Source organism: Mesoplodon densirostris, chromosome X (genome assembly GCF_025265405.1).
Source record: "Mesoplodon densirostris isolate mMesDen1 chromosome X, mMesDen1 primary haplotype, whole genome shotgun sequence".
NCBI classification, from domain to species: domain Eukaryota; kingdom Metazoa; phylum Chordata; class Mammalia; order Artiodactyla; family Ziphiidae; genus Mesoplodon; species Mesoplodon densirostris.
The window spans coordinates 36,262,787-36,406,965 of record NC_082681.1 but is presented as its reverse complement, the minus strand read 5'-3'; the positions used below and the strand labels follow the sequence as shown (position 1 = coordinate 36,406,965).

General features: G+C 39.8%; 1 protein-coding gene across 1 annotated transcript; it reads left to right on the top strand.

Moving 5' to 3' along the window:
- Positions 1 to 30,683: 30,683 nt before the first annotated feature.
- LUZP4 (leucine zipper protein 4) lies at positions 30,684 to 135,445 on the top strand. Its single transcript, XM_060086417.1, is given in 10 exon segments — positions 30,684 to 30,702; positions 32,335 to 32,466; positions 33,624 to 33,739; positions 37,364 to 37,772; positions 37,819 to 37,997; positions 38,030 to 38,323; positions 38,325 to 38,514; positions 39,750 to 39,754; positions 44,625 to 44,677; positions 135,229 to 135,445. Coding segments are annotated over 10 exon segments (1,614 nt in total).
- Positions 135,446 to 144,179: the final 8,734 nt, after the last annotated feature.

Sequence of the window (144,179 nt, the reverse complement as noted above, 5' to 3'; positions counted from 1 at the left end):
TTCCCTGGTGGCACAGTGGTTGAGAGTCTGCCTGCCGATGCAGGGGACACGGGTTCGTGCCCCGGTCCGGGAGGGTCCCACATGCCACGGAGCAGCTGGGCCCGTGAGCCGTGGCCGCTGAGCCTGCGCGGCCGGAGCCTGTGCTCCGCAACGGGAGAGGCCACAACAGTGAGAGGCCCTCATACCGCAAAAAAAAAGAAAAATCAATTAATGAAGGACTTCCCTGGCAGTCCAGTGGTTAAGACTCTGCGCTTCCACTACAGGGGGTGCCGGTTCAATCCCTGGTCGGGAAACTAAGATCCCACATGTTGCGTGGTGTGGCCAAAAATAAATAAATAAAATAAAAATTAATTAATGTAATCCACCACATCAAACAGGCTACAGAAAAAAAATCACATGATCATATCAGTAGATGATCAGCAAAAACCTCCCATAAAATGGTTTTTAAAAATATGGGTAAAATTACCCCAAGAGAATATTAACTACTAGGGCTGTAGTGATAATCACAAAATTAAGTCTGTGTCCCTGAAGTTAAGTAGCAACAACATTAGGCAGGCATTTAAAACTATGCATGTAAAGATTTTTTTTAGTCACATAAGCAAACCCTTATCAACCTTGGGGGAAAGCAAGGAATAACTTTATATGTGCGTGTGTGTGTTAGGGAACTGTTGACCACCTGCCTTGGCCAGGCACAATGAAAACTGCTTGACTGAGTTGTCTCACAACAGGAGGTCCCGATAAAGAATGTGGTGCTGCTGCCAAAAACTAACCAAAAACTACCCAGAGAATTCAGGAGGGACCAAAAGGAGGAGAGACATGATATGTCCTGCCAACCTCCCAGAGCCCCTCATGATGGAATCCATCTTGGCTGAGAGATGCACGTGCCACCAGGAAGCACCCTGAGTTAGACCAAATATGGGCCAAGCAAGATAATTGGCCAGAGACAATCTGGAAACTAACTCCATTACCATAAAACCTGAGAATTCAAGCCACGTGGCAGAGCAGTTCTCCTGGGCTCCCTTACCCTGAACTGCTCTCCGCCATGTGTATATATATGGTCTTTTACTATGTAAGTTTTACCTACACAAAAATCTTTTATGTGAAAGTATAGCTAGAAGGAAATATACAAAATGTTTAGAGTTAACTTTGAATATTTAGTTATTTTTCTTTTCTTTTCAACTTACTTTTTCTGTTTTCCAAATTACCTACACATATATGAATGAAATCAATAATTTAAATGTACAATTTTAAAAGTTGTTTGTTTGTTTTTTTTAAAGGAAGAAATAAGAGGGACTTCCCTGGCGGTCCAGTGGTTAAGACTCCATGTTCGGGCTTCCCTGGTTGCGCAGTGGTTAAGAATCTGCCTGCCAGTGCAGGGGACATGTGTTTGAGCCCTGGCCCGGGAAGATCCCACATGCCGTGGAGCAACTAAGCCCATGTGCCACAACTACTGAGCCTGTGTGCCACAACTACTGAAGCCTGCGCACCTAGAGCCCATGCACCTAGAGCCCGTGCTCCACAACAAGAGAAGCCACCACAAGTAGAAGCCTGCACACCACAACGAAGAGTAGCGCCCTCTCGCAGCAACTAGAAAAGCCTGCGTGCTGCAACAAAGACCCAACGCAGCCAAAAATAAATTAATTAAAAAAAATAATAGATTAAAAAAAAAAAGACTCCACGCCCCAGTGCAGGGAGCCCAGGTTTGATCCCTGGTCAGAAAACTAGATCCTGCATGCCGCAACTAAGAGCCTGCATGCCCCAACTGAAAAAAAAAAAAAAGATCCCACTTGCCACAGCTAAAGATCCTGCATGCTGCAACGAAGATGCCGCGTGCAGCAACTAAGACCTGGAGCAGCCAAAGAAATGAAATAAATAAATAACTTTTTTTTTTTAAAAAGGAAGAAATAGGAGCTTGCTTTAAATATTGCTGGGACATATATTTGGTTACTCAAGGATCAACTAATTACCAACCAAACAATAAATTACGCTCATGTTAAAAAAGATATAACCTAGAATTAGAATGACTGTATTCCTAAAAGTACCTGCTAAGAACAGTATAACAGAGTTCTTTCCCTAAAGAATTTAACCTTTAAATCAAGGTAATTTGTTATCATACTCTGCCAGGAAAATCTGACTAAGAAAGGATAGCTAAGTGTATGTAAATTAATACCTAACTTCTTACTGAAATATAGTGCTTAATCTCCAGGTACATAAAATCTTCTATGCTACTATCACCTCTCTAGATGAGAATGATTACCTATTTGTTCCTTTCTTATCATGCCTACTTACTACTTTAAAAACCCGAGAGACTGATATTGGTCTCTAGATTGTATAACTGAAATAATTGGGCAGAGGAGTCACCACTGTTTGTTTTCCTTATACTCTAACCTCAGATTTAGAATGAACCTCAGAGGTCACTGACTCTAACCCACTGAAGTAGTCAATAATCTAGCTTCTGCTTCAGTATTTCCAGTGTCAATACCTCAATTCAAGGCAACTTATCCTGTTGTTGTAGTTTTGTCCCATTATTGTGGTTTAATTATTAGAATATCTCTGTACAGTGCAGAAATCGATTTTCCTGTAAATGTCATCCACTTGGGTTAGTGCTGCCCTCTAGTACTAGACAGAATAATAAATTCCTCCCTCTTCCATAGGATTACTTCAAAACAATTATGCTCCTCTGAGATTTCTGCTCTATAGACTAAACATCTGCAATTTCTTCAATATTGCTTCACATGACATGATTTAAATCTCCTCACAAATCTAGTTGATTTTCCCTGGTTTCAATCTAGTTCATCAGTTCATATATGGTGGCCAGTACTAAAGGAAAACTTTCCCTTATAATGGATGCTTATTTCCCTTATGAAACTGAGTTCTCCTGTCAAGTCTGTGATTAACCTCTCTATCCAAAGCTCTATTCCCTTTCTTGTCCCGCACCTGTTCCCCTCAAGATTGAGGAGTATCAAAGAAAAGGGGAGATTGAAACCAAGCAGGACCATACGGAGCCCTCCCAGGTACAAAATCCTTTCTGTATCCCCCCTTTCTTTCTGTTTTTTTTGGGTTTTTTTGGCTGCACTGTGTGGCTTGTGGGATTTTAGTTCCCCAACCAGGGATTGAACCCGGGCCAGGGAATTTCCCCACCTTTCTTGTTTGCAGGGAACAAGTTTCAGCCTCTTAGACCTTCCCTGAGTGCCAAAGGGCAGATTCAGTTACTAACTAGGGAAGTGACGGAGTGAAGAAAAGCAGTCAAGGAACAATAGTACAGCAAAAGAGCAAGTCCTGGTTCCTCCTCAACGGCTGTACTTAACAATCTGGTAAATATCTCTGAGTTCTTCTACAGGAACTAAGGCCCCTGGCCAGGTGGACAATGATAACTTCAGGCTGAGCACAAGCATGTGGACCCCAGACTGGTTGGAACCTGAAAGCTGATGACTGGAGATTTCTGGAACACCACCATGTTACCTCACCACCAACCAATCAGAAGAAAGTCACACACTCAGCAGCCCTCCCCCCAGATTTGCCTTTAAAAACTCTTCCCTGGGAGTTTGCATCTTTAGAGCATGAGCTGCCTGTACTCATTGCTTGGCCCTTGCAATAAACCTCCCTCTGCTCCAAACTCCAACCTTTTTGTTTGGCCTCACTGTGCATTGGGCACATGAACCTGGGTTTGACAACACTTATACTGGATATTTCTATTGATGTCAGTAGGAACAGGATTCTTAATTGAATGTGACAAACTCTAGTTGCCTTAAGCATGGAAGGAATTTATTGAACATCAATTGGGTAGTTCAAGGACTAGCCAGGGACTCTAAAGAACCAGGCTCAAGAAAAAGGGTAGGAATCAACGGTGGACAAAGAATGTCACCTGCCATTTCAGTAAACAAAGGATGTTGCAGCCATAAAGCCATCAGCAGCCGCAGCCGCTCCCCCTGCAGTGGCACACCCTGAGGGGAATTCAGGATGCAGAAAAACAGGATACTAGCCCTAGATAGTTGAGATGTATATCAAAAGAATAATTTCAACGAGCCCAGACTCTTGCGTCTTCCCATATATAGAAGATCATTAACTTGAGATGTCTGTTTTTTGTGATTAGCAGTAATCTTTTTTTTAAGTGTAGATGTATGTCCAAAATGCTTAAACCTCAGATATTGTCTTTTTTTTTGGCTGTGCCGCACAGCTTGCGGGGTCTCAGTTCCCCAACCAAGGTTTGAACCTGCACCCTCAGCAGTGAAAGCGCAGAATCCTAACCACTGGAACGCCAGGGAATTCCCAGCAGTAATCTTTTGATGTCCAACTACATGTGTGTTTTTCAGCAAAAACTCCTATATATCCTGCCTCCTCCCTTACCTCTTTTGAACAGTCCCTCAGAACTACATGAGAGGCTGCCTTCCCTGAATAAAACATAATTCTCAACATTTAGGTTGTGCATTTTTTTTTCAGTCAACACGAGAGGCTAGAAAATCAGAATTGCAACTAAAATCACACCTCAAAACTAATCTGATGAGGCCACCATTGCCATACACTGATACTGAAATTTGCACCACTGCCGTTGCTGCCCCTAGAAACTGGCTGTTGTGGCCATAATGAATTCTACACGCTCTTTGTTGTACTAATGCCAGATTCCATGTAGGCCAAGTCTACGTCATATTTTTTTTGCTCTAGTTTCTTGATAATTTTCTTCAGCTGTAATGGGAGACAGGATCTGCCTCCCAATAAGAATCTAAAGGTAGGATTTCCCCCAAAATAGGAAGGAGCTTCATTTGCTGGACAGGTGACTTATGTTTTAAAAGCCTCATTTTAGCTTCTGTGTGGAGATTAGACACAATAAACCAGGTCAGAGTAAGAAGATAGGTTAGGAAGCTATTTCAATAATCCAGGCAAGAAATGATGATGGCTTGAATCAAGATGGTAGTAGTAGAGGTGGTGAGAAGTGGTGATGAAATTCTGGATATATTTTGAAGGTAGAGCTCACAGGATTTGCAGATGGACTGGATATAGGGTGTGATGGAAGGAAAATAGTCAAAAATGACTTCAAAACTTTTGTGCTGAGCAAATAGAAGAATGGAGATGCCATTTATTGAAATGGGGCAGAACATGGGAGGAGCGGGTTTTGTAAGGTAATGTTACCAAATGTAAGTTTGTGTTCCAGCCAAACAAACCAAAACATCAGAGTTTGGAGCAGAGAAAGGCTTATTCCAGGGTCAAGCAAGGAGAATGGGTGGCTTATGCTCAAAAACCATGAACTCCCAGGTGGTTTTCAGGGAAAAGTTTTTATAGGTAAAATTTAGGGTGAGGGCTGCAGGATGTGTGACTTTCTTCTGATTGGTTGATGAAGAAGTAACAAGGCAGTGTTCCAGGAATCTTGTGCTCAGCCTGAAGTTACCATCCTCCACCTGGTTGGGGCCTTAGTTCCTGCAGAAGAAGGCAAAGATATTGTTATGGATATCCCTTGAGGAGGAACAAGGACCCTTCTTTAACTGCTGCACTATTGTTTCTTTATTGTTCCTCCTTTGTTCCTGCATTCCCTTACCTCTCTGATTAGCAACTGTTTGAATCTGCCCTTTGATATTCAAGAAGGTCTAGGAGGCTGAAGCCTTTTTCCTGCAGTAAACAGGGACAGAGAAAAGCTTTTGTGCCCAGGAGGGCCCCACAGGGTCCTTCTTGGTTTCAGTAAGATAAGAATTTGGTCTTGGGGGAAGGGGTGGGAGAGGGATGGACTGGGAGTTTGGGATTAGCAGATGAAAACTGTTATATATAGAATGGATAAACAACAACATCCTACTCTATAGCACAGGGAACTGTATTCAATATGCTGAAATAAACCATGATGGAAAAGAATATGAACGAGAATGTAGGGCTTCCCTGGTGGTGCAGTGGTTGAGAATCCACCTGCCAATTCAGGGGACATGGGTTCAAGCCCTAGTCCAGGAAGGTCCCACATGCTGCAGAGCAACTAAGCCCACGTGCCACAACTACTGAGCCCACATACCACAACTCCTGAAGCCCGTGCACCTAGAGCCCATGCTCTGCAACAAGAGAAGCCACCGAAATGAGAAGCCCGCGCACCGCAATGAAGACTAGCCCCCACTCGCCTCAACTAGAGAAAGCCTGTGAGCAGCAATGAAGACCCAGCACAGCCAAAAATAAATAAATAAATAGATAGATAGATAGATAAATAAAAGTGACAGCCATAAAAAAAGAATGAAATATTAAAAAGAAAAAGAATGTATATATATGTATAACTGAGTCACTTTGCTGTACAGCAGTAATAAATACAACATTGTAAATCAACTATACTTCAATAAAAAATTTTTTTTAAAGAATTTGGTCTTGAAAAATTAAATTTCTGATGACCATTGTATATTTGAGTAGAGATGTCAAGTAGATAGTCAGTTTTACAAACTTTCGTTGGAGAGGTCTGAGCTAGAGATTCAAATTTGGAAGACATTAGTTGTATAGCTACTTTTGAAAACCATGAAACTGGATGAAATTGCTGAGGCAGTGTATGTAAATAGGGAAATTGTCTAAGGACTGGGCTCTGGCTCCACCATTCGAAGCAGTTGTTCTCAGAGTATGGTCCCTAGACCAGCGACATCAGCAACACATGGGAACTTGTTAGAAATGCACATTTTCCTACCCTATTCCTGACCTACTGAATCAGAAACTCTGGGGGTGAAGCCCAGCAAGCTGTATTTTAATAAGTCTTCCAAGTGACTCTGATATATGCTAAAGTTTGAACACCAATGGTTTACAGGTCAGGGAGATGAGGAGGGACCAGAAAAGAAAACTGAAATGGAGCAGTCAGTAAGGTAGGAGGAAACCCAAGAAAGTGTGGTGTCCTAGCAGTCAGTGAAGAAAGCGTTTCAAGGAGTAAAAAGTGATCAGATGCATCAAATACTGCTGGTATATCAAATAAACTAACCAGTTCCAATCTTTTTGGAGGATAAACTATACTTCATACTGCTGACCTCCACTGGATTCTTCTAATAAATCTTCCTTTTTGTTTAACCTAGCTGAAAATAGGCTTCTATTAATTCCAACCAAAAGATCTTTGACTAAAAATACCCAATTGTCCTACAATTGATTTGGAGAAACAACATTCAGAGCTGTACATTTATCCTTATGTAGCAGGGGACCTAGTTTGAACCTAAGCCTATTTGACTGAAAGCAGAGAAAAAGTTACACAAGGCCAGACTTATTAAATGACATTCTTTTTTTAAAATTAATTAATTATTTTTTTAACATCTTTATTGGAGTATAATTGCTTTACAATGGTGTGTTAGTTTCTGCTTTTTAAATGACATTCTTATCTGTCAGAGGACAGAAGCAATTTTTATGCAAAGTAATTTTATGAGAGGTCTCTCTCACGTTGTCACCTGTCCCAATTTCTACTAGGCTCAATTCTGAAACATAGAGAGAGCAGGGAGGGCAAATTTAAAAACAAAACCAAAACAAAACACCACCAGCACTGCCAACAACAAAAAAAAAACTGGAAGAAAATGTTCCAGTAAAAGTCTTTAATACATTGGGGTTCTAGAAGTATCACTTTGGTATCCCTTTAATAGATGTGACCCAGAAGAAGACAGAAGTTCTACACTTTAGTATGTGGTTTTTGACTTCTTAAGGTTTCCAAATTCCTCATTTGTAGCAGGAGATGATGGAACTGAAAGACATCAAGAAAAGGAGTCCAGAGGAAGAGAAAAAGAAAGAAATAGCAGATTATGTATGGCACCTAACTGGATTGTTTGTGGTTATATTATGAAAGACACCCTCCCCTCCAGGAAATATTAAGGGAAACATTCTTCAGGGGGATGGATATATTTCAAGAATATACGGAAATAGAAACCGTTGAAATTTGAGTTATTGCTATTAATGTAAGTCTTATTAATACCCACAGGCTGAAGGTGAGGTCTAAGAAAGCTTGTGTAATACACAGGAAGTTTTTCATTAGTTAAGATTTTACCTTTATTATACATTTATTTTTTCTCTTATTCAAGACTCATTTTTCCAATTGCACTCTTAATTCCATTCTTTCTGTCTCCTCTAGCATAGGAAATGTGTCCATTGATTATTTCCTATTCTTTATCCTTTATTTGTAATGCCTCTCTTTTCCCTACCTCCTTTCCCATAACCTAAAACATGTTGAACTAAATCTTTTCCATCAACAAGAAACACTCTATTTCACCTTGTGGAAGTAGCTGTTAAAATCATGAGTTTGAGTGTAGCTCCAGTATTTACTAGCTATGTGTCCTTGGGCAAATTTTTTTAATGCCTCTGTGCCTTCATTTCCTTACCTGTAAAAAGAAATAATTAGTTCTTACTTTATGGGATTGTTAACGCAAGTTCGTGTGCCCGATACACGGCGAGGCCAAACAAACTGAAACGTCAGAATTTAGAGCAGAGAAAGGTTTATTGCAAGGCCCTGCAAGGAGAAGCAGTGGCTCATGCCCTAAAAAGCCCCGAGGTCCCCGAAGGGGTTTCAGCAAAGCACTTTTAAAAGCCAGGTGAGTGAGGGTGGGGTTGCCAGGTATGTGATCCGCTTGTGCACAGTTCTCTGATTGGCTGATGGTGAGGCAGCAGGGTGGTGTCACAGGGGTTAACATCATCAGTCCTTAGGCTCCAGGAGGCCTGGGGCTATGTGCTCATGCTCATCAAGTAGTTAACATCTTCCATTTGGTGGTGGGGGGGCGTTATATCTGCAAAACAACTCAGGAAATGTGCATCAAATACTATTATCTAGGTACTTCAGAGAGGAGCTAAAGCAGGGGATATGGGGGAAGGACTGTCCTGGGAAGGTGCCCATGGGGTCCTGCTGGGTTACAATTCCCCCCTTTTCTTTGGTACTCCTCAATCTTGAGGTGAGCAAGTTTTAAACAAGAAAAGGAATAAAGGTTCAGATAAGGAGGTTAATCATAAACTTCACAGAGGTACCCACATTCCAGCAGACACTGCTTTGAGAATGGCTGGTGGCATCTGAGTCTCACACAGCTACTCCATTTTTACTTCCAAATGCACTTCTCTTCTCAATGGCCAAAGCAGATGTCACTATTAGTGATTTTAATGCTTTTCTAGATATGAGAAGGTGCAAGAATTTGGGCTCATAAAATCTTCTGAAAATATCTAACTATCTGAAGCCTTGTTCTGCCAGTTTTTCCCAGAGCAGAGTGCCTCATTCCTGATCTCCACCCTGAACTCCTTTCAAGGGGTGTTGAAGGTCAGCAGCTGCAGTGGAGAGGTAGATGGCAAGTGCCAATTTTCAGCCAGCAGAGCCCCTTCATGGTCATAAATTTGACCATGGTTTTGGGGGCATTTCATGACTATTTCATCCCACGGTGCTAATGATGCTCATTCCCAGGTTTGGTGAAGATTTCATTGATAGGCCATTCAGTGTGCTATCACTGGACTAAACCTTATTAACAGTGCAAAAATCTCCAGATCATCTATCTTATTAGTCTCTTATGATCCAGGAAAATATTCCCTCTTGCTGCTTCTTCCCATATCTAATATTACATGATTACAATCATTGATCTCATATGGAACTATATATTATCATTTTATCAGGGGCTCAGTCACACATTTGTTAATGCAAGAAACAACAAAAAAGACAATATAGGTTATAAGTTGTGGCAAATATCTCCTGACTTCAGCCAGACTTGGGAGAGGATGAGCTAATTTCTTCTTTCCTGCAGCCATTCACAGGTGGGCTGGGTCAGGATGTTCTCTGTGAGCTGAAGAAAAGTATTTTAGTTTAACATTCAAGCAGGGGGGCAGGGTTCCCTGAGATGGGCCTTATGTATACTTTAAGCTATAAGCAACATCCCTTTAGTGATGAACTTATAGCAAAAACAATAGAACACAAAGGTTAAAGTAAAACAAACAGGTCTAATATGGAGTCAGATTTGTTCTTCCCTATTACTATTCCCATCAATGTCCATTCCACAATCTTGTGGGGAAAGGGGTGATGACCACTCTTGGCTACTTCCTGCTGTATGGGGGTGATGAAGGGTTTCCATAAGGGATTGTGGAATGGAATTGATCAACCTTAGGCAGGGAATATTAAACCCCTTAGCGATGTTGTTATCTAATTTGTAGTTGGACCTATCTATTAATTTTAACTTTCTGACTGTGTCATAACTATACTTAGGGGGAAAGCTTTCCCTACATCTGGATAAACACAGATTAAAAGCCAGTAATATTTCAGGCAAAATTAAAAAGTTACAACCATATTCATCAGTTTACTCAGTCCTGTATAGTTAATCTTTTTTACTAATAGTTTTTTTTTTTTGTTTGTTTGTTTGTTTTTTTTTGCAGTACGCAGGCCTCTCACTGTTGCGGCCTCTCCCGTTGCAGAGCACAGGCTCCAGACGCGCAGGCCCAGCAGCCATGGCCCACGGGCCCAGCCGCTCCACGGCATGTGGGATCCCCCCGGACCGGGGCACGAACCCATGTCCCCTGCATCGGCAGGTGGACTCCCAACCACTGCGCCACCAGGGAAGCCCTATTCTTTTTTACTAACAGTTTTATGAAATCAGGTTTCCATTAGACTTTTAAAATATCTTACCTAGTTTAGCAATATAATTTAAAAGTTATCAGAAACCTATTTTTGTCAAAACGTCCTTTCTATGACTCTTCTTGAAGATGTGGCAGTTCTGCAAAGCATCAGCTTAGCTGCCTATGAATGACAAAGGTCTTAAAAAGGCAAGGTTAAAGATCTGATTACAATTCTTCTTAGCAAAGAAGCTTATCCAAGTTGTTGTGACATGCAACATTTTAAGATAACAACTAAAATTATAACATTATATCAGGATATATACAAATTTCAGAAATTATATAATTTCTAGAATGTCTATATTAATAACATTTATTCATACCGTATAATCTGAGGAGGCTTATCACTCATTTGACAATGCTTTCCATGTAATTTAGCATACCTACCAATTCTAGTCAGTTTAATATGTATATATATTTTTTCTGAAGTGCCTCAGGGGTCCTCTGGAGCATCCCAAAGCTAGCTGAAATCAAAAGAATTTTAATTAGAATTTGATAGGAAGTTCATCAAAAATATCAAAAAGGTTTTTTTTAAAAACATTTGGTCAGATAGAATCATAGGTCACTGTGAATATTTAAAAACAAATACAGATCACTGAAAGACAAGGAAGTTCACACAATCTGTCATCAAAAGCAGCATTCTAAGTAAACTTGTTCTCTTAGCAGAGAGGAACCAAGTCTAGTCCTGCACCAGTCTACTTTTTTTTTTTGTTTGGTTTTTTTTTTTTTTTTTTTTTTTTTGCTGTACGCGGGCCTCTCACTGCTGTGGCCTCTCCCGTTGCGGAGCACAGGCTCCGGACACACAGGCTCCGCGGCCATGGCTCGTGGGCCCAGCCGCTCCGCGGCATGTGGGATCTTCCGGGATCGGGGCACGAACCCGTGTCCCCTGCATCGGCAGGCGGACTCTCAACCACTGTGCCACCAGGGAAGCCCCAGTCTACTTTTAATAACAAATCCATCTACCCAATTAAGTTTAAGCTAATCTCAGCCTGACTATGAATAAAACTCCTTTTTTACTCAAAATATATATCCCACTTTCCTGCTGTATAGTGAAATGTTTTATCATTTTTAGTAGCTTTAATTACACATTTAAATTAGAATCCCCAACTCTTAAAAACCTTAATTTCTAGTGAAAACCAAGAGGCAAGTAATAGTTACCAAAATCTGGAGAGACTATTTTAGATAATTTTCAGAAAGTAATTATTCCTATAGAGTTTACCTAAAAGCTCTTATCTCATTTGCATTTAGTTCACTCATAAAAATTTCATCAAACCAAGTTATTTTTCTTGCTGACAAATTTGAAACAGATATAACAAGATTTCGTTTAACTTCTATTAAACCTAGGTGCAGTGAAAGTATTATACATAATGTTGATGACTCTAAAGACTGGGCTATATTGATCTGATCAACAAAAAAACTAACCTTAATACCAGGTATTAACTTAATAGAGTATTTCCCCATTCACGTGAACTTGAAGCTCATTTTGTCTAGCTTTTTTAATATTTAATTTGCAAGCACTTAAAGTCAATTAAATAGAGCTCTTTATAAATTCAATTTTGGTAATACTTTCCAGAAATAGAGATATCTCATATGTATAATGTGTACACAGACATATAAACAAACAATAGTGAGGCAGGAGATAGATGAGCCCCAGGCTGAACAGTTTCTCCCCTGTGAACAGAAACTCCATAATAGCAGAAACTCCATAAAAGCAGGATGATGGAGGAGGCTGGGCCCTGCCCAGATAAGAGATAAAGGACCACATAGTCCTCATTCTCAAAGTCAAGGAGACTTCCCCGACTACATGTGCAGAAAGGCTCCTTGGAGGTCAAAAAGGGAAGGGGCACCACCCCATAGTAAGTGACATCAACTACCCATAGGCCTGTTCACTAGAATCCATCTTGGCTAAAAGATGCACATGCACACAGGGGAAGACCCTGAGATATACCAAATACAGACTCAAAACCAGGCAAAGCAAGATGACTCCTCAAAGGAAACCCAGAAGAAATGCCCCATAAAAGTGATTCAAACTACCATGAGGGCACAACTCTCTCTCTGAGCCTGCCCATGTGCCTATCCACACGTACTGTACTCTTTTTCCTCCTAATAAACACCTTACTTGTTTCCCTACTTTCCGTCTTTGTGGGAATTCTTTTTCTGCAAAGTGGAAGAACCAGGGCCTTGTCACTGACCTGTGATCTAAGGTCTAGGATTTGGTGCTCTCACTGCTGCGACCCGACTTCAATCTCTGTCTGGGAACCGAAACCTTGCTTCAAGCCGCTGCAGGCTGAGGCCACGTGAAATCAATACTAGAGATCTCATAGCTGCACTTAAAAAAAACTCAGTTATGAATCAGGTATTACAATATAAACTTACTAGCTTACAAAGAACAGTTGGAATACATTAAAATTGCTTGCTCAGATGACTAAGGCTTTACTATTTGTTCTTGATGATCCCTTATGAAGCTTATGAATTACAATTTGGCTGAGGGAGCATTCCCAGAAGTTTTGAGGGTTTTTTTTTTTAAATGTTATTCCTGAATCCCTTTTTTCTTCAGTTCCAAGCAACACAGATTGATTAAATAAGCTCCAGAGAGCCCAGGTAGATCATTTACATCTCAAAGGCACAGGAAGAGAAATGCGAATTCCTCTTCTAACTACTTATACAAAACTCAGCCATCTTGGGCTATTTTCAGGGAACTTTCTTTTTTCCAGTTCCCAAATATCCACTTCAGTTTAAACAAATAAATAACATTAATAAATAAATACAATAAATAATACATATCACCCACTCACATTTATATGCCCCTCTTTCAGCAAAACCAGGAAGAGAAAAAGGGATTTGGACTCAGGTACTGAGACACTCATTCACATATACACACATACACCTGTAAGATAAAAGCAATTGCAAAAGACCCACTTTGATATAATAGCCGAGGCATTAGGACCTTTGCTCTCCAGATCTCAGGGAGTATTGAGGCATTTTCTTTCATTTAGGGAGCATGGCTAAAGATCTCTTAGTTTTGCAAAAGTACCCCAGGGGACTGTAAGATGGAACAGAGATCGGATCATCCATACTTAATTATTCATAGCCGGTGTTATCACATATCAAGCAAACAGCAATTTAAATCAGTCTTTTAGGGTCACAGTTCCCTAGCCCCACAAAGGAAGAAAATCCCAACCAATGCTCTGCTGCAAGCGAAACAAACACAATAGGGAAGGATACCCTGGTGCCATCACACACGAGTCCCATTATTCACCAAAGGCATCTCAACTGGCCAATGCAAGTATTAACACACATACAAACAACAAACATATGGTCTCACAAACAAAGAATCAGATGAGGCATAGCCCAGATATTCCACCTACATTCCCAGATTGAGGCTCCAGAGCAGCCTGGCTCCCAAAAAAGAATGGACCATGAGTGGCTCACCCCAAAATGATACACACAAAAACACAAACAGCAACTAAGCTACAGTCACACAGACAGAAAATCAGAGGAGGTGTAGTCTAGAATTCCACTTCCACTCCCAAATGGAGGCCTCCTAACAAATTGGCCCAGCTCTCGAAATGAACCAGTTCCCAAATCGGGTAGAGTCTGACAATTCCCCTATCCAACAGGGTACCCCAATCAAATGCAAAACAAGTTGGCTTGTCCCATAGAGGGAAAGCCCAAATTGAGGGGGGAAATTGTTCCCAGTTTTACACACAAGAGCTACTTACCCTCCAGCAAAGTAGCTCACTTCCCACAAGGGAAACAGCCCATATGGAGGGGAGAGAATTCCCAGCCCACACAAACTTTAGTGACTTACGCAACAACACTGAATGTGGACTGCAGCTCCAGTCATTTCTTGGCTCCAAACAGCCTCATGCCATGGGTGGCCGGCACCCGTCAGGGACCATCCCTCTGAGATCCCCAGAGTGAAATGGGCTCTGGGAGTTGCTGGGATCTCAGGGAATGGGCTGCCCCAGGCTGGGGTCGACCTGCCATGGGCAAGGACTCCTGACTGGCTCTCCCGGATTGTTAATGTCCAATGTGCCCAAGTTCGTGTGCCCAATGCACAGTGAGGCCAAGCAAACTGAAACTTCGGAATTTAGAGCACAGAAAATTTTGTTTTGTTTTGTTTTGTTTTTTTGCGGTACGCGGGCCTCTCACTGCCGTGGCCTCTCCCATTGCGGAGCACAGGCCCCGGACGCGCAGGCTCAGTGGCCATGGCTCATGGGCCCAGCCGCTCCACGGCAGGTGGGATCTTCCCGGACCGGGGCACGAACCCGCGTCCCCTGCATCGGCAGGCGGACTCCCAACCACTGCGCCACCAGGGAAGCCCTTTACAATTTTTTTTTTTTTTGCGTTATACGGGCCTCTCACTCTTGTGGCCTCTCCCATTGTGGAGCACAGGCTCCGGACGCACAGGCTCAGCGGCCATGGCTCACGGGCCCAGCCGCTCCATGGCATGGAGGATCTTCCCGGACCGGGGCACGTACCCGTGTCCCCTGCATTGGCAGGAGGACTCTCAACCACTGTGAGAAAGTTTTATTGCAAAGCCCTGCAAGGAGAAGCAGTGGCTCATGCCCTAAAAAGCCCCGAGGTCCCCGAAGGGGTTTCAGCAAAGCACTTTTAAAAGCCAGGTGAGTGAGGGTGGGGTTGCCAGGTATGTGATCCGCTTGTGCACAGTTCTCTGATTGGCTGATGGTGAGGCAGCAGGGTGGTGTCACAGGGGTTAACATTATCAGTCCTTAGGCTCCAGGAGGCCTGGAGCTATGTGCTCATGGTCATCAAGTAGTTAACATCTTCCATTTGGGGGGGGGTTTACATCTGCAAAACAACTCAGGAAATGTGCATCAAATACTATTATCTAGGTACTTCAGAGAGGAGCTAAAGCAGGGGATATGGGGGAAGGCTGGTCCTGGGAAGGTCCTCATGGGGTCCTGCTAGGTTACAGGGTTATCATGAAGATTAACTGAGTGACTAATAAAGCTCTTAGAACAGTGCCTAGCAGATAGTAAATACTATATATATTTGTTAAATAAAAATTAATTAATTAATTGATCAATCCTCAACTTATAGTATGTTAGAACTCAGCTGAAGGTTAAAAAAAAACTCTTAATTGCTAAATTTAATTAATTCAGTTCTTACCTAATTTGACCTTCCAGCAACACTTGACCCAGTGCACCGTTAAGTTCCTCTTGGAATTCTCCCTTTATTTCCTGGATACCACTTTCCTGGTTTTTCCCATAACTCTGATATTTTCTGTTCAATTTCCTTTGTAATTTCCTTCAGGTTCTGTCTTTGATCCTCTTCCCTTATTGCTCTATAACTCAATAAATCTGATAGGAAAAAATTGTTCCAAATCTTTCACATAATATAAAAGTCCTCCATAATCTAATCTCTGCTGATCTCTTCAGATTCATCTTTCAGTACCCCACCACACAGAATGGCTTGCACTTTCCAAAGTGTGCTGGTAGTGATGCTTCCTCTGCCAGGAAATACCCTTCCCATCCCTAACTTTCAGCGCTTGTTATCATTTGTGGATTACTCTACCCAGCAAGGATCTAATTCAGATTCAATGGAGAAATTAAAACCTTTACAGACAAGCAAAAGCTAAGAGAATTCAGCACCACCAAACCAGCTTTACAACAAATGCTAAAGGAACTTCTCTAGGCAGGAAACACAAGAGAAGGAAAAGACCTACAATAAGAAACCCAAAACAATTAAGAAAATGGTCATAGGAACATATGTATCGATAATTACCTTAAATGTAAATAGATTAAATGCTTGCACAAAAGACACAGACTGGCTGGATGGATACAGAAACAAGACCCATATATATGCTGTCTACAAGAGACCCACTTCAGGCCTAGGGACACATACAGACTGAAAGTGAGGGGGATGGAAAAAGATATTACGTGCAAATGGAAATCAAAAGAAAGCTGGAGTAGCAATTCTCATATCAGACAAAATACACTTTAAAACAAAGACTATTACAAGAGACAAAGAAGGACATTATGTAATGATCAGGGGATCAATCCAAGAAGAAGATACAACTATTGTAAATATTTATGCACCCAACATAGGAGCACCTCAATACATAAGGCAAATACTAACAGCCATAAAAGGGGAACTCGACAGTAACACAATCATAGTAGGGGACTTTAACACCCCACTTTCACCAATGGACAGATCATCCAAAATGAAAATAAATAAGGAAACACAAGCTTTAAATGATACATTAAACACGATGGACTTAATTGATATTCATAGGACATTCCATCCAAAAACAACAGAATACACTTTCTTCTCAAATGCTCATGGAACATTCTCCAGGATAGATCATATCTTGGGTCACAAATGAAGCCTTGGTAAATTTAAGAAAATTGAAACTGTATCAAGTATCTTTTCCGACTTCAACGCTATGAGACTAGATATCAATTACAGGAAAAGATTTGTAAAAAATACAAACACATGGAGGCTAAACAATACACTACTTAATAACGAAGTGATCACTGAAGAAATCAAAGAGGAAATAAAAAAATACCTAGAAACAAATGACAATGGAGACAGGACGACCCAAAACCTATGGGATGCAGCAAAAGCAGCTCTAAGGGAGAAGTTTATAGCAATACAGTCCCACCTTAAGAAACAGGAAACATCTCGAGTAAACAACCTGACCCTGCACCTAAACCAATTAGAGAAAGAATAACAAAAAAACCCCAAAGTCAGCAGAAGGAAAGAAATCATAAAGATCAGACCAGAAATAAATGAAAAAGAAATGAAGGAAACGATAGCAAAGATCAATAAAACTAAAAGCTGGTTCTTTGAGAAGATAAACAAAATTGATAAACCATTAGCCAGATTCATCAAGAAAAAAAGGGAGAAGACTCAAATCAATAGAATTAGACATGAAAAAGGAGAAGTAACAACTGACACTGCAGAAATACAAAAGATCATGAGAGATTACTACAAGCAACTCTATGCCAATAAAATGGACAACCTGGAAGAAATGGACAAATTCTTAGAAATGCACAACTTGCCAAGACTAAATCAGGAAGAAATAGAAAATACGAACAGACCAAGCACAAGCACTGAAATTGAAACTGTGATTAAAAATCTTCCAACAAACAAAAGCCCAGGACCAGATGGCTTCACAAGCAAACTCTATTAAACATTTAGAGAAGAGCTAACACCTATCCTTCTCAAACTGTTCCAAAATATAGCAGAGGGAGGAACACTCCCAAACTCATTCTACGAGGCCACCATCACCTTGATACCAAAACCAGACAAGGATGTCACAAAGGAAGAAAACTACAGGCCAGTATCACTGATGAACATAGATGCAAAAATCCTCAACAAAATACTAGCAAACAGAATCCAACAGCACATTAAAAGGATCATACACCATGATCAAGTGGGGTTTATTCCAGGAATGCAAGGATTCTTCAATATATGCAAATCAATCAACGTGATACACCATATTAACAAATTGAAGGAGAAAAACCATATGATCATCTTAATAGATGCAGAGAAAGCTTTCGACAAAATTCAACACCCATTTATGATAAAAACCCTGCAGAAAGTAGGCATAGAGGGAACTTTCCTCAACATAATAAAGGCCATATATGACAAACCCACAGCCAACATCGTCCTCAATGGTGAAAAACTGAAACCATTTCCACTATGATCAGGAACAAGACAAGGCTGCCCACTCTCACCACTCTTGTTTAACCTAGTTTTGGAAGTTTTAGCCACAGCAATCAGAGAAGAAAAGGAAATAAAAGTAATCCAAATTGGAAAAGAAGAAGTAAAGCTGTCACTGTTTGCAGATGACATGATACTATACATAGAGAATCCTAAAGATGCTACCAGAAAACTACTAGAGCTAATCAATGAATTTGGTAAAGTAGCAGGATACAAAATTAATGCACAGAAATCTCTGGCATTCCTATACACTAATGATGAAAAATCTGAAAGTGAAATCAAGAAAACACTCCCATTTACCATTGCAACACAAAGAATAAAATATCTAGGAATAAACCTACCTAAGGAGACAAAAGACCTGTATGCAGAAAATTATAAGACACTGATGAAAGAAATTAAAGATGATACAAATAGATGGAGAGATATACCATGTTCCGGGATTGGAAGAATCAATATTGTGAAAATGACTCTACTACCCAAAGCAATCTACAGATTCAATGCAATCCCTGTCAAACTACCACTCGCATTTTTCACAGAACTAGAACAAAAAATTTCAAAATTTATTTGGAAAAATAAAAGACTCTGAATAGCCAAAGCAATCTTGAGAACGAAAAACGGAGCTGGAGGAATCAGGCTTCCTGACTTCAGACTATACTACAAAGCTACAGTAATCACGACACTATGGTACTGGCACAAAATCAGAAAGATAGATCAGTGGAACAGGATAGAAAGCCCAGAGATAAACCCACGCACATATGGTCACCTTATCTTTGATAAAGGAGGCAGGAATGTACGGTGGAGAAAGGACAGCCTCTTCAATAAGTGGTGTTGGGAAAACTGGACAGGGACATGTAAAAGTATGAGATTAGATTACTCCCTAACACCATGCATAAAAATAAGCTCAAAATGGATTAAAGACCTAAATGTAAGGCCAGACACTATCAAACTCTTAGAGGAAAACCTAGGCAGAACACTCTATGACATAAATCACAGCAAGATCCTTTTGGACCCACATCCTAGAGAAATGGAAATAAAAACAAAAATGAACAAATGGGACCTAATGGAACTTCAAAGCTTTTGCACAGCAAAGGAAACCATAAACAAGACCAAAAGACAACCCTCAGAATGGGAGAAAATATTTGCAAATGAAGCAACAGACAAAGGATGAATCTCCAACATTTATAAGCAGCTCATGCAGCTCAATAGCAAAAAAACAAACAACCCAATCCAAAAATGTGCAGAAGGCCTAAATAGGCATTTCTCCAAAGAAGATATACAGACTGCCAACAAACACATGAAAGAATGCTCAACATCATTAATTATTAGAGAAATGTAAATCAAAACTACAATGAGATATCATCTCACACCACTCAGAATGGCCATCATCAAAAAATCTACAAACAATAAATGCTGGAGAGGGTGTGGAGAAAATGGAACACTCTTGCACTGCTGGTGGGAATGTGAATTGGTACAGCCACTATGAAGAACAGTATGGAGGTTCCTTAAAAACTACAAATAGAACTACCATATGACCCAGCAATCCCACTACTGGGCATATACCCTGAGAAAACCATAATTCAAAAAGAGACATGTACCAAAATGTTCATTGCAGCTCTATTCATAATAGCCCGGAGCTGGAAACAACCTAAGTGTCCATCATCGGATGAATGCATAAAGAAGATGCGGGACATATATACAATGGAATATTACTCAGCCATAAAAAGAAACGAAATTGAGCTATTTGTAATGAGGTGGATAGACCTAGAGTCTGTCATACAGAGTGAAGTAAGTCAGAAAGAGAAAGACAAATACCGTATGCTAACACATATATATGGAATTTAAGAAAAAAAAAGTCATGAAGAACCTAGGGGTAAAACAGGAATAAAGACACAGACGTACTTGAGAATGGACTTGAGGATATGGGGAGGGGGAAGGGTAAGCTGTGACAAAGCTAGAGAGAGGCATGGACATATATACAGTACCAAACGTAAGGTAGATAGCTAGTGGGAAGCATCCGCATAGCACAGGGTGATCAGCTGGGTGCTTTGTGACCGCCTGGAGGGGTGGGATAGGGAGGGTGGGAGGGAGGGAGACGAAAGAGGGAAGGGATATGGGAACAGATGTATATGTATAACTGATTCACTTTGTTATAAAGCAGAAACTAATAAAAAAATTACTGATTCACTTTGTTTTAAAGCAGAAACTAATACACCATTGTAAAACAATTATACTCCAATAAAGATGTTAAAAAAATAAAAAAATTTAAAAATATATAAATAAATAAAAGTAGTGTATACTGAGAAGCATTAGACAATAAGAGCAACAATTACATTTTTCTTAAAGAATGTCATGGATGCACCTATAGGGAAGTCATGAAAAAGTATGTGGCACTGTATGTCTGTGGATGAGTCTTAACTGCTAGATTTGTGGTAGCTCTTCAAATTTGAGAGAAACAGGGAACCAGTCCATCACGTCAAAAACATAAGGTTTTGGGCTTCCCTGGTGGCGCAGTGGTTGAGGGTTCACCTGCTGATGCGGGGGTCGCGGGTTCGTGCCCCGGTCCGGGAAGATACCACATGCCGCGGCGCGGCTAGGCCCGTGAGCCATGGCCGCTGAGCCTGCGCGTCCTGAGCCTGTGCTCCGCAACGGGAGAGGCCACAACAGTAAGAGGCCCGCATACCGCCAAAAAAAAAACAAAACATAAGGTTTTATTCGTGAGGAATGCCAACCTCAAAGAGGAGAAATGGGGTTTTTCCAAGAGCTATGAAAAGCAAGGATCAAGCCGTCACACACAAACAAAAGAAGTGTCTGACTGAGTGGTGGATGCACCTGTGTATTTTTTTCTGTGACGGCTTGATCCTTGCTTTTCATAGCTCTTGGAAAAACCCCATTTCTCCTCTTTGAGGTTGGCATTCCTCACGAATAAAACCTTATGTTTTGTTTTTTTTTTGGCGGTATGCGGGCCTCTTACTGTTGTGGCCTCTCCCGTTGCGGAGCACAGGCTCAGGACGCGCAGGCTCAGCGGCCATGGCTCACGGGCCTAGCCGCGCCGTGGCATGTGGTATCTTCCCGGACCGGGGCACGAACCCGCGACCCCCGCATCAGCAGGTGAACCCTCAACCACTGCGCCACCAGGGAAGCCCAAAACCTTATGTTTTTGACGTGATGGACTGGTTCCCTGTTTCTCTCAAATTTGAAACAATTTGAGACTATTTTTAGAACGCACCGGATAGAAAGCACGGGAAAGAAATGGGCAGGTCTTCTTTTTTTTTTTCTCGTGAGCCAGGTTCCTGATTGGATACCTGGGAGGGTAGATTACAAGCTCCACCCCCTGGGCCTTCGCAACAGCGAAGAAAGGACTGTGATTGGCTGAGGAGTTTCGCCTGCCTTAAGCCGTGAGGGGGCGCCACAGTGCGGTGCCGTCTCGCTGAAGAGATGGCTTCGTTTGAAAACTACCTCCTGTAAAGCTGCTTACAGACACCAACAACAGAGGAAAAATGGACATTCTAGACTTGTCTCTAGGTACGTAGTTCCCAGACCCCAGCCCCCGCTAGTCAGGGCTGACTGGAGAAGGGCAGGCTTGAAGCGGTGCTGTGAGGCACACCGCCTAGGCGGGGAGACTTCCCCTCTGTGCCAGCACCCGCCCCCATGTAGATAAAGCACTGGTCCAGCCTGCTGGCCCTTGCCTTTCCTCTCCGTTCCCGTTTTCCCGCATCAGGTCAGCCCTGACCTGGCCGCGTCAGGTCAGCCTTCACCTCTTAGGTGGGAAACTGGCCAAAGCTGACAGAAATCACGGAGTAGTGATTGCGGGAAGGGGTCCAGTGTGGGAAATAAAAAGCCGGCTGTGTCCGTATATTTTACCCTCTTAAGGAATGATAGCAAGTTACCCACCCTTTCACAGTCCCTCACTCTTCGCAGGGCGTCGCAAAGGACTGGATTTCAGGGTTTGGAGGAGCAAGGCTACGGCTAATTTGTGAGGAGTGGTGGTCGAGCAGCCAGACTAGGCAAAGGGATGGTTTATTTGGTTGCCTGCTTGTTGACTGGTGCCGATTCAGCATAGACCACCTTTCCCTTCTGCTGGTGCCCTCTAGTGTCTCACCTCAGACCTCTACTCGCTCTCAACCACTTAAAAATGGGCAGCGGGAGGGAGAGAGGACGGACTGCTTAAATGAGGCGAGGTTGGCGGTGGGTGGGGGTGGGGCAGCACAGAGCAGAGGAGGAGAAAACCTTAGGCATGGGAGGGGGTGGGGGAAGGAGCAGCACAGCACAGCATCAGTGACTTTAGAAGTGAGAGGGGGAGGAGCAGGGCAGTGAGGGCCGACTTGATATGGAGGGGAGGAGCAAAGGAGGGCTGAACTTGAAAATGGGAAGAGCAGTAGGAAGAGGTTTCACCTTAGAGATGAGGGTGGGAGAGCAGAGCAGGGACGGCGGAACTTAGAAATGGAAGGGCATGGAGCAGGGAGGGCTGATCTTATAAATGAGGAAAGAGATGAAGGACAGACTTCAGAAATGAGAAGGAAGGACAGGGGTTCAGACCTAAAATATGAGACAGGGAGCAGCAGTAAGGGCAATCATTAGAAGTGGGGAGAAAAAAAAGGGGGGAGAGCAAGGAGCAGGGACAGTGGACTTTAGGAAAGAGAGTGGAAGAGGAAACGGGGAGGGCAGACATCAGAAATGAGCAGAACATTGCAGCCAGGAAAACCTCAGAAGTGGTAGGGAGCAGGCAGAATGAACCATAGAAATAAGGAGGGTGAGAGAGCAAAGCAGGGAGGGTGCACTTTTGAAATGAAAGTGGATTGCCTTTTTATTGTTGAGTTCTTCATATGTTGTGGATTCTAGAACCTTCTCAGATACATGATTTACAAGTATTTTCTCCTATTTTGTGGTTGTTTTTTCACTTTCTTGACAGTGTCCTTTGAAGCATAAAAGTTTTTAATTTTGATGAAGTACAATTTATTTTTTTCTTCTGTTTTTCATGCTTTGGTATCATATGTAAGAAATGATGAAGATTTACTCCTGTGTTTCCATCTAAGAGTTTTCTAGTTTTCACTTTTACATTCACATCTTTGATTCATTTTGAGTTAAATTTTTGCAGGTAGAATGAGGTAGGATCTAACTTATTTTAAATTCTTTTGCATGTGAATATCCAGTTCATTTGTTAAAAAGACTATTCTTTCTCCTATTAAATGGTCTTCTTGGTGGGATTGCTTTCTTAACCATTTTTGGGTAGTTCATTGCTAGGGTATAGAAACAGAATTTATTTTTGTGTATGGATCTTGTATTCTGCAACCTTGCTGAACTTGTTTATTAGCTCTAATATGTGTGTGTGTATGTGTGTATCCTTAGGATTTTCTCTATATGTGATCATGGCATCTGAGAATAGGGATAGTTTTACTTCTTTATTTCAAATCTGGTTGCCTTTTATTTCTTTTTCTTGACTAATTGTCCTGGCTACAATTTCCAATGAAATGTTAAATAGATATGGTGAGAGCAAATGTCCTTAACTTGTTTCTGATCTTAGGGGAACTTGTTTCTGATCTCAGAGGAAAAGCTTTCAGTCTTTTACCATTAATCATCATTTTAGCTGTGGGTTTTTCATAGATGCCTTTTATGAGGTTGAGGAAGTTTCCTACCCTCCCCCTTTGCTTCTGAGGGGGAATGGCCATGAATAGTACCTAAGAAATTTTCTTGTTTTTCTTTTTTTCTGCTTTCACATGTTTCTAACAATCTATGTCATGATCAGTATCAACAGGCTTTACTCTTCTAAGACATAGACCTTGTGGATTCCACACTACTGCTTGCTCCCCACCCCCAGCTCCAAAATGAGTTCCTAAACATTTTGTGGCATTAAAATGACTTTTAAAAAATAGTATTTGGTCACTGGGGAGGGCTGGGACTATGGTCAGGCAAGTGAGGCACTTGCCAAGGGTGCAGAATTTAAAGAGGCACCAAAATTCCAGTGATCGAGATAAATAATATTTTTAAAATTAGTGTTTATTGGAGTATAGTTGATTTACAATGTTCTGTTAGTTTCTGTTGAACAGCAAAGTGAATCAGTTATACATATACATATATTCACTCTTTTTTAGATTCTATTCCCATATAGGTCATTACAGAATACTGAGTAGAGTTCCCTGTGCTATACAGTAGGTTCTTATTAGTTATCTAACTCATATATAGTAGTGTGTATATGTCAATCCCAATCTCCCAATTTACTCCTACCCCCCTAGATAAATAATATTTTAGTGAAATATTTTTAAAAACCAAGGTACAATCTTCTGGCAGGTCACCTATTTTGGTAAACAGTTTTTATCTTTTGTAAATAAAGGAATTGGAGTGAGGCAAGTAAGGCAAAGTTGTTCAAGTACAGGGTCTGATCTGGTCTATTTTTGTTGCTGGTATTTTGTTCCTCAGGGATTGTTCTTGCATTGATTTTCATTTTTGAAAATATTGTGTTAAATATTACTTTTACCTTGCATACTGAGTTTTTTGGAGCCTCCTTAAATTTTATGCCTGAGGTAAGTGCTTCACTTGCCTTATTCTAGGCCCCGCCCTGTCACAGGGACTCTGAGTGGGGGGAAAATCCCAGAAATGAGGGCAATTTATAGCACTTAGGTAAACCCAAATGCTTTCTGCACTTTTCTTTGTGTTGATTTCATTGATTGGTGTTTAACAGATGCTTATAGAGGTAAAAATATAAACTGATAAATAGCCAAAGCAATGAGTTTCTCTCAAAATTCAGAGAATTAGGGGTCACAGTTGCAGAGCAGCCTGGTCCCCCAAATTTAGTGGTTGTTTGACCTTGTGCAAGTTTCTTTATCTCTTGGAGCCTGAGTTTCCTCAGTTCAGTAGTATCTGCATCATAGAGTTGTTGAGGATTAAATGAGATACTACAGGTAATGTGCACAAACATGTGGAAAAAGTTGAGTAAATGTTTGCTATATGTCCTTCAGAAAGTGGACCTACAGCCTCGCTTTTGGGTAGCTAACAATTTGGGAAGCTGGAGTAGTTACCTACTCGCTATCTCTGGATTTGGTTATCAAACTTTAGAGATGTAGCCGACTTGAGAGAGATTGAAAATCATTTGGTTGAGGGATGGAGTTTAAACAGTAGATAATGTCAAGCTTTGGGAGACTGAGGGAGGTGTTTGTTTGGTTTAACTTGGACAATAGCAGATTCAACGGATTTAGGAGGCACTGTCATTTCAGTAGATGATTAGAGCCAGGAGGATACTGGAGAATGTAATTTGGAAAAGATAGGCTCAAATCATGGTTGGAAGGCCAAGGAAAGATGTCAAATTGAATATGGTAAGTTACTTGGAGGCTGCATATGATAGTAAAATTTCATAATTTTAGGGTTGTAAAAAAATCTTAAGAGGTCACTGGTTCATGCTCTTAAACATTGGTTCTCCATAACCACATTTATACCATTTCAAACAAATGAGTCCAGGTTTTGATCTTTTCAGTGGGAACAGGCAAAACTTTTGATTAGTCATTTAAGGCTCTTCCAGTTTGAAGCCAAGAAAAATACATCATAAAGAGCATATAGGGCTTCCCCGGTGGCGCAGTGGTTGAGAGTCCGCCTGCCGATGCAGGGGACATGGGTTCGTGCCCCGGTCTGGGAAGATCCCACATGCCGTGGAGCGGCTGGGCCCGTGAGCCATGGCCACTGAGCCTGTGCATCCAGAGCCTGTGCTCCGCAACGGGAGAGGCCACAACAGTGAGAGGACTGCGTACCACAAAAAAAAAAAAAAATAGCAAATACATGTTATTTCTATAAGTTGATGAGAAATCTATACTTTTCCAATAAATTTCCATTAAAGTTTTCATTAAAGTGAAAAGGTTACTTTTAACAATATATATATCTTTGTCTTTGGATAACTACACATATGCATTAGAAAAGCAATTTTATATTATTTGTATATTACATATGTAATTTGATATTATTTATACACTTATATATTATATAAAATATTATGTTATTTACATTGAATGCAAGGATATTACTTTCATTGTAATAAAATAGGAAAAGGCTCTGCAAATTTATTTTCATTTTTGTCCCTAATAAACATTTCCAAAAGGTATTATAGTGTTTTTTTTAGAAATAAAAGGCAAAAATAATACCAGAATTGGAACTGGCAACAGCAGGAACTTAATGAGAACTGCACCTCCCTGTTCACCACTTCTATCTACAGGAGACTGAGGCAAAAAGTACAGTAGTTAGTGTGTGGATGATTATTTTCAAGCTTAAGATATACCAGTGACATCCTTTTCATCTTTTTTTTTTTTTTTTAAAGATGGAGCCAATGTTCTGACTCAATAGCTGGAAACAGCAATTTCCTTTTTTTTTTTAAATTTATTTTTGGCCGCATTGGGTCTTTGTTGCTGTGCGCGGGCTTTCTCTGTTTGCGGCGAGCAGGGGCTACTCTTCGTTGCAGCGCATGGGCTTCTCATTGTGGTGGCTTCTCGTTGCAGAGCTCGGGCTCTAGGTGCACGGGCTTCAGCAGTTGTGACATATGGGCTCAGTAGTTGTGGCTTGTGGGCTCTAGAGCGCAGGCTCAGTAGTTGTGGCTTGTGGGCTCTAGAGCGCAGGCTCAGTAGTTGTGGCTCGCGGGCTCTAGAGCGCAGGCTCAGTAGTTGTGGCGCACGGGCTTAGTTGCTCCACGGCATGTGGGATCTTCCCGGACCAGGGCTCGAACCCGTGCCCCCTGCATTGGCAGGCGGATTCTTAACCACTGCGTCACTAGGGAAGTCCCCTTTTCATCTTTTAAACAGAGTTTCATTTACCTGTGTTACAGACTGTCAGGACAGATTTCTACTGTCTATTGTGTAGCTTGTTTTCCTGTACTCTACTTTGGTGTGCTTATCTTCCCTTGTACAAGTGACCCTTTTGCACAATTGATGTGAAATTCAATTGTGGAATAAGTATAACAAAAATGGAAAAATAACGAAGAGAAAATTGAATTTCTTTTTTTTTTTTTTTTTTTTTTTGCCGTATGCGGGCCTCTCACTGTTGTGGCCTCCCCCGTTGAGGAGCACAGGCTCCGACGCGCAGGTTCATCGGCCATGGCTCACGGGCCTAGCCGCTCCGTGGCATGTGGGATCTTCCTGGACCAGGGCACGAACCCGTGTCCCCTGCATCAGCAGGCGGACTCTCAACCACTGCGCCACCAGGGAAGCCCTGAATTTCTTATTAGTTAAATGAATTTTATATAGCAGCTGTGGGTGTAGTCATTAAACCCGAACCCATATTACAGGGCTGCTTATATTTTAAAGAGAAGCCAATACTATCACTTATGAGTCTAAATTAGGTGAAAGCAGTGACCATTTTTAAGAAAATTTAAATGTCAACACCCTAACAGAATCCTTTGTAGTCTAGGGCAATGAATGGCCTTAAGGTATGGCTAAATAAGTGGGAAAATAATGTATTATTGACTCAGAGAGTCTCCTTATTGTAGATGTGGATAGATACCAGAGCATATTTCTACCTTCTCTCTTCTAAAACAGTTACCATGAGTCAAAATATCTTGATGCTGTTGGCCAGGTAGCAGATATGAAACTTATACACATTTGTTGAACTTTGACAATCTCTGTAAAGCCTATTTGCAAATGACATTTTTATAAAAATCCCATCTTGTATGAAATGTACAACGTTTTGCTTTCTGTAATACTACTGCTATTCGCTACTCTTTCTCTGACGTTTGTTCATTCATATTACTAGGGAGTTATATGACATTTGGACTGAGACAAACTGAGACGGGAAAATGCTTCCATACAGTAATATATTCAAAAGGAAAGGATTCAAAAATCTTGTGGGATTAATGTAGCACTCTCAGGATGACCTTAAAACTGAAGTCTTTATAATGTTATGTGTAAGCTAAACTAATGGAGAAGGATTTGAATTTAGGGGAAGAGGACTCTAGGTATTTCCAGAGCCATTTTATATACTTCACTCATGAGTTTAAAAGAATTATGTGAGTTGCAGGGTGGTTTGGTTCAAAGCTCAAATGGCTGAAGTCCTTTTGGGCAAATAAGGCCACAGACAGGATTTAAAGCCATGCCATAGTTTTTCTGTATAGCACTCTGTGGTTCAAAACAAGCATACCAAATGGTTGCATACCAAATCTTAGGCTGAAGGAATCAGGGGGACAGGGCAAAATGGGTGCTTGAATACTGGATTAGAGGTTGCTGTTACACTAATTGAATGCTAAACTTGACTTTGTGCAATTCATTTCAAATAGAATTGAAAGGAAAATGCTATTTTAGTAGGAATACCACATTCAAATGAATGGTCACTAGCCTCGGTGCTGCTGTTTTAATTCTGGGGAATAGCTGAGCTTTCAAAGGAGGAAGTGTAATGTAGTGGCAAGGGTCTTGGACTAGAATCTGTCCTAGCTTGTTAACAGAATAATTTTCTGCCCTCAAGTAAGTCATGCAATCTTCCTGAGTCTGTTTTCTTCTTCTTTCTGGCCATGCCACATGGTTTGTGGGATTCTGGTTCCCCTACCAGGGACTGAACCCGAGCCCTCGGCAGTGAGAGTGCAGAGTCCTAACCACTGGACCACCAGGAAATTCCTGTTTTCTTCTTTAAAAGTGAGGCTAATCTCTGCTGACCTTTAAGTGTGGGGGCACAGTATATATCAGACACTTAATAATTGTTTGTTCAATTTATTATCTTATTTATTGAGTGTCTCATATATGCCAGGTACTGTGCCAAGAGCTTTCATGTGGAAATGCTCTGTAAACTTTAAAGTGTTATTCAATTTAAAGGTGTTATTTTTTTTTAAATTTTTTGGCGATACTGTGCAGCTTGTGGGATCTCAGTTCCCCAACTGGGGATGAACATGGGCCAAGACAGTGAAAGCCCGGAATCCTAACCAATAGGCCACCAGTGAACTCCCTTAAAAGTGTTATTATTAATCCACATGGTTTACCCATTGAGCCATCCCTGTCATAAGGCATTGGATAAATATTTCTCAACTGTAGCTGTAGGTCGGCATGAGCCTTGAGAAATTTTCTATTTTGTTTAATCCTTATGCAATTCTAAGACAGAGCTTGATGTTATTTTTGGTCACTCTGAGGACAGGAAAAGTTTAAAGGCACTGTAAATTGTGTTTGAGTGCCACAAGGCAGAACACTCCCTCATGTGAAAGCACTTACTTCATTGTGAAAGATACCAGTGCTTCATTTTCTCCTCTCTGGAAGTTTTGCTTTCCTATATGGGAAGTCACCTATCTCACTGGGTCTCTGTAGGCTGGGTAGTGATTGTTTCAGGGCTGATGAGGGAGAAGGGTTGGAGATTCAAAAATCTTCCTGTGCTGTCCTGTAAAATGTTCTGACAGTGCACTCCCTTATACAGTTGAACAACACAGGTTTGAACTATGCGAGTCTACTTTGTTGACTGAAAAAAAACGCACAACCTAAAAGTTGAGAATTATGTTTAATTTGGCAGACTTTCTGAGAACTTAAGCCCAGAAGACAGCTCTGAGGGACTGCTCTGAAGATGTAACAGGGAAGAGCCAATTCTGACTCCATGTTGAATCTGTTTCTTATACTTTAACCTTTGCTTTTCATTGCTTTTGTTATTATAATCACTCTCTATAGCTGTAAGCATACACAATGGCCTGCCATAGGGAACCCTGCCCCTCTGCCTGACTGTTAAACTAAAAGCCCTTTGTTCAACAGAGAGACATTCTGACCCTGCTCACCCATGAATGGCTGCAGAAAAGAAGAAATTAACACAGCCCCTCCTATTTTGCAAGATAAATGGCTTTTTTACTTTACTTCCTCACCTCCTCTCCCTCTCTGTTCTATAAAAGAAACTGGCATTCAGATACAGATAAGATGGTTTTTTGGGGACCCTAGTCTGCCATCTTCTTGGTCTGCCGCCTTTCCGAATAAAGTCACTATTCCTTGCCTCAGCACCTTGTCTCCCGATTTATTGGCCTGTTGTGCGGGAAGCAGAGCTTGGACTTGGTAACAAAGAGGTAAGGGAGGAGCCTGGATATATGGAAAAACCAGGCAGTTGGAACCTCAAAAGATAATTAATTAAATTATCTAATTAAGATAATTAAATTAATCAAAAGATAATAAAGTTAATTAAAGCAAACCAGCCATCCGCAGTTAATGAATTTAGCGCTTTTCTATATATGGGAAGATGCAAGAGTCTGGGCTCACTGAAATCATTCCTTTGATATGCACCTTAACTATCTAGGGCCAGTATCTGGGGTTTTTTTTCTATCCTGGATCCCCTCAGGGTGCATAGGGGGGCTACCGTAGCTGATGGCTTGTTGGCAGCAACATCCTTTGTTTACTGATATGGCAGGCAACATTCTTTGTTCACAACTTATACCTGGATTTGTTTTAATGGTAAATACTCTAGTCTACACCATCTCTGGTTGATTGAATCCACAGATGCGGAACCACAGATATGAAGGAACGATGGATACAGAAGAACCATGTATAGGGAGGGACGGCTATAAGTTATATGCAGATTTTCAACTGCAGGGAGGGTCAGCACCCCTAACCCTCATGTTGTTAAAGGGTCGACTGTACCGTAATGAGAAAAAAGTCTATACAGAGGTTTGTACAGATTTTAAATGTAGAATACAGGAGAAACAACAGAGGAAAAATTAAAAAGAAAAGGGAACGCATAAAGAATACAAGGAACAGGGACTTCCCTGGTGGCACAGGGGTTAAGAATCCACCTGCCAATGCAGGGGACATGGGTTCGATCCCTGCTCTGGGAAGATCCCACATGCCATGGAGCAACTAAGCCTGTGCGCCCAGCTACTGAGACTGTGCTCTAGAGCCCTTGAGCTACAACTGTTGAGCCCACGTGCCACAACTACTGAAGTCCGTGTGCCTAGAGCCCTTGCTCTGCAACAAGAGAAGCCACCGCAATGAGAAGCCTGAGCACCACAATGAAGAGTAGACCCCACTTGCTGCAACTAGACAAAGCCCATGCGCATCAACAAAGACCCAACTTGGCCAAAAACAAATAAATAAAAAATTAATGAATTAAAAAAAGAATACAAGGAACAGAAAATTAAAGACTATGTCTGCAGGAAATATTACAGCCAATGGCTGCTGAGAGGCAGACAGAACAAAGGCTTAAAATAGGATTGTCAAGAAATGATACTCAGTTGATTATTGGGCTTTACCCTGATTTTTACCTTTGGAGGTGTCAACTATTTCAAAGAAAATCAGAATCAGGTTTTTGGAGACCTGAGGTAGGACTAGTACTAAGCAAAATAATAAAGGAGTGGTTAATCTTTGGTATCCGTTTCCTCTTTGCACCCTTCTCAGCTCCCCCTCTTTCTTCTAGTTTCTCTGGGTCCTTCCAAATGCTTAACTTGTGCTTTTTTCTAAAGATACCTTGACCTAAGTAAGCTTTGATCCACCGACAGAACATCCAACCTTTAGACCTTTCCATCCCAGAGTTTAGGAGAGATACTTTAGAGCAGGTGGTACCTGTCTCTCATCCTTCAAATCATGCCATGTAAGTGCTCTCCACATGAGTGCATAAGAACATGCCTGACTGCAAAGTAAAGTCTGATTGCTTCCTACTATTACACTAATCTTGGTTCCTCACCTCTTTGGTATCTCATGTGAATGTCCATTGCCCTTGTTTTCTTTCTTAACTTTTCAAGAAAACAAATGCAACTAATTATCTAGCTCTTACATATAGTCTTACAAAAGTGTCATCTTACATATAGGGATGACACTACTGCTCTACGTTTCTCTGAAACTAAAATAACATTTAGTAAAATCATTTATTTAAATGATTTCCCCCTTAAGCTACTATATTCTGAGAGTATTTTATATTTGTATAAATGAAGTCACTATAAATCTGTTTAACAGGAATTTTTCTCTTTATTGTTCCAGGAAACTAACCCTAAAATGTCTGCATTGTTTGATCTTTGTTATGGTTTTACAAGTTCATTATTATTATAGTGTTATTTTTCAGGACTACCAATTTTTTAAATATTCTAAAATACGATGAGGTAAGGATATAGATTATTCTCTTGAGACACATTGTTGTAATTCAGCTTTTTCCATTGTCTATTTTTTTCTGTGTTTTCTAATACAGATGACATTGTAACACTTAGAAATATATACGGTATAAACACTGAAGAAAGGAAGAATGAGACACAGAACGATGAAAAATATACCTCAGTTTCAAGACAGCAATCAAATGCTGATAAGGATCACCAGCAGAGAGGTAAAGTATACAAAAAATCACACGTGGTAAAAAGAGTCTGAAATATTTGTGAGTAACTGGGGAAGCAAATTCACAAACTTGGAATGTGTTCTAAAGTTGCACTGTGTTGCTAGTTTTATCTTTCTTGGAAATGTATGCATACAGGATTGGTAAAAATTTATGCCATGACAAATGAAAAAAAATTTTTTTTTATTTATATGAGTTACTTCCTTAACAGAGAGCAGGATAAGAATGAGAAATGTTTTGTACTTGTTCCCAAGCCTGTCTAGATGGTACAGTTCCACGTTAAGGAGGCAATACAGAAAGGTTAAGAGTATGGTTAATAGCCTGAGCACCATGACATCCACATTTTGAAAAAATAAATGCTGTAGGGCAAAGAGAGTGCAGAAGAACATGAAGAAAGCCCTTTGTATCCCTAATCACATTGGTCAGTGCAGTGTGCATATTTTAATGTGAATGTGCTGTGTATTGCCATAGTAGAGAAGTCTTTTCAACAATTGACGATCTCCATGGTCTAGTGAACAGGTTGGAACCATCTTGACATTGTGTGTACTCTGAGCCCCTTCCAGCTGTCTACCCATGTTCCTTACAGTCTTTGTTTGAATCCTTCAGTGGCTTAGCAGGTTCTGAGAAAAGGAGGGATGGTGGTTATTATAGGGGCAAAGCTGCTAAGAATGGTAAGGGGGCCAATCTCCTGTTTCTGACTAAATAAAAAATTGATCTTCATGAGCCTTTGGAGAACTATATTCTCTGATCATTCCTTAAGCTGTCTTTACACCCAGATCAAAGCAGATGATTGAGGCAAATATTCACATGATTAATACAAAACAGACAGTTTCTCTGCATCTCTCTTTTTTCTATTAGAGTATTCTTTCAGTGAATTTCAGATAATATGTCCAACTTTGGTGGCATATGAAACCAAATTTGAGGTGCTGTATACAGAGAAGACTACTATATTAAGGTATACAAATAGAAATAGTATGGCAAAGACTGTTCTAGAGTTCACTGAGACTCTCAGGTGATATCAGATTAATGAAATATCAAAAGTTTTGCAAATACCAGTGCATAGCTTGAAAACAATGATATCACAGGTATTACTTCTGAAAGATATGTTGAATTTACTGACTGAAAATACAGAAAATAATTATTTTTTAAAGGATACTCAAGATTCATAAACAACGTTGAGGAAAAAAATGATAAAAAGCCAAACCAAGAACCTTTTGGATTCAAGTCTGGACAAAGCTCTTTAAACGGGAAGCCTTTAAAGAAGCAGGTAAATAAATACCAAGAATTAACCAATATAAAGGTCCTAAATTTAATATATTTCTTAATATTAAGGATTATTTAAAATTCTATTAAGAGCAGGGATTGTTTCTTAGTACTCCCCCATGCTGCCTGAAGCATAATTTAACTTCAATATTTGTTAATTGATTTTTCCTCTGTAACTGTTTTTTTTTTTTTTTTTTTTTTTTTTTTTTTTTTTGCGGTACGCGGGCCTCTCGCTGTTGTGGCCTCTCCCATTGCGGAGCACAGGCTCCGGACGCGCAGGCCCAGCCACTCCATGGTATGTGGGATCTTCCCGGACTGGGGCACGAACCCGCGTCCCCTGTATCGGCAGGCAGACTCTCAACCACTGAGCCACCAGGGAAGCCCCTGTAACTGTTTTTTTTAATTAAGTTATTTTTTAAATTTATTTTTAGCTGTGTGGGGTCTTCGTTGCTGCACGCGGGCTTTCTCTAGTTGTGGTGAGCGGGGGCTACTCTTCATTGCAGTGAGTGGGCTTCTCATTGCAGTGGATTCTCTCGTTGCGGAGCACGGGCTGTAGGCGCGCGGGCTTCAGCAGTTGTGGCACATGGGCTCAGTAGTTGTGGCTCGCGGACTCTAGAGCACAGGCTTAGTAGTTGTGGAGCATGGGCTTAGTTGCTCTGCGGCATGTGGGATCTTCCCAGACCAGGGCTCGAACCCGTGTCCCCTGCATTGGCAGGCGGATTCTTAACCACTGTGCCACCAGGGAAGCCCCTGTAACTGTTTCAATAAACATTTATTTTTGCTATTTTCAATCACTGCTAGAAATTTTGAATTTATAAAATGCCAAAAGAGATGACTGGCTTCATGATTTGTCTTGTAAAATCATTCTCATTTTTGTCCTCATATAATAAGAGTCATTGACCTTAAGTTTTAGTATAAAAACAGTTTTAGTAGACTTGTGAATGAATTGTAAAAACTAGAAGTCAGATAACATTAGTGTATGACATAAACTCTGGAACCAACAGATGGGACTTACTATAGTTGTACATTTTATGGTGGTAAATCCATCGCCTCTAAACTTGTATAGATGAGCCAGTCACTGGACAGAAATTTTAGAGGTCCTCATATCCAGATTCATAAGTTAACATTGATACTATGGTTTCAGCTTGCCCTATAAAGTGATTCTTCTTAAAGTGTTATGTGGTCATTTAGTAAAAAATTTTGGTTCTGGGAGCTTAAAACTATTTTTGCCAAATTACATAAATGCAAATTTTGGGGGAAGGAGAACATGTTGCATATTCAAATATTTAGAGGATTGATTTAGCAAATATTAATTAAATGTCTATTCTAGGCACTATGCAAGGTCCCAGAACAGCCCTGCTTCAAATATTATATGTGGTGGTGGGAAAGAAAGATAAGAAAGAAATTTAATGCCAGGCAGTTTATAACACATGTTCTAACAGGGTTATAAGTTATATATTGTGGGGATGCAGCAATTCATTCTGATTAAGGGGATTTGTGAAAGTTTGATGGAGGAGATGGTATTTAATCTGTAAGGTGAGAAAGTTTTTGATAAAGTTTGGAAAGAAGGACATGAGCTTACATTACAGTATGAAACGCATAAATGAACTAAGAATATTGTAAAATAGTATTTTCAAATTGAAAGCATCTTTCTATTTCTCATACTTTTCAGACATTTGAGACTGTCATTATAGCAGAACTCACTGGAAAAAAGTACTCTGCAATAAAGAAATGTATTAAAATTTAAACATAATTATTCTACCAATAAATTGAATAACAATTACAGCTTTCAATCATGCTTTGAAATTCTAATAAGCTAGTTTTGTATTTCACAAGATTTAATCCTAATATCAGTAAAACACAATTGTATTTATTCAACACAACTCTTTTTGATAGTTTCTGTTGTTTATAAGGAACATTTCTGTTTTTGATAATTTCTGTTGTGTTTTCTAAAGGTAGAAATCTGTGGTATCCAATTTGATGAAATTATTTTTTATATAAACATTTGTAAAAAGACCACAAGTTCCTTTGGAAAGGTACTTGGGTGCATATGGGTCTTTAAGAGATAGGTCTCAATCCTTCCTGCTGACCCACTGTGTCCCCAACACTAGTCACTTAGAAAAGAAAATGTACATGTGCATTCCACCCAATCTCCTTATTTATGTTTTACAGTAGAAAATCTGGAGTGTGACTATGGCTTTATGCTTTAGCAAAGCAGCAGATTTGTCATATTTTTTATTTTACTAAAGCTTTAAGGGAATAATATTCTTTATGCCAATACCTTCCCTGCCTTTTAATAGTTGCATTCAGCTTCTGGTAGTGTTATACTACAAAGTCACAATGTCAGAGCTAGGGCATGTTTTATTTGCCAGGCACTATTTGCTAGTGGAAAGCTTGATTCCTTAGCATGGTCCATATGACTTTGTCCACTTACATTTATGTAGCATCATAGAGATTTGTCAAGGGTTTCATTATTTCCATTTGACTGATTCACTCCACTGCCCTTTTGATTTAAAAAGTGAAAAGGGGGCCTCCCTGGTGGCGCAGTGGTTGAGAGTCCGCCTGCCGATGCAGGGGATACGGGTTCGTGCCCCGGTCTGGGAGGATCCCATATGCCGCGGAGCGGCTGGGCCCGTGAGCCATGGCCGCTGGGCCTGCGCATCCGGAGGCTGTGCTCCGCAACGGGAGAGGCCACAACAGTGAGAGGCCCGCATACCGCAAAAAAAAAAAAAAAAAAAAAGTGAAAAGGTAGAAAGACTGAGTTGTTATCAGGCCAGTTTACTTTAATAGTATTAAGCCTACCTTCTGCTTTCTTTATAGCTACCTATCCCCTCACTTATTTGTCTTTCTCTCTAGAATTAAGTATTAATTTATATAGAAGAGATAGATAGTTTATTGTAAGTTTTTTTTTAATTGAAGTATAGTTGATTTACAATATTGTGTTAGTTGATAGTTTCTTTTTCACCTGATCCTGAACAGGTGAAGAATAAATAGTATGATTTTGAACACTTTCTGTGGTTCTAAGGATTTGTGCTACAAAATATTAAATATTCTGTCTCTCAACTATAAAGTCACAGAATTGGTTTTCTTTAGGTAAAACATAGATCCAGAAAATGGTAGGTAGAGTATGACCTTGGAATATATTCAAATTCACAAAGCAATTAATTTTCCATATTTAAAGCATTTTATTAAAGTTTTATATGCATAATATTCTTTGTGCCAATGCCATGAGAGATCAGAGCTTTCTACATATTAGTTATGAAAACTGTTTAGTCTTTAAAAGTAGGGGCAGTGGGGCTTCCCTGGTGGCGCAGTGGTTGAGAGTCCGCCTGCCGATGCAGGGGACACGGGTTCGTGCCCCGGTCTGGGAAGATCTCACATGCCACGGAGCGGCTGGGCCGGTGAGCCATGGCTGCTGAGCCTGTGCGTCCGGAGACTGTGCTCCACAACGGGAGAGGCCACGACAGTGAGAGGCCTGCGTACCGCCAAAAAAAAAAAAATGTAGGGACAGTGGAATTCTAAAAAAAGAGTTGCCCATAGAAATGGTCTTAACAAAATATCATTATAAGTTAATGAAATCAATAGGGTATATGTTTCATTTGTTTTTCAAAATTGTGGTTCTTTGCAGGAGCAGTGCAGTGAAAATTCTGAAGCCCAAGCAGTGATGAATCAAGGCCAATCAGAGAGAAACCAACATCAATTGGAAGGATCTCAAGGCCAATCAGAAGAAAATCCACACTATTCAGAGAGATCTCGAGGCCACTCAAAGAGATCTTGTGGCCAAGCAGAGAGATCTCATCATCAATCAGAAAGATCTCGTAGCCAAGAAGAGAGATCTCATCGTCAGTCAGAAAGATCTAGTGGCCAAGAAGAGAGATCTCATCGTCAGTCAGAAAGATCTAGTGGCCAAGAAGAGAGATCTCATCGTCAATCAGAAAGATCTCGTGGCCAAGAAGAGAGATCTCATTGTCAATCAGAAAGATCTCTTGGCCAAGAAGAGAGATCTCATCGTCAGTCAGAAAGATCTCGTGGCCAAGAAGAGAGATCTCATCGTCAGTCAGAAAGATCTCGTGGCCAAGAAGAGAGATCTCATCGTCAGTCAGAAAGATCTCGTGGCCAAGAAGAGAGATCTCATCGTCAGTCAGAAAGATCTCGTGGCCAAGAAGAGAGATCTCATCGTCAGTCAGAAAGATCTCGTGGCCAAGAAGAGAGATCTCATCGTCAGTCAGAAAGATCTCGTGGCCAAGAAGAGAGATCTCATCGTCAGTCAGAAAGATCTCGTGGCCAAGAAGAGAGATCTCATCGTCAATCAGAAAGATCTCGTGGCCAAGAAGAGAGATCTCATCGTCAATCAGAAAGATCTCGTGGCCAAGAAGAGAGATCTCATCGTCAATCAGAAAGATCTCTTGGCCAAGAAGAGAGATCTCATCGTCAATCAGAAAGATCTCGTGGCCAAGAAGAGAGATCTCATCGTCAATCAGAAAGAGCTCTTGGCCAAGAAGAGAGATCTCATCGTCAATCAGAAAGATCTTGTGGCGAAGCAGAGAGATCTCGTGGTAAATCAGAAAGATCTCATGGCCAATCAGAGAGACCTCTTGGTCAATCAAAGAGATCTCATAGCCAAGAAGAGAGATCTCATCGTCAATCAGAAAGATCTCATGGCCAGTCAGAGAGATCATGTGGCCACTCTGAGAGATTCCACAGTCACTCAGAGAGATCTCATGACCAATCAGGGAGATATAAAAGATACTCATCAGGAACTAAGTGGGAACTTAACAGGTAAAAACATAATGAGTACTTAACTATTAATGTGTTGAGTGATGTGGAAATGTAAAGGCATGCTTTATATATCTATATTCTAATGGCTAAATATGTATTTGTTGAAACAGAATTGAACTGGGACAAAGATATTAATAGAATAGAAGTGATGTATTCATGGCATTAATATTCTTTCAACTTACTGATGCCCTCTAGCTATCATCCAGTTTCCCAATTACCCTAATTAAGTTGTTCCATCTAGGTCAGCTTCCCTGGAAGAGCTCCAATGTACTCAATCTTTCCTACTGAGCCTTTCCCACAATCAAAATATATTGACTCAGTGTCCCATTCTCTTTGAACTTTCCAACCTGCTAGGCTAGCTAATCTAACAATGAACTATGCTAGATTGATAATATATAATCTCTGATAATGAATTCCTCTGTTTCCCTCCTCTACCTCCTTTCTAAAGAGTCTTCAGGGAGCCCTCAGCAGACAAATAATAGGTGTATCTTCGGGCAGCTGAACTTTTCTGCTTTCCACAAATCAGAATATAGGAGAGGTCTAGCTTATGCATAGATGCAGCCCTAACCTAAATATATTTTGAATATTGTATATATTCACTATTGCCTTATAAAACTGTTAGGCTAGGTCTGTCCGTCCTAACAAAAGAACCAGAGAAATTTAACAGTATTGCAGATGGTTTGAGTTTTTAAAACCTCAAAGACATTTTTATTGTAACTGGCTAGGTAATTGAGTAAAAACATTATTTTTAATTTAAATTTCTCAGTGATTGCCTTCATTTTGCATTGCCTATAAATGTCTAGTCAAATACTTTAGCTCATATTAACTGCATAGAGTTGCAGTTTTCAGCTAAAAAAATTATTTCCAAAATGTATATGTGGGTTATTGTGTATATAGACAATGTCTGATGTAGGCACCATTTTAATGCTAAAGGCCCCACCCTACTTATATTAGCAGTATACAAATAGTTTGCTATAAAAAAATTAACATGTTTAACACTGATGATAAGCAATTATTTCTACATTTATCAGGGATTTTCATGTTTTGCTTCATTTTACACATCCATTTTGTTTGTCAAGTGGTATAACACTTCCACTAAGGCACTGAAATTCCACTTACTGTTTTCCAATGACATATTCTGTCATTTTACAAGTGCATTTTAAAATATAATGAACAATTCTGTTCAGTTTTTTCTCCTTTATCTTCTATTATTATAATTTTTTTTGTATCCTTAGCACAAGTAAGTAATTCTTGCTTGGTTAAAGTTATCAAATGTAGAACTCTTACTAAAGAACACATAAAGTACAGAAAATTAATATACTTTGATAATTGATCCCTTGGAGATTAATTCTTCTATTCCATAACTTTCCATTCTAATATATATAGATAGATATAGATATAGATATATAGCTATATCTATCTATCTATCTATCTATCTATCTATCTATCTATCTATATATATAGGTTGACCAGTTAGGTTTAATAATATCCTTAAGACCTGGAGTTGGCTTATGCACCACTCAGGCTAGCTTCACCAGAAGACAAAGACAAACCAGAAATGCTAAACTTCTGCCTTAATTTTTAAGGCATTTCTACCTTAAAAAAAAATAAGTCACCAATGTAGAAGCCCAATGTGGTCTGAACAAAAGACAGGTAACTAGGCAAGCATCTGGAATAAAATATGGTAGCATATTCGGAATATTGTTTATTTATGGGGACTTACAATGACTTTTTTCAATTTTGAAAAACCAGTATGATTCTTTAAAATTCTAAAGAGGATTTATTATTGTAAACAAGGTGTGAATTTGTATTTTTAACGCCCCCAAGATACCTGATAACAATTTCAGCTTTTGCTCCTTTTTCTTGATTTGGTAATTATATCCACAGTCGGATGTCTTCCTTGGCTAGAGTAATATGTAAATAGTAAAGCTTAACAAAATAAAAACTTTTTTGTAACCTCCGCTAAGTAGCTTACAAGAAATGAGTGGCAAAATCTGTATATCTTTGCATTAGCTGGGCTGTCTACCTGATGAAAGCTTTTCTAAACACAGAAAATAGCTTCAGAGGAAATGAGGTGCTTAGTTTTGGAGTGCTTGCCATTTAAACTCCAATTATAGAGTGATAACTGATATATCTCATTACTACTACATCATTCCAAGTAATTCTTGAAGTAAATTAAAATCTGATTATAATCAACAAATCAGATCTTTGGATCTTTCAAAATAAATGATTGCTTTTTAAAGTGTCATCATTTATGATTCATATCAGGACTTCTGCAAAGAAAAAAAGGAGTGAATATTTACAGAAACTGATGCAGCAAAGAAATGATATAATAAACATAAGTCAAAGTGTAAGTATCAGCACTTTCAAATTTATAGCAGAGAAACTGTGTGATTTTTACAGATTTTCATTTGAATAGGGTTTCTTCCTGTGTCTTTGTTGGCATCTACTTATATTGATGATTAATAAATATATTTTAAAACCTGTTTACCAACATCAAATGTAGGAAGAAGCCACATACGTCATACATGTCTTCATGAGTCAAGTGTTTCCAGCCTTTTGGATAATTGCTTGCACAAAAAAGTTTCCTGCTCCTCTTCCATTACCCCCCATCCTACCTTATATTATTTAGCTTCTAAGTGGGCACTAGACAAAAGTGAGAAAAAATGATACAAATAAAACTTATTCGTAGCACGTACTTAGTATTTTAAACAATCTTTTACAACCGTTGAATCCTCAGGACATTGTCTTTATTTTACTATTTATTTACTGAAGCGCTATGAACAGCAATTACAAGAAATGAAGTAAATAGTATATTGAGCAAGCCAATTAAGTCCATTTTGCTGGAAACTTCCATCTTTAATACAGAACATGTGTGTTTGACATAAGTATTTAGATGAAATTGAGTAGATGTAGCTCCTACATGAAACACCTAATACTTATCGCTACACATGACACCCTGGTATTTCTTCCAATACTTCTACCTGCAGGAAAAGACAGGCTAGCTTAAATAGTAATGTGATATACTGTAAAGAGGTCTAGTCTGGGTCTCAGAGAGTTGGCTTCCCTGCCTGGCTAATCCACTTACTAGCTGTGTGTATGACCATGAGCAAGTCACCTCCCCTGCTGTAAATCTTAGTTTTGTTCCCCTGTAAATGAGATTAGAATGAAAGATATCTATGAGATGGTTAAAGAAATCTAAGTATTATGGTCTAGTAGTTAATGACAGGGTCTTTGGATTCACACTTGGATAAAATCATGTTTCTACCACTTAATTTCATATTTAATCAATTCTAAGACATGCTTTTTTTTCAGTTTTCAATATCTCTGAAATCAGGAAATGTCTTGCATTTAATGGTATAGTTAAATTGAAAACTTAAAATCTTTTTAGTGGTACATAAAATAACAGTACATGTTACAATCATGGTATCTTAGATTTGATGAAACATGGTAGCTGAGGAACCTTGGGCAAGTTCCTTTGAGCCTGTTTTCTCAGCTACAAAATGGGAACAATATTGGCCTCGTAGGTTGTTGTGATGATTAATTGAAATATATGTAAACATTTTAGGCTAGAAACAGGATTGTGATAAGCATTCTATACATTGGAATTCTTATTATTTTATCATTACTATGATGATGATTATATAAAATTATTCATTATAATCATTCCTTCAGTGTTCATTGTGGCAATATTAACATGATAACCATAAAAGTTCTTACATTCTAATTAATTTTATGTGATTCAGTTTATATATATATAAAAATATATATACACACATACATATATATGTATGTATACACCCTCATTCATTATTGAAGGGATTTTCAATGTGAAGTGAGAAATCCCCACTGGAATATAGGGGCAAATATGAATATTCTTTAAATAGGAACAAAACCTCTAACAGGCTTCCAGATATAGTTAAAACCTCACAGGTGTTTCTATTTGTCCATTCATTTCTTGAATCTGACTTCAGTTCCTACCTTTCTATTAAATTTTACTATCAAAAATTTATTACTTTCTTGTCAAATTCAATGGCCTTTTCTCAGTCCCCTTCTTCCTCTAGTTCTTTGTAGTATTTCATTTATTCATTCGGCAGTTATTGAGCTCTTATTATTTGCCAGAAATATGCTATGTACTTGAGAAAGAATCTTTACTAAGTAAGAAAGAAAGGAAGGAAGGGGGAGAGAGAGAGAGAGAGAGAGAGAGAGAGAGAGAGAGAGAGAGGAGCATAGTATAAATACTTAGAGGTATGCCCAAGGTACTATGGCAGCATGGGGGAGAGAATCCCAAACCAGCTAGGGAAGTCAAGGAGCATCCTAGAGGAGATAGTGTTTGAGTTGAGTCCTAGAGGCTGAGTAGGAGTAAGCAAAGCAGAAAAGGTGGAAAAGGCATTCCAGTCAGAGGAAACATCCTATGTAAAGGTATAGGAGTGAAAGAAAGCATGGCATATTTTGTAAACTGCAATTAGCTTAGTTTGGCCAGACTGCAGTGGTTTTTAAACTGTGTACTTCAGAGTCCTAGGGGTTGTAAAGAGGTGCCTCAGGAGCCAAAGAAGGCAGTTTTGCTTTTCAGTATTTTACATATTGGGATACCAAGTAAGATTTTGTTGGAGTTAGGGATTCTTTCACTTTAAAAATTAGTTTGAAACTCATTGAGCTCAAGTGTAGAGTGTGTGGGCAGAACTGTTGAGGGGTGAGAGTGGAGAGGTAGAGTCAGGAGCCAGATCATGGAGCATGGGCCATGCTAGAGTAGGGATTCTATACAGAGCGCAATGCAGAACTACTGAGAGACTTTAAGGAAGGAAATGGCATTGACCAACTTATTTTAGAAATAATCACATTAGCTAATATCTCTCCCAGTAGTTTCCAGTTCTAATTCCTACCCTTTTTTTCTGTATTTCCGTGGCTCCTATTCTCACTTCTCCAACTTTGGCTTCTCTACCACCTAGTTTAAGCTCTTGGGTAATCTGCCATGATTACTACTGGTTTCCATATACATTATACATCCATTCTAGTGGCATTCTTATCTTTCTTAAGTTCTTGGCAAGGACCCTGTTAACTAGTGTTGCCAGTAGAGTATGGGGTAAGGGTATGTGAGGCTCTGTTTAACTCATGGAGTCATTGTCATTATACACACATGCGTCTTGAATTCAAGGCTGCCTTCAGTAGCATGTTTACTTGTAAACATGAATATCTGCTTCCAACATAAACATGAACTTTCTAACAAGAAAATATCTGCTCTGTAAACATTAACTTTTAAGAATACCTCCATGTGTTATTCTGCTTTTATAATCTACTGGCTCTACAGATTTCTTGGCTGCTGTATTATTTGTAAGGCTCTTAATACCAAATCCACCTCCAAACTGTAACTGTGGTTAGGACTTCATATAAAAACAGCTGGACCACCAAATACCAGCTATATATAACTGGATGCACTGAAACCAGTTTAGTTATGGAGTGACCTGGGCCAATTAACATTTGAATGGAATCTTTTGATTATGCTTTGGTTTTTCTCATTGACCACAAGTAGGTGTAAACTCTGTTGTCGCAAAGTAATTACAGGAATAAGGGATTTAAGTTAATTATTGAAAAAAAATCCTAACTTTCACTTGAGAAGTCTGTTGGGGTAGAAGTGAGACTTTCTAAAATTAAGTTGTTAGGATAATACAGTTCTCCATCTCACTTAGCTATCTTGAGTACACTCAGGTCACAAGTCTATTATGTAAAGATTATAAGGACACCTTGTGGATTTTATCTACAGTCATTATGTTTCTCCTTGATGCAGACAAGTAGTGTGTGTATCCAGGCTATATCTAGATCTTGAGAGTTTTCTTCTGGGTCACTACTAGAAGTCATTTGATCTTTCTGAATCTCTGTTTCCTTATTTGTTATGTAAGGGGGTTGGACTGCTTGATCTCTAAGGGTCCACTGTCTTTGACATTCTTGCATCTGGGAATAGGGGAGAAAAATCTGAAATTGAATGTTAGATTGAGGATCAAGCAAAAAGACTATTGTCACTGAAATGTTAGTCAATTTAAAGTATAGAAAATAAGCACCTATGCTGAGTAAGGAAAGCTTTGGCATGATTCGTTTCAACCTTTCCCATTTAGGTATCACTGGAAAATGATTACATCGCCTTTGAACATTGTCGAAGACTTGAAAGGTAATTGCAGACAGACATCTGTACTACTAAATTTAATTAGTTTTAGGAGAAAAATGAAACAAAAATGAATAAATATAACTTCTAGTAGGGGCCTCTAGAATCTGATTCTGAACAATCCATAAAATTTCTGTAAACAATCCTAGTGTAGAACCAGAAAATTCTGGCTCGATTTTATCTTTACGTTTGAGATTCCCCTGCATCATTTTCCTATGGTGAGTATAAATGTCTTGATGTTGTGTCCTTTCTACTTAAGGTATGCAAGAATTGTCACCTGGAAGAATTTGGTGCCATTTTCAATCTTAAGATTAAAATCCTTCTGCTCTTTAATAATAATATATATTAAGTAAATTTCAATATTCCAAATGATCTTACCTTTAATCATGGAGGACTTTGGCCAGTGATTGATTATCAGGAGCATTTCTGTATCCTTTCAGAACTACAGCAGGGAAGGGAAGAATGCTATTACACTCCCTTTAAAATGGGTCTAACCAAAGGCATCTGTGGAAGGGTTGAAAGAGCTGTGGACATAGAAGCAGATTAATGATAATAGCTAGCATTTACTGAGTGCCTGTTATGTGCTAGGCACTGTGCTAAGCACTTTTACATTTGTGATTTAATCTAATCCCCAACAATCCTGTGAAGTAGGTATGAACATTTCCATATTTCAGATGAATAAAATAAGCTCAATAGAGTGTACTGATTTTCTTGAAGTCATACAACTAATAATATAATTCAAATTTTGAATAATACGTGCAAATTTGGCTTGTGTGGCTACAAAACCTGTGGGCTTTCTATTCTATGATACTGTCTCCCTACACGTACAAGTAAAGATGAGGTTAAATTATTTAAAAGCCTAGAGTATTAGTTTTCTACTACTGCTTAAATAAATTACCACAAACAGCAGATTAAAACAGCACCCATTTATTATCTCACAGTTCTATAGTTCAGATATCCAGGTATGCTTGGCTGGTTTTCTACCTAAGGTCTTACGGAGGTGAAAACAAGGTTGTGGCCCTGGCTTGCTCTCTTATGTGGAGGCTCTGGGAAAGAATCTGCTTCCAAGCTTACTCTAGTTGTTGGGGAAATTCATTTCCTTGAGGTTGTGGGAATGAGGTTTCTATTTCCTTGCTGCTGTCAGCCAGCAGCCCCTCTGCTTCTAGAGGCAGCCTGAATTCCCTTTCACGTGGGGTCTCCTCCATCTTCAAACCACCAACAGCGTGTCATGTTTGGCTCACTCTGAATTATTCCGACTTCCTCTTTTGCCCCCTCTTTTGTTTTTGTTATGTGATTAGATTAGGCCAACCCAGATAATCTAGCATAATCTACCTAGAGTCAATTTATTAGTAATTTTACAGATTATAAGATCTCTTTTGCCAGATAAGGTAATATATTCATGCATGTGCTATCATATTCACAGTCCTGAGAGAACTCTTTGGGGGCCATTTTTAGAATTCTGCCTACCACATCCAGAATGTTACACTTATCTGGTTTTAAAATTAAGAATGCAATATATTTTGTTCAATAAGTCAAAAAACATGTACACATTCTATGATATGCTATCCAAAAAGTAAAGAAAAGGAAAGAGAAATTATGATTAAAAGTTAATTAGGAAACCAATGTTTATTTAATTACTCAGAGCACTCTCTCTTTTTTTTTCCAAACCAAACACTATTTTTGGTCCAGTTGGGTCCTAGTAGGAGCAGTATTTATAACCAGAAAAAAAAGCAACAGTGAAAAAATACTTGACTTATTTAAGGCCACTGATCACAGCAACTTAGCTGGCACTATCAAGATAACCACATAGCATTTGGGCTTTTGTTCTCTACCTCTGATAGAATGTGACTACATGCCATGGTTTGAATGTTTGTGTCCCTCCAAAATTCATTAGTGATGGTGTTAGAAGGTAGGGCCTTTGGGAGGTGAATAGGTCATAAGAGTGGAGCCAATGGGATGAGTGCTTTTATAAAAGAGACCCCCACAGAGCTCCCTTGCCCACTCCACCCTGTGAGGAGACAGCTAGAAGCTGGCAGTCTGCAATCTGGAAGAGGGCATTCATCAGAACCTGACCGTGCTGGCACCCTGATCTTGGACTTCCCAGCCTCCAGAACTGTGAGGAATAAATTTCTGTTGTTTATAACCACCCCACCCACCCAGTCTATGTATTTTGTGATATCAGCCCAAAGGAACTAAGACATTACATGTGGTAAACATTTCCCCTTGAACTATTTAGCCATCCATTAAAAACCAAAACCAAAAACTTCTGTAGTGTTTATTTACATGAACAGCTGTTATAATAATACAAAGCAGAAACCACACCCACTAGCAGCCATTCAAAGTATACAATTCAGTGGCTTTTAGTATATTAACAGAATTGTAGCACCATCACCATAATCTAATTTTAGAACATTTTCATTATCCCCAAAAGAAACTCTTTGTACCCATTAATAGTTACTCCCCCTTCACTCCCTTCCCTTTCTGGCCCCCTGCCCAAGGTAACTACTAATCCATTTTCTCTGTATATGGAGGCACTGGCTACTTTTGTTCCAAAATGCCTATAGGCATGACCGTACTTAAATAATAGTAAAACTGCTTTGGCATTTAAACAGCAGAAAACCTCATCTAGTGGTTTTGAAGTGACAATATGAAAAAGGCTAGATTAATGCCTACATGTGATCCTCTTGAATGCTATAGTCCAGATTCAGTACTTGTAATCTTAATACTATTAAAAGGAACCTTGAAGATTCTTGAATATACTTTCTTAATTTTATAGCTGGTGAAAATGACACCTAGAGACATTAAATTGAATGGCTTAACATTACTCAGCTAATTAATGGCTGTCAAATATATTTTAATTGAAACATTATGCTTAATTGACAGACTCATGAGACGTGAGGTTGAAGCTCTATTCCTAGAGACTAAGTATATTACAGCCAAGGGTCCTCAGCAATGGACCAAAGAAATACACCTGAAAGGTAACTTCGACAAAGTCCCTAATCAGGTAAATATAATAGAGTTGCACGATAATGTTGTTCATGAGATGGTAAAGAATTCATGTCTCTTTTAGGTATATACAAGGGTATCTTTTATGTATGGGAAACATGTGTTTAACCAGAGCCTATTTAGAGCCCCCAGTACACAAGAAATTTCTTCCCTGTATTTCATCTTCGTAAAAGACACAGAGGTCAACGAAATAAGCCAACCTCAATTGCTTTTTTTTTTTTTTTTTTTGCGGTACGCGGGCATCTCACTGTTGTGGCTTCTCCCATTGTGGAGCACAGGCTCCAGATGCGCAGGCCCAGCGGCCATGGCTCACGGGCCCAGCCGCTCCGTGGCATGTGGGATCCTCCCGGACCGGGGCACGAACCCGTGTCCCCTGCATCAGCAGGCGGACTCCCAGCCACTGCGCCACCAGAGAAGCCCAACTGCTTATTTTTAAAATGAACTTCAAGTTACACATGGATTTAGCTCAATGTACTATATGTTTACGTCTGTGATGGCCTTCAGGCTCAACATGGTTCTCGCTTGCCAAGGAGACAACCATGTTTACCAGACTACGTGCTAAAGCAAAATAATATACTAATGTATTTTTAGTGATTTTCACAGTGGGGGTTGAAACCAAAAGAGTTATCTGCCAGCCTTCAGTTAGCAACAGGTTAAATTAACCAGAGCATCCTATTCCATACACATTCAGATTAATTGTGTTTTGCATAAAAGTATATGACCTATAAATGGAAAATAGGCAGTATAGAGTAATGGATATAGCCCACTTGGGCCTCAGAACAGTATCAATCTGGTTTCTGATTTAGGTTTTGGGGTGGTGTTGAAAAGGATATTTCTTGAAGATGGAGAAAGAAACTTAGGCTCAGTGGCAGTCTATAAAAGGATGAAACTAGAAGTCAAGTCTTGGGAGATCTTTGAGATATTTTATCTGGTTATAGACTAAATAACACCAATTGGAAATCACTTGGGCATAGGGGTACCTTCACAAGGCAGATTACCAAATTCCTGGGCATAGTTGAGGCATTTAATCTCCATTCCATAGAAGTAAACCTGACCCTCATTCCTCTGTGGAAGCTTGCCCACTTATTCTGTGGGGTAATAGTATGCTTTCTTCCCTACCTCTTCAGTTAAAGCTCTTTGATGCCACTGTTTAGCCTGTAAGAACCAAGAGGTGGCCTCAGTGATATACCATAGATCAACCTACTTCCTGCTTCTGGGATCACAGAAAAGAGCTCTGTGCAGTTTCTTCAAATTCACTCTTCCTTCTGTCACTCACAGTCTTCTCCAACCATCCCCTGTCTACTTTTAGTAACCAAGTTTCATGAGTATTTTGTAACATTTTTAACTTTCTGAGGTCACACAGCTTTTCTCTCCTTCACAGACTAGGCTTTCACTCAATGAGAGATTCTCTGTGCTGAAAAGGAAGAAAAGACCAGTTGTCAGTTTTGAAGACTACAGAGCTTTTTCCTCTTAAAGATGTGCTGTTAACAGATATTGTAATAAATTTTATGTAAGAGCATACATATTTTTTCAACATTTAACTTTTTATTGCTTTTGTTGATATATTTTTCCTTAGGTAAGCTTTGATGTGAGTAATCTGTCAAAACTAAGTGTTTACATAAAAGAAAAAATGTTTAGCTTTGTTTGCATAAAAGAACAGAAAGGTGAGCAAGAAGGAAGGTGATTTACAGTGAGAGATTTTAGGAAAACAGCTATTTTTTCAGAATTACATGTCTTTTCGACATTAGAGAATTTCTTGCTTTGGTTTGATTTATTCTTTGATCTCTAGAACCCACATATGACTCCTAAGTAGACTATTTTGACAGTAGAGCAAGGTAATTGATATCTTTTATAACTAAATATTCTGTGCCTCAAAAGTCAGTCAGTAAGATTAAATTCTACTCTTTGATTTTTAAAATGCTAAATTTGTACCTGAGCTTATACACTTTTCTAGGAATTTATGATTTACTTTTGACAAGCATTTGTAAGAACTTTAAACTGTTCTACTGTCATTTTTTGTGAACACATTAAAGTTAATAAAGTTTAAATTAAAATGCGACCTTTTTCCTGTTCATTGATACTTGGGTCCAAAGTAATAATTATCTTGGTACAGATTATCAAAGTGTAATTTGAACCCCATCTGTGTCCAGTTAAGCCTATTGCTATAGTACACTGAAAAATTGGTTTATAATTATTTGGTATTTATAATTATGTTGGTGGGTTTTAGCTTAATTTCATAAAGTCTGTCTTCGTATTTAATAGTTGTTTGTGCAAGGAAAATGAAATACAGTATAGAAATATAGAAGAAGTTGGGTTCTAATCTGGCTCATTTATAGCATTGCTTTCTGAACCACATTAGCAGATGGTAAAGATTCTCATACTAATGACATTATGTTGGGAAACAAAACAATCATCAGTTTGATTTAAAGTGTGTATACTTTGCTGTAGTTTTGCTGCAAATTCCTAATTTTGAATATAGAGAATGACAATGTACAACCTTTGTAATGTAATTTGTATTAAGTGATTTGGAGAAAGAATGTTTCTTCTGATCACAAAAACAATACATGTTCATTGAAGAAATTTTAGAAAACACAAAATACCCAAAATACATGTAACAGCTGTTATATCTACCTCCATGTTTCTTTTCTTGACACTAAGATTTCTTCGCAGTAAAGCTTTCCACAGTGTCGGTCCAGTTCCCAATTGCTAGACATTTAGGCTGTTTCTAGTTTGAATTTTTATAAATTAAACTTGTGATGAGCATCCATGTACCTATATCTTTGCAATATATCCCAATTCGTTCCATATGATCATTTTCTAGAAGTAGAATTGCTAAACAAAATAGTACTTATTTAGAATGTTATACATATTGATAAATTGCTGTACAGAATATGTACAGAATAGGAAAAGCTTATCTTCTCATACCCTCATCAACAGAGAATATGGGCTAGATATATACTGTTTTCAGCGTCTTGCTTAATGATGAATAATAATGGATAAAGAGAAATAGCATAAGCCAATGAACGTAGCAATGTTTTCTAAGAACCAAATGGTCTCTTTTCTATATTAAACAGCAGCTGTATAACTCACAACTCTCCCTCTCTACCTTGAGTAACGTTGAAGTACAGGAGCATAAACAACCAGTTTTTTTTTTTTTAGCAACCAGTTTGATCAATGCTAAGAGAATAACACTAGCTATTTGTCAGTGCATGAACAAAGAAACAGGCTGACTGAATTTTCCATTTTTGCCCCATTTGGCACTAACCATAGTATTAACTTTCTAAGTGAGGTCCTCAAACCAGCTGATCATCAGCATCGCCTAGGAACTTGCAAATTTTCATGCTTCACCCCAGACCAATTAAATCAGAAACTCTGGGTGTGGGCCCCAGCAATCTGTGATGCATGCTAAAGTTTCAGGTTGTACAGTGTACCACTCCTTAGTGGTAACTAAAGTTCCTACTGAAGAACAGGTGAAATTATAGAGCCTACCCCCATCTCCCTCTCTCCATCTGTTTCAGCCTTTCTGCTTTTTACTTTCTACATATGTCAAACACCCTCCCTCTCTCCCCTCTACTACATGTCCACTCTAATACTCTATCCAGCATATAATAGTAGATGTTGGAGGACCCTCTGCTGGGCTGCATCTACAGTGCTCTATTAATGCAGCCACCTTCATCTGATCTCAGGTTTCTGAGATCTGAAGCCTGGGATGTACCAACTGATTACAGTCTATTGGTTGAGGAAGGGGAATTATGGTAGAACTAGAAGTGGCAGAGCTGCATTTGAACCCAGATCTCTCAAGTTGCAGGGCCCATACTCTTAACCTCTTTAGCATTCAGGTCTTTGCTTCAATATTATTGTCTCTTTTGGGATGTTCTTTTGCTCCTTTGCTGACTGTGGATTCTGCCCATTCTTCAAACTGCAGCTCTGTTATGTTAAATGGGCTTAAATGAGGGAAAACACTACAAAGCTGTCTATACATGATTTCACCCCTTTGTGATTTGATCCCTGGCTATGCTCTTATCTTCCTTCCTTCCAGTTTTCTTCTCCCACACACCTGTTCCAGCCACACTCGCTTCCTTGTTATGCCTCTAACAGTGTAGGTATGCTCCCCCTCAGAGCATTTGCACTTGCCTTTCCATCAGCCTAGAACACTTATCCCCCTAGAAGACTCTTCCCCCTAGACATTTGCATGGCTTGCTCCCTCTGGTCATTCAGGCTTCTGTTCAAAAGTCACTTCTTCCACCACCTCAGAGGGACCTTCCATGACTACCCTATCTAAAATAACACTGCAGTCACTCTGTCCCCTTATCATATTTGCTTTTTCTTCACACAATTTATCGTTATCTAACACTTAATTATATCTTCATTTGTTTATTGTCACCCTTACCTTTAAATGTAAGCACAAGGGACAGGGCAAGGGCTTTCTTTTTTTCCCTCACTCCAGTGCCTAACAAAATACTTGGTATATAGAAGGTGCTAATAAATATTTGTCGAATGAAAGTCAGCGTCATGGAAAAAAATGCATTTTGAATGAAAATCAGAATAGTGTAAAAAATGCATTAAACAAAGTTGGCAAAAATGCGTCATCATGTGTTAGAATTTGGGAACTACAGGAAATTGGTGTTTTCCTACATCCACTTTTCCAGATTTTACAAATTTTCTAAAATAATCACATTTTACCTATATCAGAAAAAATACATTCGTGGGTAAAATACTAAGTCATAAAAATGTTTAAGTTGTTTTTGGTTTGTCTATCTGGTACCTGTAGTTGTGTGTGTTTTTTTGGTTGTAAATCTGGCAGAAAAATTTCCTTGCTCCAGCTGAGTGTTGCCCTCTCAACCAGCAGATGGCAGCATTCAACTTGTAGTTAAAAAATAGCCTTTCAGGGGCTTCCCTGGTGGCGCAGTGGTTGAGAGTCCGCCTGCCGATGCAGGGGACACAGGTTCGTGCCCTGGTCTGGGAAGATCCCACATGCTGCGGAGTGGCTGGGCCCGTGAGCCATGGCCGCTGAGCCTGCGCGTCCGGAGCCTGTGCTCCACAACGGGAGAGGCCACAACAGTGAGAGGCCCGTGTACTGCAAAAAAAAAAAAAATAATAAAATAAAATAAAATAGCCTTTCACTAACTTGCAAACCCCAGAGAAAAAGAGAGACAGAGAGAGAGAAAGGGAATAGAGGAGAGGGAGGCACCTTTATGGTTAAAGAAGTTCTGTAGTGTTTGGATACTTCAGAAAATGAACATTTGTTTGAAGCTGGAAAACATTTTATCCTTATAGCACAGTTTCCCAATTTAATTCAGACAGATGATCTTCAGGCTATTTAAACAACTATCCTGAAGAGGAATGATGGCATAATTTTACATTTCCCAGAGTCACACTTGGTAGCTGTAGTCAAGACCAGCCTTCTGTGGCAGCTGCTTTCAAAGAGTAATTTTAAGACCTCTGAACAATTACTCTCCCATCCCTGCAGCTCTAACTAATGCTCCTCAAAATTACTTCCCTTTGCCAGGTAACTGAGGTACATTAAACACTTGTCCCCTTTTAAAACTTGGTTATCCCCAGAGGAATTTGAATAGCCACAGAATTTCAATGTTATAAAGTCATAAAATCTAGCTTTTTCTTTCTTGGAGAAAGAAATCTGAGACTAAGGGCTTAAACAACTTCCATGTGACCAGTGGCACAGCTGAGTGAAACTAGGCCTAGGCCCCAACCTTCAGCCCAGTGTAGATTTTATGCTTGTTTGTTTGTGTTTTGCTGTATCATACTACTTCTCTTTAAGAATATATATACCAAATTCTTTACATTCTTTTCATCCTGTCTAGATCCTTCCCATCCTGTGAGATCCAGGTTAAGTCTCACCCCTCTATAAAGTCTTCCCTCAATCAAATTCAGGATAGAAGTGCCCAGTGACCCAGTAACATAACTCCTAGATATCATAGTACTCTTAACTAAACACCATAAATGCTGCTATATTTTCAGTTAATACAGTTAAATACATCATTTTAAGGGAGATAAGCTTTTTCTTTTTGTTTTTTTTTAAATATCTTTATTGGGGTATAATTGCTTTACAATGATGTGTTAGTTTCTGCTTTATAACAACGTGAATCAGTTATACATATACATATGTTCCCATATCTCTTCCCTCTTGCATCTCCCTCCCTCCCACTCTCCCTATCCCACAAGGGAGATAAGTTTTAAATGGAGCAAATGTGAACTACATTTTGTGTGTAGTGCATTGGTAAAAGACCTTCATTGTTTGATTTTACTTGGAACACAAATGCTTTGTACCTGTATTGTTTGGCTTCCCTTGGGTGGCCAAATAAATGTGATGAGAAGTCAGCAGGCTTGGGTTCTGGTCATAATTTTAGTTGCTAACTAGGTATATGATTTTTGAGCTACCTTAACCCTCCCTATGAATCAGTTGGAAAATAAGAATGGTATACCTGTTGATAAACAACTCTGTAGATTCTATTTTCTTTTCTCTGCTACCTCTGCTACTGGAAGTGATCCAGTATCACTTCCCTACTTCAACACTTTTATCATCCTTAGCCTGTGATGCCCTTGCCACTCAAAATATGGTCTGCAGCCAAGCAGCAGCTTGCTAGAAATGCAGAATCTTGGGCTACACTCCAAATCTACCAAAACAGAACCTGCATTTTAACAAGATCTTTAGGTACTCACATGTACATTAAAATATGAGAAGCAGTGACCTAAACTAATTAGAGCTTTTTAGCTGGTTTCTCTGTCTCAGCTGTGGGTGGCCCTTTCCAATCCACCTCCACATTGCAACTAGGAAGATCTTTTCAATAGGTCAAGCTGATTATATTACTTCACTATATTAAATTCCTCCCTATTATGAAATAGGCATGTCTTGCTTGAGCCACCTACAAGTTTTGTGATTTTTGACAAGTGATTCAAGCTTCTCTTGGTCTCAGTTTCTCCATTCATAAAATGGCAATAAAAATGTCTAACCTCATAGTGAGGATTAACTTAGTCCATATATGCAGAAATTTTTGCAGATGAAAATGTGATGTCTGGGATTTAGTTCTGAATAGTCCATGACAGTGGGGAGGGTGTGGCAGGGGTACAAATGAAACAAGACTGGAGTGGCAGATTGTGTTTTCAAAATATGGCTGCAACAATATCTCCCATCCCACATGCTCTTCTACATGTGTCCTTGATACCTCCCCACTTTAAAATGAGACCCTAAACAAACACTCACTGAATCTTGAAAACATTATGCTAAGTGAAAGAAACCAGACACAAAAGGTTACCAAAAAATTATACAGGAACATTCATAGTCGCATTATTCACAATAACCAAAAAGTGGGAAAACAACCACTCAAATGTCCATCAACTGATGAACGGATAAGCAAAATGTACGGTATACCCATACAATGGAAGATTATTCAGCCATAACAAGAAATAAATGAATTGATACACCTACAAGATGGATGAATCTTGAAAACATTATGGTAAGTGAAAGAAGCCAGACACAAAAGGTCGCATGATTCCTTTATATGAACTATCCAGAATAGGTAAAACCGTAGAAACAGAAAGCAGATTGGTGGTTGCCAGAGGCAACCTTTAAGAGATTGAATCTAATTCTACTTCCCTTGAATCTTAGCGCTTATAACCTTATAACTCACTGATAACCAACATGGCAGAAGTGATGCTGTGTGACTTCTTTTCTTTTTCTTTTTTTTTTTGCGGTATGTGGGCCTCTCACTGCTGTGGCCTCTCCCGTTGCGGAGTACAGGCTCCGGACGTGCAGGCTCAGCGGCCATGGCTCACGGGCCCAGCTGCTCCGCGGCATGTGGGATCTTCCCGGACGGGGACACGAACCCGCGTCCCCTGCATTGGCAGGCGGACTTTCAACCACTGCGCCACCAGGGAAGCCCTCATCTAGTTTTTTTTTTTTTTTTGCGGTACACAGGCCTTTCACTGTTGTGGCCTCTCCCGTTGAGGATCTCCTGTTGTGGAGCACAGGCTCCGGACGTGCAGGCCTAGCAGCCATGGCTCACGGGCCCAGCCGCCCCGCGGCGTGTGGGATCCTCCCGGACCGGGGCACGAACCTGCGTCGCCTGCAGTGGCAGGCGGACTCTCAATCACTGCGCCACCAGGGAAGCCCACCTAGTTCTTTTGAGATACTTGCTCAAGGAGAAACCAGCAAGAAGTCTGACTACCCTGAGATCACCATACCAGAGAGGCTACGTTTACATACTCCAGTCCACATTCTAGCTCATCTCAGCCTTCCAGCCATTCCCATCAAGCCACCAAACATAGGAGTGAAGCTGTCTTGGACCCTCCAGATCAGCAAATCCGCCAGTGAGTACTACTGAGTGGCCTCAGTCAGTGCTATAAAGGGCAGAATTGCCCTGCCCAAATTCCTGGCCCCCCCAAATCATGGGATATAATAAAAATGGGTGTTATTTTATGGCACTAGGTGTGGAGGGTACTTTTTTATGCAGTAACAGATAACCAGAGTGACTGGCATGAGCTGATAATTGTTGAAGCTGGGTAATGGGTATATGGAAGTTCATTATATCATGCTATTTCATATATGTGTGAAAATTTTCATAACAAAGTGTTTTTTAAAAAACTGTGTAAAGTACTCAGCTCGAAGTTAGTAGTCAATCAGTAGTAGCTATTATTGTGACTGGAAGTAGTCAACAAATGGTAGCTGTTATTGTGAATGGAAAAAAGTTCAAATTGGGTAGTACAGCATTTAGGGTCCTCTTGCTAATCTCTCTCCTGCTGACTTCTTCAAGCTCATCTCTCACCAACTCACACCCTTCACTTCACTCTCACTTGCTCTAGAAATTACCAAAATGCTTATAGTTCCTATAATGTGGTGTGCTGTTTTATCTCTCCAAGCTACTGTCTATGTTGCTTTCTCTTTGGGGAGATATTTACCCATCATGGTTTCCTTATAATCTTTCAACATTCAGCTTAAGTGTAACCCCATCAGGGAAGCTTTTTCTGACATAGAAATAGAATTTGTTCCTCTTGTTGTTAGGCCCCTACTCTAAACAGACTTTTTCCAAGGCATCAGCACTAGTTTATTAGGCTTATGTGTGTACTTGTCTGTTTCCCTTTACCAGAACGTGAACTCTTTCCCACTGTGCTATGTGTGAGGCTTCAGTAGAGGAACATGACAAAATCTCAACCCTCTTGAAGCTTGTGATGCAAGTGGGGAAAACAGACAATAAATAAATAAATCTATAGTTAAATTGTGTTAAGTCCTATGATGGATACAAGCAGGATATGATGATAGTGGGGGAAAAAAGCAAAGTCCTCTCTGAAAAATTTGACATTTATGTTGAGACTGGAAGCGTGACTAGGAGTTAACCTTATTCATATGCTTAAGCCAAGGCCTAGCCTAAGGCCTGGCACATAGTAGGATGAATTAGATACTTACTGAATGAATGTTCTGTGTTCTGTGTTCTTGCTCTTGTGAGGATCACATGCGATAACATCTGCAAAAGTTCATTAGAGAGTGTAAAGTGCAACCAAATGCAGCTTTATTACAGATTATATCCTGAGAGGATAGGAAGCAGAATTCACTGTTTTACTGGAAGGAGACTCAGAAAACTTCTGCAGACAGGCAAGTTCTGCCCTAGCCAAGTGTATCCAGGCAGTCTTCTCTCCAAACATAATTTTACCATTCTCTTTGGATCATCAGCATGGCCTTTAATAAGATACAGGAGGGAGTAGACACATGGCTTGTGTGGGTGTAGATTTGGATGAAGTCCTATGGCAGGAAGGCAGCCAGCCAGTCTAGGACACTGACTTGACGATCAAACCGGATGACTTTCAAGAGTGGAGGGGGATGCTAAGGAGAGTGGCAAGTGGGGAAGGTGACTAAAAATAGTAATATTAACAACATGTATTCCCCTCAATATGATCTGATTCTGTGTTTAAGTGTTTGAGTTCCTCCCCTTTCTTTACCTCCCTGACTTATAATTGTCCAAATATTTCCTGTTTCCAGTAAGACCAGAAGAGAATGAACATATATTTGTCATCTATTATGTGAAAGACACTATGGTATGTGCTTTTAAAACATAAAGAACATAGGATCCGGATTCCAACTGTCTAGACTTGAACCCACCCCCCACCCTCCATCACTTATACTAACTGTATTACCTTGCTCAGGATCCGTTCTTTGTCTGCATCTAGTTTCCTCATCAGTGATAGGAATAACAATAGTACCTATCTCATAGAGTTGTGGATAGGACTCAATAACACACATAAAATGCTTATCCCAGATCCTATATGTGCTGTGTTAGACACTCAATAAATGAATGTTGTTATAGCAGTTATTACTTGTTGATTGATTTCTGGATTTAGCCAAGGTCAGTGTCAATACCTACCTCCACACACAGGTTTCTATGTCTTTCCTTACAGGCTAGTTGCTTAGGGCCATAGGAATGATAATATATGACTACTCTGTCTTGGTCACTCCCAGTTGTTGCCAACAGTGCTGCAGTCATGGAATTGAGGCACATACTTTAGTGAAGTGATAGTGTACTATTTTCTTAAGACCTTTGCTGATTAACTCATCAGTTAATCAATTAAATTCTCAACATTTATTGAGAACTATGTGCTAAGTCCTCAGAATCTAAGAATAAATAAGACAGTCCAGGGCTTAGTTCAACTGTTGCCTCCCAAGGATTAAGTTGGGGCTCTTCTTCGGGTATTACAGAGGACCACAGCTTCAACCTCAAGGATCTCAATCTTGAGGGACCAGAGAGAGGTATAAACAGGAAGAACACTATGGTAAATAGAGCTGGTGAGTGTCGCTTGTAAGCCCTTCTATTCCAGCGTGTAATGAATGCTGTGAACTTGGCTCCATCCAGGAAATACAAATGGAAACTGCTAAATGAGTTGCTTCTGGGGAGTGGCACTGGGGGATGGGAAGGGAGACTGGCTTTTTTAAAAAAATAAATTTATTTATTTTATTTAGTTATTTTTGGCTGCATTGGGCCTTCGTTGCTGGATGCAGGCTTTCTCTAGCTGCCGCGAGTGGGGGCTACTCTTCGTTGCAGTGCATGGACTTCTCATTGTGGTGGCTTCTCTTGTTGCGGAGCATGGGCTCTAGTTGCACGGGCTTCAGTAGTTGTGGCTCACGGGCTCTAGAGCGCAGGCTCAGTAGTTGTGGCACATGGGCTTAGTTGCTCCATGGCATGTAGGATCTTCCCAGACTAGGGCTCGAACCCATGTCCCCTGCATTGGCAGGCAGATTCTTAACCACTGTGCCAACAGGGAAGCCCAAGGGAGACTTGCTTTTCATCACAAAATCTTCTGCATGCCTTGATTTATTACTGTGTGCATATATTATTATACTTTGAGCTTACTTTGCTAAAGTTCATAGAAAATTAATAAAATATGAAACTGACTTCAAAAAATGAGAACCTAACATTTTCTGTTTCCATTTTAACCAGCTGTTTGATACAACTAGGGTTTGGGATGAAGTAAGCCTTGGGAAAACTGCTCGACAATATTTTATTTAAGCTGAAAGGTTTTTGTTCACTTGTTTGTTCTTATGGCCAAAATATTTCCACATCAAAATATCTGAATCTAAACAACCAACTTAAAGTGTATTTACCCTAATTTAGATACTTTATGTCCGATACAATATCCTTGCTTATTTTCTGATTGAAATTACCACTACATAAGAAAAATACGTTGCCATATTGTATGTGTGTTGTTTGCTTTCTAGTCCCAGCTTTCCCTCCTAAGAGTTGGATGGCACTAGGCAAGTCCCTTTCCTTCTCTGGGTCTCAGGCCCATCTGAACATGAAGGTGTGGATCATATAAATGATTTTCAAATGGAGTTTCTGTGGGAACCTAGTTTTTTGAGCAGGGGTCTCATGGGACTTTATGAGGGTCAAGAAGAGCAGAATTGAGAACATGCACCTTTGCTTAACTAGAGCTGCTAAATCCTGCTTTTATTTATTGCTGTTTATAATAAGGTTTCTATTGAAATAAGGGTTTTATTTATAAAATATTTTTCTAATCACTGAAGTAGATATCTAAGACCTATTTCCATGCTACAATTCTGTGGTTTTAAAGGAATTCTGCAACTAGTCAAATGTTGAATGCCATAATGTATTTCTGAAGGAAAATAGCTTAAAAACCACTTTGACATCATTCTCTTATTTGATATCCAAAGTAACCCTATGAGGGTTAAAGAATGAAAGATCAAGAGAAGGGGAAACCCTTGCCTGAGCATCCGCAGCTAGGTAATAGAAGGACTGTGCCTGGAACCCAGGTCTTCTCGTGTTGATTGCTAATCAAGTCTCCATTCCACTATATTACAAGACTTCTCAAGATTTGGTTCTAGTGAAAAAAAAAAACAACAGAGAAAAGTTCTTCAGAAGGGATGGTGTGCACCATAAACACTGAAGCCAGAAAGGTCCTTGGCATCCTGGGAAGTTCAATTCCTGCAGGCCAAACTTGTACATACCCAGCCAGAGTTGTTGAGCTGATTTTCCTCTCTTTGTACAAGAGAGAACTTGTCAAGGAAAATGATGCAACTGACTATCTAATGGGAGCACTCTCTATATCCGAATGACTAGAGTATACACAAATGCCTGTTGAATCCTTAAACAAATACTGTAACTTCGAGCTTTGCATACATGCTTATAACTGGAAGGAAACTTAGAGATCACCGAGACCAACAATGCAAAACTAGGAACCCAGAACATTTTACCTATGGACATAGAGCTGGCTCAGTGGCAATTTAGGAAAAGACCTTTCTTTGAAGGCAGTGTGGTATAATGAAATGAATGGACCTCTGAGTCAGATAGATGTAGACTTGAATTGGAGTTCTTGCTCTTCCACCTGTGCAGCCTGGGGGCAGTTTACTTAATCTCTCTGAGCCTCAGCTTCCTCATCTGTAAAACTGGGACAATACCTCATAAGGGGCATTCAAAAAGGAGTAAATGAGATAATTCACATAAAACTCCACTGTTTGCTGTAGATTCTTTTAGTTTTCCTGAGACTTTATTTGAAATATAGACAAAAATAACTACTTTGTAGGATTAATACCTATCTTGTAGGCTTGGTGTGGTTTTAAATGATAGTCCAAGTATTTAACAACTGGTAGAGCATGGGCACTGACCAATCAGAGCAACACCTGCTGAAAACAATTGGCTTGACCATACTGATGCATAATTGCTACCCAGCCAAATATCAGCCTTCATGTGGAAATTAATAAATTAAAGGACATGGAACATAATGGAGAGGTAATGAATTATATTGATGTCTCTTTCCCTTTCCACTTCTACTTTTAGTTCTCTTTCCATCACATCTGGCTACTTAGGCAGAAGAATCTAGTTCCTCCCTCATGTGAATTAGATAAATTATGTTTGTCTTTCTGATTTAATAATTTTATTTGGGCTCCTTATTTGATAATGCTGTTTTAAAGTCTTAATGTTTTGGTGTAATAAATTTTATACTCCAATGATTTGAAATTCACATTTCCGTAGTATCGAGGTGGCCATACTAACTGTTCTAAGGAACGTTGGGAGAGTACGTTAGACATCTTGAGAAGCTGCAATACAGTACAAGTGTGTTCACTTGAATAGTCTTGAGGAAAATGTCCTTCTGTGATGTAAAAAGATTGATGTCTCTTGGAAAAGAGCCAAGTTCAGACCTAGGGTGTGCATTGGCTTAAAAAGACATAAACAGTGTCGGAAATAGTAAGACAAAAAGATGCTTACCGACCTCTGGATTCACAAATGAGTAACTAAAATAGCGCCTAATTCTATCGTTAATAAATACCTGAGGAAGAACGAGGGGTGATAAGAAATGATGAATAAAATGTGGTTGGGGTGGAAATGGTTTAGAAAGGAATTAATTAGTACGTCAACTCATTGACCAGTCCACCCAAAGTCAAAGAAAGACCTATTGCATACCCAGTACTGAGATGGGCTGGACACTTCCAGCTCCTCTTATAAAGCTGTTGCTCTCTCACAAGTCCCTACTGGTCCTTTCATCGTTGCCTACTTCTCAAAAAGGGATCCCCCTTTGCTTAGTTACTATACGTCTCTTTGCATCAAGTATCTCCAGCACTCTCCTGGGACAGGATGTTCTGACTTCAGATAACTGGGCACAGCTCTGGCAAGGAATATTTAGGCAGTAGAGGTTGTTCCATTAGGGAGATGACAAGACCTCTTAGAGCTACCATGGTTTCTTTATTCTGATTTTACATCATTAAATTGTACAGTGACATAAAATCTATCCAGTAAGTTGTTTCTCTGAATAGATCTCCTGACCAAGGAGATACCCTATGCAAAAAAATAAATAAATAAAACAGGCAGTTCAGGCTTGGATTTTGGTACAGTTCAGATTTGGAATGCCAGTCATCTGGAACTCAGTCGTCCTTGAGTCCTTGAGTAAGTTGACTCTCAAGGTTTTGGACCCACAAGAGCTGAGAGAGAAGACACTTCACCTTTGAGAACCAATCTCCTCTTCTCCCACTCCATGTGGACTAGTGTGACCATCTATAAAGCCTCTATCCAGCCTTGCTCTCCCTTAAACCACTGCCAACAGGACCTGCTTCTGCTGTTCTACCACAGCCCAGCAAGCTTTACTTTGCACCCCAGATTGGTTTTTGGAATTGACTCTTATAGAAATCTCTCAACCAGAACAGTCTGTTCTATATTCTGTTGTGCCCAATAAATAACTATTAAGAATTACAGTCCAGTGGGCTGCTCTTTATAGTGACTATTAAAGTATTGTTCACTGCTTTTTATTGTTAAAATGATGAGAATCCACTTTATAGTATTTTACTGTTCTTATACAGTAATAGAAATGGCTCCTGCATATATTTTTGTTTCCTTCTTGAAAATTAAAAACAGCGGATGTTCATGACTGTGTCTGTAGGAAGCAAGGCAAAACTTCCAAAAGGTTTTAACTGTGTGTGTATCTGAGAAGATATTCTCAGACCTGGTGAAGATGCTCAAGATGAAAAGGGTGCAGGCAAGAGGGTTGAGAAGGGCCTGAGGACGGCATAGTTACTCAGACATCAGGAATTCCCCTGAAGCTACTTTGAAACCACACTAGAAATCAAGGAAGAGAAAGGAGAGAAGTGGTTTGGACTTTGCAGAACCATAGCCACATGCAAGGGTGTTCCTTGCCAGGATTTACACGTAGAATTCTGTAGATTCAGTCAAAAAGTCAGGTTACAATACTGCGGAGACAAGTTCTCCAGTGATACATTAAATCATTCTTTGAGAATCTATCGGTTTAGATCTAGTTTCTTTTCATGCCCCAAGATGGAGCTAAAGCAATGCTGTCTTCTGCAAATTCAGTGTATTTGAAGAACAGGGAAGAACATGGGACCTTCTGCATGTTCACACAGTAAGTGCAAGAGAAAGGAAGCATCGTGTTTTTTCTTCTAAAGCATGATGTTTCACAGCTAAGGAACAAACTGGAGCGTGAGCGAAGTAAAGAATCATTGCAACTGTTTGGACTGGCTTCTTTTCTCAGCAAAGTCACACTGTCTTCTCTAGAAAGGCAAGCCCACTTTCCATGCCAAGCCACAGGTGAGTTTTTGAGGGCCAGGGATTTGTTTCTCTCCCTTGCCATCCTTCTCACCCAGTTTTTCACCATTCAAGAGGAATAAAGGAGAGATTGAGAGATCCTGAGTGGGCTAAAAGTCTGACAAATAACCAGGCCATTTTCATAAAATGAAGGAGTTTGGTAATTGCCAGTTTACCCTGGTTTTGCTTCCAGCTGGTTCCCTTTTCAGCTGACTGGCTCAAGTAACTATTGAGATCATTAAAGCATCTAAGGGTTGAGGAGCGAGGAGTTTGATTTTTCATTTCCTACTGGCTTGGATAACTCTGTTTCCTCCTAAGCAAGGAGCTAATTAAGACACCATCATTATTTTTTTTTAAATAGTGTTTATTTTTACTTGTTGACAGTTTGCTTTATTTATTTATTTATTTTTGGCTGTGTTGGGTCTTCGTTTCTGTGCGAGGGCTTTCTCTAGTTGTGGAGAGCGGGGGCCACTCTTCATCGCGGTGCGCAGGCCTCTCACTATCACGGCCTCTCTTGTTGTGGAGCACAGGCTCCAGACGCGCAGGCTCAGTAATTTTGGCTCACGGGCCCAGTTGCTCCGCGGCATGTGGGATCTTCCCAGACCAGGGCACGAACCCGTGTCCCCTGCATCGGCAGGCAGACTCTCAACCACTGCGCCACCAGGGAAGCCCCCACCATCGCTATTTTATCTTGAATATAAGGACCTCTTAGCAGAGAGTGAATCTTTAAAATATTATCTAATATTTAAATAGAGCCAAGACTAGAAAAAAAAGATGTGGGCTTTCTAGAGCCAGTCTTTGGCATATTATATGATTATCATTTATTGAGCACTTACTATGGGCCAGCCACTGCAATAAGCATTTTACATCATTTATTAATCATCACAATAACTCTATGAAGTAGCTACAATTATTATCCCCATTTTACAGATGGGGAAACTGAGGCTTACAGAGATTAGATAACTTACCCAAGTCCAGCTAGGAAGTGGTGGAACTAGTATTCAAACCCGACTGTCTTTTTAAAATTAATTAATTAATTTATTTGGCAGCTCCAGGTCTTAGTTGCAGCATGCAGGATCTTTAATTGTGGCATGCGGGATCTTTAATTGTGGCATGCGGGATCTTTAATTGTGGCATGCAGGATCTTTAGTTGTGGCACGTGGTATCTAGTTCCCTGACCAGGGATCGAACCCAGGCCCCCTGCATTGGGAGCATGGAGTCTTAGCCACTGGACCATCAGGGAAGTCCCAAACCCAAGACAGTCTTACTTTAAAAAGGTGTGTTCTCAATCACTGTGCTACACAGTACATGAGAGGTATTGGCTTGAGTACTTTCCAGGCCTTAATAACATTAATAGTTAACACTGTTATTGAGGGCTTATCATATGTTAGGCCCTATTCTAAACTCTCTACATGTATCAACTCATTTATCCTCTAAATCTCACAACCTCATAAAGAAGGTACTATTATTTTACAGATAAGAAAAGTGAGGCATGGAGAACTAAACTTCTTACATTCACAAAACTAATAAGTGATGTAGCCTGGGTTACACATTCTGGCAGTCCAACGCCAAAGACCATCCTCTTAATCGCTAAGCTGTATTGAAGGTAATATGTTCATTTCTGAATGAAGCAGCCCAATCCACTTTGAGGATCAGCTTCCTTTGTTAGAAAGTTGGACCTGTAGCTCTAGGGGACTTCTCAGAAGCAAACAGTAGAGTTCAAGAGTCCAGCCTTCAGCGGAGGCTCTTGCTCAATTCCTTCCCCAAATGCATGTCTCCATTACCCTTTAACCTGCATCTTTGAACAAACTGATATATGGGGAGTTCTGTAGTGGCACATTCAGCTGTGCCTTTAATGTCTGATGAGTCTGCTAGCACACTGTTTTTCATTTGATCTGAAGAAGATCTAATGAGAGATCATTTCCTGATAATACATTGTCTGCTTTCAACATCACTAGGAAAGCACTTTGCTACAAACAATCCCTATTTTGGTATAATTGCCTTTGAAAAGGGGGTATAAGAGGCTGCATAAACTCCTCAGAGTTTGAGTCTGATTTCCTGAGGTGTTCCATTTCAGAAGAGGCCCCTGACAACAGGCAGAGAATAAAAACAAGTGTGGTCTGGGGCAGACAGTGTTTTTCAAACAGTTGGCCGAATCTCTCCTGGCAGCCGGGAAGCAGCTGAATCATCAAACGCTAGGCCTCTAACAAGAGGGAGGCTGGGCTGTACTGCAGTGCATTCCAGACTGCCTGTGAAACCCAGAGCTGCTGCTGCTTTACCAACGCTGGCACCTTTCCAAGGGGCTGGCCTGGCTGAAATGCTCATCAAAGCCTGATTTCATCTCTTCTCTCCCTCTCTCTTTTTTTCCTCCTCTGTGTGATTTCCCACACAGCATTTGCCTGCCTTTGGATGAAATATTTGAATGACTTTTGGGGTCACCTCAGGTACAGCCTCCACTCTGCAAGCTAAAGTTAATGAAATCCATTTCCTGGTTGGAAAGTCAAAATAGCAAAGAAGAAAATCACTGAGATGGAGCACTCAGTGGGAATGGACAAGAATGGGCAGACATTCTTTTCCAAAAGGCAGGAATGACCTAGGCATTCAGAAATTGAAAGCCAGATGTTTGGACAAAACCCTAGATCCAATTTGAATCTTAGAAGTGTTGAAATCCTTTGACTAAAACTTCAGAGTGGATGGTAAGGAAGGGGGCCTAAGTAGGTTAATTCACCTTGAAAATAAATAGATCACCCATTTATATCAGAAACAAAACAAATGTTTGGACTCATTACACATGAAGAATGAACAATATTTTCTGTCTTTTAAGATGACAGGTATGTACCATTCTAAGCCTAATTATGAATGAACACAAATATATATCTGCTTCGTTTCTCCATCTCTGCAAATATGCAGATAACTATTATTTAATTACATTTGCCTTTAATAACTAAGGGGAAAGATCCAGTGACTTATTGACTGACAGTGCCGAGTTGGGCACTGATCAGAACCTGGAGCCGACCTCAACCTGCTCAGATAGGTTTTTTACCTAAAAGAATGTTTTGGAAGGGAGGAGCCTTCTTTGCTGTTAACAGTAAACTGTGAACATGTGAGGGGGGGGGAAGTTGTGATTTGGAAAGGACCTTGAAATTCCACAATGCTATAATCCATTGTCTGGACTCTGATGGGAAAAAGAAAGAAACTGAATTCTCCTCCCTTCAGTCCTTGCCAACAGCATTCTTTCTCCAGTGTTTTCTCCCTGACCCCACCCATAATAATAATAATGTGTGTTATTTTTATAAAACTCCAAGGAACTTTCACACACATTTATATTTGACCTATACAACTTTGAAAGGATGGAAAGAAGAGATGTCCCTTTTTACAGATGAGAACACTGAGGCCCAAAGAAATTAATTGATGTGCTTAAAGCACATAGGAAGTTAGTTGTAGAGCCAGAGCCACTAGGTCATCAGTTCCTGAGGCTATTACTCCTTTTATATGCCAAAACCTGCTGGTTTGGGGTATTGGTTCTGAAATTTTCAGGTGCATCAGAATCACCTGGGAAGCATTTCACAAATGCAGCTTTATAGATTTACTGTCAGAAGTAAAGTAGGTCTGGGATAGGTGTCCAGAATCTGCACTTTTAACAAGGTCTCCAAATGTTTCTGATATAAATGGTCTTTGGGCTGTACCTCAGATGACGGTGAATCCATAAGCCCTGAGCTGTTCAGATATTTCATTTAAATCTCTATAGATAATCTTTTAATTAAAAGTTCACATAGGAATAGAAGAAAACTAACAGGGCTATTCTTAAGAGGACCATGAGATGAGGGGGTAGAAGAGAGTAGACGTTGTCTTTGGCAAAGGACACTTGCTCCCCGAACTCTCTCCCTCCAAAATCCCTTTTCCACATGAAAGTGGAGTCAAATGAACATCAAAGGAATCCTTGAAGATAAGGATATCTTGGAAACTGGTCCCTGAGACATGGGGCCAATGGCCAAAGAAAGGGACTTTGCAAACATGGCATAGGGGCAGCTCTAGGTAAATAGAATAGATGTACATAAGCCTCAGGTATTTTTTAGCACAGCTGGTAGATTCTTTACTCTGGAGCCAAACTGCCTGGGTTTGAATCCTCCCTCTTCCAATTATTAGCTGTGTAACCTTGGGCAAGTCATGTAACCTTTCCATGCCTCAGTTTCCTCATTGATAAAATGGAGATAAAATCACTATATATTTCATAGGGTTGTTGTAAAGATTAAATGAAATAACACATGTACACCACTTAGAACAGTGCTGGCATCTAGTAAGCAGTAATGGTGTTATTGTTAAGTTCAATTTTCCCGAGTCATTGCTGAGCTGCAATTAATAAAGAATGGCTTGTGCCTAGAATCAGTCATTTCCATGGTTTTCATGGCTTTGCCTCTGAAGAGCCATAGATGGCACTATTGTGGCAGTCTGCTAAGTCCCTTTTCCAGACTAAAAGATGAATCCTGATGAGATATGGGGCTTCAAGTGGCAGCACCACGGGGCAAAGAGACGTTTGATCACCAAACACAATACTTTATCTCTCTCTTAAAAAAAGTATTCAGTGGAACTGAATACAAATCTGGTCAGTGTCGGTAGATAACAAAGCACACATTCAAAACACTGTGGTGCAATGCTGTTATTCCTCATTTAACTTTTCCATCTCATACACGATAAAGGATGATTATGGTGATGATGGAGATACCAGGACACTGAGGCTCCTCTAAGAATATGAGGATGGCCTATGGGGACCCAGCCTCAGTCAGCTGCCCAATATGGCATGGTGGTTGGTTATAGATGTTATATCCAGAGACTGGCTTTGCAGAATTTGCTGATGGGTAATATTTGGGGATTTTGGCAGAGTTTCAAAGTTGGTAGATTTATAGGAAGTGTATTAGATGTCTGCAGACCCTAGGGTATGGGGGTTTGTGTGAGTTGGAGGGAAGTGGGAGGAATAGAGAGAGAGTTGGAAGAAAGAGAGAGAGAGAAGTTGATAAAGACAGAGACCGATGATGTGAATGTATTTTGGGTGAGAGTGGGGGTTGAGGATGGAAAGCAAGAGAAGAGAATTTTTGAGAAGGGATGGTGGGAGACAGGGAGGGTCTAGCACTGTCTCCAGAATCTAGAAGTTTCTGGAACACATCATGTCTCACAGGGAAAGCAGTTTCATTCCAGCCTGAGTCAGCCCACCTACCAGAAGCTTTGCTCCCTGCTGTCTGTACTGTCACTCACATTCACAGGTACATCTACTTCAGTGCCTCCAAGCCATTTCATGGTATATTCACCTGTACCTTTGCTGCTCATGTGACAGACAGACAGCCAACAAGGTGTCAAGGTACCAGCAAGTAGCCTGGGTTGAATTGCAAAGGAAAACACTGACAAACTTAAAATACTTATATTCCTAACTGTCTGGTACCAATTATAGCCAGTTAGTGCTTAAAAAATTCAAGAGTCTAGGAGCAGTGGTATCAATATGGAGGTCCAAAGGCTTGTGTCTTTGATTAGGTGCATATGTGCATCTAGAGAACACACTTGCACATAGAAATCTTTCAGTAACTGGCAGTTTCATGAAAATGATGTAAGAAGGATAAGTCCATTCCTGGCTTTCTCTTTCAACAGGTTCAGTTACATAGTGCAAACTGTTCACAGATCAGACCATTTATTCCCCAATGAGTGTCTGTTTGGCCTGGTCCCAAGGCCTGCTAGGCTAGAGGGTGATGGCGGCTGCAGGAGCTGCTTTGGCTACTGTGCTTTTTGTACACATGAAACTCCCACATTTTACCCTTGGAATTGGATAGTCCCTTGCAGAGTACATTGAACTTGGAGGATTTTTTCCCATGTATTTTGCAGCCTCCAAAAACACCGAAGGCTTTTCTTAAAATCACAGTTCAGTTGAACTTTGACTAGCTTTTATACAGACAAAGTTCAGTTTAGTCACTTAAACAGAAGGACATCATGAAATACGTTTTCATTCTGATTATTTTGCACCTAACTGGGAGACAACCACCAAATAAAAAGGCTTTCAGGATTTTTCTAGTAGACCATAAAATCTCTTTAATTCTTTGGCAAATGTACAGCTTAAATGAACTAAAGCCAGGGTTTATAGGAGGCCAGAAAAGAAGGCTAGAATTAATGGAAATTAATAGTTTTGCCTTTTGGAGACAAACTGAACAAGACAGAACTATTTATCAGAGCCAGGTTCTTAAAAATACCCAGTGAAATGGGGAATAAAGGCATATCCTTTCATACTTCATGGTTATACAATGAAGTAACTGGCTTTAGTGATATACACCATTTTTTAAAATTTTTATTTATTTATTTTTATTTTTGGCTGTGTTGGGTCTTCGTTGTTGTGCATGGGCTTCCTCTAGTTGCGGAGAGCAGGCGCTACTCTTCGTTGCGGTGCATGGGCTTCTCATTGCGGTGGCTTCTCTTGTTGCAGAGCGTGGGCCCTAGGCACGCGGGCTTCAGTAGTTGTGGCTCACGGGCTTAGCTGCTCCGTGGCACGTGGGATCTTCCTGGGCCAGGGATCGAACCCGTGTCCCCTGCATTGGCAGGTGGATTCTTAACCACTGCGCCACCAGGGAAGCCCTATACACCGTTTTAAAAATAATCATCAGCAAGTTACATGCAGCAGTATGGTTTGGAAAAGTAAATCATCTATGCCTTGTGTCCAGGATGTACATTTCAGAAATCCTGATTGTATACACTGGTATGAAGATATGCGCTGGCCCTGGTTTACAGAACTTAAAAAAAAAATTGGTGAGGGCTTCCTTGGTGGCACAGTGGTTGAGAGTCTGCCTGCTGATGCAGGGGACACGGGTTCGTGTCCCGGTCTGGGAGGATCCCACATGCCACAGAGCGGCTGGGTCCGTGAGCCATGGCCGCTGGGCCTGTGCGTCCGGAGCCTGTGCTCCACAACGGGAGAGGTCACGGCAGTGAAAGGCCCGCATACCGCAAAAAAAAAAAAAAAAAAAAAAAATTGGTGAGGCTTGAGCTCTAGAAAGCCTTCCCTGAACACCCCAAGTTGGGTGAAATGTCCACCAATATATGTCTACGTACTTACCTGTTTAGATGTCTGTCATAATACATTGTAAGGTCCTTGAGAGCAGAGACCGTAGTCTGCCCATATTTAAAACACCACTACCAACATAAAGTAGGTGCTAAATAAATATGATGGAAGTCAGTCAGTGGGACAAATGAAAATTGGTCAGGGAGGTGGCCTAAAATGAACATTAAAAAAATTGCGCACTTTCTACTCTGCTCTCCATGATTTGTATAAAAATCTATACTCCTGAATCTGAGCCCATCTGTATGACAGGGCCAGGTTTATATAATATGATTAAAGAGCCTATCTTGCTAAGTTTCTCTGTCTTAAACTTCATTATTTTATTCTGTCCTCTTGCCTGAAATCTCAGGATAATAATATGCCTTTTGTAAAGTTCATGAATCTTAGAGGACCTTCCTGGTGATCAGTCTTTCATATCTTAGTATGACATTGTTGGATCAGGTTGCTCTACTTTTAACACCCAGCTGAGATTAGCAATGAGGAAAAAAGAATTTTAACTAAAGAGGTGGGAGGATGAGAGATGGTGCCAAATTAAGAGAGAGGAGAGTGTTTTGGAGCATGGGGAAATAGAGGGGAAATCCAGTCTGGGTAGCTCACTGCAGATCCAGGTCCTAAGTGGGGTAGGAGCTGGAAGTGAAGCATATGCATAGATGCAGAAAAGTATTTGGTGAAGAAGTCAAATTTAGAATCAAGTCACAGACTATGAGAGTTAGGATTATTACATGTCCTTAATGCCAATAGGGTGTGGAGCTATAGGAAGGTTGAGTGACTTTCCCAAGGTCATACGACTATTTCTTGGTTGAGCTAGAAATAAAATCAACAGAACTTTAATCTTTTTACCACACCAGTAATTAAATTCAGTTCGAGTGCTTGTTAAGCATTTACTACATACTCAGCACTGTGCTTCACACTGCTGAGAGTTCAAGTTCCATTTAAGGTCTTTTATCACCATAAAGTCCTCCATTTTCCTTTCTTTGTAATAAGGACTTCTTATTGTGAAAGCCAAAATACATGAGCAACATTCCTAACTTGTGCTGGGACACCGGAATCTAAAGATAATGAGTGAAAGTCTCTGCCTTACAGTAGATTCAAATCAATCAGGGTAACAAATATAATAAAGCCAATTATAAAGAACTAACTCCTCTCTTTGGAATCAGCTTAAACATCTCCCTCTCGAGATCCATGTAGTCATCAAGTCACGTAGATTCTGTCTTAATAATGTCTCCCAGGTCTGCTCTTTACTTATATAGCCTTCATTCTCACCTTAGTCTGCATTCTCAGCACCTCTCATATGGATTATTACAAGTCTCTAAATTGGTATACCTATACCTATTTTCTCTTGTCCTTCAATCATTGCACACCTATGTCAGATTAATATTCCTATAACATCACTTTATGTACATACACCACAAATCTGTTCAAAAGCATTTAATGTTCCCCACTGACCAAGATTAAAGGCCAATTTTTTTTTTCTTCTGCGACACGCGGGCCTCCCACTGCCGTGGCCCCTCCCGTTGCGGAGCACAGGCTCCGGACGCGCAGGCTCAGCGGCCATGGCTCACGAGCCCAGCCACTCCGCGGCACGCGGGATTCTCCCAGACCGGGGCACGAACCCACGTCCTCTGCATCGGCAGGCGGACTCTCAACCACTGCGCCACCAGGGAAGCCCAAGGCCAAATTTTTATACTGACTTCATAGTCACCCCTTCTGTCCTCCTTTGTAGTTATCTGTTTATGGACATGCCTTGTTCCTGACACTAGATTATAAATTCATAAGGGCAGGGACTCTAGCTTCTCTTCTTTCAATTCCTGTATCCAAGCACAAATTAGGCACTCAGTAAGTGTTTCTTACTGATGATGATGACTTCTTATAATATTAAAAAAATTTCATTTAATGCCCATAATCAAATTTACAGAAGACGTTTCTGCATTTGCTAAAGGCTTTTGTTATTAGTTATTTGATTTAACCTTTCTAACCATTAATTTTCAGAATAATATTTCATATTATCTATAATATTACACACATTCACATAGAGTTAAGTCAAGCTTTGTCAGAGACTGACCTAATTCCTTAATATGTGTCCCAAACACCTACACTGTTATGATTTGACTTGTCTCCCAGTATTTAAGCTTAAATCTGTCTTATCACTACTAAATATACAATCCATCCTGGCAAGAATATTAAGAGGAACAAATAACTCTCCCTTCTCTTTGTTCTTTGTGTTTGTTCTTTGTAATAGTTCCCACAGTGGGTATATTCCCAATGGATCCATAGGGAGTCAACAGGAGTTTTAGCTGAAGGCAAATGATGGATTATGCTCATTCAGAGAAATTCCATACTCATTTTTAACCAGATGGGAAACAAGATGTCATGGAAAAATCATTGGCTTAGCAATCAGAGGGTTCTAGACTTGGTTTTGCTGGCAACTATCAGTATGATCTTAGAGGCATATAAATACTCACTATGAATCTATCTGCACATCTGTCAAACAAAGGGGTGGTGGATTTGATTCATTCATTTCACAAACCTTTGATGGTTGTTGAATACATGATAGGCATGGTACAAGATACTTTCAGGAATAGAAACATGAACCAGACATTAGTTTCTGTCCTTGAGAAGATTATAAATCTAGAAAGCAAAGTTATGTACCCAAAGGACTGAAATACAAGGTAGACAGGCATAAGAACCATGAAATAGGTACAGATAAATTATGTAATGATCTCGCAGATCCCTTCAGCTTAAACATTCCATGATTGATAATTCATTTTTCATGGAGAAAACACTTCCCTTCCCAAAACAGAGATATTGTAATTATTTATCAAAGTGTTTCCTTCACTAGCATTACCACCTACGTCAATGGGAAAGCTAAGAAGGCCCAGTTGAATGATTTTGGCCTTAATCACAAGGAAATGGAAAAAGAACCTTTTACATAAAGAATTAATTCTCCTTAACAAGTCAGCAAAAGAAAACAACAGGAACTTTTACAATTAGATACATTAGTAACTATTTTATAAAAGAATGTTGAAGACAAAAATCAAATCACACCTGACTGAGTCTCTGCTATATTTCTAGCCCATCTCAATCTGATTAGCATGTAGGTAGGGAGATAAGACTAATTACACAGAGGATGATTTTAAAACAGTTCGCAATAAAATTGCATAGTGCAAATTATGGTACCATAGTAGGTAAGAGAAGAGAAACACTGCAATGATGGAAAGAGCTGTCTTTAAAATAGTCAGATCTGGGTTTAAAACCTTCTCTGCCGCTTACTGGTTATGTGACCTTGGGCCTATTGCTTAAGTTCCTTGTAACTCAGTTTCCTCAACTGCACAATGAGGATAATTGTAGAACATCCTATGCAGGTTTGTTGCAAAGATTAAGTGAGCTAATGCATGTAAAGCACCAAACACAGTGTCTGGCCCATAGAGATGCTTAATGGCTATTTGTTGGATGTGATAATAAGGGTGGGTTGAAATACCTGAGGAAGAAGTTCTGCCCAATACGGGCATTTAAAGATGGCAGAGAAGAGGGTGTAGGAAAATATGTAAATGAAATCTGGTTGTAATTTTGACCTGTAAGGAAAAAAATCAAAAGAGAAGAATATGCATTATCTTATACACTTCCACAATGTATGTAGAAATAACCTAATGTCAGCAACCTCCAGCTAATATCTAGTGATAATTAACAATCTAGTACTTGTTTTGTTGTCATATCTCTTCTCAACTTTGTCATTAAACTGTCTCATCAGTGAATCATTAAATATCATAGCCCTACTGAATTTGGTTCACGGATCATCAGAGTAAATGCAAGCACAATTTATTTGCTAAATTCAACAAATTTTCTTTTGATCTGCTAGCAGCCCCAAATGAGTAAAACTTTGAGAAATACTTCCAAGTAGCATAACTCTTTCTTATATCAACCTTTCTAAAATTGTTGAAACTGGGTGAAGTATTTGACCAGCCTGCACCTTTTTTCTTTTTACATAGTTAATATTATGATGACTGGCAGACCGAAAATATTTTGGTGCTTTGGGGTGAAATGTGTTATTAGAAACGGAAGACACAAATCATCAAAAATAAAATTTGGAAACAAGAAGCTTATCCACTGAATTCAGTTTTCAAGGAAGAAAACTGAGCACATTATTGAGAATAAGCTGTGTTCTAAGTTTGATATGAACTGAAGCATGTTTCCTCTGAAGCATGAGGAAACAACAGTCTCATGGTCTTTGACACACTAGAGCTGTGGTGGAAACATCGCATCCCGTTTCGATTCATGAACTCTGGGTTAGGAAAATTAATCTGGAAAAAAACAAAACTCCCTCTATTTAACTTTCCAATGAAATTGCACTCACTTTGTGTGTCCCCATTACTTGACTTTGAGTGGAGGTACCCATACTCTCTTCCTACAGCCCTGCATGATTAGAAAAACTCACAGCAGCACTTGGTCTCTAGGTTGTCTTAGCCTGACCCAGGCAATCACCCCTGGGCATATTTCCAGGGGATAAGAGAAAGTTATTTTTTGAGAAAATGATGGCATTTTGTAAAAAAAAAATAAAAGCATTTGCAAAGACTGAACATATTAGAATCAAGTTCTTTTCAGAGAGTTCATCTTTCTGTATACAGCCAGTGATTCTAAGAAGTAAACCTCATTTCCACTACCCTTTATAACTGAAAGACTTCTCTCTATCGTTAAAAGACATTATTCCCAGAAGGGTGAATTTGTTGTTAAAAGATGAGGCATAAGTCTAGTTTTTGAAATCAATTGCTTAAAATCTCCAAAGTTGGGCCTCCCTGGTGGCGCAGTGGTTAAGAGTCCGCCTGCCGATGCAGGGGATACGGGTTCGTGCCCCGGTCTGGGAGGATCCCATATGCCGCGGAGCGGCTGGGCCCGTGAGCCATGGCCGCTGGGCCTGCGCATCCGGAGGCTGTGCTCCGCAACGGGAGAGGCCACAACAGTGAGAGGCCCACATACTGCAAAAAAAAAAAAAAAAAAAAATCTCCAAAGTTGATCAGGAGTTAGGCAGCAATTTTAGGGTTTAGTAATCCAAGCATCCTTAAGTAGACTTGAGGCCTGGAGCCACAACTGAGAAGTATGCCATGATCCTGTGGGGGACAAACCCATTATTTCCTCCAAAAGATTTTTAAAGAAACTTTAAAAATAGTCAAGTATGTTTTATGATAAAAACAATGAGACATATTTTGAATAGACAGGTAATAAGATACAGGCACATAAAGATGTAATGAAATTGTAATTTTTTAAAAATGGTCTTCCAGTGTCTAACATTAATAGATCTTTTTCACGATTAAGGATCTTGCCTCTCCATCTGGAGATGGTTTTAACATGAAAATACAGTAGATGAAATGGATAATTCAGGTTGCAAGTCTATGAATTTTATATTCCTATCCAACTGCATGTTGTTTCCCTCCCAAGATACCATCTCTGAGGTTTGCCAATCACAACAGTGTGACTATTTTGAAAGAATATTCATTTGAATTCCCAGCAAAAATAATTTCAAGGAGACGCTGCCATTCAAAACATTCACAAATGAACTCCATACTTCATTACCTCAATTGCAGGCAGAAATATAAAGGCACTACGACTTTTTTTAAAAAGATTTAATTTTATTTATTTTTGGCTGTGTTGGGTCTTCGTAGCTGCGTGCAGGCTTTCTCTAGTTGTGGCGAGCGGGAGCTACTCTTTGTTGCGGTGCACGGGCTTCTCATTGCCGTGGCTTCTCTTGTGGAGCACGGGCTCTAGGCGTTCAGGCTTCAGTAGTTGTGGCACGTGGGCTCAGCAGTTGTGGCTCGCGGGCTCTAGAGCACAGGTTCAGTAGTTGTGGCACACGGGCTTGGTTGCTCGGCGGCATGTGGGATCTTCCCAGACCAGGGATCGAACCCGTGTCCCCTGCATTGGCAGGCAGATTCTTAACCACTGCGCCACCAGGGAGGCCCCAGAAGACACTGACTTTTTCATTCAAAATATGTTTTTGACTGAAACAAACAAAAAAATCATGCTCTCTGTGAGAAAAAGACACCCGAGGAAGGGTAAACGTAGACTGCTTCTACTGTGAACGTGAACTTGATAGTTGTGCTCTGTTACTGACAATGACATATACGTTTTGTTCCCTGTGGAACCTGTTTTACTATCTCTGACCATTTTATGACTGTTTAGGTTTGTAGGCTGTCTAATATCTGCGGCCATGGCAAACCGCCGAAGATAAAATGTGCAGGGGAAAGAGAATGTGGTTTATTGAATGCTAAACTAAGCTGAAAGTCAGCAGACCTTGCTTCTATTTCTGGCTTTTCTTTGGACAAATCATACCTTCCTTGACCTTGAACAAGTAATTTACTATCACTCTACCCCAGATGGTGCAATTAGGCCTCATTATAAGAAAACTCCAATACCACATTTTTCCATAGCATAATTTATAAAGTAGGGAATAAATGTAAAATACATTAATTGAAGAACTGCTCATTCAAAGTGCTTCAAAGCCCCCCTACCTGATGGTACCATCAAAAGTATAGCTAAAAACAAACTCCAGAATAGCAGTGGGAATACGTGGTTCCTATGGCCTCAGGTGAGATCTGAGGGGCAGTTATGATGGGAAAAGGAGAAACCCAGGACAAAGATTTGCAGTTATTCTCCCTCCTTCCCTTACTTTCTTCTGTTTCTTCCTTCCTGGTTTTATTGGAAAAGGGGTGGGAATTGCCAAATGTTGCTTGCACTGAGGACATCCACAGTGATGATACTATTGACCAGAGGAAAGTTCCACCTGAACAAGGCCAAATAACAATAATTGAGGGCTTTATGGGTGAGAGGATGGGGAATGGTCCATCATGTGCACCTCTGATAATATAATGGAAGTTTCAGAAGGGGAAACCGGTATGATGGCCAAACTATCTGGGATTTTTAAGCACATAGGCTATAAACAAAGCTGCTCTTTTTTCCAAGTCTCGGGATGTGGCTTTTAAAAAAGTCATGTCCCAGGAATACATCTTCAGCTATAGGATGTAGGATAGTAATAAAGCAGAATTCCTTTTTTTCAAGGTCACTTTACCAAAAAAAAAAATCCAGGGATGCATTTATTTCATATATTGAAGGATAGTTAGACCAGGTGATTATTTCTATTTTATTTTATGGCATCAAGTGAATTGGGTATAATAATAAAATAGAATTAGAGAATTCTGGAGTCAGAAGGAGCATTAGAAATAACTCAGTCATTTTATAGCATGTAAACTTAGGCACAGAAAAAGAAAGTGAGTTGCCCAAGATAAAAATTTAGTAAATACTACCTATAGCTGATTCACTTTGCTGTATAGTAGAAACTAACATGACACTGTAAAGCAAATATACTCCAATAAAAATTTAAAAAAAAGATGAAGCCACCTACTTCATAGGACTCTGGGATAAACTGAGAGGATACATGTAATGTACTTAGCACAAGAAAAGCATTACAAATGGTGAGCATTATTATTACCACGGGATTAATTGTTAGTGTGAATCCCAGAATAAAGAAACAGCATGCTTCAAAGATGTTGTACATATATATATATACATATACATATATATCTATATTCTTTTTTCGATTATTTTCCATTATAGTTTATTACAAGATATTGAATATAGTTCACGTGTTATACAGTAAATCCTTGTTGTTTATCAAATAATTTTTTTTTTTTTTTTTTTTTTTTGCGGGATGCGGGCCTCTCACTGTTGTGGCCTCTCCCGTTGCGGAGCACAGGCTCCAGACGCGCAGTCTCAGCGCCATGGCTCACAGGCACAGCCGCTCTGCGGCATGTGGGATCCTCCCGGACTGGGGCACAAACCCGTGTCCCCTGCATCGGCAGGCGGACTCTCAACCACTGCGCCACCAGGGAAAGCCCTCAAATTTTAATTAAGGTTATTTTGATCTTAAATTTGTATGCTCAGTTTTAAAAAAAATATGCTGTTTTAAGATTCTCTGTCACAGCCATATTTAAATAAAGTATTTTTGTAGACCTTAAAAAATCCCTTAGTAAATACTGACACTAGAAATCAAATCTTCTGAATCTCATTACAGTAATACATATTCCACTGCTTAGATTTGACATCGTATGACCTGACAAGTTCCTAGAAGTAATACATTTGAATTTTCCTTCTTTCTATAAGAGGTACAACTGCTAAATATGAACCAGTTACTGGGACCATAACTGACTTTTGTTGGATGTTCCCTAGTTTTCATTTTGGCTTTAATTTTTCTACCAGTATGGCATAAATTATTAATTATTGTTATTGTTATTATTAGTCGCAGCAGAAAGGAGGAGAAAAATATTAAAAGGCTGAAATGTGTTACCCAATAAAGCCACAGAATCTTCTACAGAAAAGTTTTAATAGGGAAGAGAATTACTGATGGTTTATTTTCCTGCCTGTAGACAGGCAAGAATAATCTGTCTAAAGCAATCTTCTACAAGTCTATAGCGTTGCGAGAGCCACTATTGGCACATATAACACTTCTGGCAAATTACAAAGTGGCACTTCCTGCAGGCAGACAAATTGAGGGGAAAAAAAAGTGTCCCCTCTTAGCGAGCGGATCAATTACAAAACAGCACAGTTTCCAGAAGCGCCTGTGCTAGTGGTATTTCCCTACCTCTTGCCCATCCACCCAATACTTTTGTGCAGGATGCACCCTTAAAGAAAAACCCTGGGCATTATTCTCTCTTTTCTAAATGCTGTCACTCCTGTCTGCATCTTCTTCTTTTTTTTTTTTTTTTTTTTTTTTGCGGTACGCGGGCTTCTCACTGTTGTGGCCTCTCCCGTTGCGGAGCACAGGCTCCGAACGCACAGGCTCAGCAGCCATGGCTCATGGGCCAAGGCGCTCTGCAGCATGTGGGATCCTCGCGGACCGGGGCACGAACCCGTGTCCCCTGCATTGGCGGGCAGACTCTCAAGGACTGCGCCACCAGGGAAGCCCTGCATCTTCTTTTTTAGTAATAAGTTAAAATTCAGCTGTTGAAAACACACAGTTTTGCTTTTCTTTGGCTGGACTTCAGTATCAACAGAACAGGAGCCCCAAGTCTCTGTAGTATCCTAGCAATAAGCATGAACTTTTACATTTCAAACACATTGACCCATTCTGGCACATTTGCAGGCTGCCCTGCCCACCCCTTCTCTTCAGCCAAATCCTACCGATGTTTTAAGTCCTCCTCTTCTCTTCCAAGCAGTCATTGCTGACACATTCCAGTCCTCATTGATATTTCTTCTTTGCATCCCCTAAGATTTGTTGTCTGTTGAGGATTTGGAATGGATTAATATGGCATTGAATGGCCTTTGGTGAGAGGAACCAGTAATGCTTAAATCACCAGGCTGTATGGAAATGACAGTGGCATTTCTGCAGGAGTGGTTTCAGGGTAAGGCAGAAATCAATCCGGAGACTATCTAGCAGCTCTGTATGTGGAGTAAGGTAGACTTATAAGTAAAAAGAAAACAAGTACCCAGCTGCCCAATGCACACGGTACCAGAGTATGCTGTCCAGATTCCCACTTTCTTGGCCTGTAGTACAGATGCCCACCCAGCCAGTGCTTCTGAAAACAAGGGATCAATCCCTCCACATGGCAATTGTGACTAATAATTGACAGTATGTCTCCTAAGTAATGGAGCTTTTACCATGTCCATTACATTCAACATGAGAAACTTCTGTAGCTGGTTTAAAAAGATTAAAAAAAATCAAGAAACCTACTAAATTATTAACTGCATAGTAATGAAGACATTTATTTTAATAATGTAGCTGATTCCCTGTAACAATTACCACCAGATGCCTCTTTTCTTGAAACTGATGCATGTTTGAGTTAAAAAGACATGAGCAATTTCAAGTCTACCTTTTCATCTCCGAACAGAAAAGGATCTGAATGGGGAGTGGGAGAAATAACAGGAACTGATGTGACTCCTGTTGATATCTTATCAAATATGTATGTGTAAGTGTTTATTCTTTTCTACTGGTTTGTAACTGTGGTGCTAATGACTGTTACTTTTGAGGTTGCTTTGGAATAAAGCTTGCCTTTCTGTGAAAAAACAAAACAACCCCCAAAAGAGGAGGGGGCCAAAAGGCCATTTTACTTCTCTTTCTATCCTAAAACCCATTCCAAATCTTAACACTCCAATTGAGAAAAGGTCAAAGATGCTAATGAAATAATAGGAGAAAAATGCATATTCATAACCTCCAACACCTAGATAAGTGTGTGTATGCTCTGTGTCTGGGGTGAGGTTGGTGTACAATTCCTCTTACCTAGCCACATGCAACTGAACGGAGCACTGTAAGAGAGGCAGGGGGCCAGCTTGCTCAGAGCAGTCCCTATGCTCTTTTTTCTTTAGTTTTTTATTTAGTTTTTTAAAAAAGTTTTATTTTATATTGGAGTCTAGTTGATTAACAATGTTGTGTTAGTTTCAGGTGTACAGCAAAGTGATTCAGTTATACATCTACATGTATCTATTCTTTTTCAAATTCTTTTCCCACTTAGGTTATTACAGAATATTAAGCAGAGTTCCCTGGTCTACACAGTAGGTCCTTGTTGGTTTTCTGTTTTAAATATAGCAGATATAGCGGTGTGTACATGTCAGTCCCAAACTCCCAGTCTATCCCTCCACCCCCAACCCCCTATTCTCTTATGGAAGGGAAAGAGCCCACTTCACACCAGTTGCCCTATTCACTAGCAAAGCAAGCAACCTCTGGAGGCCAACATTATTTGGGGGGCATTTGATTATATTCGATGTAATAATTCAAATGTAATTCAATATAATTATATTCAGCTAGAGACAGGATGGTCTTTGTTTTATAAATGTTTGTCTTGAATCTCCAGAAAGATTAGAAACTCTGAGAGCCAGGTCAATATCCATGGTGCTTCTATTTCCTAAAGGTCTTAACTGAGACACATAGTAAGTACTCAGTCAATATTTGTATGATTAAATGTAAGAATAAATCCTGGGGCTTCCCTGGTGGCGCAGTGGTTGAGAGTCTGCCTGCCGATGCAGGGGACACGGGTTCGTGCCCCGGTCCGGGAAGATCCCACATGCCACGGAGCAGCTAGGCCCGTGAGCCATGGCCGCTGAGCCTGTGCGTCCAGAGCCTGTGCTCCGCAACGGGAGAGGCCACAACAGTGAGAGGCCTGCATACCACAACAAATAAATAAATCAATCCTGATTTTTGAAACTCAGTGTAACCTGGTTTTACAATATGAGGGTAATGGCATGATGTATTATATTCAAAGGAGGTAGAGAAGAGTTAAGAACTGGCAAAAGATTTTAAACCGTCAAGAGTAGCTCCATTGGATGAAAAAAGCATACCCTCAAACCTTCTAATTATAGGCTAGGCTCTTGAGTTAATGACATTTCTTTACAAGACATGCGATTTATTTTTTTCTGTCTGGAAGCAACACACATTCAGGAATTGAGACGAACATCAATAGAACAAAAGCTGTAGCTCAGCTGTTTGGAGGAAATCAATTCAAACAACTCATAATTTGCTGGGTGACACATCATGAAACATTAAGCTAAGTGGCGGCACCTGGCTTCAGAAGCCTGCTCTCTAGGACAGCTACCAATTTATTCATGCTGAAAAGGAAAGTCTCCCCCTCCCCATCCCGTTCATGTAAAGCTTAAAAACCAAAATGATGATGGTATCAAAGGGCTCTAAAAAAGAGCCTCCCAAAAGACAGTTATCTCTTTGTAAGGTTATTTCGTGCAACTTTCTCAAACAAAGTGAACAATGAGCTGTACTAAGGAAATGCTTTGGGACCAGGACTTTTGAGGTTCAGTATGGGAGGCATTCAGTGTGGCACAATATCCGTATAATGGAGGTCTGGTTCACAACCTGGTGAGGTTGCCAGTGAATATGTTTTCACTGGTAACTGGGATTAGAGAAAAAGGAAGCACAAGCACCTCTGTACCTTCAAAATAGCAGGTAGAGAAATGGGCACCGGTTCATCACGATGGGCTACGTACTGTCCCAGAGAAACCAATGAAAGTGGTGTTCTCAGAAGGGAAAAGGGGGAGAAAGCTGACCCTGGGTTGACTGAAAAAGATGGTCAATAGGAGTACGTTGTTAGTGATGAAGCAAGGTGCTAAGTGTCATGGAGGAACTTTGGGGAGCAGTCAGCACATCATTGGCCACAAGTCCATAGTGAATGAAGACGTACTACCTGGTCAGTTTGAGGTAGTTGAGATGGGACATATAGAAGAAATAGAGCCACTTTCCTCAAAAAGTATATCATCTAATGGAGACAAGAAAAATCGTGACTGTTGACTATTTACTATGTGTCAAATAGTGCTTTTCCTGTAATCTTACAACATAATCCCCACAACATCCCACTGAAGTGAGTACTAGTACTCCCTCCATTGTACAGATGAGAAGAATGACGTCAAAAGAGGTTACACATCTTGTGCAAAATCATTCATGCAGTAAGTTCCAGAGCCAAGATGTGTCCCTTGCTCTTACTCTATGCATTTAATCACTAAAGCAGAGCCAACTGTAAAAAGGGGATCAAAATGGTGCCAACCACAGAGTTGTGAGAAGTATAAATGTGTTAACATATGAAAACAATGAGAGTGTCTGGCATGGAGCCAATGTTCAAACATAGTCAGTTATCACCATCTTTACTGTCAACAGTGTTTCCCTACCTCTCAGGAATCCCTTTTACAACATCCTTGACAGGTAGTTCCCAGCTCTTGATTATACATACCCCCAGGGCCAGGAAGCTCAGTACTTGAGCAAGTGGCTTCATTGTGCAACAGCTCTTATTGTTTAGAGGGATTTCCTTTGATCAGCTGAAATAAACCTTCCTATAACTTTTGCCCACTGGCCCTACTTCTCCTATTGATAATAACACAGAATAAGCTGACATCCTTTTCCACTTGACAGCCCGATTAAATGTGACAAGAAATAGAGAATCAGTTAAGATTTTTGAGCTGGAGAACAACATAAGGAAAGGCAAGTTTAAGGAAGATGTGTCTGATGAGAATAAGTAGAGCTGGATTGGAAAGCGGTGAGAATGGAGGGTGGGATGCCAGTGAGGAGGATATGGCAGTGATCCAGGTCATATGGACCAGGAGAAGAGCAATGGCAGTGAAGATGGAGAAGCTGCACAGATAAAGGAAATCTTTCATGGGGAAATCAGACAGGGCTTGGGGACTGGCCAGATATGGGGGATAAATAAAATAAATCTCATTGATGACCCTAAGTTTACAAACTTAGCTGTTCAGAGGAGCTAATTTTTTTTTGTTTTGTTTATTTGTTTTTGGGGGGATGGGGTGCATTTTGAGGGTGGGAATTTGATGAATTTGGCTTAGAGTTGACAATTAAATAAGTGAAAAAGATCCACTACTTAGAGATAGTTGACTGGCAAGAGATACCCGGGTATGAGATACTAATTTTAACATCATCAATCAGAAGGGTTGAATAGGTTAAACAAACTCGATTCAGGGCTTCAAATGGGAAGGTGAGAATCTGAACATGGTCCAGTAGGTATGGATGGTCTTGTGTGAAACTCTGAAGGATCTGGGATTCTAAAGCCTCTGGCTGCCCTTCCTCTTGGCTGTCCCATTCTCTCTTTTTTTTTTTTTTGCGGTACGCGGGCCTCTCACTGTTGTGGCCTCTCCCGTTGCGGAGCACAGGCTCCGGACGTGCAGGCTCAGCGGCCATAGCTCACGGGCCCAGCTGCTCCGCAGCATGTGGGATCTTCCTGGACCGGGGCATGAACCCGTGTCCCCTGCATCGGCAGGCGGGCTCTCAACCACTGCGCCACCAGGGAAGCCCAATGGTCAGTATTTATTTATTTGTTTGTTTGTTTATTTATTTTTTTGGTACGTGGGCCTCTCACTGCTGTGGCCTCTCCCATTGCAGAGCACAGGCTCCGGACGCGCAGCTCAGCGGCCATGGCTCACGGGCCCAGCCGCTCCGCGGCACGTGGGATCTTCCTGGACCGGGGCACGAACCCGTGTCCCCTGCATCGGCAGGCAGACTCTCAACCACTGCGCCACCAGGGGAACCCCCTTTCTCTTCTTTTGATGGTGCCTGCTTCCCTACCACTTAGGTCTCCGATACCCTTGTCTCCCTCCACTTGCCCTCCTATTTATATTGTGATGAAGGTAAAACTAACTTTAGTGGGTCAAGGTGGTCATGTAGCAAGAACATAAACTAGGACATCGCAGGGGGACCTGGTGCTCAGGGGAAGCCGTATCCGAGTATCGCACGCGTGTCGTAAGGCAGTGAATGGGGGACCCTGGGAAGATGGCGGAAGAGTAAGACGCAGAGATCACCTTCCTCCCCACAGATACATCAGAAATTCATCTACACGTGGAACAACTCCTACAGAACACCTACTGAGCGCTGACAGAAGACCTCAGACCCCCCAAAAGGCAAGAAACTCCCCACATACCTGGATAGGGCAAAAGAAAAAAGAATAAACAGAGACAAAAGGATAGGGACGGGACCTGCACCAGTGGTAGGGAGCCGTGAAGGAGGAAAGGTTTCCACACACTACAAGCCCCTTCACGGGCGGAGACTGCAGGTGGCGGAGGGGGAAGCTTCGGAGTAGCGGAGGAGAGCACAGCAACAGGGGTGTGGAGGGCAAAGCGGAGAGATTCCGGCACAGAGGATCGGTGCCCTCAGGCACACACCAGCCCGAGAGGCTTGTCTGCTCGGCCGCCGGGGCGGGCGGGGCTGGGAGCTGAGGCTCGGGTATCGGCTTTCAGTCGGAGCGCAGGGAGAGGACTGGGGCTGGCGGCAGGAAGAGAGCCTGAGGGGGTTAGTGCACCACGGCTAGCCCGGAGGGAGTCCGGGGAAAGGGTCTGGAGCTGCCGAAGAGGCAAGAGGCTTTTTCTTCCCTTTTGTTTCCTGGTGCGCGAGGAGAGGGCATTAAGAGGGCTGCTTTGGGAAGCGCCGGAGACGGGCGCGAGCCGCGGCTAAAGGCGCGGACCCCGGAGACGGGCGTGAGACGCTGGGGCTGCTGCTGCTGCCGCCGCCGCGGGGCCTGTGTGTGAGCGCGGGTCACTGTCCGCCCCGCCTTCCGGGGGGCCTGTGCACCCCGCCACTGCCGGGGTCCCGGAACCCGGGGACGGCTTTCCCGGGAAAGCGCACGGAGCGCCTCGGTCTGGTGCAACGTCACGCCAGCCTCTGCCGCCGCAGGCCCGCCCCACTCTGCGCGCCCCTCCCTCCCCTCTGCCTGAGTGAGCCAGAGCCCCTGAATCAGCGGCTCCTTTAAACCCGTCCTGTCTGAGCGAAGAACGGACGCCCTCCGGCGACCTACGCGCAGAGGCGGGGCCAGGTCCAAGGCTGAGACCCGGGAGCTGTGAGAGCAGAGAAGAGGCAGGGAAATCTCTCTGTGCAGCCTCGGAGGCAGCGGATTAAAGCTCCACGGTCCACTTGATGTGTCCTGCGTCTGTGGAGTGCATGAATGGACAGCGAATCATCCCAAATTGAGGAAGTGGACTTTGAGGACAAGGTTTAAGACTTTCCCCCCCTTTTCCTCTTTTTACAACGAAGTAACCCAAATTGAGGAGGTGGACTTGGAGAGCAAGATTTTTGATTTTTCCCCCTGCTCTCTTTTTGTGAATGTGTATGTGTATTCTTCTGTGTAAGATTCTCTCTGTATAGCTTTGCTTCCACCATATGTCCCAGGGTTCTATCGGTCCGTTTTTTTTTCAATAATTGCTTTTAAATTTTAATAACGCTACTATATTTCGTACTTTATTCTATTTTACTTTAACTGCTCTTTCTTTTTTTCCTACCTTCCCTTCCTCCCTCCCTCCCTCCGCCCCTCCTTTCCTTCTTTCTCTTTCTTTCCTTCCTCCCTCCCTCCCTCCCTCCTGTCTTTCTTTCCTTCCTCCCTCCCACCCCTCTTCCTTTCACTTTCTTTTTCTTTCCTTCCTCCCTCCCTCCCTGCTTCCTTTCACTCTTTTTCTTTCCTTCCTCCCTCCCTCCCTCCCTCCTGTCTTTCTTTCCTTCCTCCCTCCCTCCCACCCCTCTTCCTTTCACTTTTTCTTTCCTTCCTCCCTCCCTCCCTTCCTGCTTCCTTTCACTCTTTCTTTTTCTTTCCTTCCTCCCTCCCTCCCTCCTGTATTTCTTTCTTTCTTTCATTCCTCCCTCCCTCCCTCCCTTCTTCCATTCACTCTTCCTTTTTCTTTCATTCCTCCCTCTCTCCCTCCTTTCTTTCTTTCTTTCCATCCTTCCTCCCTCTCTCCCTCCTTTCTTCCTTCCTTCCTTCCTTTCTTTCCTTCTTCCTTTCTTTCTCTCTCTCTTTCTTTCTTCTACTAATTCTTTCCTTCTACTTTTTCTCCCTTTTATTCTGAACCGGGTAGATGAAAGGCTCTTGGTGCTGCAGCCAGGAGTCAGTGCTGTGCCTCTGAAGTGGGAGAGCCAACTTCAGGACACGGGTCCACAAGAGACCTCCCAGCTCCACATAATATCAAGCAGTGAAAATCTCCCAGAGATCTCCATCTCAACACCAGCACCCAGCTTCAGTCAACGACCAGCAAACTACAGTGCTGGTCACCCTATGCCAAGCAACTAGCAAGGCAGGAACACAACCCCACCCATTAACAGAGAGGCTGCCTAAAAACATAATAAGGCCACAGGCACCCCAAAACACACCACCAGACGTGGACCTGTCCACCAGAAAGACAAGATCGAGCCTCAACCACCAGAACACAGGCTCTAGTCCCCCCCACCAGGAAGCCTACACAACCTACTGAAACAACCTTGGCCACTGGGGACAGACACCAAAAACAACAGGAACTACGAATCTGCAGCCTGCAAAAAGGAGACCCCAAACACAGTAACATAAGCAAAATGAGAAGACAGAAAAACACACACCAGGTGAAGGAGCAAGATAAAAACCTAACAGACCTAACAAATGAAGAGGTAATAGGCAGTCTACCTGAAAAAGAATTCAGAATAATGATAGTAAAGATGATCCAAGATTCTATTTCCAAGATCCAAAATCTTGGAAATAGAATAGACAAAATGCAAGAAACAGTTAACAAGGACCTAGAAGAACTAAAGATGAATCAAGCATCGATTAAAAACACAATAAATGAAATGAAAAATACTCTAGATGGGATCAATAACAGAATAACTGAGGCAGAAGAATGGATAAGTGAGGTGGAAGATAAAATAGTGGAAATAACTGATGCAGAGCAAAATAAAGAAAAGAGAATGAAAAGAACAGAGGACAGTCTCAGAGACCTCTGGGACAACATTAAACACACCAACATTCGAATTATAGGGGTTCCAGAAGAAGAAGAGAAAAAGAAAGGGACTGAGAAAATATTTGAAGAGATTATAGTTGAAAACTTCCCTAATATGGGAAAAGAAATAGTTAATCAAGTCCAGGAGGCACAGAGAGTCCCATACAGAATAAATCCAAGGAGAAATACGCCAAGACACATATTAATCAAACTGTCAAAAATTAAACACAAAGAAATCATATTAAAAGCAGCAAGGGAAAAAAAACCAAATAACACACAAGGGAATCCCCATCAGGTTAACAGCTGATCTCTCAGCAGAAACTCTACAAGCCAGAAGGGAGTGGCAGGACATAATTAAAGTGATGAAGGAGAGAAACCTGCAACCAAGATTACTCTACCCAGCAAGGATCTCATTCAGATTTGATGGAGAAATTAAAACCTTTACAGACAAGCAAAAGCTGAGAGAGTTCAGCACCACCAAACCAGCTTTACAACAAATGCTAAAGGAACTTCTCTAGGCAAGAAACACAACAGAAGGAATATACCTACAATAACGAACCCAAAGCAATTAAGGAAATGGGAATAGGAACATACATATCAATAATTACCTTAAATGTAAATGGACTAAATGCTCCCACCAAAAGACACAGAGTGGCTGAATGGATACAAAAACAAGACCCATATATATTCTGTCTACAAGAGACCCACTTCAGACCTAGAGACACATACAGATTGAAAGTAAGGGGATGGAAAAAGATATTCCATGCAAATGGAAATCAAAAGAAAGCTGGAGTAGCAATTCTCATATCAGACAAAATAGACTTTAAAATAAAGACTATTAGAAGAGACAAAGAAGGACACTACATAATGATCAAGGGATCGATCCAAGAAGAAGATATAACAATTGTAAATATTTATGCACCCAACATAGGAGCACCTCAATACATAAGGCAAATACTAACAGCCATAAAAGGGGAAATCGACAGTAACACAATCATAGTAGGGGACTTTAACACCCCACTTTCACCAATGGACAGATCATCCAAAATGAAAATAAATAAGGAAACACAAGCTTTAAATGATACATTAAACAAGATGGACTTAATTGATATTTATAGGACATTCCATCCAAAAACAACAGAATACACATTTTTCTCAAGTGCTCATGGAACATTCTCCAGGATAGATCATATCTTGGGTCACAAATCAAGCCATGGTAAATTTAAGAAAATTGAAATTGTATCAAGTATCTTTTCCGACCACAATGCTATGAGACTAGACATCAATTACAGGAAAAGATCTGTAAAAAATACAAACACATGGAGGCTAAACAATACACTACTCAATAACGAAGTGATCACTGAAGAAATCAAAGAGGAAATTAAAAAATACCTAGAAACAAATGACAATGGAGACACGACGACCCAAAACCTATGGGACGCAGCAAAAACAGTTCTAAGGGGGAAGTTTATAGCAATACAATCCCACCTTAAGAAACAGGAAACATCTCGAGTAAACAACCTGACCCTGCACCTGAAGCAATTAGAAAAAGAAGAACAAAAAAACCCCAAAGCTAGCAGAAGGAAAGAAATCATAAAGATCAGATCAGAAATAAATGAAAAAGAAATGAAGGAAACGATAGCAAAGATCAATAAAACTAAAAGCTGGTTCTTTGAGAAGATAAACAAAATTGACAAACCATTAGCCAGACTCATCAAGAAAAGAAGGGAGAAGACTCAAATCAATAGAATTAGAAATGGAAAAGGAGAAGTAACAACTGACACTGCAGAAATACAAAAGATCATGAGAGATTACTACAAGCAACTCTATGCCAATAAAATGGACAACCTGGAAGAAATGGACAAATTCTTAGAAATGCACAACCTGCCAAGACTGACTCAGGAAGAAATAGAAAATATGAATAGACCAATCACAAGCACTGAAATTGAAACTGTGATTAAAAATCTTCCATCAAACAAAAGCCCAGGACCAGATAGCTTCACAGGCGAATTCTATCAAACATTTAGAGAAGAGCTAACACCCATCCTTCTCAAACTCATCCAAACAATTTCAGAGGAAGGAACACTCCCAAACTCATTCTACGAGGCCACCATCACCTTGATACCAAAACCAGACAAGGATGTCACAAAGAAAGAAAACTACAGGCCAATATCACTGATGAACATAGATGCAAAAATCCTCAACAAAATACTAGCAAACAGAATCCAACAGCACATTAAAAGGATCATACACCATGATCAAGTGGGGTTTATTCCAGGAATGCAAGGATTCTTCAATATATGCAAATCAATCAATGTGATACACCATATTAACAAGTTGAAGGAGAAAACCCATATGATCATCTCAATAGATGCAGAGAAAGCTTTCGACAAAATTCAACACCCATTTATGATAAAAACCCTCCAGAAAGTAGGCATAGAGGGAACTTTCCTCAACATAATAAAGGCCATATATGAGAAACCCACAGCCAACATTGTCCTCAATGGTGAAAAACTGAAACCATTTCCACTAAGATCAGGAACAAGACAAGGCTGCCCACTCTCACCACTCTTATTCAACCCAGTTTTGGAAGTTTTAGCCACAGCAATCAGAGAAGAAAAGGAAATAAAAGGAATCCAAATTGGAAAAGAAGAAGTAAAGCTGTCACTGTTTGCAGATGACATGATACTATACATAGAGAATCCTAAAGATGCTACCAGAAAACTACTAGAGCTAATCAGTGAATTTGGTAAAGTAGCAGGATACAAAATTAATGCACAGAAATCTCTGGCATTCCTGTACACTAATGATGACAAATCTGAAAGTGAAATCAAGAAAACACTCCCATTTACCATTGCAGCAAAAAGAATAAAATATCTAGGAATAAACCTACCTAAGGAGACAAAAGACCTGTATGCAGAAAATTATAAGACACTGATGAAAGAAATTAAAGATGATACAAACAGATGGAGAGATATACCATGTTCCTGGATTGGAAGAATCAATATTGTGAAAATGACTCTACTACCCAAAGCAATCTACAGATTCAATGCAATCCCTATCAAACTACCACTGGCATTTTTCACAGAACTAGAACAAAAAATTTCAAAATTTGTTTGGAGAAACAAAAGACCCCGAATAGCTAAAGCAATCTTTTTTATTTAAATTTATTTATTTTATTTATTTATGTTTGGCTGCGTTGGGTTTTCATTGCTGCGCGCGGGCCCTCTCTAGTTGTGGCAAGCGGGGGCCACTCTTCTTTGCGGTGCACGGGCTTCTCATTGCAGTGGCCTCCCTTGCTGTGGAGCATGGGCTCCAGGCAGGCGGGCTTCAGTAGTTGTGGCACATGGGCTTCAGTAGTCGCGGCTCGCGGGCTGCAGAGCGCAGGCTCGGCAGTTGTGGCACACAGGCCCAGTTGCTCCACGGCATGTGAGATCTTCCCGGACCAGGGCTCGAACCCATGTCCCCTGCGTTGGCAGGCGGATTCTTAACCACTATGCCACCAGGGAAGTCCCCAAAGCAATCTTGAGAACGAAAAACGGAGCTGGAGGAATCAGGCTCCCTGACTTCAGACTATACTACAAAGCTACAGTAATCAAGACAGTGTGGTACTTGCACAAAAACAGAAAGATAGATCAATGGAATAGGATAGAAAGCCCAGAGATAAACCCACGCACATATGGTCAACTTATCTTTGATAAAGGAGGCAGGAATGTACAGTGGAGAAAGGACAGCCTCTTCAATAAGCGGTGCTGGGAAAACTGGACAGGGACATGTAAAAGTATGAGATTAGATCATTCCCTAATGCCATACACAAAAATAAGCTCAAAATGGATTAAAGACTTAAATGTAAGGCCAGAAACTATCAAACTCTTAGAGGAAAACATAGGCAGAACACTCTATGACATAAATCACAGCAAGATCCTTTTGGACCCACCTCCTAGAGAAATGGAAATAAAAACAAAGATAAACACATGGGACCTAATGAAACTTCAAAGCTTTTGCACAGCAAAGGAAACCATAAAGAAGACCAAAAGACAACCCTCAGAATGGGAGAAAATATTTGCAAATGAAGCAACTGACAAAGGATTAATCTCCAAAATTTATAAACAGCTCATGCAGCTCAATAGCAAAAAAAACAAACAACCCAATCCAAAAATGGGCAGAAGACTTCAATAGGCATTTCTCCAAAGAAGATATACAGACTGCCAACAAACACATGAAAGAATGCTCAACATCATTAATCATTAGAGAAATGCAAATCAAAACTACAATGAGATATCATCTCACACCAGTCAGAATGGCCATCATCAAGAAATCTAGAAACAATAAATGCTGGAGAGGGTGTGGAGAAAAGGGAACACTCTTGCACTGCTGGTGGGAATGTGAATTGGTACAGCCACTATGGAGAACAGTATGGAGGTTCCTTAAAAAACTAAAAATAGAACTACCATATGATCCAGCAATCCCACTACTAGGCATATACCCTGAGAAAACCATAATTCAAAAAGAGACATGTACCAAAATGTTCATTGCAGCTCTATTCACAATAGCCCAGAGCTGGAAACAACCTAAGTGTCCATTATCGGATGAATGGATAAAGAAGATGTGGCACATATATGCAATGGAATATTACTCAGCCATAAAAAGAAACGCAACTGAGCTATTTGTAATGAGGTGGATAGACCTAGAGTCTGTCATACAGAGTGAAGTAAGTCAGAAAGAGAAAGACAAATACCGTATGCTAATACATATATATGGAATTAAAAAAAATGTCATGAAGAACCTAGGGGTAAAACGGGAATAAGGACACAGACCTACTTGAGAATGGACTTGAGGATATGGGGAGGGGGAAGGGTAAGCTGTGACAAAGCAAAAGTGAGGCATGGACATATATACACTACCAAACGTAAGGTAGATAGATAGTGGGAAGCAGCCGCAGAGCACGGGGAGATCAGCTCGGTGCTTTGTGACCGCCTGGAGGGGTGGGATGGGGAGGATGGGAGGGAGGGAGATGCATGAGGGAAGGGATGTGGGAACAGATGTATATGTATGACTGATTCAATTTGTTATAAAGCAGAAACTAATAAAAAATAAAATTAAAAAAAAAGAACATAAACTAGGAGTCAAGAAACCTGGATTCTCATCTCACCTCTCCCTCTCCTCCTTCTGAATCCCAAAAGGGCCCTAAAGGCCCCTACAGTTCAAAATCAATTTGTGTCCAACCTGTCTGTACTGAACATGGCCCCAGTTCTTTGGCTCAGTGCTGTGAAACCATTTCCAGAGTCTCCATTCACCCTAAGGTGCAGAAGACAGCACAGCTTAGTGTATCCTGCTGGAAAGAAAGGAGTAGATACTATGTTTAATGGATAATCCAGAAACAATAGTCTTTGCTCTTGGAGTGATGTCTGATAGAGATATCCAAATACATGCGTACTAGTACAGGTGACCCTTGAACAATGCCAGGGTTAGGGACCTGACCCTCTGCCGAGTTGAAAATCTGCATATAATTTATAGTCAGACAGTATCTGTGGTTCCTTCATAAGCACTGTTTCGCATCCACCAGACTGTGGTATTTACGATTAAAAAAAAAATCTGCGTGTTAGTGGAGCCTCGCGGTTCAAACCCGAGTTGTTTAAGGGTCAAATGTATAAGGACTCTTTCACCCTCTCCTGATTTCAGCTGAATGGTTCATTGGTGGAACTGGCAAAGATACATTGGGGGAAGACTGCAGTGGCATTGAATAGACTTCTCATACCAAAAACCTAGACTTATCTGTTTGGTGTATATAGTTTATGTACAGATATGTAGATAAGTATAAGAAGGTCTGGAGAGTTATATATAGAACAGTAAACAGCAGTTCCATCTGGGGTGGAGAATAAGATCAGAATGAAGGGACTCACATTGCCCTCTAGATTGTTCAGTGTGTGAATTTTTACAGTGAGAATCTAGTCCTGCATTAACTTGTATAATATAAAAAACAATAAACATGCTTTTCATTTTTATAAAAAAGACAACTGTTTATTAAATCTGAGAAGCTTCCTCCTCTCGTCCCAAGATCACCAGCTTCTCTAGGCTCACAGCCACCTAAGAAACAAAATCAAGAGAAAAGGTGTTTAAAAGTAATACATGACATTTTTTTTCTTAAATTCCATATATATGTCATGAAGAACCTAGGGGTAAAACAGGAATAAGGACATAGACCTACTTGAGAATGGACTTGAGGATGTGGGGAGGGGGAAGGGTAAGCTGTGACAAAGCGAGAGAGAGGCATGGACATATATACACTACCAAACGTAAGGTAGATAGCTAGTGAGAAGCAGCCGCATAGCACAGCGAGATCAGCTCGGTGCTTTGTGACCGCCTGGAGGGGTGGGATAGGGAGGGTGGGAGGGAGGGAGACGCAAGAGGGAAGAGATATGGGAACATATGTATATGTATAACTGATTCACTTTGTTATAAAGCAGAAACTAAAAAAAAAAAAAGTAATGCAGAGAAGAAATGTAGTGTTTCAAACGGCCTCAGGAAGGCTGGCTGGTGGGCTACAGTCTCCAAAGGTTAACCAAGCTGTGTTTCAGGCAGTAAACCAGAGGGGCCTCTTTAACCTCCTCCCACCATTTGACAAGCAAACAAGAGAAAATGTGGCTGGTGTGAGTCCACTGCTGAGGTGGGGAGCTCTTTAGTGCAGTAGTGACAATGCCTTGCTTCCCTAGATCTGGCACATTTCAGAAGCTGCTGACGTGTTGATGCCTGCTAAAACATGATGTGGGAAGAAGAATGAATGTGGGCAAGCTTGGCTAGCCACTCAGAGGGAAATGATCTCATTTCTCCTGCTGGGCAACCCCCAGTTGATGGTAAATGGAATAAGACAAGGTAGCATTTAAATTCCATCATTATGGTTTTTTTCTTCAAAGCCACAAGTTTACAGATGATGGCTTCTATTGTTTCTTGAACTCTTTATCATAGCTGTAGCCAGAAAAGGAGAAAGATTCAGAAACACTGTCTTGGCCAGAATTTCATTCTCCTGCTTCTCTTTGGGAATACTTCCATTATTTTTTTTCAAATGTACAGGGGTGGCCTTTGGCACTTGATATGGTCTTATGTGCTGGCTGGCTGGTTGGAAGTCATGAATATTGGAGCCTTTAATCCATAATCTCTCCCAGTGCAATTTGTTTATGAGATTCCTTTCCTGTCCTGCCAGAGGGTAGTAGAGTTATAATTCATGATCCTGTGATCTTCAACATGGCTTCTGGCATAGTGAGTAAGTTCTTTGTTCTTTTAGGACAGAACTGTCACTCATCACTAAACAGCCCTTCATTTTTTTCCTGAACACTGACTCATAGAATCATAGATTCTCAGGGATGGAAGGAAGCCGAGAGGTCGCCTAATCCAACCCCTTACTAGTTGACTCCAGGCAGTGCCTAGGCATGATGAATTACTTCATGCCCCAAATAAGTAATATTTGGTGAAATGAAAAGGATGATTTGTGAGGGTCAGAGATGGAACACCTCCAAAAGGACTCCAAAGAGATGCATGTGCTAAAAGGTATGATGTAGGAAAAAGGCATATTTAATAACACTTTTGTTTCTGTGAGATTAACCAGGTACAAACCCAAATTCAAAACTGAGAACCTCCTAATTATATAATAATAGTGAAAATAATGATGATGATGATAATAAAAAAGTAAGAGCAGTTAAAATCAGTTAAGATTTTTCTGAATCCTGGTATGGAGCTAAGTTATTCATGTGAATTACATAATCATCAAATCACTCTTTTGAGTCTGATATTATCCTCCATTTTACAGATGAGGAAACTAGGGCTTTAGAAAGGTTTGGAGTGGCTTGCCCAAGGTCGTATACCTACCAAGTGGCAGAACTAATACTGGAACCCAGGAGTTAGTCTTTGCCACCAGGCCATCCTACCCTATTATTCTTAAAAGAAGACAGTAACTGTAGAAAATAGTTATCTCCCAGATTTGTCCCCAGCTGCCTGGCTAGCAAGGGGATATGTTTCATAATCTTTTCTCTAGATCCCTTGAGATTCTTCTCAGTTTATAAGCCCAGATTTGAGCTAAAGCAGAAATATTTCTTGCTTCTATCCCTTTACACAGAGGATATTTTCGTTTCAGTCAAGAGCAGGAGAAATGCTTCTCTGAGCTTTGGTTATCCTACTAGTGCATTTGGAGCAGGTGATATGTTTAAAGGGAAAATAATAGCCTATGGTCCTGGACAGCTGGTTTGAGAGGAATTAAAACCCTACTCTGATCCAAAGAATAAGTACCTTTCATACAAGCTCTCTGCCCAGCTAGTCAAAATCCATAAATCCATCAAAGAGAGTGTAGTTTTTGTCTTAAAATATCTCAAGGATAAGTTTTTCTATTAAATGCGTCTTCCTTTGAATACTAAAATTTTAAAAGCTGGTGTTTTCTTCAAAGTAGTGAGGTGATGGTTTCTGAACAGATACAGGGGAGGCAGAACATTGGCTGCCTCTGAACACAGTTCTCCCGCAGAGAAGGTAGGGATGCCACAGAAATAAATAACCAGAATCACGTGTAATAAAGGGCCCATGCTTTTGTCTCACATTTATACCTTACCAAATGTTCTCCCACATTGTTGCTTCACAACAACCCTGTGAAGTAGGCAAGACATATCTTATTTTCCTAATTTGGTGAGAAAGAAAACTGAGACAGAGTTTAGAAGGATCACTCAAACTTATGTGGTAAAATGATGAAAATGACAGGATTAAGATCCAGGGATCTTTTTATCTTGTTCTATCCACATTGAATAGTTCTGTACTGATGGATATCATGTTTACAATTTTTTAATCATTATGAAATATCCCTTGCAATTGTATCATCTTCCTTTGGCCTTAAAGATCTTGTTGTTAATAATGACCTTGCTCTTTGATCTTCATGGGAAATTAGTATACGTCAAAGCATTAGTATATTACATCGGTGGTAGAATTTCCTGTATCTAATTTTTTTCAAAAAGTCAATATATGGTCATTGTCCTCACTAAAGGTTATCACAGCAATAATCTTTAATGCGTTTGTAAATGTGATTGGTTGTACATTTGGAGAGAAGAAGGGGAAATAACGCTAACTGAATATCAACTACATACTGGATACTTTATGTGCATTATCTCTTTTAATGCTCTCAGTAGTGAAAAAGGAAAGTAATACTGTTGTCCCACTTTACATTTAAGAAATTGACTCTTAGAAATGTTAAATAACATGACCAAAGTCCCACAGATATCAAATTGTGAAGCTAGGACTCAAGCTGGTGTAGTCTGACTCCAAAGTCCAGGTTTTTAAACAACTGTGCACACTGATTTCTAGTAGTTGAAGCTACATAAATACTAATAGTTCATCTCGAGTGTTTATTATCTACCAGCCACTGTGCTAATGACTTTGCCTTCCTTATCCCATTAATTATTAAAACCTGTGAAGTAGGCACTAATATTATCCCCATTTTATGGATGAGGAAACAGACTAATAATGTTAAGTAATTTGTCACACAGCTGATAAGGGAAGGAACTGGAATAATTACTATACACCTCTGGTTTTCTGTGTGCCATTCAGACAGTACAGCTTATGAAGTATGAAAAAGAAGCAAAGTACCATTTTGCAGCAATAATTTGAGTTGGAATGTATATGCAAAATCACGTATCAAAAACTCAGGGCCCCCGCCCCCGCGGCCCGCCACCGCCGCCGCCTGCCGCCGCCCGCCGCCGCCGCAGCCGCGGGGCCTGTGTGCGAGCGCGGGTCACTGTCCGCCCCGCCTTCCAGGGGACCTGTGCACCCCGCCACTGCCGGGGTCCCGAGACCCGGGGACGGCTTTCCCGGGAAAGCGCACGGAGCGCCACGGGCTGCTGCAACGTCACGCCGGCCTCTGCCGCCGCAGGCCCGCCCCACACTGCGCGCCCCTCCCTCCCCTCTGCATGAGTGAGCCAGAGCCCCCAAATCAGCGGCTCCTTTAAACCCGTCCTGTCTGAGCTAAGAACGGACGCCCTCCGGCGACCTACGCACAGAGGCGGGGCCAGGTCCAAGGCTGAGACCCGGGAGCTGTGAGAGCAGAGTCAGGGAAATCTCTCTGTGCAGCCTCGGAGGCAGCGGATTAAAGCTCCACGGTCCATTTGATGTGCCCTGCGTCTGTGGAGTGCATGAATGGACAGCGAATCATCCCAAATTGAGGAAGTGGACTTTGAGGACAAGATTTAAGACTTTCCCCCCTTTTCCTCTTTTTACAACGAATTATTCCAAAGTAAGGAGGTGGACTTAGAGAGCAAGATTTCAGACTTCTTGCCCTTTTCCTCTTTTTACAACGAATTATCCCAAATTGAGGAGGTGGGCTTGGAGAGCAAGATTTATGATTTTTCCCCCTGCTCTCTTTTTGTGAATGTGTATGTGTAATCTTCTGTGTAAGATTCTCTCTGTATAGCTTTGCTTCCACCGTATGTCCCAGGGTTCTATCGGTTCGTTTTTTTTTTTTTTCAATAATTACTTTCTAATTTTAATAACGCTACTATATTTCATACTTTATTCTATTTTACTTTACCTGCTCTTTCTTTTTTTCCTACCTTTCCTTCCTCCCTCCCTCCCTCCTGTCTTTCTTTCTTTCTTTCCTTCCTCCCTCCCTCCCTCCCTTCTTCCATTCACTCTTCCTTTTGCTTTCATTGCTCCCTCCCTCCCTCCTTTCTTTCCTTCTTTCTTTCCAACCTTCCTCACTCCCTCCCTCCTTTCTTTCTTTCTTCCTTCCTTCCTTCCTTTCTTCCCTTCTTCCTTTCTTTCCCTCTCTCTTTCTTTCTTCTACTAATTCTTTCTTTCTGCTTTTTCTCCCTGTTATTCTGAGCTGGGTGGATGAAAGGCTCTTGGTGCTGCAGCCAGGAGTCAGTGCTGTGCCTCTGAAGTGGGAGAGCCAACTTCAGGACACGGGTCCACAAGAGACCTCCCAGCTCCACATAATATCAAGCAGCGAAAATCTCCCAGAGATCTCCATCCCAACACCAGTACCCAGCTTCAGTCAACGACCAGCAAGCTACAGTGCTGGTCACCCTATGCCAAGCAACTAGCAAGGCAGGAACACAACCCCACCCATTAGCAGAGAAGCTACCTAAAAACATAATAAGGCCATAGGCACCCCAAAACACACCACCAGACGTGGACCTGTCCACCAGAAAGACAAGATCGAGCCTCAACCACCAGAACACAGGCATTAGTCCCCCCCACCAGGAAGCCTACACAACCTACTGAAACAACCTTAGCCACTGGGGTCAGACACGAAAAACAACGGGAACTACGAATCTGCAGCCTGCAAAAAGGAGACCCCAAACACAGTAACATAAGCAAAATGAGAAGACAGAAAAACACACAGCAGGTGAAGGAGCAAGATAAAAACCTACCAGATCTAACAAATGAAGAGGTAATAGGCAGTCTACCTGAAAAAGAATTCAGAATAATGATGGTAAAGATGATCCAAAATCTTGGAAATAGAATAGACAAAATGCAAGAAACAGTTAACAAGGACCTAGAAGAACTAAAGATGAATCAAGCATCGATTAAAAACACAATACATGAAATAAAAAATACTCTAGATGGGATCAATAGCAGAATAACTGAGGCAGAAGAACGGATAAGTGAGGTGGAAGATAAAATAGTGGAAATAACTGATGCAGAGCAAAATAAAGAAAAAAGAATGAAAAGAACAGAGGACAGTCTCAGAGACCTCTGGGACAACATTAAACGCACCAACATTCGAATTATAGGGGTTCCAGAAGAAGAAGAGAAAAAGAAAGGGACTGAGAAAATATTTGAAGAGATTATAGTTGAAAACTTCCCCAATATGGGAAAGGAAATAGTTAATCAAGTCCAGGAGGCACAGAGAGTCCCATACAGAATAAATCCAAGGAGAAATACACCAAGACACATATTAATCAAACTGTCAAAAATTAAACACAAAGAAATCATATTAAAAGCAGCAAGGGAAAAACAACAAATAACACACAAGGGAATCCCCATCAGGTTAACAGCTGATCTCTCAGCAGAAACTCTACAAGCCAGAAGGGAGTGGCAGGACATAATTAAAGTGATGAAGGAGAGAAACCTGCAGCCAAGATTACTCTACCCAGCAAGGATCTCATTCAGATTTGATGGAGAAATTAAAACCTTTACAGACAAGCAAAAGCTGAGAGAGTTCAGCACCACCAAACCAGCTTTACAACAAATGCTAAAGGAACTTCTCTAGGCAAGAAACACAACAGAAGGAATATACCTACAATAACGAACCCAAAGCAATTAAGGAAATGGGAATAGGAACATACATATCAATAATTACCTTAAATGTAAATGGACTAAATGCTCCCACCAAAAGACACAGAGTGGCTGAATGGATACAAAAACAAGACCCATATATATGCTGTCTACAAGAGACCCACTTCAGACCTAAAGACACATACAGATTGAAAGTAAGGGGATGGAAAAAGATATTCCATGCAAATGGAAATCAAAAGAAAGCTGGAGTAGCAATTCTTATATCAGACAAAATAGACTTTAAAATAAAGACTATTAGAAGAGACAAAGAAGGACACTACATAATGATCAAGGGATCGATCCAAGAAGAAGATATAACAATTGTAAATATTTATGCACCCAACATAGGAGCACCTCAATACATAAGGCAAATACTAACAGCCATAAAAGGGGAAATCGACAGTAACACAATCATAGTAGGGGACTTTAACACCCCACTTTCACCAATGGACAGATCGTCCAAAATGAAAATAAATAAGGAAACACAAGCTTTAAATGATACATTAAACAAGATGGACTTAGTTGATATTTATAGGACATTTCATCCAAAAACAACAGAATACACATTTTTCTCAAGTGCTCATGGAACATTCTCCAGGATAGATCATATCTTGGGTCACAAATCAAGCCTTGGTAAATTTAAGAAAATTGAAATTGTATCAAGTATCTTTTCCGACCACAATGCTATGAGACTAGACATCAATTACAGGAAAAGATCTGTAAAAAATACAAACACATGGAGGCTAAACAATACACTACTCAATAACGAAGTGATCACTGAAGAAATCAGAGAGGAAATTAAAAAATACCTAGAAACAAATGACAATGGAGACACGACAACCCAAAACCTATGGGATGCAGCAAAAGCAGTTCTAAGGGGGAAGTTTATAGCAATACAATCCCACCTTAAGAAACAGGAAACATTTCGAGTAAACAACCTGACCCTGCACCTAAAGCAATTAGAGAAAGAAGAACAAAAAAACCCCAAAGCTAGCAGAAGGAAAGAAATCATAAAGATCAGATCAGAAATAAATGAAAAAGAAATGAAGGAAACGATAGCAAAGATCAACCAAACTAAAAGCTGGTTCTTTGAGAAGATAAACAAAATTGACAAACCATTAGCCAGACTCATCAAGAAAAGAAGGGAGAAGACTCAAATCAATAGAATTAGAAATGAAAAAGGAGAAGTAAAAACTGACACTGCAGAAATACAAAAGATCATGAGAGATTACTACAAGCAACTCTATGCCAATAAAATGGACAACCTAGAAGAAATGGACACATTCTTAGAAATGCACAACCTGCCAAGACTGACTCAGGAAGAAATAGAAAATATGAATAGACCAATCACAAGCACTGAAATTGAAACTGTGATTAAAAATCTTCCATCAAACAAAAGCCCAGGACCAGATGGCTTCACAGGCGAATTCTATCAAACATTTAGAGAAGAGCTAACACCCATCCTTCTCAAACTCTTCCAAACAATTTCAGAGGAAGGAACACTCCCAAACTCATTCTACGAGGCCACCATCACCTTGATACCAAAACCAGACAAGGATGTCACAAAGAAAGAAAACTACAGGCCAATATCACTGATGAACATAGATGCAAAAATCCTCAACAAAATACTAGCAAACAGAATCCAACAGCACATTAAAAGGATCATACACCATGATCAAGTGGGGTTTATTCCAGGAATGCAAGGATTCTTCAATATACGCAAATCAATCAATGTGATACACCATATTAACAAACTGAAGGAGAAAAACCATATGATCATCTCAATAGATGCAGAGAAAGCTTTCGACAAAATTCAGCACCCATTTATGATAAAAACCCTGCAGAAAGTAGGCATAGAGGGATCTTTCCTCAACATAATAAAGGCCATATATGACAAACCCACAGCCAACATTGTCCTCAATGGTGAAAAACTGAAACCATTTCCACTAAGATCAGGAACAAGACAAGGTTGCCCACTCTCACCACTCTTATTCAACCTAGTTTTGGAAGTTTTAGCCACAGCAATCAGAGAAGAAAAGGAAATAAAAGGAATCCAAATTGGAAAAGAAGAAGTAAAGCTGTCATTGTTTGCAGATGACATGATACTATACATAGAGAATCCTAAAGATGCTACCGAAAAACTACTAGAGCTAATCAATGAATTTGGTAAAGTAGCAGGTTACAAAATTAATGTACAGAAATCTCTGGCATTCCTGTACACTAATGATGAAAAATCTGAAAATGAAATCAAGAAAACACTCCCATTTACCACTGCAACAAAAAGAATAAAATATCTAGGAATAAACCTACCTAAGGAGACAAAAGACCTGTATGCAGAAAATTATAAGACACTGATGAAAGAAATTAAAGATGATACAAACAGATGGAGAGATATACCATGCTCCTGGATTGGAAGAATCAATATTGTGAAAATGACTCTACTACCCAAAGCAATCTACAGATTCAATGCAATCCCTATCAAACTACCACTGGCATTTTTCACAGAACTAGAACAAAAAATTTCAAAATTTGTTTGGAAAAACAAAAGACCCCGAATAGCCAAAGCAATCTTGAGAACGAAAAAAGGAGCTGGAGGAATCAGGCTCCCTGACTTCAGACTATACTACAAAGCTACAGTAATTAAGACAGTGTGGTACTGGCATAAAAACAGAAAGATAGATCAGTGGATCAGGATAGAAAGCCCAGAGATAAACCCACACATATATGGCCAACTTATCTTTGATAAAGGAGGCAGGAATGTACAGTGGAGAAAGGACAGCCTCTTCAATAAGTGGTGCTGGGAAAACTGGATAGGGACATGTAAAAGTATGAGATTAGATCATTCCCTAACACCATACACAAAAATAAGCTCAAAATGGATTAAAGACTTAAATGTAAGGCCAGAAACTATCAAACTCTTAGAGGAAAACATAGGTAGAACACTCTATGACATAAATCACAGCAAGATCCTTTTGGACCCACCTCCTAGAGAAATGGAAATAAAAACAAAGATAAACACATGGGACCTAATGAAACTTCAAAGCTTTTGCACAGCAAAGGAAACCATAAACAAGACCAAAAGACAACCCTCAGAATGGGAGAAAATATTTGCAAATGAAGCGACTGACAAAGGATTAATCTCCAAAATTTATAAACAGCTCATGGAGCTCAATAGCAAAAAAACAAACAACCCAATCCAAAAATGGGCAGAAGACTTAAATAGGCATTTCTCCAAAGAAGATATACAGACTGCCAACAAACACATGAAAGAATGCTCAACATCATTAATCATTAGAGAAATGCAGATCAAAACTACAATGAGATATCATCTCACACCAGTCAGAATGGCCATCATCAAGAAATCTAGAAACAATAAATGCTGGAGAGGGTGTGGAGAAAAGGGAACACTCTTGCACTGCTGGTGGGAATGTGAATTGGTACAGCCACTATGGAGAACAGTATGGAGGTTCCTTAAAAAACTAAAAATAGAACTACCATATGATCCAGCAATCCCACTACTAGGCATATACCCTGAGAAAACCATAATTCAAAAAGAGACATGTACCAAAATGTTCATTGCAGCTCTATTCACAATAGCCCGGAGCTGGAAACAACCTAAGTGTCCATCATCGGATGAATGGATAAAGAAGATGTGGCACATATATACAATGGAATATTACTCAGCCATAAAAAGAAACGAAACTGAGCTATTTGTAATGAGGTGGATAGACCTAGAGTCTGTCATACAGAGTGAAGTAAGTCAGAAAGAGAAAGACAAATACCGTATGCTAACACATATATATGGAATATAAGAAAAAAAATGTCATGAAGAACCTAGGGGTAAAACGGGAATAAAGACACAGACCTACTTGAGAATGGACTTGAGGATATGGGGAGGGGGAAGGGTAAGCTGTGACAAAGCGAAAGAGAGGCATGGACATATATACACTACCAAACGTAGGGTAGATAGATAGTGGGAAGCAGCCGCGGAGCACAGGGAGATCAGCTCGGTGCTTTGTGACTGCCTGGAGGGGAGGGATGGGGAGGGTGGGAGGGAGGGAGATGCATGAGGGAGGGGATGTGGGAACAGATGTATATGTATGACTGATTCACTTTGTTATAAAGCAGAAACTAATAAAAACAATGGAAAAAAAAAATACTCAGGTAAATTTCTTGGGTCCCCATGTTCTTATGAAGGTTCCCATGTCACATAAAACTTACATTAAATACTTTTGTATGCTTTTCTTCTGTCAACCTGCCCTTGTCAGTTTAATTTTTGGACCCATCCAGGGGCTCTAAGAATGTTAAGGGGAACTTTTTCCTTCTTTAAATTTGTGCTTTTTCTATCAATGTCAAGAATAAAATAAGAAATGCTGAAAACTTAAAAAAAAAAAAAAACAAAACAAAAAAAAAAAAACAAAAAAAACACAATACATGAAATAAAAAATACTCTAGATGGGATCAATAGCAGAATAACTGAGGCAGAAGAACGGATAAGTGAGGTGGAAGATAAAATAGTGGAAATAACTGATGCAGAGCAAAATAAAGAAAAAAGAATGAAAAGAACAGAGGACAGTCTCAGAGACCTCTGGGACAACATTAAACGCACCAACATTCGAATTATAGGGGTTCCAGAAGAAGAAGAGAAAAAGAAAGGGACTGAGAAAATATTTGAAGAGATTATAGTTGAAAACTTCCCCAATATGGGAAAGGAAATAGTTAATCAAGTCCAGGAGGCACAGAGAGTCCCATACAGAATAAATCCAAGGAGAAATACGCCAAGACACATATTAATCAAACTGTCAAAAATTAAACACAAAGAAATCATATTAAAAGCAGCAAGGCAAAAACAACAAATAACACACAAGGGAATCCCCATCAGGTTAACAGCTGATCTCTCAGCAGAAACTCTACAAGCCAGAAGGGAGTGGCAGGACATAATTAAAGTGATGAAGGAGAGAAACCTGCAACCAAGATTACTCTACCCAGCAAGGATCTCATTCAGATTTGATGGAGAAATTAAAACCTTTACAGACAAGCAAAAGCTGAGAGAGTTCAGCACCACCAAACCAGCTTTACAACAAATGCTAAAGGAACTTCTCTAGGCAAGAAACACAACAGAAGGAATATACCTACAATAACGAACCCAAAGCAATTAAGGAAATGGGAATAGGAACATACATATCAATAATTACCTTAAATGTAAATGGACTAAATGCTCCCACCAAAAGACACAGAGTGGCTGAATGGATACAAAAACAAGACCCATATATATGCTGTCTACAAGAGACCCACTTCAGACCTAAAGACACATACAGTTTGAAAGTAAGGGGATGGAAAAAGATATTCCATGCAAATGGAAATCAAAAGAAAGCTGGAGTAGCAATTCTTATATCAGACAAAATAGACTTTAAAATAAAGACTATTAGAAGAGACAAAGAAGGACACTACATAATGATCAAGGGATCGATCCAAGAAGAAGATATAACAATTGTAAATATTTATGCACCCAACATAGGAGCACCTCAATACATAAGGCAAATACTAACAGCCATAAAAGGGGAAATCGACAGTAACACAATCATAGTAGGGGACTTTAACACCCCACTTTCACCAATGGACAGATCGTCCAAAATGAAAATAAATAAGGAAACACAAGCTTTAAATGATACATTAAACAAGATGGACTTAATTGATATTTATAGGACATTCCATCCAAAAACAACAGAATACACATTTTTCTCAAGTGCTCATGGAACATTCTCCAGGATAGATCATATCTTGGGTCACAAATCAAGCCATGGTAAATTTAAGAAAATTGAAATTGTATCAAGTATCTTTTCCGACCACAATGCTATGAGACTAGACATCAATTACAGGAAAAGATCTGTAAAAAATACAAACACATGGAGGCTAAACAATACACTACTCAATAACGAAGTGATCACTGAAGAAATCAAAGAGGAAATTAAAAAATACCTAGAAACAAATGACAATGGAGACACGACAACCCAAAACCTATGGGATGCAGCAAAAGCAGTTCTAAGGGGGAAGTTTATAGCAATACAATCCCACCTTAAGAAACAGGAAACATTTCGAGTAAACAACCTGACCCTGCACCTAAAGCAATTAGAGAAAGAAGAACAAAAAAACCCCAAAGCTAGCAGAAGGAAAGAAATCATAAAGATCAGATCAGAAATAAATGAAAAAGAAATGAAGGAAACGATAGCAAAGATCAACCAAACTAAAAGCTGGTTCTTTGAGAAGATAAACAAAATTGACAAACCATTAGCCAGACTCATCAAGAAAAGAAGGGAGAAGACTCAAATCAATAGAATTAGAAATGAAAAAGGTGAAGTAACAACTGACACTGCAGAAATACAAAAGATCATGAGAGATTACTACAAGCAACTCTATGCCAATAAAATGGACAACCTGGAAGAAATGGACAAATTCTTAGAAATGCACAACCTGCCAAGACTGACTCAGGAAGAAATAGAAAATATGAATAGACCAATCACAAGCACTGAAATTGAAACTGTGATTAAAAATCTTCCATCAAACAAAAGCCCAGGACCAGATAGCTTCACAGGCGAATTCTATCAAACATTTAGAGAAGAGCTAACACCCATCCTTCTCAAACTCATCCAAACAATTTCAGAGGAAGGAACACTCCCAAACTCATTCTACGAGGCCACCATCACCTTGATACCAAAACCAGACAAGGATGTCACAAAGAAAGAAAACTACAGGCCAATATCACTGATGAACATAGATGCAAAAATCCTCAACAAAATACTAGCAAACAGAATCCAACAGCACATTAAAAGGATCATACACCATGATCAAGTGGGGTTTATTCCAGGAATGCAAGGATTCTTCAATATACGCAAATCAATCAATGTGATACACCATATTAACAAACTGAAGGAGAAAAACCATATGATCATCTCAATAGATGCAGAGAAAGCTTTCGACAAAATTCAACACCCATTTATGATAAAAACCCTGCAGAAAGTAGGCATAGAGGGATCTTTCCTCAACATAATAAAGGCCATATATGACAAACCCACAGCCAACATTGTCCTCAATGGTGAAAAACTGAAACCATTTCCACTAAGATCAGGAACAAGACAAGGTTGCCCACTCTCACCACTCTTATTCAACCTAGTTTTGGAAGTTTTAGCCACAGCAATCAGAGAAGAAAAGGAAATAAAAGGAATCCAAATTGGAAAAGAAGAAGTAAAGCTGTCATTGTTTGCAGATGACATGATACTATACATAGAGAATCCTAAAGATGCTACCGAAAAACTACTAGAGCTAATCAATGAATTTGGTAAAGTAGCAGGTTACAAAATTAATGTACAGAAATCTCTGGCATTCCTGTACACTAATGATGAAAAATCTGAAAATGAAATCAAGAAAACACTCCCATTTACCACTGCAACAAAAAGAATAAAATATCTAGGAATAAACCTACCTAAGGAGACAAAAGACCTGTATGCAGAAAATTATAAGACACTGATGAAAGAAATTAAAGATGATACAAACAGATGGAGAGATATACCATGCTCCTGGATTGGAAGAATCAATATTGTGAAAATGACTCTACTACCCAAAGCAATCTACAGATTCAATGCAATCCCTATCAAACTACCACTGGCATTTTTCACAGAACTAGAACAAAAAATTTCAAAATTTGTTTGGAAAAACAAAAGACCCCGAATAGCCAAAGCAATCTTGAGAACGAAAAAAGGAGCTGGAGGAATCAGGCTCCCTGACTTCAGACTATACTACAAAGCTACAGTAATTAAGACAGTGTGGTACTGGCATAAAAACAGAAAGATAGATCAGTGGATCAGGATAGAAAGCCCAGAGATAAACCCACACATATATGGCCAACTTATCTTTGATAAAGGAGGCAGGAATGTACAGTGGAGAAAGGACAGCCTCTTCAATAAGTGGTGCTGGGAAAACTGGATAGGGACATGTAAAAGTATGAGATTAGATCATTCCCTAACACCATACACAAAAATAAGCTCAAAATGGATTAAAGACTTAAATGTAAGGCCAGAAACTATCAAACTCTTAGAGGAAAACATAGGTAGAACACTCTATGACATAAATCACAGCAAGATCCTTTTGGACCCACCTCCTAGAGAAATGGAAATAAAAACAAAGATAAACACATGGGACCTAATGAAACTTCAAAGCTTTTGCACAGCAAAGGAAACCATAAACAAGACCAAAAGACAACCCTCAGAATGGGAGAAAATATTTGCAAATGAAGCGACTGACAAAGGATTAATCTCCAAAATTTATAAACAGCTCATGGAGCTCAATAGCAAAAAAACAAACAACCCAATCCAAAAATGGGCAGAAGACTTAAATAGGCATTTCTCCAAAGAAGATATACAGACTGCCAACAAACACATGAAAGAATGCTCAACATCATTAATCATTAGAGAAATGCAGATCAAAACTACAATGAGATATCATCTCACACCAGTCAGAATGGCCATCATCAAGAAATCTAGAAACAATAAATGCTGGAGAGGGTGTGGAGAAAAGGGAACACTCTTGCACTGCTGGTGGGAATGTGAATTGGTACAGCCACTATGGAGAACAGTATGGAGGTTCCTTAAAAAACTAAAAATAGAACTACCATATGATCCAGCAATCCCACTACTAGGCATATACCCTGAGAAAACCATAATTCAAAAAGAGACATGTACCAAAATGTTCATTGCAGCTCTATTCACAATAGCCCGGAGCTGGAAACAACCTAAGTGTCCATCATCGGATGAATGGATAAAGAAGATGTGGCACATATATACAATGGAATATTACTCAGCCATAAAAAGAAACGAAACTGAGCTATTTGTAATGAGGTGGATAGACCTAGAGTCTGTCATACAGAGTGAAGTAAGTCAGAAAGAGAAAGACAAATACCGTATGCTAACACATATATATGGAATATAAGAAAAAAAATGTCATGAAGAACCTAGGGGTAAAACGGGAATAAAGACACAGACCTACTTGAGAATGGACTTGAGGATATGGGGAGGGGGAAGGGTAAGCTGTGACAAAGCGAAAGAGAGGCATGGACATATATACACTACCAAACGTAGGGTAGATAGATAGTGGGAAGCAGCCGCGGAGCACAGGGAGATCAGCTCGGTGCTTTGTGACTGCCTGGAGGGGAGGGATGGGGAGGGTGGGAGGGAGGGAGATGCATGAGGGAGGGGATGTGGGAACAGATGTATATGTATGACTGATTCACTTTGTTATAAAGCAGAAACTAATAAAAACAATGGAAAAAAAAAATACTCAGGTAAATTTCTTGGGTCCCCATGTTCTTATGAAGGTTCCCATGTCACATAAAACTTACATTAAATACTTTTGTATGCTTTTCTTCTGTCAACCTGCCCTTGTCAGTTTAATTTTTGGACCCATCCAGGGGCTCTAAGAATGTTAAGGGGAACTTTTTCCTTCTTTAAATTTGTGCTTTTTCTATCAATGTCAAGAATAAAATAAGAAATGCTGAAAACTTAAAAAAAAAAAAAAACAAAACAAAAAAAAAAAACAAAAAAAACACAATACATGAAATAAAAAATACTCTAGATGGGATCAATAGCAGAATAACTGAGGCAGAAGAACGGATAAGTGAGGTGGAAGATAAAATAGTGGAAATAACTGATGCAGAGCAAAATAAAGAAAAAAGAATGAAAAGAACAGAGGACAGTCTCAGAGACCTCTGGGACAACATTAAACGCACCAACATTCGAATTATAGGGGTTCCAGAAGAAGAAGAGAAAAAGAAAGGGACTGAGAAAATATTTGAAGAGATTATAGTTGAAAACTTCCCCAATATGGGAAAGGAAATAGTTAATCAAGTCCAGGAGGCACAGAGAGTCCCATACAGAATAAATCCAAGGAGAAATACGCCAAGACACATATTAATCAAACTGTCAAAAATTAAACACAAAGAAATCATATTAAAAGCAGCAAGGCAAAAACAACAAATAACACACAAGGGAATCCCCATCAGGTTAACAGCTGATCTCTCAGCAGAAACTCTACAAGCCAGAAGGGAGTGGCAGGACATAATTAAAGTGATGAAGGAGAGAAACCTGCAACCAAGATTACTCTACCCAGCAAGGATCTCATTCAGATTTGATGGAGAAATTAAAACCTTTACAGACAAGCAAAAGCTGAGAGAGTTCAGCACCACCAAACCAGCTTTACAACAAATGCTAAAGGAACTTCTCTAGGCAAGAAACACAACAGAAGGAATATACCTACAATAACGAACCCAAAGCAATTAAGGAAATGGGAATAGGAACATACATATCAATAATTACCTTAAATGTAAATGGACTAAATGCTCCCACCAAAAGACACAGAGTGGCTGAATGGATACAAAAACAAGACCCATATATATGCTGTCTACAAGAGACCCACTTCAGACCTAAAGACACATACAGTTTGAAAGTAAGGGGATGGAAAAAGATATTCCATGCAAATGGAAATCAAAAGAAAGCTGGAGTAGCAATTCTTATATCAGACAAAATAGACTTTAAAATAAAGACTATTAGAAGAGACAAAGAAGGACACTACATAATGATCAAGGGATCGATCCAAGAAGAAGATATAACAATTGTAAATATTTATGCACCCAACATAGGAGCACCTCAATACATAAGGCAAATACTAACAGCCATAAAAGGGGAAATCGACAGTAACACAATCATAGTAGGGGACTTTAACACCCCACTTTCACCAATGGACAGATCGTCCAAAATGAAAATAAATAAGGAAACACAAGCTTTAAATGATACATTAAACAAGATGGACTTAATTGATATTTATAGGACATTCCATCCAAAAACAACAGAATACACATTTTTCTCAAGTGCTCATGGAACATTCTCCAGGATAGATCATATCTTGGGTCACAAATCAAGCCATGGTAAATTTAAGAAAATTGAAATTGTATCAAGTATCTTTTCCGACCACAATGCTATGAGACTAGACATCAATTACAGGAAAAGATCTGTAAAAAATACAAACACATGGAGGCTAAACAATACACTACTCAATAACGAAGTGATCACTGAAGAAATCAAAGAGGAAATTAAAAAATACCTAGAAACAAATGACAATGGAGACACGACAACCCAAAACCTATGGGATGCAGCAAAAGCAGTTCTAAGGGGGAAGTTTATAGCAATACAATCCCACCTTAAGAAACAGGAAACATTTCGAGTAAACAACCTGACCCTGCACCTAAAGCAATTAGAGAAAGAAGAACAAAAAAACCCCAAAGCTAGCAGAAGGAAAGAAATCATAAAGATCAGATCAGAAATAAATGAAAAAGAAATGAAGGAAACGATAGCAAAGATCAACCAAACTAAAAGCTGGTTCTTTGAGAAGATAAACAAAATTGACAAACCATTAGCCAGACTCATCAAGAAAAGAAGGGAGAAGACTCAAATCAATAGAATTAGAAATGAAAAAGGTGAAGTAACAACTGACACTGCAGAAATACAAAAGATCATGAGAGATTACTACAAGCAACTCTATGCCAATAAAATGGACAACCTGGAAGAAATGGACAAATTCTTAGAAATGCACAACCTGCCAAGACTGACTCAGGAAGAAATAGAAAATATGAATAGACCAATCACAAGCACTGAAATTGAAACTGTGATTAAAAATCTTCCATCAAACAAAAGCCCAGGACCAGATAGCTTCACAGGCGAATTCTATCAAACATTTAGAGAAGAGCTAACACCCATCCTTCTCAAACTCATCCAAACAATTTCAGAGGAAGGAACACTCCCAAACTCATTCTACGAGGCCACCATCACCTTGATACCAAAACCAGACAAGGATGTCACAAAGAAAGAAAACTACAGGCCAATATCACTGATGAACATAGATGCAAAAATCCTCAACAAAATACTAGCAAACAGAATCCAACAGCACATTAAAAGGATCATACACCATGATCAAGTGGGGTTTATTCCAGGAATGCAAGGATTCTTCAATATACGCAAATCAATCAATGTGATACACCATATTAACAAGTTGAAGGAGAAAAATCATATGATCATCTCAATAGATGCAGAGAAAGCTTTCGACAAAATTCAACACCCATTTATGATAAAAACCCTGCAGAAAGTAGGCATAGAGGGATCTTTCCTCAACATAATAAAGGCCATATATGACAAACCCACAGCCAACATTGTCCTCAATGGTGAGAAACTGAAACCATTTCCACTAAGATCAGGAACAAGACAAGGCTGCCCACTCTCACCACTCTTATTCAACCTAGTTTTGGAAGTTTTAGCCACAGCAATCAGAGAAGAAAAGGAAATAAAAGGAATCCAAATTGGAAAAGAAGAAGTAAAGCTGTCATTGTTTGCAGATGACATGATACTATATATAGAGAATCCTAAAGATGCTACCGAAAAACTACTAGAGCTAATCAATGAATTTGGTAAAGTAGCAGGTTACAAAATTAATGTACAGAAATCTCTGGCATTCCTGTACACTAATGATGAAAAATCTGAAAATGAAATCAAGAAAACACTCCCATTTACCATTGCAACAAAAAGAATAAAATATCTAGGAATAAACCTACCTAAGGAGACAAAAGACCTGTATGCAGAAAATTATAAGACACTGATGAAAGAAATTAAAGATGATACAAACAGATGGAGAGATATACCATGCTCCTGGATTGGAAGAATCAATATTGTGAAAATGACTCTACTACCCAAAGCAATCTACAGATTCAATGCAATCCCTATCAAACTACCACTGGCATTTTTCACAGAACTAGAACAAAAAATTTCAAAATTTGTTTGGAAAAACAAAAGACCCCGAATAGCCAAAGCAATCTTGAGAACAAAAAAAGGAGCTGGAGGAATCAGGCTCCCTGACTTCAGAATATACTACAAAGCTACAGTAATTAAGACAGTGTGGTACTGGCATAAAAACAGAAAGATAGATCAGTGGATCAGGATAGAAAGCCCAGAGATAAACCCACGCACATATGGCCAACTTATCTTTGATAAAGGAGGCAGGAATGTACAGTGGAGAAAGGACAGCCTCTTCAATAAGTGGTGCTGGGAAAACTGGACAGGGACATGTAAAAGTATGAGATTAGATCATTCCCTAACACCATACACAAAAATAAGCTCAAAATGGATTAAAGACTTAAATGTAAGGCCAGAAACTATCAAACTCTTAGAGGAAAACATAGGTAGAACACTCTATGACATAAATCACAGCAAGATCCTTTTGGACCCACCTCCTAGAGAAATGGAAATAAAAACAAAGATAAACACATGGGACCTAATGAAACTTCAAAGCTTTTGCACAGCAAAGGAAACCATAAACAAGACCAAAAGACAACCCTCAGAATGGGAGAAAATATTTGCAAATGAAGCAACTGACAAAGGATTAATCTCCAAAATTTATAAACAGCTCATGCAGCTCAATAGCAAAAAAACAAACAACCCAATCCAAAAATGGGCAGAAGACTTAAATAGGCATTTCTCCAAGGAAGATATACAGACTGCCAACAAACACATGAAAGAATGCTCAACATCATTAATCATTAGAGAAATGCAAATCAAAACTACAATGAGATATCATCTCACACCAGTCAGAATGGCCATCATCAAGAAATCTAGAAACAATAAATGCTGGAGAGGGTGTGGAGAAAAGGGAACACTCTTGCACTGCTGGTGGGAATGTGAATTGGTACAGCCACTATGGAGAACAGTATGGAGGTTCCTTAAAAAACTAAAAATAGAACTACCATATGATCCAGCAATCCCACTACTAGGCATATACCCTGAGAAAACCATAATTCAAAAAGAGACATGTACCAAAATGTTCATTGCAGCTCTATTCACAATAGCCCGGAGCTGGAAACAACCTAAGTGTCCATCATCGGATGAATGGATAAAGAAGATGTGGCACATATATACAATGGAATATTACTCAGCCATAAAAAGAAACGCAACTGAGCTATTTGTAATGAGGTGGATAGACCTAGAGTCTGTCATACAGAGTGAAGTAAGTCAGAAAGAGAAAGACAAATACCGTATGCTAACACATATATATGGAATATAAGAAAAAAAATGTCATGAAGAACCTAGGGGTAAAACGGGAATGGGGACACAGACCTACTTGAGAATGGACTTGAGGATATGGGGAGGGGGAAGGGTAAGCTGTGACAAAGCGAGAGAGAGGCATGGACATATATACACTACCAAACGTAGGGTAGATAGATAGTGGGAAGCAGCCGCGGAGCACAGGGAGATCAGCTCGGTGCTTTGTGACTGCCTGGAGGGGAGGGATGGGGAGGGTGGGAGGGAGGGAGATGCATGAGGGAGGGGATGTGGGAACAGATGTATATGTATGACTGATTCACTTTGTTATAAAGCAGAAACTAATAAAAAAAATAGAAAAAAAAAAAACTCAGGGCCCATGAGAAACATTACTCTTTCATTCTCAAGGTTACTGACTGGTTATAGGGGGTGGGGGCATTTTTTATATGCTAAGAAGCCCTTGGTGAAGACAGAAGCCACTAAATAAATCAGTAAGGTTAAGAGCAGAAGTGTCAACTGGGGTACAGTTTATTAATTTGTTGGTTGTGATGACAGCCAGTTCATGAACTTGAGCCCTGACATATATAATCTTTTACTTTGTACTTGTTTTGGAAATTTTATAGACGAAAAGAACTAAAATAATGATGCAGTGAATTGCTATGTAATGACACATGAGCTATGTTGTCAAAATACGTAAAAGATAAGGTATATACAGACAGACAGGTATCAGTTGGAATCCCAACTCTACTGCTTCCTAGCTGTGTGATCCTGCTCAAGATATTTGACTTCTCTGAGCCTTAGTCTACTTGTCTTTAAAATGAGGCTAATCATACCTATCTCACAGCGCTGCTGTGAGTCTCTAATGAGTTTAAATATGCAAAGAACCTAGTCCTGAATTTGGCACATAGCAGTAACTCAATATATATCAGTGCCCTCTGCCTTTCCCTTGAGAATCATTATTTAAAATTATCTCCATACAGCAAGGACTTTTTAAGATCTGGAAAATAAACATTGCTGCATGCATTTATTAGTCATAGTAGTTTCATATTATTTCACCGTTTCTACTTTGTTAGGCAGTTGTGGCTACCCTAGACCGTGTGCTTCTTTATAGCATATGCAGAAACTGACACACGCAAAATGGATTACTTTGTGGCTGACAATAAGATTTGCACAAAATTATTGCTGCATTCTAATTTGTTTACTCTTTTTTTTTCTCATATTGCTTGGCAGAATTGCCAAAATGGCACTTAGAAAACCAGAAATACATGGGAAAGTAAGTTATCCAAGCAGACACTCAGAATTGCTTGGCGTCCTTTACAATAACTGGCAAATTAACCTTCATACACTGATAATACTGCAGAGTTAAAGGAACAACTGTATGGGTCTCCATACAGCTGTCTTGTTTGCTGGTTCATGTTCCTAAAATAAAAATTAAAAAAAAGAACCACATACATACTAATTGCCTTTTTCCTCCCAACAATCCAGCTACTCAGCCCTTCTTCTTGAAGCCCATTTTCGTAAACACTGTTTTGACCAAGAAGTGTCTGGAGATGGAAGGATGGAGAAAGCTTGTATTGTTTATTGAATATCAGAGGACGTTTCCTTCAAGCGACCTAAGGCATGTGTGAGTGCTATCATAAGAGCCACATTTTAAAGGGGTGAAGTCATCGCAAACGCCACATTAGAAGAGAGTGCTGGTGCCAAAGCCTATCCTCAACAGCATTTCCAGATTTGCTTTTTTAAAAATCCGGAGATTTTTTTTAAAACACATAAATCAAGAGTGAACAAGGCAAAGGTTCATCAGTTCACTTCCATGCATCGCTACCCTACATCTTGGAACTCAATTTCTTAGCCAGGTTGCCTTTTGGGGCTAAAAGAAGGGAAAACAGAAATGGGGGGAGACAGGGCCAAGGATCCAAAACAGAAAAGGAGCTACACAAAGGTATAATAATCAGGAATCCTAAGCAAGAGAAAGCAGAGGAGATGGAAAGTTATTTAAAATCAGAGAAAGAGGAGAGGAAGAAAAGTTAGTTAAAATTGGCATATAGCAAAACCTTTTTAAATTCCATTTTTACTGATGAATGCCCTTTAGTCTAGAATTAGAATTCTATAAAGTCAAACAAAGAGCCACAGTTAATTCCCTGGGAGACTCCAATTTCAACTTGGATTGGCTTTAACAATAAAAAAATTTTGTGCAAATTCAGAAAACAGCACACAAAAAAATTAAAGAATGCAAAAAGCCTCTCCTAGGTGAGCTTGGTAGCCTTACGTAAAGGAGAAATGAAAATCTTTTCATGCAATTGCCCTTTACTCCGAAGTTCTACTAATCCTGACTTTTCATGTTTTGTAAAACATCAAATGCAGATTAAATGAGAACAAATCAGTGGCATTGGATTCTAGAGAAAATAAAGGCCAATTTAAAATGCTTTTTATTGGTTAGAACTGTTCAGGTGAATTACGGTGCTTAGTAATTGTTCAGGCAAGAAAGTGGGTATAAGCTTTTTCTCCTACCATGAGGGTGTTCACACTTTGTTCTCTGAGGAAAAAGAAAAAACTCTACATATTGAAGAAAGGAGCTGTACTTACATTGGACTTTAGTGGGAGTCTGGCTAATAGAGGTCTGTTCCTTTCTAGGAAATATGAGCAATTCCCAACGTGCAAAGTACATAAACACACATACAGGCATCATGCCCACCCTCTCTCCTTGCCTGCACCTTTTGTCTCCAAACCTAAGGGACCACACACCACCTTCCTTTCATAGGCCCCTGTTTGTTACTCTTAAACATTTCTGGTTTATCCTGGCAAAAATCCATATTTAATATTCAAGATTAAAGTCAGAAAATATTAGAGCTGGAAGTTATATATACGTAGTTCAGTCAGTCAGCTATTTGCCTGAACCACTTATGTCCCCAGTCCCCCCAATGCTCATCCTTTAAATGATAGGCAAGATTGACACAATTGAAATAGTTTAACTGGCAAATTAAATTTCCTTCCTCTTTTCAGAAAAAAATTATTATGTTAAGTTAGGTTTGACTCTACACAGTACTCGTGCCTTAGCTATAATCTAGCCAATTCATTTTAATGACCATTTATGAAAATATATCATTCTAAGTCCTCTTAGGCATTTAGAGGTGAATTGAAAGTGCGTATTCCTTAATTTGATCTTCTCCTATTTCTTATGATCCTCTCTACTCCCCATACACACATACCTAGGAAAGAGGGGAAAAAATGTTACGAGAGGCTGAAGGTGGTGACTGAAAGTTCCCCAGAATGAATGAGAGTGAAAGGAGCTGAGATGTCTTCGAAATGTTCTTTCTCAGAAAAAAAAAAAATGAGAGTGGATGTTGTGGACTTGAAAATGAATAGTGATGTTTATATCTCCACCTCTATCTCTTCATAATCCCCTAAAGTTGAATTGTACTGTGCATTAAGGATGTCTAGTTGTACTTTAGTTACACTATCTTTCCTTTGATGATAATCTTCCTAGTGTCTGAATTTCCCCAGATTAAGAGTGAGAACTGGGATTGAGTTGAACAACAAAGCAGAAGCCATAATACTCAGTAGAATTCAAGGCTGTTTCCAGGGAAGAAAGGGTGGAAAAACACATCAATGCATTTTAGGGTAAAACAAAATACAGTAATATTCCATTTATCCAATCATCTAGCATACAGCCATATACAGAAAGGCCTATAATTTCTCTTGGTAGTAAAAAGTGTGTCACCTTTAGCCCTCTGTGGCTAGATGATTGTGTGAAAAGTAAAAAAGCAGATAAGAAAGGATACATCCAGGCATGAAAACGAATGCTGATGGTAGAAAGGAAAATGTGCAAAAACCCAGGGTCCAAGCTTAGCACACTATGGTTAACTATGGAGAGGATCCACAGCTGGTTAGTCCTCAAGGGCTCAAGGGTATCACCGAGTAATACCTGGTGTGATAATTACATTTAGGGGCTGCTTCTGCCCTCCTCAGGTATCATACTTAGGCCTAGGCAGTTACCATCCTGTTGTGTGAGCTCTCCCCTCCATCAGCTCCAAGTTTCAAGGGAGTATATGAACTGAAACATCTTCCCTTCACTTAGGCCAGTGTTCACTTTCAGGCAGTTTTCCATGACTGCCTCACCACTCAAAAATGGGTTAGGTCTCTCCTTACATGTTCTCACTGCACCCTGAAGTTTCATTCAAAGCACTTATCAAAATTGTAACTAAATAAGTATTTGTGCCATTATTTTATTAACCCATAAGTTCATTCATTGGCACATATTTATTATTTATCTACTCTGAGCCATGTATCGTGCTAGGCACTGGGGTATAACAGTGAACTCCGATATGGGCCCTGCTCTCATGAGGCATCAGAGGACACTGTGACTAATTGCATAATTCATTACTTAGGCATATTTATTTCAAGACAATCTCTTGAAATAGACAGGAAACTTGTTTATCTTGCTCAGTCTTGGAGGGTTCTTAGTGGGATGCTTCAGTTCAAAGCATCTCTTGGGCTTCTGAGGTAGGCCATGAGACTGTTCCCTTAAGTTTTCAGAAGGCAACACACCAGGCCTCCCGGGCCAAGGGAGAAGACCAGAGTCGGCTTCCAGAGTTCTAGAGGTTCAGTGGGTCAGGATCCTAAGCAAGATCTGTCAGTGAGGGTTCTGACAAGGGAAACCATGCCTGGAATCTGGAATTTACTGGGCCCTGACTTGTTGCACTTTTAAATTCTCAAGATTGACCATGGGGCCCGGGGGACTTAAAAGCAGTAGTTTTGCAGTATTTAGGGCCTCAGGACAGATAAGAGGACAGCTTAAACAGCTACACAGGAAGAGTTCAGAGCGAACAAGTGTGGACTCCCAAGAAAATAAAAGGAAGTTTGGATAAATCTTAGAGCATGTTGAGGCTTAGGTTCTTTTTTTTCTTTTAATTTTATTTATTTTTGGCTGCTTTGGGTCTTTGTTGCTGCGGGTGAGCTTTCTCTAGTTGCGGCGAGCGGGGGCTACTCTTTGTTGCGGTGTGCAGGCTTCTCATTGCGGTGGCTTCTCTTGTTGTGGAGCACAGGCTCTAGGCGCACGGGCTTCAGAAGTTGTGGCTCGCGGGCTCTAGAGAGCAGGCTCAGTAGTCGTGGTGCACGGGTTTAGCTGCTCCACAGCTAGGCTTAGGTTCTGAGGTTTACCAGAAGTGGCTTTCTTCTCTTGGCAATGCATTATCTAGCACTAGGTCAAGTGGGGAACAGCTGACTGCATGGCATCACCCTTCATTAATTTAATAAAATTCTTTCTTTTTCTTTTTCTTTTTTTTTTTCTTGCGGTACGTGGGCCTCTCACTGTTGTGGCCTCTCCCGTTGCGGAGCACAGGCTCCGGACGCGCAGGCTCAGTGGCCATGGCTCACGGGCCCAGCTGCTCCGCTGCACGTGGAATCCTCCTGGACTGGGTCACGAACCCGTGTCCCCTGCATCGGCAGGCGGACTCTCAACCACTGCGCCACCAGGGAAGCCCTCCTTTTTTTTCTTTTTTGCTTTTCTAGTTTGTTTATTTTCACATAACAAGGCTATGGAAATAAGCAGTTTTAGTGTTGCTTAAATGGCTCAGCATTGTCAGAGCCAGCATTTCTGTCTTTTCCTTCATGTTGCAATATTGCTGCTCCAGCTCCAGCTCTCATATCACATCACTCACTCAGGAGGCAAGAATAAGCAGAATCAGCAGGGTAAACTATATTTACCGTGTATCAAGGATGCATGATCTTCCTCAAAACCACACAGTAATGTTATCATTTATGTCTAACTTGTCAGACTTTTTCATATGACTGACCCTAGCTACATATTAGGTTGGAAAATTGTGTAATTCACTTTTCCAGCCTCTTTAGTGTAAGGCATCAAGAAAGAAGGTGAATGGGATTGGCAGTAAGGTCAGCCTAATTTAATAAAATTCTTACTGTCACCTTTGCTCATCCAGAAATGATTCCTGATTTCAATCACAGGTAAACTTAAATTTGTAACAAGAATATTACTAGCAGCCCCAGAATACAATGGAAAGTTCCAGGATCATGAACTGTCCATTTACATCCTGAACTGGGGTAGTTCTCAGGCTACATATGGTATTTTTAAAAATTCAAAGATAGATTATTGTTTTTATTATTACAAAAACAACACATGTTCCTATATAAAAATCTAAAATATCAAAAAAACATGAGGGAGAAAACAAAAGTCCTATCTCCCAGGGATAATCACTATTAACATCTCAGTATATGTTGTTCTAAACACTTTTCCTGTGGTATATGGCATAGTACAGCAGGCTCAGTGTACAGTGAAACCCAAGGTCCAAGTAACTTTTCTCTTGCCAGGACTCTCATCTACAGTCTCTTTGACTCAACATCCCTTTGGGGCCCTGAGAAACAGACTTTAAATGAAAGAGCTGGGCTGGAGATATCAATTTGGGAGTCATCAGCCAAGGTGGTGGCAGAGGCAGTAGGAAGCAATACGATCTACCACTTAGTATGTATCAGGTGCTGTGCTAAAGTAATATTATATACATTCTATCTAATCCTCACAGGAACCTCTTGAATCTGTGTTGTCTCCATTTTACAAATGAGGGAACTGAAATTCAGGGGGGAAATGTGATCTATTCTCTGCTTTCTTTTTTTAAATTAATTTTTATTGGAGTATAGTTGCTTTACAAAGTTGTGTTAGCTTCTACTGTACAGCAAAATGAATCAGCTATACATATACATATATCCCCTCTTTTTTGGATTTCTTTCCCATTTAGGTCACCACAGTGCATTAAGTAGAGTTCCGTGTGCTATACAGTATGTTCCCCTCAGTTGTCTATTTTATACATACTATCAATAGTGTATATGTGTCAATCCCAATCTCCCAATTCTTCCCACCCCACCCCTTTCCCCCTTAGTATACATACATTTGTTTTCTACATCTGTGTCTCTCTTTCTGCTTTGCAAATAAGGTCACCTATACCATTTTTCTAGATTCCACATATATGCGTTAATATACAATATTTGTTTTTTTCTTTCTGACTTACTTCACTCAGTATGACACTCTCTAGGTCCATCCACGTCTCTACAAATGACCCAACTTCGTTCCTTTTTATGGCTGAGTAATATTCCATTGTATATATGTACCACATCTTCTTTATCCATTCCTCTGTTGATGAACTTTTTTTAAACCACTTTGCTGAGGTATGATTGACATGTAAAAAGCTGTACATAATTAATATATACAACTTGATGAGTTTGGGGGTAACTATACTATACCTGTGAAACCATCACCAGCATACAGACATAGTCATCATCTCCCAAGGTTTCCTCCAGATGTCCCTATTTTAGGGTCAGCTGATTAGCAACTTAGTTACATCTGCAAAGTCCCTACACAGCTGTACTGAGATTAATGTTTGCTTAAATAACCAGTGGATTGAAATGTTAGGGAAACATCTTTAAAATTTTGCCTACCATAGGTGATTTTCCCCAGGGTCATACAACTAATTAAGGGGCAGACCTAGGATTAGAATGCATCTAATTCTGGATTCAAAAGAGTTTGCTGTGTGTAACTCTTAATTCTTTTTTTAAAGAAGTTAATCAGGGACTTCCCTGGTAGTCCAGTGGTTAAGACTCTGCCTTCATTGGAAGACAGGGGACACGGTTTTCTATCCCTGGTCAGGGAAGTAAGATCCCACATGCTGCGGGGCAACTAAGCCCATGTGCCGTAACTACTGAGCACATGGGCCACAACTAGAGAGCCTGCATGCCACAACTACAGAGCCCATGCGCTCTGAAGCCCACGCACCACAACTAGAGAGAAACCTGCGCACTGCAGCGGAGGATCCTGCGTGCTGCAATGAAGATCCCTCGTGCTGCAACTAAGACCCAATGCAGCCAAAAATTAAATAAATAAATAAATAACTGAATAAAAAAATTAATCAAGAAAAAGGAAGCTGGATGACATTTTAAGAAAGAATATACAAAGAAAGAGCAGAGGGCCAGGACCAAATATGTTGGGAGCACCTGGCAGAAGGTTTTGCAGAAAGTAAGTTCAATAAATACTTAAGTTACTTTACTCAGCTATACATCACCTATTGGAGCCACTCCTCTAGGCCAACACCCCTAAGTGTTTTCTTAAAACCACAATAATTTTGGAATCTAAAAATGTCGAGCTCATAGAAACAGAAAGTAGAATGGTGGATACCAGGGGCTGGGGGTGGGGGAAATGGGGAAATATTGGTCAAAGGGTACAAACGTCCAGTTATAAGATGAATAAGTCTGGGGATCTAATGTACAGTGTGGCGATTATAGTTAATAATATTGTATTGTATACTTGAAAGTTGCTAAGAGACCAGATCTTAAATGTTCTTACAACAAAAAAGAAATGGTTATTATGTGATGTGATGGAAGTATTGGCTAAGGCTATGATGGTAATCATTTTGCTATATATGTGTATCAAATCAACATATGTACAACTTAAACTTATACAATGTTATATGTCAATTATATCTCAATAAACCTGGGTGTGGGGGGGAAATTCTGGAATATTCTTGATCATTTACACCTCCCAGTGAAATTTAGAGTCAGTTTACCAATTTTCAATTAAAAAAGAAAAAGGAGAATTCTAAATCATAATACTCTACAAGGCATCAGCATGAAAACTAGCTTTAAAACTAAAATCATTCTAAACCATTTACCTATACATGCATATGGCTCCAGTGAGGCATGTTCATGTCCTTGCAGTCTCCAAGCAATGGCAAATGATTCTGTCAGCACCTGGGACAAGCAAGGTGTCACTATTGCATCTCCATCTGCCCTCAGACTGCAGGAGTGATCTGCTGTGGCGAGGGGCCCTCTCTGCCCCCATCTGGCTTTGGGAAAAAGCTTGTCACCTTTGATCAGATTAAGATTTCATCAAGTGCCTAGGTATTTGTAGGATATGCTTTGGGTTAGCCTTTTGGCCTCTGATTTGGGATACATAGGAATCTGATTTAAGTCTGTAGATGGTGAACAAAGGGCAAGGTAGAGGCAAGTAGATACCACAGGGGGAAAAAAAAAGAGTCAAACACTGGAGGTGGCAAATTAGTGTAGGCTCAGAAAAATTGGAGGATTTTTCTCTTACTTTGAAATAAAAAGCAATTAAAACTCCCCCAATCAATTCAGTCTCCTCCTTTGCCTCTATACCACCTCCTCCCAAGCCCCAGCCTTCCCTGCCAACACATTCACATGCACACATACACTCCCATACACATATGTGCACAAAAGAATGCAGCACTAAGCTCACTGAGAGTAAGAAAATGGAGGAGTTCAGGACTAAAAGGTTGTTGAAGACCCTTTGAGCCACCCTGAGCCAGCCGTAAAAGCAGTCCAGTAGGCGAGAGAACCGAGACCAGTCCCTCTCAACCAGGAGTAATGACTGAGTGCCACAGGGTTTCTGTTTTAAGGTCAAAATTTGTTCATGCCCATAACCCTGCTGACTTCAATATGGCCATTTGCTCAGACCTATAAATCCTTTATTTCCCTAAGAAATTCCATCGGTTAAAAAGCCAAATACTTGGCCCTTATTAGATCCAGACCTTCATCTATATTTTCAAGGACATGTCTGCCCTTTTGGGTTTAGTTTGCTAAGACTTGGTCTAACTTCAAATAGGAATAAAAGGGATATAAATATAGGAAACAGTTAATTTATTCATATTCTGCCTCTGTTTAGAGGGTGGATGGGGATAACTACATAGCACAATTTTTTAAAGCTATTGATTCACTAAGACAAGTGATTCAGAATTATAGTTCCCTTTCTTATCTCCAAGAAACTTATAGTACAGGACAATTCAACAAGTGTCTACTTGGTGCCTAGCACAGGAGGAAAGTAATATAGCAGAAAGAAAAAGGGCTTTAGTATCATAAGACCTGAGTTTGGACAAGATAGCCAAGCTCCTACCCTCCATTTTCTCATTTGAAAATGGGGTTAATAATACCTACTTCTGGAAGATTTCTTGTGAGATTAAATTATATATAATATATATATATATATATATATATAATATCACTATATATATATATATATATATAACATCACTACATATATTATATACACCAGTATATATATTATATATATATAATGTCACTATATATATAATATCACTATATATATAGTATCTGGAAAACGAAGGGTGTTTGATAAGGTATAAGTTGTAAGTTTCGTAACTTCCATGCCGGGATGAATTTATATTTTAAATATACCTTAGACTTAATCCAAAGGCATAAATGTCTTGAGGAGTCATTTCAGACCCCTCAAAGAAGCAAAGTGGCAAAAGAATTTGAGAGACCCAGGTCCCATCAGGATCTTTGGAAATTGCACTCCAGTGGCCCCCAAAACTAGGTCTTCAATTTGTCCACTAAACCCACTTAGGGACTGAAATAATTAGGGAGTTGCTGCTGGCATAAGCTTTGTATAAATGGGTATTTCATAGAGATATGGTACTCCCAACAAATTGTCACAGGATACCATCTACTTTCATCTGGGGAAAGCTTGCTGAGAAGCAATACAAATAATAATAGTGACCATTCGTTCAGCACTTACATTGTGCCTGAGACTCTGTTAACAAAAGTATTTCTATAACTATTTTCACATGCATTTGTTTTATCTCACTAAGAATATTCTAAGCTCTTTGAAAACTTTGCATCCCCTTCATTGCCTAGTACAGTGTAGAGTGTAATGGAAGAACAAAGGCTATGGATTATGATGCTGAACTACTAACATTTATTGATTTGTTGCCATAAGCCAGGCAGTATATTAAAGTGTTTTTACATGCTTTATCTCATTCAGTTCTGTAAATAACAGATGAATTAGGTACTAATATTATCCCTATTTTACAGATGGAGGCATTGGGTCTTGAAGGTTAGGTTATTTGCCCAAGGTCACACAGCTGTAAGTGGCTGAGTCTGGATTCAATCCAAGTCGGTGACTCCAAAAACCATTCTATTCCACTGTATTACCTCCAATCTTGGCTTTAACATTTATCTCAGGCAAGCTATTTAAGTTTTTAAGGTACATCTGTAAAACTGAAGTCATAATTCCCACTCTCATCAAAACAGAACATTGTGAAGTCATCATTTTGACCCTGAGAGTGATGAAATCCTAAATGAAAACTACCCCTTAGAGTAGTCCTGGAATATCTAATTTCATAATTTCTCACAGATTAAATAACAAATAAATATAAAACTTTCCTTTTTATCCAATTCATATTAAATATTACTGGTAAAAACTAGCATAAAATAAAGCTGAAAAAGGCACTAACTGTACTTGATTAAAAAAGTATTATAGATGAAAACTAAGAATAACATCTTTTCAGTGAGAAAGTGAAGAAACTGACCTGATAAATTAAGACTTGGTAGAACTTATCAAGACAAAAAAAAAAAATGGAAAATGGATAAAAACACACTAAGAAAAATATGTCATTAACTTCAAATCGAATAGAGAATGAAATGTTGTAAAATATAGATCTATAAAGTATGACCCAGACAAACCGGACTGTGTAGAAATAACGGCCATAAAAGTAAAACTACATATGCACAAAAAATAAATTTGATTATAACCATTATGAAGAAATTGATTCTGATAAAAATAATTTAAGCAAATTAAAAGTGAAAATGGAACACTTTTACATATTTTAACTTCAATGCATAGAAAAATTGATAAAAGAAATAGAAGGGCTTAGTGGTGTTCTCTCCAGAAAATACTTTAATGAAGAAAATTAATCAATGTTATTATAATTAAGAATCATTATAGCAAAATGTTTTAAAAAGTGTGGACTCTGAAACCAGACTATCTGAGTTTGAATTCCAGCTCCACCACTTACTTAACTATAATCTTCAGTCAGCAGCTTAACTTCTCTGTACACCGATAACCTCATCTGTAGAATGGGAATAAAAATAGTATGCACCTCATTAGGTCCTTGCGAGGAGTAAAGATAGTATATATATATATATATATATATATATATATATATATATATATAACCCTTAAAAGAGGGCCTGGCACACAGTAAGTGCTGTATAAGCATTAGCTACATATAAATCTTTCCTTTCTCATTGATTAATTCCAGGGCCCTGCATTGCTTAATATTGGGTCATGATCATTGCATGACAAGTTGCTATAGAGCCATTATGATATGCCTGCAGTTGAAAGAACTAATGTGTTATCAATGACTAAAAGTCCCAAGCTTGATAAGCAAGTTTCAGGTTGCTTCAATTGCCAGAACTAGATTGTTTTGCAATGTTTATAGGAAAGTAAGCTAGTAGTTTTTCAAGGGTTTCCTGCAATGCTTAAATGTAGACTATTTTTTCTCTATTGTTGGGGAGGTGTGTTGGTAGTGTTTGTAGATAGGAATTGGTCTTCATAAAAAAATATATGTGATTTACACACATATATATTCAGACTATAAAGTTGCCCTTTTATTCAAAGATGCTGAGTCTGAACACATTTCTACTACGTATTTCAGTATTCTGCTCATCTTGATTCCTTTCTTTCTAGATTAAAAAGTATGTGTCGCCCTCAATAATTCATTCTGGTGTTTAATGCTAATTATGTAGAGATGTTAAAGCCTGGGTGGGTTGGGAGGGGAAAATCCAGGAAAAAATAGGCTGGAAAATATCTTCCCTTCACCACCAGTTTTTTTTTAATCCCATAGTGAAAGTTTTCAGACTTTTTATTTTCCCCTATCCTAGAAGTTTTTTTATCCTCAATATTTACTGTCAGCCTCTCTTTTGCCCTTTCCCTCTTTACAGCCCAGTTTTCAGGCTCAGTTCATTTCCCATTTCCTCCCTCCTTTAACTAATCAAGACACTCTGAGTTCACATTGCATTCCTGATCATGACCATGAAAAATTTAGACCTCATTATTTGTACTGGTCGCTGTGTCATGTGTTCTCTTAGCCTGCTATTCTCAACCACTGGAATTACCTGGGGAGCTTTAAAAATGCTGATGCCTGGGCCCCACCCCAAAAATTCTTATCTAGTTGGTCTTAGCTGCAGCCTGGAGATGGGGATTTTTAAAAGCTCCCCAGGAGATCTTAATGTGCAGCCAGTGTCGAGAACCACAATTTTAGTCCATCATCAAAGTAAGCTCCTTTATAATAGAGAATGTTTTCCATTAGCAGCCCTCAAACTTGTTCAGATGTTGGTATATCTGCAAGTTATGGTGCTCTTTGAAGAGCACTATAAAATATGGATGTATTTGATTGATTCATGTAAATGAAGAACAATTTAGTGGCAAAGAAACTACTGTGGTTTGAGAATAAAATATAAAAGCACAGCCCTGAGCACATGTAACCAAAACAAACTTTTGAACTAAACATGATTGGCTGGTTCCCAGTTTCCCCCTAATATTCTTTGGCTTCTTGTTCTGTAATCTGTTAGCATTCACTAACAGTCTAGCCGTAACAGGTATCAAAGTTTTAAACAAAAATTATCATCCAAAAAAAAAGTGATTGAATTCATTCTTTTTGCTTTCTTTTTCCTGCAAAATGAGAAAAGCCTACTACTATTAGATTTTTGGTGTTGGAATACTTCCATTCTGCTTGCAGAATACCCAACACAATAATAGCTGCTGACAGTTATTAAATTCTTATTATATAGCAGATGCTCTGCTTTATATACATTATAACTTATATATGTTATATATTTATAAAGCATATAAATTATCATTTCATAAGGATAGTTTTTTTGACAAGGGATGAATGCTATACTAAAAGTGTTTTATTTATAAATAACTTGCCTGAAGTAGACCCTTTAGATCTCTTTATGAAGTGAATTTGCATTTTATTAATAACAATGGCATGTACATGAATTTGTAAATGGTAGTAGTTGTACATGTAAGATATTATTTATTTAAATAAAAATTTTGGAGTCCTAGAAATAATTCCACAGTTGGTTAGTAATAGGCCTACAGGTTGTAAAGTAAATGTTGAATGGCAAATTTGTAGGCTGTGATAGGCTGTATAATGGCCCCTAAAATATCCAGGTCCTAATCTCTGGAACGTGTGAATGTTAGCTTAGATGGCATAAAATGCTCTGCAGGTGTGATTAAATTAAGACTTTTGAGGTAGGGAGAGTAGCCTGGATTATCCAGGTGGGCCCTAGATGCAATCACATGTATCCTTATAAAAGGGAAGCAAAAGGAGATTTGACATAGGAGATGAAAGGCAAGGTGACGACCTTAGCGGAGGGTGAGAGACAGACACAGACAGAAGGAGAGATATTTGAAGATATTATGTTACAGTCACTGTAGATGGAGGAAGGAGACACAAGCCAAGGAATGCAGCTGTAGAAGCTGAAAAAGGTAAGGAAACATTCTCCCCCTAGAGCTTCCAGGGCACACGGCTTTGCCAGTGCCTTGATTTCAGCCCAGTGAAACTGATTTTGGACTTCTGTCTTTCAAAACTGTAAGAGAATAAATGCACGTTGCTTTAAGTCACCAGGTTTCTGATAATTTGTTACAGCTGCCATAGGAAATTAATACAGGGTTGTTCCCCACTTACATATTGTCAGCAAAAATGAAGGTCATGACTTTAGGTATAGGCCATTACTACAGTTTAAAAAAATGTAGAGGGACACTTCAAAAGCAAGGAAATGTTGACTGAACCGATTGCTTTGTTTTTAAATTGATGTGGTATACAGTGGAAAACTGGGTTTATTTTTAATGTAGAAACCATTTTAATTGAACAGTCTTTGAAGAAATTTGGCTCTATTTTTAGATAATATCCACCCCGCCCAAAATGTGTCAAACCAACCCCATCTGTGTGGTTTACATAAGGAAGTGTATTTTTAAAGGATGTTTTGGAGAAAAATGACTAAAATCCTTACGTGGTTGTTACATTTCAACTAAATTCTTTATAGAAAAATTAGAAAGCACTAATATATGGATTATCAATTGTGTTAAGTTAAACAAAGAGCCTATTAGACTGAAGAGGCTCTAATACCTTAGCAGCCGATGTAAGCAAACCAAAACCTAAGCCTGTAAATGCCTCAAGGTTAAGAAATCAGAACCTAAGGGCAACCAATCACAACCAGCCAATGAGGCTTTTCCAAATAAGGCAAACACTTAAGTTATAGCTATTCAAATAATTTCCTTGCTTTGCTTCTGTTACCGAACGGAACTTAGGTCCATTTGCCCGCATGCAGCAAAGCCAATCTACTCTGGGTTGTGGTGAAGGAAGGTGCAGTGCTTATCGCAGGGTGCCAAAGCAAGGAACCCACATAGCCAGTGCTTAAAAACCCCGAACTCCACCTAAGGCTCTCAGGGAAAAGTTTTTAAAGACAGGGTGGGGGAGGGGAGTTGTGGGGTGCGTGGTCAGCTCGTGAACATTCTTCTGATTGGTTGGCGGTGAGGTCATCGGGAGTCAGCATCATCAGCCTTCTGGTTCCAGCCAGTCTGGGGTCTCCGTGCTTGTGGGCGGCATACAGTTAACTTCTTCCACCTGGTGGGGGTTCCCGTATCTGCAAAACAACTCAAAGGACAAGGCTCAGGATATTACCTCTAGCCCTTGAGGAGGAGCTAAAGGTCCTTGACGTTGTTTAATGGCCAAACTATTATTATGTTGTCTTGCTTAACTGTTTTCCTTTCTTTCTGCATTTTCTCACTTCTCTGATTAAATTTTCTCTTTGGAACTTGAGGAAGGCCTAGGAGGCTAATGTTTTTCTACAGACAAGAGGCAGGTGGAAGATATTGGGGGGCGGGGTTTCTGTTCTGGGAGGGCCCCATAGGGTCCTCCTGCTCGGTTACGCTTCCACCTTTTCTCTATAAAAGTCTTTTCCTTTGCTCCTGTCAGTGGAGCGCTCCTAACCACTTTTTACGGTTTGACACTGCCCAATTCAGATTGATTTTTGCTCAAATAAACTCTTAAAATGTTTAATACACCTCAGTTTATCTTTTAACAGTTCTTTGCTTATAAGTGTGCTTATGAATCAGATAGGTTATCAAGACTTGAATGACTCAATTTTATCAGATTAGCCATTCAACTAAGAATTTGGCATTTTTCCCATACTATATAAAAGAGGGCAAAATGGAGGGCACTCACATCCTGGTAATGACTGGGTGGCAAAGTCATCACATATTCGACATCACTTAAATTTTCTAGAAGATAAGCTCACTTTATCTAGAAGTCAACATGGATATTGGTGTGTCATTTGTAATTTAAAAAGGGGAGTCCATGTGAAGAATACAAAAATAAAACATTTAATGAAGCAGGTGGTTTCTCGGGAAGAGTTGTTGCAGTTGGGCTGGGGAGTGAAACTTGTATTTTTCAAAAAGCTTGGGTAACTCGCAAATGACCCATTAAGGGTCAGTTTTATGACCACTATAGGAGGCTAATCAAAATAAACAACTATCCTTACAAGTACAAAGCCATAAATTCTCTATCACTGAGTCTATGTTTTGCAAAAGAAGAAAAATCTGAATTTTTGTTTTGCAAGGTTTTTGTTTTTTCAGCAGTATGCACCCTGGAGACTAATTATCTGCCTTTGTTTCCTGGTCACAAATAGGTTCTAAGCTTCCTCTTTGTTTTAAAGTCATTTTGTAGCATTTATTTCTGTTTTTTAGCCATGAATACAAATAGTAGAGTAAGGATATATAAGCATTATATAAGCAGTAAAGATGAAAAGTAATTTGCTACACATGAAGCTCATGTGTCATTTCAAGCCACTAAAGCTTATTAAAAGCAAATTATTTGCCCTTTCTAGGTCCATTAAAATCACTTTCACCAAAGTGGTCTTGGAGTAGCATAGTTACTAAATTAGATACTGCTGAATTAGTAAGTTTCTACTCCCCCAAAGAGTATTTAGTAACTCAGCACATCTGCAATTTCTAAATTACTGCTCTTATAAACAAACACAGAGATAACTGGAGGCTACAATCTAATAGCTCTCTAGACGGTTGTCTATTCCAGTTCACCACTGGGCGTTATCTTTATGGGGATTCTTCATATCATGTAACTTGATACGGGAATAAAAAGGTGACAGAAGCAGAAGGTAGTAACAAGGTCTCTGGCTTGCATGATAGGAAGCTTGGGTGCTGTCTCTCTAGTGAGGGCCCCTGAAATGCATAGCTAGCCTCAGAAAATCTGGAGCATCAGTGCTGAGAGCCAAGAATCCTATTTAAGTTAGTACCCGTCAGGCCTCTTGGGAATAACACAGAAGATGACTTTTTGACTGACAGTAGGTTCCTGTGACACTGAGATTAAGACCCTTAAACAAAGGAATGTGACAATAGTTGCCCCACCTTAGGGAACGTGAAGAGTAGTGTCGAGAATGATCAAGAAGCCCCAAAATAGATTAGCGTTAGGGAGTCTTGTCACAGACATTGAGTTTCATTTGCAGGGATTGTTTTCCAGTAAGGTCCAGGTGGCTATCATTCAAATACCTATGATAGGGGTTGGCAAGCTTTTTCTGTAAGTGGCCAGATATTTAGGGCTTTGGGTGCCTAGAGATAAAATTGAGGATATTATGTAGGTGTTTATAATAAAGAACAAATTTCCACGCATTCAGTATTCAATAATAGTGACTGAGAGCAGATCTTCTCATTCAGAAAAATTCCAACCTTGGCCCAAACTCAAACATTTCAATAAAACTTTACCACTGTCAAGCCATAGAACTTCAGTGTCATAGGGCAGTCAGGATATTGTTTCTACTTTTGAAAAAAATTCACGGTACTGTCAATGGCTAAGTCTAGGAGAGGAAGTTCACCACTGACACTACTGGTTCAATAACACATGATTAGACTTGCATATTTTCCGCAAAGTACCTTCTGATAAATAATGCAATGAATAACCATAGGCTATAACACCTTACATTTTCATAAGTCTTGTAAATTTCAACTAAGCTTTTTTTGTTTCACATGTATCTTTATCAGTTGTAACACATATTAGCATATTCTACTTCAAGTTGTACTGAGTTAGTGTTTTCTCAACTTTGAGAAATACTCTTTGAAAATACTCTTATGTAGCTGTTCCACACAGACTATTCATAGGGCCTAATTCTTCAAACACTTCAAACTTAGCCTCCTCAAATGAACAATTAAGCAGTATTGACGACATCTGTCAACTCATCAAGAACCAAGGAAAACCACTCAAAATCATTTGCTTGTTTTTAATTGACTATTGGTGTTGCTCCCACTGTCCTCAACTCTGACCATGTGTTCTCACCAAAAGGCTAATAGTTTTAAACAAGTTTATTTTCTCTAGACACATTTCTTTAGCTACTGCAATCAAACATTTAATTAACCCACCATCAGTAAATGGCTTTCTTTGCTTGGCTAAGAAGTGAGCCACTTGGCAACTTACTTTGGCAGCCTGATTTTCATTTATTATTTTTGTGAAGAAATTCTTCTGTGATGAGATATTCCATTTTAAATGTTCCAATTTTTCTGACCATTTCTTTCCTGTGAGTTGGGAATATTGTAATGAGTGTTTAGTCTGGTAATGATGACATATGTTGTATTCTTTTAGCACAGCTCTAGTGTCAATGCACAGTAAATACAATATTTTGCTATCCACTATGGACTGTATTACGTTGCTCCAAAATTCATATATTGCATCTCTAACCCCTAATGTGATTGTATTTGGAGATCTGGGCTTTTAGGAGGCAATTAAGGTTAAAGGAGGTTATAAAGGTGAGGTCCTAATCCTATAAGATTGTTGGCCTTCTAAGAAGAACTGAGAGGGAGATCTTTCTCTTCACATGCATACATAGAGTAAAGGCCATGTGAAGACATAGAAGGCAGCCATCTGCAACCCAAGGAGAGAGCTCGCACCAGACACTGACCCTGCTGGCACCTTAATCCTGGGCTTTCCAGCCTCCAGAGCTGTGAGAAATTAATTTTTCTTGTTTAAGCCATACATCTTATCATGTTTTGTTATGGCAGCCTGAGCTGACTAATACACCATCTAACTAGACAACTCCAGTGTGCCTTAAGACCATAACAATCAGATCACTTTCCTTGGACTTCCCTAGTGGTCCAGTGGTTAAGAATCCGCCTTCCAATGCAGGGGACGCAGCTTTCCCTGGTCAGGGAATTAAGATCCCACCTGCTATGGGGCAACTAGAGAGCCCTCATGCTGCAAGTAAGACCCGACACAGCCAAATAAATAAATATTTAAAAGTTAAAAAAAAATGATCACTTTCCTTTTCTCATTTTGACATGAGTATGCACTGGTAATCTTTTTTCTTTTTTTAAAAAAATTGGGATATAGTTGTTTTACAATGTTGTGTTAGTTTCTACTGTACAGCAATGTGAAGTAGAGTTCCCTTGGTAATTTTTTTACAAGGTGCAGTATGAAGATAGGCATAATGCTTTAAGTGCCATAGAGTTATAAATGTGTCACTGTGATTTATAGGATTTATAGTGCACTAAGCAACAATGTGCAGAGGTGAGAGAACCACATTTGGTCTTTGTTGCAACTACTCAGCTCTGCTGTTATAGCTCGAAAGCAACCATAGACAATGCACAAATGAGTGAGTGTGCCTGTGTTCTAGTATAATTTTATTTATGGGCATTGAAATTTAAATTTCAAAATTTTTACATGTCAGGAAATATTTCTTTGTTTTTCAACCATTTAAAAATATTTAAAACCTTACTAGAAGAAAACATAATGGAAAAGTTTATGACATTGAAGTTGACAGTGATTTCTTAGACATGACACCAAAAGGGCAGGCAGCAAAAATATATGTATATAGGCAAATAGGACTACATCAAACTAAATTTCTGTGCATCAAAGGACACAATCAACAGGGTGAAAAGGCAACCTATGAAATGGGAGAAAATATTTGCAAATCATATGATAAGGGGTTAATATCCAGAAAATTTAAAAAGTGTCAACAACTCAATAACAACAAAAAACCCAATTAAAAAATGGGCAGCAGACTTGAGTAGACATTTCTCCAAAGATGATATACAAATGGGTAACAAGCATGTGAAAAGATGTACAACATCACTAATCATTAGATAAATGCAAACCAAAACCATAATATCACCTCACATCTATTAGGATGGCTACTATCAGAAGAAAAAAAAAACCCAGAAAATAATATGTTGACCAGGATGTAGAGAAATTGTAATCATTGTGCATTGCTGATGGGAATGTAAAATGGTGCAACTACTATGGAAAACAGTATGGTGGTTCCTCAAAAAATTAAAAATAGAACTACCGTATGATCTAGCAATCCCACATCTGGGTACATTCCCAAAATAATTGAAATCAGAGTCTCGAAGAGATAGTTGCACACCCATGTTCATAGCAGCATTATTCACAATAGCCAAGTAGTGGAAGCAACCCAAATGTCCATGGATGAATGAATGGATAAAAATGTTTGGTGTATACATGCAATGGAATATTATTCACCTTTTTAAAAGGAAGGAAATCCTGTCATGTACAACATGGATGAAAATTGAGGGCGGTATGCTAAGTGAAATAAGCCAGTCACAAAAGGACAGTCTATGATTCTACTTATGAGGTATATAAAGTAGTCAAATTCATACAAAGTAGAATGGCGGTTACTAGGAGCTGGGTGAAAGGGGAAATGGAGAGTTGTTTAATGGGTATAGAGTTCAGTTTTTCAAGATGAAAAAGTTCTGGACATCTGTTGCACAACAATATGAATATACTCAACACTACTGAACTGTACACTTGAAAATGGTTAAGATGGTAAATTTTATGTCATGGGTTTTTTTTTAACCACAATTAAAAATAAAAGAAAACATACTTGGATTGTGTGCCATATAAAAACACAGTAGGCCAGATTTGGTCCACAAGTTGTAGTTTGCTGACCCTTCCTTTTTGGCCCAGCCCCAGGAAGGTTCTCCCAGGTTCCATGCCTGATGGAGCTATATGAGAATCACGTATGGGGGTCTTCCCTGGTGGTACAGTGGTTAAGAATCCGCCTGCCAATGCAGGGGACACAGGTTCAAGCCCTGGTCCAGGAAGATCCCACATGCCGCGGAGCACCTAAGCCCGTGTGCCACTACTGAGCCTGCGCCCTAGAGCCCGTGAGCCACAACTACTGAAGCCGTGCAGCTAGAGCCCGTGCTCCGCAGCAAGAGAAGCCACCACAATGAGAAGCCCGCGCACCGCAACGAAGAGTAGCCCCTGTTGGCCACAACTAGAGAAAGCCCGCGTGCAGCAACGAAGACCCAATGCAGCCAAAAAAAAAAAAAAAAAAAAAAAAAGAATCACATACCATTGGAGAACCTAAGAAAACACGTGCAACACCAGTGGGCAAAAGTCTCTTTCCTCTTAGAAAAGTTGACAGTGAGTACAGTGGTGGAAAGAGTAGCAGAGTTGTAATTGGAGATATTAAGGAAAGACTGGATAGTGGACGGGAGAGCGGTGTGGGCAACTATAGTAGAGGAGAATATGTGAATGGTGAGGAATTTGAGAGCCCATTTGAAGAAGAAGAGGGAGTGTGGACATTGACAATCCATTGCTCACCTAATCCCCAGGATGCTGTAGTTTAGGTGAGCAAAAGTTAATCCGTTCATTCACTGTAAATTTTGGCAAGTCAATTCCCCTTGCCTTATCTGTGAAAGAGGAGAGTTGGATAAGATCCCTAGTGCCCTTCCCAGCTCTAAAAACCATGAAACTCACCAAGCTGATCAAGTGCCTATGACTTTATCCCTTCGTTTGAACAGCTTTAAAGACAGGACAACTTCTATGTCTCCTGTTGGGTTGATATTTATTTGTTTACCCTACTAAGTAGGGGTAAAAAACTAATTCCGGTCTGCAGACTCCAGACTAACTCCATTTCCACAGCTGGGCCTTCTCTTGATATCTCAAGCTCTCCTTCCCCTGAGAATCCAAGGAAATAGTGCCGACAGGGAAGGGAATTGGGAGCCGCTGTTTAACTCCAGTCTTAGTCCCATAGCAGTCACCTCCTCCCATTAAAAATCTCGGAAGTCGATTCCAGTTCTTTAACAAGAATGTTTGGGGGAATGGGTCTTGTTTATGAAAAGAATGTAAATCTCTGTTCATTTTGAAAAATCATCATTATGTGTGACAGCCTTGTCAAAAAAAACCAACAGCAACATTCTTTTAGCTTTTTAAAAAATTCCTCTCCTCCTTAGTCAGTGACTACTCGGGGGAAAAACAGGAGTTCAAAGGGAGTCATAAACAGAGCTGCCTCCTTCCAGTTGTTCACCAGGAACTGTTTTCCAAAAAGGAAGAGGCTTTCTTACTCTTGGCCTCTAGGGTGTTTGTGGGGAGGGCCTTTATTAGTCTGGTTACTTTGCTTTCCAGTTTGCAGCTGTCCCGTGATATGTTTATTTGAATCTCAGCCTCAGAACTGACTTGCCTTTGTTTCTGGCCTGAGGAAGCTCTAGTCAGAATGGGAAAGTTCAGCCACACCGTTCAAGTTAAACACAGTGCAGTGGGAAAACATCAACTGTAAGACTCTGGGACCAGGTTAGACTTTTCAAAGTATATCCGTTTCTCCACGTTGCGCTTTTGTTTACTTCTGGCACTAGTTGTCGTGTTAACCTCATGTTTGCTCAGAAATTGTCCTGGGGTGATTTAATTACCATGATATTTTGTCCAAGAAAAGGGAAATTAAAAACCCATCAGCTCCCTTTGTGCATTCGTTGCCATGTTATAGTTAGGGCTTTAATAATAAAAAAAAATAATAAATTATTAATGGTATAACACTTTGCAAGTCTAAGGTGTGATCGGTTATACAACCCTTGCACATACATGTTCTTGTTTATTTTTTTTGTTTAGAAACATTTTTTCTTCCAGTTTTATTGATATAATTGACATACGGCACTGTATAAGTTTCAGGTGTACAGCATAATTATTTGACTTATATACACATCATGAAATTGTTACCATAATAACGTATCTATCATCTCATAAATACAAAATAAAAAAAATAATTTTCCCTTGTGATGAGAACTCTTATGATTTACTTTCTTAGCTTTCATATATATACATGTTTAACACAAGGCCTGGGAAGTAGACAAAGAGTTTTCTCCCCATTTTTTTTTTTTTGTTTGTTTTTTGTTTTTTCTTTTTGCGGTATGCGGGCCTCTCACTGTTGTGGCCTCTCCCGTTGCGGAGCACAGGCTCCGGACGCGCAGGCCCAGCGGCCATGGCTCACGGGCCCAGCCGCTCCGCGGCATATGAGATCCTCCCAGATCGGGGCACGAACCCGTATCCCCTGCATCGGCAGGCGGACTCTCAACCACTGCGCCACCAGGGAGGCCCTCTCCCCATTTTTGATGCAGCTGAGGCTCAGAGAGGTTGAGTGACTTGCCCAAGTTGGTGATTAAGCCAAGACTCAGTTTTTTGTGGAACGTAGCACTGCCAATCTTTTTTCAGAAAAGCAGAGATGTTGCTTATGACAGAGCTTTCCTGCAGCCTTAGATTAGACAACAGTAGTTGTTAAAAGCTTGAAATACTGATGCACTGGTTGGTAAAGAGCTGCTGCCTTGAGCCCTTCCAATGGTTTCCCAGGTTGCACCAGCATGGGGGAGTTCTTCTGGGATGTGGCTGCCCTGGTGCCTGCCAGCTCCCTTGTGCAGGCTCGCATCTGTATGCATCCAGATGACCAGAGCTGAGATAGCACCAGTTAGATGGGAAACAGTACCCCGAGCAGCAGGACTTGCACCTTATAGTACAAATGTGCATTTCTCGGCTGCACCTTCCCTGCCAACAAGGTGTTTGTCCACTGCTGGCCAGCTCTCCCCTCGAGTTTAGCCACAATATATCATACCGCTTCTTAAATATTTTTACTATCATCCAGACTTATAATAAAGACAAGCCAACAGCACAACTGTGAAGTAGATCCTATCACTTGTCTTTTCCCCACAGTGGGTGCTCCATCCCCTGAATAGGTATCTGGTTCCTCATGGTCCCTGCCACCTCTTACCCCCGACAGTATCCTTCACTTCACTTCACTTCAGGGTAATATCTGGGCTAGATCTCCTCAGGGTTTTCTTCTCTTCCTTGTACCATACACACTTATTTAAGCTGTCAGAGGCTGACTTTTGAAACTGTTAGTGACTGGTGAGTATTACTTATGGTGTTTAAAGATACCAGGTCTTAGGGACCGCTTTTTTAAAAAATGTATCCTCTCTTTTTAGCATTATGACTTTTCTCTTTATTGTCACTCTCTTGAGTTCTTTATATGAACAAAATCTACAAATGCTTAATTATTTCAGTAGAAGGATCCTGACTGTGGAAAAGATTTCCCATCATTCCATTCAATGTAATCTAATCCTACTGATATTTTTTGCTTTAATTTTTTTAATTTAATTTTTTTGAAGTATAGTTGATTTACAGAACTGTGTTAGTTTCAGGTGTACAGCATAGTGATTCAGTATTTTTGCATATTATATTCCATTATAGGTTATTACAAGATAATGGCTATAATTCCCTGTGCTACACAGTAAATCCTTGTTGCTTATTTATTTTATGTATACTAGTTTGTATCTGTTAATCTTATACTCCTAATTTGTCCCTCCCCTTTCCTTTTCCCCTTTGGTAACCATAAGTTTGGTTTCTATGTCTGTGAGTCTGTTTCTACTTTGCATATATATTCATTTGTATTTAGATTCCACATATGTGATATCATACAGTATTTGTCTTTCCCTGTCTGACTTATTTCAATAAACATAATGTTCTCTAGGTCCATCCACATTGCTGCAAATGGCAGTATTTCATTCATTTTTATGGCTGAGTAATATTCCACTGTGTACACATATACCACATCTTCTTAATGCAATCGAATATTGATTACCCCTTGAGTTGCTTCCATGTCTAGGCTATTGTAAATAGTGCTGCTATGAACATTGGGGTGCATGTATCTTTCCGAATTTAATGTTTTTGTTTTCTTTGGATATATACCCAGAAATGGAATTGCTAGATCATATGGAAGCTCTATTTTTAGTTTTTTTTTTTTTTGAGGAAACTCCATACTGCTTCCTGTAGTGGCTGCAGCAATTTACATTCCCATCCACAGTGTAGGAGGGTTCCCTTTTCTCCACACCCTCTCTAGCATTTATTATTTGTAGACTTTTTGATGATGGCCATTCTGACCAGTGTGAGGTGATACCTCATCGTGGTTTTGATTTGCATTTCTCTAATAATTAGTGATGTTGAACATCTTTTCATGTACCTGTTAGCCATCTATATGTCTTCTTTGGAGAAATGTCTATTCAAGTCTTCTGCCCATTTTTTATTGGGTTTTTTGTTTTTTGATATTGAGTTGTATGAGCTGTTTGTATGTTTTAGATATTAACCCCTTGTTGGTCATGTCATTTGCAAATATTTCCTCCCATTCCATAGGTTATCTTTTCATTTTGTTGATTGTTTCCTTTGCTGTACAAAAGCTTTCAAGTTTACCTATGTCCCATTTGCTTATTTTTGCTTTTGTTTCTTTTGCCTTAGGGAATTGATCCAAGAAAATATTGCTACAATTTATGTCAAAGAATGTTTTTGCTGCGTTCTCTTCTAGGAGTTTTATGGTTTCATGTCCTACATTTAGGTCTTTACACCATTTTGAGTTTATTTTTGTATATAGTATGAGGGAATGTTCTAGTTTCATTGTTTTACATGTGGCTGTCCAGTTTTCCTAGCACCACTTGTTGAAGAGAAGGGACATCTTTACTGATGGTAGTTCAAGCCCTGTGGGAGGTGGGACAGGAGTTATTTTTTGAGGGCTGGCTTTTCTGCCCTCAGGCTATATAATTTAATAAACACCTATAAAACAAGTGGGGTTTTTTTTTTTAATTTCAATATTTATTTATTTATTTATTTGGCTGTGCTGGGTCTTAGTTGCGGCATACGGGATCTTCGTTGTGGCTTGCGGGATCTTTAGTTGCGGCATGCAGATCTAGTTTCCTGACCAGGGATCGAACCCGGGCCCCCTGCGTTGGGAGCATGGAGTCTTAACCACTGGACCACTGGAGACGTCTCAAAACAAGTGGGTTTTTGATCAATGTTTCCAATGAATATTGAAACAATTCTAAGATCCATTTTTAACTTTTGATTACCTTCTATTGTACAGGAAAAGAGGGAGTCACACTTAAATACAGGGAATATGTTTGGGAGGAGGGCATTCCCTCCAAACGCATAGCTGCAAAAATGGACATAAGGTGCTACATTATGTGGTTAAGAGCGGAGGCTTTCAATTTCTTTTTACAAATGGCAAGAAAAAAAGAGAGGAGAAGCCTACAGATAAAAAAAGAGACTTAAGAGATGTATTAACCAAATGCCAGTTTCTGACATAGACCTTGTTTGGATCATGGTTCAAATAACGTACTGTGGGAAAAAAAATTATGAGACAATTGGGGAGATATGAACATGGACAGGACATTTGATGGTGCTAAGAAATGATTGTTATAGGTGTTGTTATTTTTCTAAAAAGAGTCCATTTCTTTTGAAGATATATATTGAAATATTTACAAATGAAAAGATGAAATTCTGTGTGTGTGTTGGATAGGGGCTGGGTAGGGTATGGATGAAACAAGAGTGGCTATGAGTTGGTAATTGTTGAGGCTGGGTGATGAACACATGATGATTCATTACACTATATTATCTACTTTTTTATGTCTGAACATTTTTATTAATAATAAAGGCTAGGGCTTCCCTGGTGGTGCAGTGGTTAAGACTCCACCTGCCAATGCAGGGGACACGGGTTCGAGCCCTGGTCCGGGAAGATCCCACATGCCGCAGAGCAACTAAGCCCGTGTGCTACAACTACTGAAGCCTGTGAGCCTAGAGCCCATGCTCTGCAACAAGAGAAGCCGCCGCAATGAGAAGCCTGCACACCGCAACAAAGAGTAGCCCCCGCTCTCTGCAACTAGAGAAAACCCATGTGTAGCAGCGAAGACCCAATGCAGCCAAAAATTAAACAAATGAATAAATAAATAATTAAAAAAATAATAATAAAGGCTAAAAAAAATAGAGCACAAAAGTGAAGTCAGACCTTCATGAATGTGAATCTTGCCTCCATTTCCTAGCCATGTGATGTCCTTAGAGAAATAACCTCTCTGAGTCTAAATGTCATCTGTAAAGTGGTGATAATGTGAAGATAAATGAAATAATATATGTAAAGAACTTAGCATGGAGCCTGACACCATAAGTAGTCTATAAGTAGAAGATCTTATTATAGTCCAATTATTTTGTCCATTTTTCTGAACCTATAATTGCAGATACTACAAGAGTTTATGCCCTAAGAAGTTCTTACCACTAAAGTAGAATAGGTTTGTAATACACAAATGTCTACTGCTGTGTTCTCCAGGGGGAGCATGTCTGGAAAAGAGAGGCTGTGGTAGCAGCACAAGTGGAAATAATGGCAAAGAATCAGAGAAGCTGTCCTAAGAAATAAGAATGTCTTGCTTTGCAGCTCTGAGTCTTTAAAAGCATCCTTGAGGACACACAGCATCTGATCTTTCTTTTGTATTTGTTTCGCCTTTTCCCTCCACGGCACACTGGCTCTAGTGAATGTTGACTAACTAATTCTCCTTGGTGCCCTTCAGAACACAGAGGGGGAAAAGCCTGGTTATGCCACTGAAGCAGGAATAGGGGTCTATTGTTGACATGGTCTTAATGCCTTGCATAGAACTAGAGAACTCTGTGATAGTACCTTAATTCTTTTAACAAACATTTCCAAATGCTTACTATGTGTCAGGACTCTGCTAGACACTTAAAATACATAATATCTGGTCAAACCCCATTTTAGATGTGAGTAGACTGAGGTTTGGAGAGTTTAAGTGGCTTGCCCAGGGTTACACAGCTAGTAAGTAGCGAAGCTGTTACTCTGCATGCAGAGCTATCAGACTCGGAAACCATTTTCTCTTAATGAGCTTGACTGTAGTAACCATTTCACTATGTATATGTATACCGAAACGTCATGTTTGTGTCTCTTAAATATTGATTCATGAAACTTTAATAAAAAAAATAAATAAAGAAGTAAAGGACATGTCCTTTACTTCTAAGTCTTTACTGTAACTTCATGTCCATTTATTATCAGAATGAGGAGTAGGAACAAGGGAGTTTGAAATATTGGGCTGGCCAAAAAGTTAGTTCGGGTTTTTCTGTAACGTCTTATGGCAAACCTGAACGAACTTTTTGGCCAACCCGATAATATTTTTCTCTCTCTGAGCTTCATTAATATCTTGAAGACTTCTTCCCAGTATGATTTATTTATGTCACTAAAGCTGTGATGTGCAAATAGAAAGGCAGGTTTAGATATGCGTGGTGTTGCATTGGTTTCAATATTGTTGTCTTGAACTTTAAAAATACACAGAACTAAAGCCTTGTTTTGCTGTCGGGTCATCAATGCTTCCTAAGGCCACGTGGCCTATGTAGAGGAGAAAGTGGTAGAACAAAGAGGCCCTTCATGTTCAGGCTCAATACCAAGCCCATGCTGCACCTGAAGGTCCAGGGTAAGGAAGCAATGTGGAATCCACTGAGCTCAGCTGTAAGGGAGAGGTGGGCTGCCAGACAGGACCCTTGCCAGCTCTGAGTCATTACAGGCTTCCTGAGCCCAGCCAATTTACCTGCTTCTCAATAAGATCTTTATTTGTCCTTCTATTCTCGTCAAAAGCTGTTGTCATTTCCTTTTCTGTCTGGAGACACTGCAAGCTGCCTCCAGGCAGTATGACCATGCTGGCCCCTTGTGCAACCCCCAACTCACCAAGATGAAATATATCTGAGAGGTCCCCTTGTTTGACTTTTTCTTCCTTGTTAGGCAGAAAGCATCATATTTCTTATATTTCCAGAGCTTCAACTATTCAAATTCTTTATCGGATCAGCTAGTATGGGGTTTGGAGTAAATAGAAAGTGCTATCCTGGTAGCTCTGGTGTCATTATTTTGTGGTTGCGTTGGAAGACATATGGATTCATAGGATTAGAACCTCTTAGACCTGCAAAGCCCTCAGAAACCGAAGAATTGGAGGCCAGACTGGAATGACTGCAACTTCGTTGTTAAATGTTCATTTGTTCATTCATTCCTCCCTTTACTTTTTTTAACTGAAGTATAATTGAGTTACAATATTGTGTTAGTTTCAGGTGTAAGCATAGTGATTCAGTTATTATTTTTCTGATTATATTCCATTGTTGGTTATTACAAGGTATTGAGTATAATTCCCTTGCTATACAGTAAATCCTTATTGCTAATCGATTTTACGTATAGTAGTTTGTATCTGTTAATCCCACACTCCTAATTTATCCTTACTCCCATCCCTTTCCCCTTTGGTAACCATAAGTTTGTTTTCTACGTCTGTGAGTCGGCTTCTGTTTTGTATATAGATTCATTTGTATTATCTTTTAGATTCCATGTATAAGTGATATCATACAGTATTTGTCTTTCTCTGTCTTATTTCACTAAGCATAACATTCTCTAGGTCCATCCATGTTGCTGCAACTGGCAATGTTTCACTTTTTATGGCTGAGTAATGGTCCACTGTCCATTCCATGTGATATATATATCACATATATACATGTATATTTTCGTAATCCAATCATCTATTGATGGGCACTTGAGTTGCTTCTATGTCTTGGCTGTTGTAAATAGTGCTGCTTTGAACATTGGGGTGCATGTATCTTTTTGAATTAGTGTTTTTGTTTTCTTTGGATATATGCCCAGGAGTGGAATTGCTGGATCATATGGTAACTCTATTTTTCAGCTTAAGGAACCTCCATACTGTTTTCCATAGTGGCTGCATCAATTTACATTCCCACCATCAGTGTACAAGGGTTCCCTTTTTCTCCACATCCTTGCCAACATTTGTGATTTGTAAATTTTTGATGATGGCCATTCTGACTGGTGTGAGGTGATACCTCACTGTGGTTTTGATTTGCAGTTCTCTAATAATTAGTGATGTTGAGCATCCTTTCCTCTGCCCCTGGGCCATCTGTATGTCTTCTTTAGAAAAATGTCTATTTAGGTCTTCTGCCCAATTTTTGATTGGGTTTGATTTTGATATTGAGTTTTATGAGCTGTTTATGTATTTCCTCCCTTTATGCCTTTATTCCAGAAACACTTCTTAAATACCTTCTCGATATCAGTGCCTTGGCCCCAGCCTCAGGAACTCTCATCTTGAGGGCCGGGGTGGATGGACAATTAAACAGCTGATCATAATACAGTATGCCCAGTTTTGTGAAGGAGATGCAGTATCAGACAGTGGTTTAGAAAGGACACCTTAGAAATCAGATTGATCTGGTTTAAACTCCAGCCTTGCCATTTATTTC